This window comes from Barbus barbus (assembly GCF_936440315.1).
Source record: "Barbus barbus genome assembly, chromosome: 5".
Classification (NCBI taxonomy): domain Eukaryota; kingdom Metazoa; phylum Chordata; class Actinopteri; order Cypriniformes; family Cyprinidae; genus Barbus; species Barbus barbus.
Genome location: NC_136733.1, coordinates 37,457,253 through 37,563,698, shown reverse-complemented (window position 1 = coordinate 37,563,698; position 106,446 = coordinate 37,457,253). Strand labels below are relative to the sequence as shown.

General features: G+C 37.9%; 4 protein-coding genes across 6 annotated transcripts; 2 read left to right on the top strand and 2 right to left on the bottom strand.

The window, feature by feature from the left end:
- Window positions 1–2,491: 2,491 nt before the first annotated feature.
- LOC306869986 (forkhead box protein D1-like) lies at window positions 2,492–4,256 on the bottom strand. Its single transcript, XM_079416986.1, has one exon. The coding sequence runs from the start codon at window positions 4,011–4,013 to the stop codon at window positions 2,982–2,984; it is 1,032 nt and encodes a 343-aa protein (XP_079273112.1). The 5' UTR covers window positions 4,014–4,256; the 3' UTR covers window positions 2,492–2,981.
- A 3,822-nt stretch (window positions 4,257–8,078) lies between these two features.
- Window positions 8,079–12,584, top strand: LOC306869985 (transcription factor BTF3). 2 transcript variants are annotated; one of them, XM_079416984.1, is made up of 6 exons: window positions 8,079–8,205; window positions 8,981–9,049; window positions 9,160–9,273; window positions 9,763–9,964; window positions 11,157–11,213; window positions 12,200–12,584. In XM_079416984.1, exons 2-6 carry the CDS (start codon window positions 8,981–8,983, stop codon window positions 12,244–12,246), a joined length of 489 nt encoding a protein of 162 aa, XP_079273110.1. In that variant the 5' UTR covers window positions 8,079–8,205; the 3' UTR covers window positions 12,247–12,584. The 2 variants fall into 2 exon arrangements, with proteins under 2 accessions (XP_079273110.1, XP_079273111.1); XM_079416985.1 differs by having other exon boundaries at window positions 8,156–8,268.
- Window positions 12,585–12,770: 186 nt separating this feature from the next.
- Window positions 12,771–16,655, bottom strand: LOC306869984 (ankyrin repeat family A protein 2-like). Of its 2 annotated transcripts, XM_079416982.1 has the most exons (10): window positions 16,580–16,655; window positions 15,698–16,000; window positions 15,449–15,607; window positions 15,288–15,353; window positions 14,391–14,488; window positions 14,014–14,139; window positions 13,689–13,755; window positions 13,531–13,611; window positions 13,335–13,376; window positions 12,771–13,182 (listed from the first exon to the last, which is right to left on the bottom strand). In XM_079416982.1, the coding sequence occupies exons 2-10, from the start codon at window positions 15,948–15,950 to the stop codon at window positions 13,148–13,150; spliced, it is 927 nt and encodes a 308-aa protein (XP_079273108.1). In that variant the 5' UTR covers window positions 15,951–16,000; window positions 16,580–16,655; the 3' UTR covers window positions 12,771–13,147. The 2 variants fall into 2 exon arrangements, with proteins under 2 accessions (XP_079273108.1, XP_079273109.1); XM_079416983.1 differs by lacking the exon at window positions 12,771–13,182 and having other exon boundaries at window positions 13,200–13,376.
- Window positions 16,656–27,282: 10,627 nt separating this feature from the next.
- LOC306869959 (rho guanine nucleotide exchange factor 28-like) lies at window positions 27,283–100,747 on the top strand. Its single transcript, XM_079416935.1, has 36 exons — window positions 27,283–27,473; window positions 40,388–40,434; window positions 53,455–53,605; window positions 54,958–55,434; window positions 59,013–59,193; window positions 59,343–59,532; window positions 60,999–61,047; window positions 62,138–62,184; window positions 62,415–62,481; window positions 69,981–70,081; window positions 72,065–72,354; window positions 73,444–73,639; window positions 74,037–74,151; window positions 75,945–76,031; window positions 76,728–76,770; window positions 77,249–77,350; window positions 77,853–77,976; window positions 78,560–78,695; window positions 78,930–78,985; window positions 79,213–79,273; window positions 79,416–79,548; window positions 79,987–80,105; window positions 80,225–80,365; window positions 80,440–80,690; window positions 81,376–81,501; window positions 81,607–81,724; window positions 81,825–82,076; window positions 82,428–82,504; window positions 82,996–83,174; window positions 83,305–83,396; window positions 83,821–84,003; window positions 84,448–84,686; window positions 86,144–86,191; window positions 89,868–90,383; window positions 95,907–96,213; window positions 99,309–100,747. The coding sequence occupies exons 2-36, from the start codon at window positions 40,402–40,404 to the stop codon at window positions 99,464–99,466; spliced, it is 5,445 nt and encodes a 1,814-aa protein (XP_079273061.1). The 5' UTR covers window positions 27,283–27,473; window positions 40,388–40,401; the 3' UTR covers window positions 99,467–100,747.
- Window positions 100,748–106,446: the final 5,699 nt, after the last annotated feature.

The window sequence follows — 106,446 nt, the reverse complement described above, 5'->3', positions numbered from 1 at the left end:
GGGTTGGTCTCAAGCATTTTCTGTTGTGGTCTTAATTATCGTCCCTTTGAAGAAGTTTATCTATAATTAGGCTACAGGCTATTATTCCGTATAAGCATCCCGGCAGCAGTTAATTATGATGGCAATGGCATTTGGTGAAGTTCAGTATGGCCTCGGCATCTTAACACACATGCACGCCCTCTGTGAAACTGACCGATTTCCCTTAACTATCTCTAGCGCACTCTGTAAATTGAATCCTGGTCATTAGACAGAAGATGGCAAAAAGAAAAAGTGTTAGAGCAGTGTATCCCGTGGACAGGGCCAGCTGGATCAGATCACGCCGATTATCAGCGACCTAAGGGCAGGGAAACACCGCGTTTCTCACCCCAGTGACACTGTGCTGTCGCAGAGTAGCAATTACGGAGATAAATGTGGGAAACAGCATATAGAGAGATATGTAGGCCACGATGGGGAACCGGTTTCTGTTGTCTGTTAGAGAGGAGTGAGTATAGGCTAACAATAATGTTGTGATTACGAGATAAGAAAAAGTCACTTTATCCTCTTAAAATAGCCTACATATGCATATCATTCAAAGTATCACACTGATCGGGCAAAATATGCAGATACAGTTCATTTATTTAACACGAATATTGCACTTAAAGTGTAGGCTGAATGACAGAATAGGCCTATAATCCACAATATTTTATAACCACATTATAAGGCTTCTTTTTATTTTAGGTACTTTTTTATTCTGACTGCTGTAGTGTAAATTACAGGCTTATATTTCCTGAAAATATGAATTCAAAATTACTGTACTCTACCTTAGGAAATAAATTGCGTTCCATCGTTTTATCACAATACTGTTTCAACTTTGCAATTTCATCGATAAATAAGTTAAAGTGTGGGAGCACCGAAACCTGTCAGTTTTTCCTCTGAAAGAGGTCATTCTCTCAGAGGCCTCAGTTGAACTGGACAGCCATAGGCACATGGGCTACTATCTTTTACAAATGCATCCTGCAACAATAATCCTGGAGAGTAGTCTCGTCATATGAGACAGAATACTCTCGATGCTGCTTGTCATTTCAAAACAGCCCCATGATAACCTTTACATTAGAGTTCAACTGGTCCTCCACTATCTCCCCCTCTCTGTGTGTGTGTGTGTGTGTGTGTGTGTGTGTGTGTGTGTGTGTGTGTACGTGTCTCACACAGTCATTTATCCTCAAGCAATGCATGATGCTGTCAAATGCTGCAACAGCAAAAACTTCAATCATTGACCCGCGAACAGAACTGCACAACCTCTTCTTTATTAGTAAAAAAAAATTGAAAATATTATTATTATTATATTACCTTTTATTTTCCTTTTAATTTAGTCGTAGTTTGTTGTTTTCTTTAATATATGCATTAAATGGCTCCTGAAGGTCACTGTTGCAGTAGCTAGTTATTAGTTTGATTGTTGGTTAGAAGTGGCTACATTTATGCATTTTAATCCTGTGCTTATTTATTTTTCAGGATAGCCAACAAGAGGATCAAGACAAGGTGAACACCTGGTTTCAGAGGCAGGATGTAAGAGTGATATTATCCTATTTGCAGAGCTGGGTAGATTACAAAATGTAACTCGTTACCGATTCCAAATTGCTTGGCAAAAATTGTAGTTAGTAACGTAATCCATTACATTACACATTTTAATAATCGGACTACGCTTTGATTACTTTTGGCTAAACTCGTTTATCACACACCATTAAATAAGTTAATCTCGTGCCATTTTGATATAGTCCTAACATACAAAGAGTAAGAAAATATATTCCATTCGTTGTAATTAACAACACGAAGTGCATTAATTACGTATTACATTACGTAAAGGTTTCTCAAACTGGGGTTGCATTGGATTCGTGAGTTTAATGGAAAACTAATAATTAATTAGGATAAATTATAAAAGTGTATGCTGAAATTAAAATAAATCATTTTAAAGTAGCATCAAGGAAAATAAAACACTTACTAAACATAATCTATATTACTATCTTTACCTGCATGTCATGTGACCATTAACCGACGTCAGACAACCGTGAACATGTGATGCTATATTATTAAAATATTTATTTAGGTGAAAGGTTCAGATGAATAACGGGAATTTGTGCATTTGTTTGCCTTCCAAAGACAGCTAAAAAATCCACTGTTAATTCAATGTAGCCTATTCATCAGCTGATGCAATGTTGAAGCACTTCTTAAACTTTCTTTGTGTGAATGTCCACAAAACTGGAAGACTTTCTGAGTGTATAGCAGTGGGCTATTTCATAAATATAATTCATTGCTATTCTGTGAATAATATGCAATCAATAAAAAAGTAGTCTGATTACTATAGTATTTTAAAAAAGTAATTTAATCTAATAACAAGTAGGCTACTTAATTTTTTAAATGTGATTAGTCCAGATGACAATTATTTAGCTCTGCCTATTTGCATTTAAAGCTATTGATACTATCAATGAGACTATCCACTCCATCTTATTTTGCAAAACAATATTTATTATTAATGAAAAACAGACCGTGTAAAAAATATCACACTCCGAGTATACAATATCAAAGAATGTACATTGTTTATTAGGCTACTGAGAAGTACACATTGTATAAAAAATGTTCGATTTTGTGAATTTTCATTACAAAGTACAAATAATAAAATCAGTTTGCCAAACTAGAAAACATCTGTGTTTTCACACAAAATATATCATTGTAGACATTTGACAATTTATTTTATAGCCTGTTAAAAAAAAATGTTGTCCTGAGACGCCCTATGCAGTGATTACCACAATCACACCGACAACGAAAAGTTCGTGGAGGCGGAAATTAAATGTTAACATAAATATATATTTCATATTTCACAGCTTGAATATAGGCACGAGCGTGTTAATGTCCACCATTCAGCTGCGTGAAACAAAACAATACAAAAATAATCCTACCTTAAACACTGGAGTGTATCGCTTTAAAATGTGACGTTTAGTTAAAAATAATTAACAGCCGCTAGTGCCACTTACAATCCGGTTTGCGTAGGTTTCGCGTAAAGATGTCGGTCCGTGCAAGACTCCCGGTAGTGGGGTTGGGGAGTGCTGAGACGCGAGGGTCGGCGGAAGCACCGGGACCACCGGGGAGGTCTGTGAGGCACAATGCGAGTGCGTAGGGATTAAAGCGCTCCCGATAATGCTGTCTATGGAGAAGGGTGAACGGTGAACTGGGGACTTAGCCACAGTCTGTATGGTAGAAGTAAGCCCGGGGCTTAGAGGAGGATAGAAGCGGGAACGGGTGAGCTCCGTAGTGTTTGGCATGAGGGAAGGCGCGGGGATGAGAGTTCCGGTGTGAGGATGCCGGGACGAGGGCGGCGGCTGCTGCTGTTGAAAGGCGAGGAGCGCAGAATGCGCATGATAAGACTGAAGCTGCAGACCGTATCCACAACCGTAAGGTCCGTAGCCGTACGCAGCGGCCGCGGGGAGAAAGCCTCCGTGATCGCGGAGAAGTTCAGGCGTCTGCTGTCGCTTAAAGCGTTTCCGGCGGCGTAGAAAGCTCCCGTTATCAAACATGTCGGCGGACTCTGGGTCCAGTGTCCAGTAGTTGCCTTTACCGGGATTCCCGGGCTCCCGCGGTATCTTGACGAAGCAGTCGTTTAAGGACAGGTTGTGCCGGATAGAGTTCTGCCAAGCTGGAAACTTTTCCCTGTAGTACGGAAATCTGTTACTGATGAAGTCGCAGATTTCGCTGAGCGTCAGGCGCTTCTTGGGACTCTGGAGGATTGCCATGGTGATGAGTGCGATGTAGGAGTATGGGGGCTTCACCAGGGTGTTTTTACTTGCTGGCTTGTAGGGGTCCCGAGCAGCGGAGGCATCCACACAAGACGGCGAACCGCCGAGCATGATCTCGTCGTGCATCTGAGCCACCTCGTCCACGTAGGAGCGCGTCTGGCCGTCACCATCATCTCCCTCTCCGACCACGTCGATGTCGGTCTCCTCCGAGAGCACAGACGCATCCGACATCTCGGAGCTCAAAGTCATGGCTCTCTCGGGTCCCCGATGGGCTACGGTGTGCTGAGCCTACGTGTTACCTGCGCTCTCGATTCGAGAGAACTCATAAGACGCGCCGAGCAGATGCTGGGGAGGCGGAGAGGACGTGCCAGTGTGTCACCAGTGCCATAGGCTTTTAATGGATTACTGTCGGCACGGAATCAAGAGGTGGCCCAAATCCCAACATCCACGCGTTTATTCTGTCTGGGGAGATCCTCCTAAAGGCCAGACCAGGATTCCAAAGAGGGCGGACCTTTCCATGCGCTTTATACCAGCTCGCTGATCACATGACAACAAAGCGTCACCGCTGCTATTGAAGAGATAGAAAAAATATCAGTCTTTGAAAAATAATCTAAAGAACTGCGAGGTTCATCTGTATCTTTCAGCGGTCACCGCTGCTTATTCTACTGGTTTAGTGGAAATTTTCCTCTCTTGGCTGAAATGCCGCTGTCTTCTTTAAAAGCCCATTGACTCGAAGATGTAAGGAGCTCAGCGAATTAAGCACGTCTTTATGGTAGGACCCTCCCTGCTATTGTTATATTTCGCCTAATAGGACGAAACCCATAATAATTATTTATACAGTTTTTATTTACTGTATAATGTCTGTTTAGGTGCATGGCGTTTAATGCGGACATAATGGAATTGTCTATCCGATCTCATGAATGTGCGTATAAATAGTACGCCAAATAAAAACGAAAACTCGTGGTATTGATACGCAAAAAATGGACTTTGGCGTGCATATGCTGTGGGTAGGGTTAGGGTTGCGGCGTAGATGCGTATCGCAAAAACTGCGTATCATATGCACGCCAACAAATTTCATATCATATGCACGCGACAATTGCACGCCAAACACCCGCGTGTCATATATACGCCAAAATCCATTTTTTCGTATCAATACTACGAGTTTTCATTTTTATTTTGGCGTGCTATTTATACGCATTTTCATGAGACTGCTGGAATTGTTGATGATTTGAGAAACACTTCAAAACATCCCGGTTATGTGCCTCAGTACGCATCGCAGTTTGCGTGACACGGGAGTGCACTAGATCATCCGCGAGCCATTGGTAATGGAAAAAAAGTCAGCTGTTGACGCACATCAGTCACGCGCATCACGAAAGAGCATTCTAGCTTGCGAAAAAGCAGGGCACATGCGCGTCTGCCCTATTGTCATATTCATAATTAATATTAGCAATTGGTATCTGGTCGGGCAGCAGTCTCCCTGTTATTTTTAAAATGTTAAACAGAAGCATATTTGTGAGTATACCGAAATATTGGTAGTTTCTGAACTGTCATGATTTTGCATGAAAAAGCCAGTGTGCATCATTGAACAGTGCGCCTCAAAATGATAAGCGTCCGACGTGCAAACAGGCCTCAGTTTAAACAAAGGGGCCAATACATGACAATAATTAAAGCATTCAATTAAAGCATTAAAAAGTTAATGCTGCTTGAGAATAAACAACCAAAAGTATCCACATCTCATCAAAATTAAATAGAAACAGGATTAAAATTCAATTATCACACGCGGAATCGAAACCTTTTGTAGTTTTTATTTGTTTGTTTGCTAAAAAAAAAAAAAAAAAAGCTGTACAGTGTTTGTTTCATTTGTTGTTCCTCCTTTTAGAAAGAGTGTCTGTCTTTTTCTTGTTGTTTGCTTTCCCACTTTTTTTGCAAAGTGATCCTATAAAGCCGAATGCTAGTTGAATAGTATTAAATAGAAAAGCCATGACACCTAATTGTTGAGATTAACAAGGAATTTACAAATTTTGCATTAAACAATTAAAGTGCGTATTGTTTTGTGTTGTTGTAATTAATTTATTATTTGTTTAAATACATTTTAATGTCATAATATCTTCACTGCATTATTATTATTATTATTATTAACAACTGTAGTAGTAGCCTAATAATAATAAAACCTTTAGTTTACAAATATTTTGTGGGCCTAAACTAAAAAACAATAGTCAGTCAACTCGCTCTGCCAATTAAAAGAAAAACAAAAACATAGAGAAATTGCATATAAAGTTGGTTACTAAAACAATTGTGGTAGAAGTGATGAAAACATACTTGTCCAAAAGACACATAGAATCCCGTGTAGGTACCCGACATAAAATAAAGATCAAAATGAATTATCTTTTCCTTTTTTATTACAGTTGCATGTTGGTTCTGGAGGATGCAGTGGGTATAAGGGGTATTTTTGCATGATTACAAAAACATCTGGTCCGGTTTGATGGCCGTTTTATGGTAACTCATGTGGTCAGGCTTGTGTATTTAACATATATTTACTTCATCCAGCAGTTATTAAGGGCTGTGAGAGTGCCATCTGGTGGCAGTTCTGTTCATACTGACGCCACTTCAGATCCTTTTATCTGTTTAACATGTTAATTAAATTCTGTTGTGTTTTGCTTCCGGATTATTTTACAAATATTTAAAAAGCAATGGGTTGATGCAATTTATTGCGGTTAGTTTAAGAATAATCTGACAGATAACTTGTTGTATATTTGTAATTGCATTTATATCCATAATATTAAAAACATAATAAAAACGTCTCGAACAAAACATTTCTTTATTCAATCTTTAATTAATGTGGCCGGTTCATTTTTTCTATTTTTGCAGTGTTTGCCTTATATAGAAATGGGGGGAAAATGTTAGGGATTGATAACGTTTTTATACCAAAATCATGGTTGTAGCTACAATAGGTTTAACTCAAATAGTTAGCCAAATTTCAGTCAAAAAGCGCTTAAAAGGTGCTTAAACTATTTAGTGAAAAAAGGACACGTTAGCAGAAATTATAGAGACGAATGCAGAATGCAAATTTATTTTATATAAAATCTTTTATGCATATTTCAGCACAATTAAAAAATAAATAAATGCATAAATTGTGAAGATTCAGAAAGTCAGAACACGTGTGCAGCTATAAGTGAACTTTCAGGAGGTCAGGACATTATTATATTAACCCTCAACAGGTAGGCTAATGCAGATAAATGAGCTCAGGTGAACAGAACCAATTTTTAAATACAAATCTTTTTTTTTTTTATATATATAATCAGTCTTTAGAAATAAATCAGCTGGGTGTATGTAGGCCTATTGATTGAGGAGGACAGTAGGCTATGCGTAAACGGGCAGTGATGTTCATATTGGCTGTGGTTGAATTATTCTGCACGTGCGAGTGAATGAACCGGGGCGCAGTGAGTCGGGTCAGGGCTCGTATGTGTGGTTAAACCACATCTAAAGTGTTTCTAAAGTCCCAGAGGGGTTAGCAGGCGCTTTCCGTGCCACGGGGTAGGAAAGCACTTTCTTGCCACGGCTGCTCTGGGTGACAAGTCCCATGAAAATAACGTGAACTGCAGGGATTCGGACGTGCTCAACAATAAACTTCACGTGCACGAAATTAAACCGGTTATAATGGGTAGACTTGTGTGTGCGTTTCGAAAATGCTTGAACAATTCTGCTGCTCTCCAACAGGAGTAATATTTTTAAATGTAGGCTTTCACAGTCTTTTTCTGATAGGTTGCATGGTCTAATCTTTCGAGTATAAGTGCAATAATTTATTCTAAAATATTCCCCAGTAATACCGAACGTTTCGTTACTTCTACAGCTACAGACTTATTTCTAGATTTGCATCCACATGGTGCAGATTTATTATTAGCTAGAGTTGCATCCACTATTTATTATAGCCTAGCCTATATGCATCCACTTATTTCTAGATTTGCATCCAATTGATTCTTCCTCAATTCTCTGAGGTGTTCTGACATATGCAATTCCAGACTTCATAATTTCATGCAATGCGAACATTCTGATATAAGATTAAGCTCTTTACATTTACTAATTAAAAATATATCCTACAATAACAACTGAACTGAGGTTTTTGTTGCTGCAAAACACTTCTAACAGATGTTATTAATGCTTATAAAAAGCATAGGCCTATTGATTTGAAACTGCATATTGGTCTGAAGCAAAGTCAATATACATTGTGTAAGTTAAACTCCCTTGCAGCCTTACACGAGTACCACACAAAAGGGACCCGACCGCGCTGTCTGAGCACTATTCTTGGCCCAGTCTTGCGCAGCGCGTGCAGGAATGGTTTCTGGATACAGCACACTGCGTCGCATTTCAGTCCTGTCGTCACTTCCGTCATCCTCTCTCGCTTCCATCTTGCTCTCCGCGTGTGTTTGCTGCTAGCGTGCAGGTCAGTGAGGAGCTCTAAAATACTCTATTTCCTGCACAACCACTCCTGGTTCCGAGGCTGAAGGTAAATAAGTACCTTATTTACCAAACGCGGCTGCTGTTTTGTAGGAATCACCCGCGGAAATGTTCCTGAACCGGCTCGGGTGAGACTCGGCCCTACCGGGGGAGACCCAGGCCTGAGAGCCCGTGAGATTAGCACTGATGCTATCTCACTGCAAACCAACTCCCCGAGCCTCCACACGTGATCCATTTATCTCATGTTTATACGTTTGTATTTATACACCGAATGCTAATATCGTTGTCATTTACGTTTTCGTCAGCGTTTAGCGTCTTAAAATTGGCTAACGGTTTTCTTAGCGGACCGAGAGCTAGCATCTGTTTATTCAGAGAGAAATCCCGTCGCATTGTTTTGTATTTTAAACGTTGAGTGGCTGCATAATAGTATCGGCCTGGGTGTAAAAACTAACGTTATCTGACTTTAACTACTTTAGTCAAGTGGTCGCTCTTGCTCAACAGGCCTGACAACCAACTCCCATAGTTAGCTCTTTTTATTAGCAGCAGTTTAGATGATAAAGGCCGTTCAGTGTGTTTGAAAATGATCAAGGACGTGAGCTGGACGATTTAGTAATGGCTGTGCATGTGTGTTGAAGTTTTCTTTCTTGTGGACTAAAGAAAAGTTGAATGTGTCGTTCAGACCGCACCCCTACAACTCAAATGTGCTTAAAACGCACTCTGCACTACACGGTGTCGTTTACAGCCTACTGTTTGTCTTACAGATGAAAGAAACTATAATGAACCAGGAGAAATTAGCCAAGTTGCAGGCACAAGTCCGCATCGGTGGAAAGGTAAGAGAATATTGAAACCCCACTGAAACTTAGTTCATGTGTATTTACTTAACTGTCATGTCTAACAAGAGTAGCTTCTCACAGACACTGATGGTGTTTTGTTATGATAGGGTACCGCCCGCAGAAAGAAGAAGGTGGTCCACAGAACGGCCACTGCCGATGACAAAAAGCTCCAGTTCTCCCTGAAGAAATTGGGAGTAAATAACATCTCTGGCATTGAGGAGGTAAGCTTTGGTTTCGGCTGAATACACACATTCTGCGATTACAAATGCTACCCTGGACCACAAAACCAGTCATAAGGGGTCGATTTGTCAAAATTGAGGTTTATACATCATCTGAGCCCTGAATAAATAAGCTTCCCATTGATGTATGGTTTGTTAGGATTACTATTTGAAAGTCTGAGGGTGTAAAAAAAAATCTAAATATTGTCAAAATCGCCTTTAAAGTTGCCAAATGAAGTCCTTAGCAATGCATATTACTTATCAAATATTACGTTTTCATATATTTATGGGAGGAAATTTACACTCTTCACGGAACATGATCTTTACTTAATACCCTAATGATTTTTGGCATAAAAATAATTAAATTGATAATTTTGACCCATACAGTGTATTGTTGGCTATTGCTACAAATATACTTGTTCTACTTAAGACTGGTTTTGTAGTCTAAAATTTCTTTCTATGTACACTTATCTTTCAACTGTCGCTTTTCAGGTGAACATGTTCACAAACCAGGGCACGGTAATCCACTTCAACAATCCCAAAGTGCAGGCCTCACTGGCCGCCAACACCTTCACCATCACAGGCCACGCAGAGACCAAGCAGCTGACAGAGATGCTGCCCTCTATCCTCAACCAGTTGGGCGCCGACAGCCTGACCAGTCTGCGCAGACTTGCAGAGGCCCTGCCCAAACAAGGTGCGTTCAGTTCTCAAAACTGGGTCAGATTGTACAAGTCTGAGACAGCGTGTCACATTTCATTGTTTTGTAGCATAATAAACTAACTAGCCTCACAAAGTGACAGTCCAGTGTGTGTGTTGCTAACAGGTGCAAGCACATGTTCTGGGGGAGGGGAGTGTCATTGCTGCTGGTCTGTTCCTAGAGAGTATGCTTTAAAATAAACATTTAGTTGATTTATTTTAGGTATAGATTGAGAGTGCAAAGGAGGAATTCATAAGCATTCATGAGATTTTTAGTATTTAAAAAAAATAGGTATAACATCACATTCACATGTTAGTTATTGCAAGTAAATATAGTGTCTTTGTTTTTGTTTTTTTGTACTTATGTACATTTTTATATATTTACATTATGATTTCAGTAGTTTTTCTATCTAACAAATGCATTTGGGAAATATTGGTCCAAAGAAAGACTAATCAACATCACGTTCACGTTGTCAGTTCTTTGATATTAGTTAATGGCCAAATCACATGCATGCAAACAAAATAGTTCATTGTTTGTAGTGAGATTTTTTTTTTTTTTTTTGACCCATTTTAATTTAATATTATTTTAATTATTAGTTTTTCCTCAACTTGCAAACCCCAGTTTGCGAAACCTTGGTCCAGGGCAAGCATGAAGTACTTTTTACATGCAAAATGTGCTGTAATTGAAAGTGGATGATTTCCTGTTTGACCCAGAGGATTTTTTTCCCTAATTTTGGTGAATGTATTTCTGAAGGCTCTTTAATCCTGATAATTATTAGGAGTGATATTTTTTGCTCTTTTAGGGTTTATGATTAATCTGCGCTGATGAATCTCATAATATAGGCATGTTTAGCCCTGTCATTATGGAAGTTATATTTTGTAGTCTGTTTTGACAGTGTTGTCATTGTAGTTGATGATTGTAAATGCTCTAGAACGGGGTTCCTCAAATCTTTCCCTTGGAGGGCCAATCTGCTGCAGAGTTTAGCTCCAACCCTGATCAAACTCACCTACTTGTGATTTTCTAATGATCTTGAAGACTGATTAGCATGCTCAGGTGTGTTTGATTAGGGTTGGAGCTAAGCTCTGCAGGAGTGGGCCAGATTTGAGGATGGCTGCTCTAGAATCTGCAACTAACAATGTTTTTTTTTTTTTTTTCTTGTGCATTATTTTAAATTCTCATTTTCTTGCAGTTGCTGATGGAAAGGCACCAGTAGCCGCTGGAGAGGAAGATGATGATGAAGTTCCAGGTCAGTATGTTGCTCTGAAACTGTTGACCCCTCTCCCCCCCCCCTCTCCCCCCCCCCCCCCCCCCCCCATAAAATTATTTGCTTACATTTTTTATTATTCCTTGTGTATTTTATGTCTCCTAGCTTGAGCTTCACAATTATTACCATATGGGTTTTTGTGCGTGTGGTAATGTAAGCAAAGCACACTTGCTTACGTTAGGGCAGCGTCTCAGCTTGTGGTGTGGAAGTGTCCAAAAAAGGAGGGTCTTAGCAGGTTGTCTTGGCTCTTATATTGTCGTCATATACAAGTGTTTAAAATCTCCTCTATTGTTTGAGTACTGAAGGTTCGGTTTGCTTTTCTTTTTAAAGAGAGGGGGTTGAACACATACGGTTGCTATTACAATTCCCCAGTTCTCCTCCCTGAGAAAACTCCAGTTAGTAACCCAAGTCTTGCACATGTACAGTATGATTACATCTCCGACACTGCGAAATTAGCTCACCCGTGCGATGACAAAAAGGGTTAACAGCTTGTGCCATTGTGCCCATTACTGAGATTCAACCTTTTCTGTCCCCTCTGAAAACAAAGTCCAGCCTTCTGTTAGTGATTTCCATTCTGATGCCCTGAGGCAGAAAAGTTGATGTTCCATTTATCAGATTTCATCTCCTAAAAGGCAACCTGCTTTTGATCCTCAGTGGATTCATTTTTACAGCTGTGGACTTTTCAGTCCCCCAGTGCTCGTTTATGTTCTCTATGGAAATTACTTGCACACGTGGGCACACAAGTGAGCGAGAAGCACAGAAATTACCTTTCAGATCATGTTTCTATAAACATTTACAGTTTTTCATAAAAATGAGATTTTTTTTTACTCTCCACATTTATTGGATGTCCAGTGTTTCTTCATAAATCCTGTTTTCCACTAGTTTCAGTTTTTAATCCCTTTGAATTGTCAATGACTAAACGTAAACCTGGTATTGTTTTACTGAATCCTTGTTTTCTCTCTTTGCAGACCTTGTGGAGAATTTCGATGAGGCTTCAAAGAATGAGGCAAATTAAAATGACCGTCACAGGAAGGAAAGACGTTTGAAATCTCTGGTCTCAGCGGAGACTTGTGGAACTTTTTTTTTTTTTTTTCCCATTTCTTTTATAAATATATTGCATCCCTGAATGTCCTTTATCTTTTTCGTGCACTGCTGTGACCCTCATGTGTCCAAGCTGAGAGTGTGAGATTGTTTGTACCACACAAGTTCATGCACAGTTTTACGAGTGTTTGCTTGTGCGGTCCAAGAGGCATCTTTGCCTCCACCTTCCTTGTTACTGAGGCTCACTCATTGAAGCCTATTTGAATCAACATCTGGAAATAAACATTTGCTATTGACAAAAGGCTTATTAAATACTGTTTTGTGTTTTTGTTTTAATTGGGGATGAGATCACTCCATGCTATTCACTTGAAACAAATCATTTTCAACCCCAATTATTTCTAAGCGATTTGTACCACACACAAAAAAGAGAGTTATGAATGCAGTGGATTTCTACTTATAAAGCTCTTTTTAAATGAGTTATTTTTCAGACATATCCTTAAGTATAAATTAAGGTTTATTTACAGTGTTGTAGCACAAAACTTACATTAAACAAGGGCATTCAAAGTAAAAACCTGGGAAAACAAGCAATAAGTGTGACAGTTGAACTAGTACTTGGACATCTCACTGTAAATTGTTATTGTAAACCTGTTTCGCCATGTTCTCTTCCACTTGATTGATTCTAAAGTGCCCAGATTTAGATTTACTTAGTTTATGAACCATTCATAATTCCAGTCAAGTTTAATGTGAAACGGCAAAATAAATATCTTTTCAAGTACACATTGCAACTAGGTAAAAATCAGTGACCTAAAACACACGTCACATTGAAAAAACAACATGTATATCAGTAGAATCAAAACGCTGAAGTTCTGATCTCATCAATTGCTGTGTTTGTTGATCTGTGCATTTGCATCTTCAAAGGTGGATTAAACAAATGACAATTAGCTTCATATAAAGTGTTCAGCAAACATGCAAAATGGTATAATCCACTTCAACATAATCAACACTCATAACACAATATTCACTCTAATTCTTCTTGTAGTTGCTATGGTTATTCTTTGATACCTTGCAGAAGCTTCAGAAGATGGCCCTCCAAGACCTGTTGGACTGGGAGGCAACGGTATAAGGAATTACAATGACCGTTAAGACCAACACAAAACAGGTATAATAGTCTTAAGATTAATTACTTCAACTTAAAATAGTCATGTCACGTTTGAAGACACTATTCATTTAACGGTAATTGTACTCATGTTATAGCTACCATTTCGGTGTCCCATCGCCACAGCCATGTCCATAGCATTGAACCCAGAGTCAGACTCCATGGTTAGGTCAGCTCCGCTCTCTGTCCAGGGATCATAAGTAATATTAACAACAATACCTACCCAATGCAATGAAATTAGTTCAAAGTAAGCCTTTTACCTAAGAGGATTTCCACACAGCGAACATGATTACCATGCACTGCATAGAGTAACGGTTCTCCGCCATTCTGGAAAAACATAAGCACTGCCTCAGGTGCAAATCAGTTTTTTCTGGTTACTACACACCAGAGTGCAAGATTCAAGTCAGCATATAACAGTACTAGGAAATGTCTCCTACTCGACAGACCTGTCATATCCATTTGCATTGCTATACAACTACCAGCATATTTTGATAAACGTCACTATAGTCACTAACACAAGATTACCATTCACAGGTCATAGCTCTAGATGTATTCAGGAATCGAATCAGTAATGTGACTGCTTACCCAATCGTACTCATTGACATCAACTCCACAGTCGATAAGCATTCTGACAATATCTGTGTACCCTTTACTGCACGCCAGTGACAGTGCACTCTCCCTTCCCTTGGCCAACAGATGAGGATCTGCACCCTGAAAGGAAAGAGCTGTGAATATCTGGCGATCCAGCAAAATAATTTTATTTCTGGTCAGGTGATTCTTCAAAGTCTTTTAGCTAAAATCTCAAAAGAATGACAGCGAGGTGACAGAATAAAGAATCTAGAACAGTAAGCTCATGGAATGAAGATGGCAGCAATTGAGGAATGCTAACTGATAGCTTTGTGCAGGTATATTTGGACTACGGTTAACAAATGATGTAGTGCGTGTGTGTATGATGCGCTCACACTCTGTAACAGGAACTCCACCACAGCGATCTGTCCATGAGCTGCCGCCCACATCAGTGGAGTGAATCCCTCCTCATCCTGCAGGTTTATTACAGATTCTAATTCAAAGTGAAACAGGAAGGTAAAGGTCAAGTCCTCATTTATCACAATTTTAGACATATATAGTTAAAACTGCACTATTGTTTAAGTCTGGGGTCAGTCAAGTGTTTAATTTTGTTTTTGAAATGAATGAATACTAACACAGTTGAGATGCACAACTGTTTTCAACACTTCTAATAAAGAAAAATGTTTCTTGAGCACCTAATCAGCATATTAGAAAGATTTCTAAAGAATCACATCGAACTGAAAAAATTCAGCTATCAGTACTGTATATTAAGTAAAATACATTAAAATAGAAAACAGATTTTAAATCATAATATTACTGTTTTACTGCATGTTTGATCAAATAACAGCATAAGAAACTTTAAAAACATTTACAAATTTGAACAGTAGTGTGAAGTGTAGTGACTGCCAAGAATGGTGACCCATACAGAATTTGTGCTCTGCATTTAACCCATCCAACGTGCACACACACACACACACACACAGCAGTGAACACACACACACCGTGAACACACACCCGGAGCAGTGGGCAGCCATTTATGCTGCGGCGCCCGGGGAGCAGTTGGGGGTTCGGTGCCTTGCTCAAGGGCACCTCAGTCGTGGTATTGAGGGTGGAGAGAGCGCTGTACATTCACTCCCCCCACCTACAATCCCTGCCGGCCGGGGACTCGAACCTGCAACCTTTGGATTACAAGTCCGACTCTCTAACCATTAGGCCACGACTTCCCTATGTATGTGTATGTGTATGTAAGACCAAATTGCTTCACATCACATGAATTTGACAAACGAACTAGCCTTGTTCTATTCGACTGGCTAAGAACACCATCTCTCCTTGTGCTGCCAACTGATGTATAGACAGTGCTAGAAAACAAAAAAAAACAATGGTTATAGTTTTAAAGATTAGGTAGGCAAATATCTTGCCAAATGAGAGGAGAATGAGAAATAAGAAGACTTACAGTGGACGAGCAGCGGTGTGGATGAGACCTCGTTTCCCCGGTGTTTGTTGGTGAGCGTGGTGGACTGCTTTATTGGAGAGAAGTGTTTGGTGGTTGATGGCGTGTAAACATGCCTAACCTGAATACCAGGTGAGGGAGATGTTTGAATATTACACTCCGCTGTAGAGAGAGAAAAAAAACAGAGACAGGATATTTTAAAGAATTTCCTAAAAGAAAAACTTCCTGTTTTTCTCCAATCATTTGCTTTACCTTTAAATAACACAGAGGCCACCTCCAGATCAGAGTTCACCTGGTCCTGGATATTTTTACTATCTTCCTCGTTCAGTGACTTCACAAAGCGCGAACACACGTTCATGTCAAAGCGGTTGGGTAATATAAACTTAATGCCCATGGCGTTCTGTGAGTTGGCATCTTCTGCTGAGCCAATGCTGACTGACGGCTCCACCTTGATGCCCGTCACCTCTGGTAATGGGCACAAACCCTCCATCTCCTCTGATGCCATTGGACGCTCAGGATCTGGGATATCCCAACAGAAGCTACTACAGCCGTTTCCTGAAACAGAATCAAACAACAAGTGGATGATGTTTAGGTCCCATGCACAATGAAGCTTCTGTACCTGGTATATTCAGAGAGAATTTGACTTCAGTTGAAATTTGTGAACAATATGATTAATTTGATTTAAAACAATATAGCTCATACGAACAACTGTAACTCGTATGGTTGACTTTTGTGCCTCAGTTTGATTCTATAACCATCTCTAACAGCAATACTGTAATAAACTCATAGATGACAATCCATGAATACTGTTATGGTATTATAACAGATTTTGTGCTGGAAATTAAACCATGCACGTTTATCCTGCCCGACAAATGAACGCTCTTGACCGATACAAGGTTGCACTATATTAACAATGAATAGGAAATGAATTAATTCCAGCATATGCATGCATTTCCTGAGTTAAAACACCGGGTTAGCCTTAGCCTAACATTAGTTCATTTTGGAGCATAGCTTGATTTCTAAAGCAGGATTGACGGTCTTTTTTTATTGTTAAACCTATATTATAGAATTTTTTTTACCACATATGTAAACCGTCGTCTATTTTAAACAGTGCAATCATATACATATACCTACCAATTCGTTAATATCGTTTGTTTTGAAACGACAGGTTGTTCATGAGGTTGAGTGTAAATAAAGTTTTGTCGAATGCAGAGAGGGTGGAGTCACGTGTTCATTTATCTATGTGTAAATGCATGCTGTACATTACACGGTAAGATGCGAATACCACTGGTATTTCTGCAACTATCACTATAAAAATGGCTATAAATATTTCCCACATAATAAATATGTCAATATTTCAAATATATATATATTTTTTTATTTGACACTTTCTTTAGGTCATAATAGTAGGCTACTTGTAAGCTCTAGTATCTTCATTATGAAATTATGGGGTTTGGACAAGGGTAAAACAATACTCTATAATAATATAATATGTAATCTAAAGATAAAAGGCATCTAAAGAAGCAAAAATAAATCATGTGAGGGACTTACAAGGTTCAGTGTGACCTTCATAAATAAATAAAAAGTTCAAGAAACACCAAACGGGCCTTCTTCCAAAACTTAGGTTTAATTCAGGATATATTTTTTTACCATTCAACTCAATGAGAAAAAGTGTCCTGAATTCACAAATGATTTGAAACTGCAATGACAAAACAAGTGCTACACCTGCCTTGTGTGTATCCAAATATTCACATTTGCAGGATTTTTTATTTATTTATTTATTTTTCTAACACGAGTGATGTGTTTGTTTAGAGTCTGAAGCTAATTTTGCATGACATGTGATTTATTTTTTATTTTTTTTTGAGTATGAGTTCTTGTCATTTATTTATTACAAAATATTTGTGTAATTTTGGAATTAGTGATCACTGAATATATAATCCTCTATCAAAGCCATTCTCAGAACCGAGTGGCCTAAATATTTATGTAAAAATCTGATCCAAACAACTGAAAAGGAAATAAAGTAGAGTCTGGCCCACTGCAAAAACATCCAAATAATAATATTTCCATTCTCCACTTGGTTAGAACTGAAATGTTCAGTGCAATTTGATCAGACAGCTGCATAAATGGATGCTTGATGAAGACAACGACATTTTTTTTGTGATGCATAATTTTTTTTTTTCATAAAAAGAAGAAAGCAGTTCAACTTCAATGTTTTATAGGTTATGGTATTTTTCATGCATCATAGCCACTATGTGATTTTCTCTTCTGCTGTCGGCTCTGCGATCATGCATTTATATTGCTCGTTTTTCCTTCTGGTTGCACAATGCTAATCAGATTATATAGGATATACTTAATATTTCTACATAACCTGTCAAAGTTCTGCTTTAGCAGCGTCTAAGCTCCATTCACTTTTGTGTTCTCACGAACTCTCTAGTGCACCGTTTGTACAGACCCCTGTGTAAATGAAGGAATTTAGGGCAATGATTGAAACAGACACGATTACCAGCCTTCAACCCCAATCTTTCAATACACACCGCAAATGGAAATGCTTTTGAGGTCAATTAATCACTGTGTGCGTTCTTTATAAAAAGTAAATTAAACAACATATAAAATTATAAATTGCCTTTCTATTGTCTGTCTTTCTCGATGTTAAGTTCACTGTTTCTGTGTAGGAGAATTATAAGAAAACCCCTTTGATAATAGGTTGAATAGCATGGTCACAACCAATCTTAAAAATGACTGCAAAACTGATGAAGTGTTAGTTGTTGTCAGGCCATTTGTACATTGTAATAGACTACTTTTTCTTAGTGCATGCTTTAAGAAAATAAAATATTTAAGATAAGTAAATATAAACAATTTCTAAGGCTTTGCTTGAGCTATGTGCAGAGAGCTTTTCTGCGAGAAGCTGATCTGAAGGATCTAATTCAGCTGCTTGCTGTTTTTGCTTGACTCTGACCCCTCGTGTTTCAAGGCTTTAACTCTTTGTTTGTTTTGAGTTGACTGTGAAACTAATTCACACACATGCCTCTAAAGCTCCAAAGTGGAGATTTCTTAACTGCATGATTAAGGATTTTGCGGGATGAGGCAGCATTTTAAGCTCTTGTTTAGGACTTAGCCAGCTTAGGTTCCACTAATCTTTTATTTATTTTTTTGGGCACTGAAAGGCCTGCTTCAATCAAAACTAAATTTCATCACAATCCCGACTAAACCATATTCTAAATATGATATTAGCAATGATATTCATTATGGCCATTTTCAGTTGCTGAACCACACTCAGTTGAGTTGCATGGAGAATATCTTGATTGTTTGTTTACTGCATGTGCAAAACACCAAAACTCCAAAGAAGATGCACTTGCCCTATATATGAAAATGCCAAGGCTGTATACCGTCGATATACCAGCTCGAATAGAGGAATCCCAAAAGCATAATTTGACCTGTTTCTGTAATTACCAAGAACAAAATAATAATGCTGATTGAGCCACAAGATTACAAAATCTTAAGTATTTATGATCTTGGACAAATACGAAAGGGCGAATTTGCATTGTTTGAGTTACAGCACTTAACAGAATAATCAAACTCTGTTTTATATGCCGGATAGGATTAGAAGTGATTTGAAGCATTTGATTAATCCAAGTAAAAAATGAAAAAAACTTTTATAATCTGTTCCAACACAAACACACATAATGCAGCATTTGTTGAAGATTTTTTTGAACCTTAGAGGAGATTAATAATTTCAAAATTAGGCTATATAGGCACTGACAATATAAATTGAGGGCATGCTTTGAAGCAATTTGTTAGCTGCTTAGTATAGACCATTGTTAAAGTTACAAGTTTGATGACAAGGGTCAAAAATGATATGGTCAAAAATGTAAAATACCACTAGTTTGTCTGGCATAATGTTATATATAAATAGCCCTTGACTGTGACATAATTCAACTTTTGTTTCCTATATGCATAAAGTATTCTATATATTAGCATGTGGGGACAAACATCTTGACTGCATCATTATGCACTGCATGTGAGCACTTGAATTTTGGTTATTTATTATTATTTTTAAATCTTTGTTTTTAATGACATATACCCTGCGGAAGCCAAGAATATGTTCACCAAATAAGAAAAAAAAGCTTTTGTAAATCCCAATTTTGACAAGGTTATAATTACGAGATATAAAGTTAAATTCATAAAGTCATAATTGACATTAAAAAGAATGACTTAAAAAGTCACTACTTGTGATGTACTGTAATTGTGACAGCATTGTTTTCCCAGCGAGTTGCATAATGATGACAGAAGTATTACACAGAAATAAATGATCACAAAAGTAAAAGATTAAAATCGAACACAAATGAATGTGAATAATGTTCACTCATCCTAAACACATTTTTTTTACATGTGTGTGTGATTTTTATCTTAATTGTAACTTTTTTGGAAAAACAAAAATGGTATCATATTCTGACATCACTTAATCTAACATCACTTACATTAATAAAATAGTAATAAAAAAAAATAACAGTAAATGTGTGATGTGAAAGTGTTAAATATTTAACAAGCAAAAGTAGGAAACAAAGCATTTCATTAAAATATTATATTTATGTGTTTTGGAAAATGATCTCCTATTTCCACTGATCCAGAGAATTCTTCTTTGTACAGTTTTCCAGTTCAGTGACTTCTGATGGAGTTTGGAAGTGCTGTGAAATGTAGCTTGGTAATTGTGTTCACTGCTGTGCCAGTGGAGGGCTCAGGCCAGCCAGAGCGAGAGATCGTTGCCTGACTGAAAGGCCGCTGAGAGTGCAGTTGTGGTTACACGCAATGAGTAGGCTCTTGTGTTCCCAGAGATCATGTTTTTGGACACCTGGGTCAAATTTGGACTTAGGTCTAAACTTGGATTTAAACTTTCAGATACACATCTACAATAAACAACATCCAAAGAATACACACCACAACAGTATTCAACCTGTTGATTTATTTTTGCAGATATACAACATAATGTTTTTATTTTTACCATGGTAAACTGTCATTTTGTCTTATCATCAAACGGAAATAATTAGATGATAGTACTGTTTGGGAACTGACTAACAAACTGTCCATTTCTCAGTTTTTTGTCAATTCCCTTGCTTTATTCGTCTCTGTATGTTCTGGGACGTGAGAACAGGAGGTTGATGGGAGATTGGGGATCTGTCATTGGAGGCTGATGCTGTGACTAAATCAGGAGCCAGAGCGGGCAGCAGTTGGAGAATTGCCTGTTGAATATAGGCCAATAACGTGAGACCCTGGCCTGAACACCCTTGCATGTTCTTCCAGTCAATAGGATTTCTCCTTTATTCAGAATTCGTGCTGGAGCTTTTGTGGCCAGTCTTTTTTGGGTTCCCCTGCTGTTCTTCACAGCGAGGATGTGGACCATGTCGTGATCTCACCTGCCTCAAAGAGTGAGGGAGTCAGACGGAAAGATTGTGACTGGGGGACTATTGCTGTTGTTTTTTTTATTTGTTTGTTGGTGTTGTTTGTGTATTTGCTCATGAGAGAGATCAGAGGGTTGAAGGCACTTTTTGGGTCACAGCCCAGCTCTAGTCCACGGGAAGGATGTTGGTTTGCTCCGTGGGAGATTTCTTCCCTTCCACCTCATGCAGTGACTGTCAGGTTACATTAATGTTGACTGTTAATTTTCAAGTGAGGCCAAAATCTTATGACCAATCAAAACATGACTTATTTTTATTTTATATGTCAAACTATTCATTAATTCTCTTAACTGTTCATACCTTCACTTGAAAAGTGACATTTTACGTCACTAACTAACTTCTCACTACTGTCAATTATCTACTAAGAATTGTGAGATGTTTGTCTGTAGTAGTAAAAAGTAAGGTACTAAAATCCTGTCAAAGACAGTTGTTTGAGTAAATAAATGAAAGAATTGGACATTTGTACAAATTTGTGTTGCTTCATCAATAATAAAACTAAATTTTACCCTTTCAGAATCAGAATCAGAATTAGCTTTATTGCCAGGTATGTTTGCACATACGAGGAATTTGTTTTAGTGACAGTAGCTCCACAGTGGGACAGAGAGACAGCAAGAGGACAGGACACAGATAATAATAAAAAAATAATAATAATGTACAAATATACAAAATGGACAATATGCAAAATAGCACAAACACAAAATACAAAATAGACAATTCAGTATGTACAGGTATGTTAGGTACAAATTTGAAATGTAATAAGTATGTGTGTTAAATAACAAAAAAGTATGATAGTGTTGTGTGTTTCATGTTTATTGTTAAGCGTTCAAATGTTCATGAGATGGATTGCCTGAGGGAAGAAACTGTTCCTATGTCTGGCTGTTCTGGTGCTCAGAGCTCTGTAGCGTCGCCCAGACGGTAACGGTTCAAAGAGGGAGTGTGCTGGATGTGAGGGATCCAGAGTGATTTTACCTGCTCTTTTGTTCACTCTGGATAAGTACAGTTCTTGGAGAGTGGGGAGGGTTGTACCAATGATTCGCTCAGCAGTCCTGACTACCCTCCGTAGTCTTTTGAGGTCAGATTTGGTAGTTGAGCTGAACCAGACAGTTAATGAAGTGCAGAGGGCGGATTCAATGATGGTGGAGTAGAACTGTTTCAGCAAGTCCTGTGATAGGTTGAACTTCCTCAGCTGGCGAAGGAAGTACAACCTCTGCTGGGCCTTTTTCACAATTGAGTCAGTGTGAATGTCCCACTTCAGGTCCTGAGAAATTGTGGTGCCCAGGAATCTGAATGACTCCACTGCAGTCACAGTGCTGTTCATGATGGTGAGTGGGGGGAGTGCAGGGGGGTTTCTCCTGAAGTCCACGATCATCTCCACTGTTTTGAGCGTGTTGAGCTCCAGGTTGTTAAGACTGCACCAGACAGCCAGCTCCTTAACCTCCCGTCTGTAAGCAGACTCGTCACCGTCCTGAATGAGGCCGATGACTGTGGTGTCATCTGCAAACTTCAGGAGCTTGACAGAGGGGTCTTTAGATGTGCAGTCGTTGGTGTACAGGGAGAAGAGCAGTGGGGAGAGAACACAGCCCTGAGGAGCTCCAGTGCTGATCGTACGGGTGCTGGTTGTGTATTTTGCCAGCCTCACTAGCTGCTGCCTGTCTGTCAGGAAGCTGTTGATCCTCTGACAGACAGAGGTGGGGACGGAGAGCTGAGTTAGTTTGGGCAGGAGGAGGTTTGGAATGATAGTGTTAAAGGCCGAGCTGAAGTCCACAAACAGGATCCTCACATAAGTCCCTGGTCTGTTCAGGTATTGCAGTCCCATGTTGACTGCGTCATCCACAGACCTGTTTGCTCTTTAGGCAAACTGCAGGGGGTCCAGTAAGGATCCAGTGATGTCCTTCAGATAAGCCAAAACAAGTTTTTCAAATGACTTCATGACTACAGATGTTAGAGCCACAGGTCTGTAGTCGTTAAGTTCTGTAATCTTGGGTTTCTTTGGGACGGGGATGATGGTGGAGTGTTTGAAGCATGAGGGGACTTCGCACAGCTGCAGTGGTCCGTTGAAGATCTGTGTGAAGATGGGGGCCAGCTGGTCAGCGCAGCATTTCAGACAGGCTGGTGTCACACCGTCTGGGCCTGGTGCCTTCCTTCTCTTGTTCTTTTTGAATACCTGGCGCACATCATCTTCTCTTATCTGCAGTTCAGGTGTGGGGGAGAGGGGGGTTGCAGGAGGTGTGAATGGTGTTTTTTTCAAACCTGCAGTAGAACTCATTCAGATCGTCTGCCAGTTGTTGATTCTCCACAGTGCTGGGGGATGGTGTCTTGTATTTGGTGATGTCTTTCAGACCTTTCCATACTGAAGCCGTGTCACTGGAAGAGAATTGGATCCTTAGCTTATCAGAATAATTTCTCTTTGCCACTCTGATCTCCTTTTCCAGTGTGTATTTGGCCTGTTTATACAAGACTCTTTCCCCATTCCTGTAAGCATCTTCTTTGTCCTGACGGAGCTGTCTGAGTTTTGCAGTGAACCACAGTTTGTCGTTGTTACAAGTTAGATGAGTCCTGTTAGGAATGCACATATCCTCACAGAAACTGATATATGATGTTACAGTCTCTGTGAGCTCGCCCAGATCGTTCGCAGCAGCTTCAAAAACACTCCAATCAGTAAGGTCGAGACAGGCTTGTAAAAGCTAACGCTCTGTCTCATTAGTCCATCTCTTTACAGTCCTTAATACAGGTTTAGCTGACTTCAGTTTCTGCCTGTAGGTCGGAATAAGATGAACCAAACAGTGATCAGAGAGTCCTAAAGCTGCCCGTGGGACAGAGTGATATGCATCCTTTATTGCTGTGTAACAGTGATCCAGTAATTACTGTCTCTGGTGGGACATGTAACATGCTGTCTGTATTTTGGCAGTTTACGGGAGAGATTTGCTTTATTAAAGTCCCCAAGAACGATTAAAACAGAGACCAGGTGTTGTTGTTCTGTGTCTGTGATCATATCAGCGAGTTTCTGTAAAGCTGAGCTCATGTGTGCTTGAGGTGGAATGTAGAACCTCACCAGAATGAACGAACAAAACTCCCGCGGCGAGTAGAGAGGTTTACAGTTGATGAAAAGTGTTTCATCAAAGCGTTTTTTGTGACCTGTTATGGGTTAAAGGTCACTATTGATTAATTCAGAACAGCATAGTAGCATACAACTCTGCCTTAAATTTCTGCCTTAAAAAGAAATGGTAAAAATAGTATACTCTAGTTTGTGGTTCTGAATTCATATCATGTCTCCATGTCTTCACTCAGTGATATGGATGCAGTGTGCAGGGATGTCCAGAAGACGGCAGTGCAAACTCATAATACTGAAAATCACAATTACAGTGGGGCAAATAAGTATTTGATACACTGCCGATTTTTCAAGTTTTCCTAAAGAATGAAGAGATCTGTAATTTTCATCGTAGGTACACCTCAACTGTGAGAGACAGAATATAAAAAAAATCCAGAAAATCACATTGTATGATTTTTGAATAATTACTTTCCATTTTATTGCATGAAATAAGTATTTGATACAATAGAAAAATAGAACTTAATATTTGGTACAGAAACCTTTGTTTACAATTACAGAGGTCAGACGTTTCCTGTAGTTCTTGACCAGGTTTGCACACACTGCAGCAGGGTTTTTTGGCCTACTCCTCCATACAGGTCTTCTCCAGATCTTTCAGGTTTTGGGGCTGTCGCTGGGCAACACGGAGTTTCAGATCCCTCCATAGATTTTCTATTGAGTTCAGGTCTGGAGACTGGCTAGGCCACTCCAGGACCTTGAAATGCTTCTTACGGAGCCACTCCTTAGTTGTCCTTGCTGTGTGTTTGGGGTCATTATCATGCTGGAAGACCCAGCCACGACCCATCTTCAATGCTCTTACTGAGGGAAGGAGCTTGTTGCCCAAAATCTCGCGATACATGGCTCCATCCATCCTCCCCTCAATACGGTGCAGTCGTCCTGTCCCCTTTGCAGAAAAGCACCCCCAAAGCATGATGTTTCCACCCCCATGCTTCACGATTGGGATGGTGTTCTTGGGATTGTGCTCATCCTTCTTCTTCCTCCAAACACGCCGAGTGAAGTTTATACCAAAAAGTTATATTTTGGTCTCATCTGACCACATGACCTTCTCCCATGCCTCCTCTGGATCATCCAGATGGTCTTTGGCAAACTTCAGACGGGCCTGGACATGTGCTGGCTTGAGCAGGGGGACCTTGCGTGCGCTGCAGGATTTTAATCCATGACGGTGTAGTGTGTTACTAATGGTAACCGTTGAGACTGTGGTCCCAGCTCTCTTCAGGTCATTGACCAGGTCCTCCCGTGTAGTTCTAGGCTGATCCCTCACCTTTCTCAGGATCATTGATACTCCAGGAGGCGAGATCTTGCATGGAGCCCCAGTCTGAGGGAGATTGACAGTCATCTTGAATTTCTTCCATTTTCTAATAATTGCGCCAACAGTTGTTGCCTTCTCACCAAGCTGTTTGCCTATTGTACTGTAGCCCATCCCAGCCTTGTGCAGGACTAAGGTCCCTAGTGTCCTTAGACAGCTCTTTGGTCTTGCCCATAGTGGAGAGGTTGGAGTCTGATTGATTGAGTGTGTGAACAGGTGTCTTTTATACAGGTATCGAGTTTAAACAGGTGCAATTAATACAGGTAATGAGTGGAGGATAGGAGGGCTTCTTAAAGACAAACTAACAGGTCTGTGAGAGCCAGAATTCTTGCTGGTTGGTAGGTGATCAAATACAATTCATGCAATAAAATTGAAGTTAATTATTTAAAAATCATACAATGTGATTTTCTGGATTTTTTTTAAATATTCTGTCTCTCACAGTTGAGGTGTACCTACGATGAAAATTACAGATCTCTTCATTCTTTGGGAAAACTTGAAAAATCAGCAGTGTATCAAATACTTATTTGCCCCACTGTAGATCATAATTCTATAGATGATCATTTTGAAACAGTTTCAAAAACTGGCGCATTAATAAAGTAATAAATCAAAACTTTTTTTTTCAATACAATAAAAAAGCAGACATTGTTATGATTCATTACTTTTTTTGTTATTTCTTTCTGTGTTTTTGTTTGCCTTGAAATAATCACAACATTGAGTGAGAATTCAATCACAATATTGTCTTTTTTATTTTTCAGGTTAGATTAGACAGAGAAATCAACCAGAGGTTCAGAGAAGCAGAAAAATTAACAAAATTCAGAGAGACGCCTTTAAACAATTGTCCTCCAAAAATATGAATTCATTCAGTCCTTCATAATAAACATTAGGGGGCACCGCAATGTATTTTGACAGTTTCATTTATTCATGTTACGACAAAATAATTTTATTACCCATTAGAATTCTGCTTTCTGTTTACTATCTCAATTATGCCAAGGATTCAAAAGAATAATGGCATGACTTTCACAGAGAACAGTATTCTGTTCTCTGTGAATGCACAGTATTTTTCAGGCTGATTGAACCAGCTTTCCACTGATCAGCCACTAGGTGGTACTCTATTTGTATATGATTGAAGCACAGACTCTGGTGGGTTTTCTGGTAAAATTCTGTCTGTGATCTTTGGACTCGGTCCAGCCTGTTGGAGAGCAGACAGATAGGAAGGGTGGGCACACTGATTGACTTCCTCTCCACTTCCTGTTCAATTGCCAGGGGCACTTTGTGTAAACTGATCCTGAGTCTGACTTTAAGAGTGACACATCTTGACATGTCTTTTTATCTATACCGACCAGGCACAGTAGGTGTTAGATGGTTTAGGATTTAATAGTGATTATATCCTGTTTCACAAGCACGTCAACATGATTTTTGTTAACATGAACAGAGAGGATACTTTCAGCTGTGCTCTAGCTAGCATATATAAATAGCATGTAAAAGAATAGAACCGAATAGCCTACATAATACTTTTTGCCTCTGCAATTCTGAAAATAATATTTTAAAATACATTACAATGTACAAATGTATTGCCATCTAACTGGCCAAAACCTGTTTATACTTTAAAAAAAAGATTACTCTTAGCAGCTTTATCTGTATGTTTAAATAATAACTAAACACACACCAATTTTACATTGTGTTTGAAACAAGTCTGAACATGATGAATACAAGTAAGGATTTACAAGGGCTCTAGGTAAACATGGCCCCTAAACACGTGACTGTGCTGTTGTAGTTCTCTCTCTCTCCTAATTGAACGTACAAGTCCTACTATTACGAAGGTTTAGCTCTTGAATTTAATTCAGTCATACTGACGTTGCTTGGTTACCTTTTCTGCAGGTGTTCAGTCAAGGAGCCTACTTAATATTCATAAGACAAACCTTCACCGTAGTAGGATTGGTTAACGTGCTCGTGGGGGCAGGGCTATGATCACACACGGCGTTGAAGAGAGAGAGCACCGGTGGCGCATCCACAAGCCGTGTGTCCATTCAAAACATTCGGCATTGTACAAGTGCAAGTCACGCACACGGATGCACTGTACGTGAGGCAGTCAGGATACTTTGTACAAGCAGTTTGAAAGCGCTACATTTGGAAGTTGAAGGGAATACACTCGTATGGAGTGAGGTAAGTAAGGGCTCTGTTGTCGCAATAAAGTGCTGGGAAGTAGTTTTATTTCCCCGCGGATTCTAAAATGGAATGTTCATTTCGTCTTCGAATACTGTTATAAATGTTTCGGATTTGCGGTGAAGTTGTGCGGGAAAAGGAAGCTCCAGTGAAAGCTGTCATTGTTTGTAGTCAGTTGACAGTCGCAGGCAGGCGCGGTAATACTGTTTTCAGTATTATAACTATATCCTGGTTTACATCAGTTTAATCCACCTAAATCATTTGTGGTCGTATTAGTATAAGTTTTAACTTTGACCACATGTTTTAGTGTAGTTTTTTAAGGGCCACTTAGTGTCATTGTTATGGTATTCATATTGCACATTACTGCAATAGCAATGACTGTTGCACAGAATATTCTGGATTTATATTATTATTATCGATGTCATATAAAGGTGTTTGTGAAAGGTTAAGCTAAACAATTTGGAAGACTCAACCTTTCTTTCTTTCTTTAAACATACATTTTGCTAACATTAAAAAGAAGTGTCTCATAACAGCAGAAAATATTGGGAGATTGTGTGAGGCAGTTGTTCTGCAGAACATCAGATTTGCATGCAGTATTTACTTGGAGCGCTGCATTGACTTTAACACAAACCCTACTCGCAGAGGTGGAAAGACTAGGAAATTTTCATTTATTTAAAAAAAATACCATTACCTTAATGAAATTTTACTAAAGTACCAGTCAAAATATCTACTCAAGTAAAAGTAGTGTTTAAAATGTACTTTTAACAGAAGTCCAGAAGTTTTTAACAGTGGGAGGGATGCAATAATGGGATAGGCCAAGGGTGTCAAACTCAGTTCCTGCAGGGCCACAGCCCTACAACAGTATAGATAGAACCCTAATTAAACTCATCTGATCTAACTATAGCTGGATTAGATGTGCTTAATTAGGGTTATATCTATCAGGGCTCCCAAAATGTCAAAATCTCTGGTAGCCCTTCGGGCAGGTACTCTTCAGATTTTGGTAGCCCGAAAATTAATTTCACTAGCCCAAATAAAATAAAGACCATAAATGTCAATCAAAAACATTTTCAATACACAAATATCAATGAATATTAAGGAAAGAGTTTTATTTTACTATTTACAAGGTATCTGCTGAATTATTACAAATCAATTTAAGGCAATTTGAAAAATTAGTTCTTATACCATTTAACGTATTTAAAGCTAAGGCCTTAAAAACTCTTCAGTTTAGTTGTATCAAATTTAAAGCAATGTTCCCTCTAATTTTTTTTTCTTGCTGAGCAAAACTTTTCTCTATTGAGCGGATATTTCAGGAACCTGAGCAAAAACATTCTTTATACCAGACCTGTACAGCATGCACACAAAAAAGTGTGTAACTTTAATGCGCTATTTATATTTGATTTGACCCTTGATGTAACTAAATGATGTACATTTTATAGGTTACCTGAGAAAACATTTTGTCTGTACAATACACTGCAGTTCAACAGTTTGGATCAATAAAGAAGTTTCTTATGCTCATCAGTATCTATTTGATAAAAAATACTGAATATTATTTCACAAAATAATATTGTGAATTATTATTACAATTTAAAATAAATGTTTTCTATTTTAATATACTTTAAAATTTAATTAATTCCTGTATTTTCAGTGTCACATGATCCTTTAGAAATCATTCTAATATGCTGATTTTTAATCAACGTTGGAAACAGTTGTACTGCATTTTATATATATATATATATATATATATATATATATATATATATATATATATATATATATATATATGTGTGTATATATATATATATATATATATATATATATGTGTATATATATGTATTTTTGGGACCTGTGATATTTAAAAAAAAAAAAAAAAAGTTAAAAAGAACAGTGTTACAATATAAACTATTCAAAAGTTTGGGGTCAGATTTTTTTTTTCTTTCTTTTTTAAAGATACTTTAAATTAAAGAAAGTTAAACTTTATTCAGCAAGGATGTGTTAAATGGATAAAATTGATAGTAAAGACTTCTATTGTTAGAAAATATTTCTATTTTGAATAAATGCGGTTCTTTTAAACTTTTTATTAATCAAAGAATCAAAGAAAAAAGTAACACAGGTTCCAAAAAAATATTAAGCAGCACAACAGTTTCAACACTGATAATAAATCAGCATATTAGAATGATTTCTGAAGGATCATGGGACACTGAAGACTGGAGTAATGAGGCTGAAAATCAGCTTTGATCACAGGAATAAATGCTATTTTATAGTATAGGTATTAAAATAGGAAACCAATATTAGAAATTGCAATAATATTTCACTATATCACTGTTTTTTTCTGTATTTTTGAAATGAATACAGCCTTGATGAGCAAGAGACTCAAAGTCAAAGACTCAAAAACAAGGTCAGTTATTTATCAGGTTTATAATATAGCCCTAACATAATATATTATCAAAACAAACTATTTAAACTGATAGAATAGAATAGAAACTGAAGCAAAACTTAAGCTGAGATCTGTAAGTTAAATATATAAAAAACACCGTGAACATATGAATTCTTCTATAGCTGTCTTAAGTACAGTTTGTACAATACACTTGTGTTTGACTGTATGTCTCAGAGTTTTGTTACCCATCCTCCGCTATTTCCAGCACTTAATCAAGCCACTCTTCTTTAATACATGAGGACGTTTTATTTCACATCTCATTGCGTTTGCGTTGTCTCTCATGTTGAGCGCACCGCAACCATTGAAGTATTCAGCTTCTACAGCGAATCATTTGGTGCATATCGTTCTCTTTCTATGAAACCGGCTCTAACTCTGTCGTGACATCAGCTCTATAGCGGTTTGCCCGAGCATTGCTATTCTTTTCCTTTTACTGGCGGCATTCAATTAAATGGCTTCCCAACTCATTTTTGTGTGCGCGAGGCACATTATTTCTTCTGCGCGGCCCTCACTTTCAGGTCAGAGAAAGAGAAATAGGAGGGTTTGGCATGAAAGGCACTTTGAAGTGCGCTCCTCACCAGTTTTTGTCTCTCTTCTTTGCTCGGTTGAATACTGAGCAAACAGAAACAACAAAAGATTGCTTCACAGGCTTACAGGGTAGCTAACGAATATCCCACGAGAATAATGTTGGTCTAGTCACATTTTAGGCTTTTTAACAGAAAATGTTGTTTTACATGAATCTTCCAAGTTGAATATAAGTTAAGCTCAATCAACAATGTTTGTGGCCTAATGTTGACTACCATGAATAATTTCATCTATCGTTTTATTAATGTGGTGGGGCATATTGCAGTATCGTAAAAGCACTTGCATAAATTATTCTTTTAAAGCTTAAACTCTCTTAAAAGCTGTAAAACAGGTTAATTTTTTTCAGTGCTAAAATCATGTTACACGTAGGTTACACTGCCTTACAGCTATATTATTAAAAATATCAATGTAATTGGCTTTTATTGGCCTAGTTCACTTCCATTGTACATGCCTTATTGTAAACCAAGTTTTTTTTTTTTTTAGGAACAAACTTGTACTTACCATGGAATATGCGTTATTTAGTAATAATGTAATTTTATAGATGCTATGTATGATATTTTATGTTATGTTATTTAAAGGGGTCATATGATGCTGCTAAAAAGAACATTATTTGGTGTAATGCAATGGGTTTACGTGGTTCGAGGTTCAAAAAACACATTATTTTCCACATATTTTGCATTATTGTTTCTCCTCTATGCTCCGCCTTTCTGAAACGCAGCTCATCATTCTGAGAAGTGAGTTGTGCTCTGATTGGCCAGCTATACAGTGCGTTGTGATTGGCCGAATACCTCAAGCTTTTGACGGAAATGTTACGCCCTTTACCATGTTATGAAGCCGTGTCCCGGCGCGACGAGACAAACAATAAAACCCACTATAAACGAGGCATTTGTTGCATTCAGTGACATAATTACTGATTACAATGACTCGCATGGTCTTTTTACACGTTGCGCCATGTCTGCATTTGTGATCATAGAAACGCCAAACAAGCACTACTCTACACTGCTCAACTCGCATCTGAATAGTCGTTAGCAAATTTTTTTAAATATCGAAACGTACTTACAAGATGTGAGTCAGAAGCACCAGACTGTCCTTGCGATGTTGGAATTGCCCCACTTTATAGTGTTCACAGCCATTCATAGTGTTTACATTGTAGACTACTCTCTTCCAGGTTTAGGAAACAGTCCTCCGTAAAATGTGCTGCACACACTCGAATATTTGCGTTGCTCTGTTCTGGAACAGTGTTGTAAATATAACTTAACCACTGATTTCTAGTTGTATACTCATTTGGAAGGCCAAAGAAAGTACTTTTGCTTTCACAACGAAATACAGCGTCTCCACGACATGGCAGCGGCAACAACAATACTAGGGCTGAACGATATATCGTTATCGTATCTATATCGAGATATGAACTTTCAAGATATTACTATCGAAAAAAGCAACGATATAGACGATATAGATTTCCCCTCTCCGCGCTCGCCCCGCCCTGCATACAACTCTGGCAGTCACACAACGAACATCAGTTTTACGAGTGCCCTTGAATGCACCGCTGAGGTCCCTATTCGACCGCAAACTTGTATGGTATAGCTCTGGAAATTCAGACACACTGACACACAGAGAATCAGCTGTTCATCCATTTTGAGTTCGGCGCTTGTTTGGATGCCCCGTTTCTATTGGCCGCGCGGGGAAACGTCACAGAGCGCAGCGGCAAAAGTTGAACTATTTTGAACTTTGACCGCGGCGCGCGCGCAAGCTCGCCGCTGGCGCGCTCCGCTGCGCGTGCGCTTTGGTCGGCGCAGCAACTAACCGCCCTCGCGCAGCGCAAGCCATTGAAATGAATGGGTTTCATAGCGCAGCGCATGCCGCGTCCTGTGTGAAAGGGCCTTGAAAGAGCCTTTACGCCGTACGAGTCGACGTCCACCAGTGAGTTCTTAAAAATAAAACTACACTTTCCAAATTTTTTTGTATTATGATGTTTTTATTTTTCTGAGAAATGCTTGGTTTTCACCGAACCCGTAGTCATATCGTATCGTATCGATATCGAGATATCTGGCATGAAAATCGAGATATGAAATTTTGTCCATATCGTTCAGCCCTAAACAATACTACAGCGAGAATAAAAGTTATGCCGCCTTTCATTGCGTATACGTTTGGGCGGTGTTATGCAAATCTTCCCACATCGTGACGTAGACGCGGGGGCGTTTTTAAATGAGCCGTTTTAGGAAGGCGTTGCAGATTCTTAACTTTTATAAAGAATATCTCTTTGGTTTTGAGACTTTAATCTTTGCAACTTTACAGATCTTATATGTGCACAAATACCTTGTAACACTCAAAAGACAAAGGAAAACATGAAATCGCATCATATGACCCCTTTTAATAACTTTTTCAAGAATATGCAATAGAGCATTGTCATCCTGAACCATTGTTATTTTAGTATTATTTGTATGCGTTTTTTATATAGCATTATTTTAAATATATTTTTTATATTTTAGTCAAAGTTTTAGTAATTTTATAATGTGCTTTTGTAATATTTATATATTACTATAGCTTTATTTTAATTCCAGTTTAATTATCAGTAATTAAGTACTTCAACCTTTTTTAAGTGTAATAATATATATACAGGTACTGGCCATAAAATTAGAATATCATGAAAAAGTGGATTTATTTCAGTAATACCATTCAAAAAGTGAAACTTGTATATTAGATTCATTCATTACACACAGACTGATATATTTCAAATGTTTATTTCCTTTAATTTTGATGATTATAACTGACAACTAATGAAAGTCCCAAATTCAGTATCTCAGAAAATTAGAATATTGTGAAAATGTTCAATATTGAAGACGCCTGGTGCCACACTCTAATCGGCTAATGAACTCAAAACACCTGCAAAAGCCTTTAAATGGTCTCTCAGTCTAGTTCTGTAGGCTACACAATCATGGGGAAGACTGCTGACTTGACAGTTGTCCAAAAGACGACCATTGACACCTTGCACAAGGAGGGCAAGACACAAAAGGTCATTGCTAAAGAGGCTGGCTGTTCACAGAGCTTTGTGTCCAAGCACATTAATAGAGAGGTGAAGGGAAGGACAAGATGTGGTAGAAAAAAAGTGTACAAGCAATAGGGATAACCGCAGCCTGGAGAGGATTGTGAAACAAAACCCATTCAAAAATGTGGGGGAGATTCACAAAGAGTGGACTGCAGCTGGAGTCAGTGCTTCAAGAACCACCACGCACAGACGTATGCAAGACGTGGGTTTCAGCTGTCGCATTCCTTGTGTCAAGCCACTCTTGAACAAGAGACAGCGTCAGAAGCGTCTTGCCTGGGCTACAGACAAAAAGGACTGGACTGCTGCTGAGTGGTCCAAAGTTATGTTCTCTGATGAAAGTAAATTTAGCATTTCCTTTGGAAATCAAGGTCCCAGAGTCTGGAGGAAGAGAGGAGAGGCACATAATCCACGTTGCTTGAGGTCCAGTGTAAAGTTTCCACAGTCATTGATGGTTTGGGGTGCCATGTCATCTGCTGGTGTTGGTCCATTGTGTTTTCTGAGGTCCAAGGTCAACGCAGCCGTCTACCAGGAAGTTTTAGAGCACTTCATGCTTCCTGCTGCTGACCAACTTTATAGAGATGCAGATTTCATTTTCCAACAGGACTTGGCACCTGCACACACTGCCAAAGCTACCAGTACCTGGTTTAAGGACCATGGTATCCCTGTTCTTGACTGGCCAGCAAACTCGCCTGACCATTGTGTATTGTGAAGACCACTATCAGAGCAACATGGGCTCTCATAACACCTGAGCAGTGCCACAGACTGATCGACTCCATGTCACGCCGCATTGCTGCAGTAATCCAGGCCAAAGGAGCCCGAACTAAATATTGAGTGCTGTACATGCTCATACTTTTCAGTTGGCCAACATTTCTAAAAATATTTTTTTTTTTTGCATTGGTTTTAATTGATATTCTAATTGTCTGTGATACTGAATTTGGGACTTTCATTAGTTGTCAGTTATAATCATCAAAATTAAAGGAAACATTTGAAATATATCAGTCTGTGTGTAATGAATGAATCTAATATACAAGTTTCACTTTTTGAATGGTATTACTGAAATAAATCAACTTTTTCATGATATTCTAATTTTATGACCAGCACCTGTATATTCAGCTTTATTTCAATAAATGAAAAGTTTTAGTTAAAGATAACAACACTGTTTTTAACTTGTTCTCAAAGTAATACCCAAAATGCACTACACTGAATCGTGCAATGGTGCTGGGAACCAAACTTTTATAAGTTCTTGTGTATGTTTCACCCCATCACCAGACTTTAGTGCAAGCTCAAAAACCTCATATTTTTTTGTTGCTACCATTTTGACCTTTTAAAGGTTGTAATAGTGTTGGATTAAAGGTTACACAGGGTGATACAGAGGACATCTGGCATGTGTCAGTAGACTGCAGGTGGAATCTGAGTGCGTCTGGCTGAAGTCAGCTTGATTTCATCCAGAGAAACCGAAGCAGACACAGGTCACTCAGGGCAGCTCTCTCTCTCTCTCTCTCTCTCTCTCTGTTCACTCACTCTGTTTGTGTTTTGTCTTTCTGCTGTGTCTTTGCTCCATCTTCTTCATATGGTTTGCCTGTCTTTTTTTAGAAATAGTCTCCTGAAATCTATTTCTGGTGTGTGTGTGTTTGTTTTAAGAGCTGTCAGTTTAATTGGTATCATAGAGCAAGTCATACTTGTTTGTTTTTGAAACCGCAGGGTGTGGCGATTCCACCATAAAAGCCCTGATAACACTCCCAACCTCATTAATGCCTTCCAGGTAAAACTGAATTTGCTGGTGTGTGCAAGAGAGAGCGATCATGAAAATACTGTGTTATTCCTCATTCCAATAATAATAAAAAAAAACCCCTGCATACTAGAAATACTGAAAGTATTTTTCCATCATTTTTGGGCTTCAGAGCACCTGCTGGAATACTGTGGATGGAGAGAAGAAATGTGTTCCCAGAGTTTGGGGCCTGGCTGGTTGGGATTGTTTAACAGTGGCTCAGTCTGTATCTAAAGGTCGATCAGAGCTGAGTCTCTGAGCTCCCGGTGAAACCATCTGTTTCTCTCTTGGCCTCATGTTTTCCTTATTTACGCATTCAAACTTTCACACACAAATATACAACATACATTTGGGATATGTTCACCAGGGGTGTTGGACTCCTAACTATGCAGTATTCATGGTTTCTGTCTCGCAGTGTGTTTGTGTGTGAGCGTAAGCGTTATTGGATCTGTAGGCTGTATTGAGTTACAGGTGACGTCATCGTATCATGAAAAGTCACCCGCTAGCCTTTGTGTGAAAACAACAAACAGGACCCTTATTTTTAATTTCTCGCACATATTTATACTTTTTGTGATTCACAACTGTCCAAATTGTAGACATGTAGAAAGAACTGACGTCTGAAACGCATAATATGGTGGCCTTGACCAAACACATTCCATAATAATCTCTTAAAAATTAAGACTTCAGCTAAAACTTAGAATAGTTTTATAGTCTGATGCCTTTAGAGAACCATTTCCACAAATGCTTTTTTTATTTTGTAGTTCTGTATGAAAACCCAAAGTCTTAAAACCCGGAGAGCTGGAGAGAGCACTGTACAATACATTCACTCCCCCCACCTACAATACCTGCTGGACCTGAGACTCGAACCTACAACCTTTGGGTTACGAGTCCGACTCTCTAACCATTAGGCCCCCATTTATACTCTTGCCTTACAATCTTTAAGATTTTAAATAAAGATTAAATATGAGTTGTCTGAAACTTAGTGATGGTGCTGTTAAAATCATGCAACCATCGTTCATTTATGGCCAAACTTTAGCTTTCTTCTACAATATTACATCATCCCTGCAGCACTCCAAATGCTCATCTAAAGAGCTTATAAATAAAGGGACATTTACCCACCTTCATGTCAATCCAGACTTGTGTGACTTACCACATTGATTTTCATTGTATAAAGCAACAAATAACTTATTTTTCAACACCTCTTTTTTATTTTAAGCGGTTTTTAACATTTTAAGTAGGGTAAACATACCTATTAAGCTCACCAAAATCTACGTTGAGAGATTTTTAGCACACAAGATACTGGTTTCAGTACAAAAAGTTATGTTAAAATGAAATATTAATGTCTCACACAAAAATATTACATTTTATTTTAAATGACAAAAGCATTTCAATTAAGATAAGATATACATAATTAAGTTCTACATTTCTGTACCCTTTAAGCACACCCCTGTTCCCATTAAGCTCACATCATGGAACATTTTTAAAGAATAATTGTAAAAATATATATTTTTGAAGGTACAAAGTCAGTCACAAAACAAAAACAGAACACTAAAATGAAGCAACAAGCCATTCAAGTCGATCAGTTAAATATTCATAGTTAAGTGTCATTTAAGCACATTGCAACATCTATACTAGTCCACGTTCAGCTAAGTAACACATTCAAAAATCAAATAAACCAATAAAACATTTAATTCATGGGGATGAACACAGAAACTAGCCTCATTATACACCTCTTTTTAAATGGATGTCAACTTATCTACAGTCTCTTATGGCTGGAATACACTACAGTATCTTTGCCCCGATTTTCCACAGATTTGCAGTCTGGAGAAGTTGATGCTAGTTGCCAATGATCAGAGCCAGTCTGCAGATTTCAGTTGACAGAATCCATAGAAAATCGATTAACTTAACGTGACGACCATCAGTTAATATTTAAAGTCTGTTTATGAAGTATTTACATAGACGTTCAATGCGGAAGAGCTTAAAGGGAGCACACTGAGCTTAATGGGAGCAGCAACAATTTTTAATAAATTTCATGTAATATTTATTAAAATGACAGGATTTTGCTAAATAAATAGTCTAGGTCATGTAGTAAGTTCATACATATTTTAATATGAACAACTGTTATTAACAATATCTATAAAATAATACTTTTTCTTATTGATGTCACACTGAAGCCGTGTGATTTTCATAGCTTTAAGCTCACCTTAAAATATGAAATCTTTAAAAATTACAGCACTGTAAAACGACAGACCAGCAATAAACTGTCAATTTCTAACAGTATGGATTTAAAAGTACAAGCCAGTAATGCCTGTGAAGTAATATGTTAGCGTAGCACACAATCTTCTACAGCTAGTCAGCTAACTGTGTTCTGTAGCATCTGCGCTATGTTGCTAAAACTATCTTTTGGATCTAATGTAATTATTTCCCACATCCAAGTTCCAGGTTATAATATGCAAAAGTCTGAACATTAATCTCTTAATTTTACAACAAGTAGTGAAACGTACCCAAAATAAAGGTTTAAACATCTAAAAAATGCACATTTAATGGGCTCCTCTTTTGGTGAAAGTTTTAAAGCTTTCAAAACGGTCTCTGGACCGTGTGAACACAGGGAGACCCATATCTCAGCGTGCAATGATCTGATTGACTTGAAATTATAGGAGGTATATACAGTTGTGGTCAGAATTATTGGAACCCTTGGTAAATATGATCAAAGAAGACTGTGAAAATTAACCTGCTTTGTTAATCCTTTTGATCTTTTATTTAAAAAATTCACAAAAAGCTAACCTTTCATTGGATAATAAGAATTTAAAATGGGGGGGAAATATCATTATGAAATAAATGTTTTTCTCAAACACACGTTGGACACAATTATTGGCACCCCTAGAAATTCTTAAGAGTAAAATATCTCTGAAGTATACTCCCATTCATATTTACAATTTTGAGCACTCCAGGGTGATAATGAACATGAAATTATCCAGCCATGGCTTCCTGTTTCACAGAAATATAAATAGGAGGGAAAACAAAGCCCAAATTCCCTTAATCATCCATCACAATGAGAAAAAACAAAGAATATATTTCTGATGTGCAGCAAAAGATAATTGAGCTTCACAAATTAGTGAAGTGGCTTTAAGAAAAGAGCTAGAGCAGTGAAAATCCCCATTTCCACCATCAGGGCAATAATTAAGAATTTCCAATCAACAGAAAATGTAATGAAACTGCCTGGAAGAGGACGTGTGTCTATATCGTCCTAATGCACGGTGAGAAGGAGAGTTTCAGTGGCTAAAGACTCTTCAAGGATCACAGCTGGAGAATTGCCGAAAATAGTTGGGTCTCAGGGTCAGAAAACCTAAAAAAAAAATTGTCAAGCAGCCCCTACATCACCACATGTTGTTTGGGAGGATTTCAAGAAAAATTCTCCTAGCTCATCCAAAAACAAACTCCAGCATATTCGGTTATCAGACAGGACTGGCACTTCAAATGGGACTGGCTTCTATGGTCAGATGAAACTAAAGAAATTAGCTTTTTAGCAGCAAACACTCAAGATGGGTTTGGTGAACACAGGGATAAAAAGTACCCCATGTGTACAATGAAATATACTGCTGTATTTGTGATGTTGTGGGCCTATATTTCTGCTGGAGGTCCTGGACATCTTGTTTAGACACATGGCATCATGGATTCTATCAAATACCAACAGATAAAAAATCAATAAGTGACTGATTCTATTAGAAATCTTATAATGGGCCATGTTTGGATCTTCCAACCGGACAATAATCCAAACACAAACCTCAAAAACAACACAAAAATGGGTCACTGAGCACAAAACCAAGCTTCTGCTGGCCATTCCAGTCCTCTGACCTGAACCCTGTAGAAAATGAGTGAGGTGAACTGAAGAGAAGAAGCACCGTCATGAAGCTGGGAATCTGAAGGGTCTGGAGGGATTCTGGATGAAGGAATGGTCTCTGATCTCTTGTCAGGTGTTCTCTAACCTCATCAGGCATTATAGGAGAAAATTTAGAGCTGTTAAACTGACAAATGGAGGTTTCAAAAAGTATTGAATAAAAAGGTGCCAATAATTGTGTCCAACGTGTGTTTGATAAAAACATTTATTTCATAATGATATTTCCCCCCATTTTAAATTCTTATTATCCAATGAAAGGTTAGCTTTTTGTGATTTTTTTTTTTTTTTTTTTTTTTTTAAATAAAAGATCAAAAGGATTAACAAAGCAGGTTAATTTTCACAGTCTTCTTTGATCATATTTACCAAGGGTTCCAATAATTCTGACCACAACTGTAGTAACAAACATAGCAATTGGTTAAGACATCAAGTAGGATAATAAATATTTTTTTCTTTTTATAATCCGATCTCAAAAATAGAAGTGTGCTTAATGGGTACGTGAGCTTAATAGGTAAGTTTACCCTATTTTAACATGTTGCTGAAAGCATAACTTCACAAATGATAGTACACATCCACATGTGTCGTGTATCAGGCCCAGCTCTCCTACCTGTTGACTGCAAGAGAGAACATAGCAGCGGTGCTCGGGTCGAGAGCGAGTTGGACAGAGAGAGGGCGGCATTTTGATGGACGCTGTGTTCTGACATTTGGAGGATCAAAAGATTAAGCCCTCTGTTGTCCACACAGCCATGTGAACATGTCCCAATTAAAAGGCAAGGTTTTTGTTCCCATCCCTCTCTGAGGATTTGACCTAATTAAAAGAGAAGTCAGGTGACTCTGAGTCAGCGAAATGAAAGGACGGACAAATAGACGGTGAGGTTTCATTGTGATGCCCTTGTTTTTCATGTTTGTTTATGACTGCCATAATGGACAGTCAAATACTCTTTCTCTAGTGGCTTTTTGTTGCTTGTGTACTATATTGTCTTTCTCCCTCTGAGCCAGCGTTCAGTTAAAATGTCATGTTTGCTCTCTGAGTTTTGCAAAACTGGTCTCCACATATTGTGCAGCACTCACATGTGAGTGTCTGTTCTGCTCATATGTAGTTATTTTTACAGATGTGTTTGGTTTAAGGCGGTGTATTTGTGGGTGTGTGTCTTTTGCTGTTTTATACATGTGTACTTTCTCTTTTTAGGTGCTGCTGCTGTAATGGAGCTCAGCAGGGGAGAGGTGCCACTTTATGTGAGTCTGACAGAACAATCTTCTTTTTTTTTCCGTTTCTTTCTCTCATCCATTTTTTTTTTTTTTAGGATGTCCTGTTTCTCTTGGTTTAACTTATGAAATTCTATTCTTTCATTGTTCCTTCAGGATCTGTCCTTTCATTCTCTTTGACTTTACATGTACATATGTCTATGCTTGAGAGAAAACTACTCTAGAAACTATTTTGGTCATCCAAGCTTCTGCATTTTGTGGACAGCATCTCTCATAAATGTTTATAATATAGAAAACACAATCGGAAAGTTTAACAAAGTCTAAACTGCCATACAAATGGTGTGGTACAGTTTGTGTTTTCAGTTGCTCATTACCTTGGTCTTGTGAAATTGTGTGTTTGGAAATGGATGCAGTTGTGTCTTAAAGAGATTCACCCAAACATGAGCGTTCTGTGATCATTTACTCATCCTCATGTCGTTTCAAACCTGAATAACAATTTTTTTGGGTGGACTATCCCTTTAATTTACAAACCTTTACCTGATTCAAATTTCTGGGGGTTTAAACTTCATGGATATTTATTATTTTTAGTCATTGCAACAGAGACCAAAAGAAAATGCTATCTCTAAGACCTAAGATTTATGATGAAATGGCACAATGGAACTTTTTAACTAGGTTTTAATTTTAATTTTTTTTTTCCATTCATTATCTTCCTTAGATTATTACTAAGAAAACATTACACTACTGTAACAGTCTTTTTCCACCTTTTGTAATTATTTACAGCTCCCTCAGCCTGAATTTATAACGAAGTTACTTAAATTACATTTATTTGACTATTTTATGGTAAGCCACTTGCAGTATGTCCAGGCCATACAGTTAAAACCATATGTGCATGATCGTGGAATCAAACCCATGACCTTTGGGCATGAAAACATAACCCAGTTTCTTATCTATATACTTTACCAATACATTTTTACATATTGACAGAAGAAATTCTGCTGGAGAAACCTGAGTCACTTCTTGCAAGTTTCAAACCTCCAACCATTTTATTACTAGCCCAAATCTTTAACCACAGGTCTACAGGAGTAGATGTTTGAGAGGTGCTGATGCCTGGACAGGAGGCCGTTGTGAATTCTGAAGCTCTCTTCATCATTTGCTGGCTCAGCTGTATAATCACAGTGTGTGGGGTGAACGAGAGAGTCGCACAATACTTCTCTGTGACCTCATTGTGAAAGAGGGGCACTATGTGTTAGTTGTGTAAGCTTTTGAAAGTGTGTGTGACTGTGATGGGGATAATGTGTTATTGTAAGGGGATATGTTGAGAGTTAATAGCAGACATGCATAGTGTCAACTCCCAGTACGGCGCTGCAGACAAACAGTCTCATTCACTCAGAGCTAAAAGCAATTAGTGTGTGTATGTGTGTGTTTTAAATGCTTTCAGGTGTTTCTAGGTAAGTGGTACCTAGTGTGGTTTTTCACTTTCAAACATGTGATTCTTGATCAGTAGGTCAGTCTGAACAAATGGTTTATATATGAACCAAAGGTGTATATTTTTTCACACCAAAAATTACTCTAATGGCAAGTTTTGTTGTCGTTGTTTTTGAAAGTAATATTGTGAAATATTACAATTTAAAATAACTGTGAAATTTTTTTTCCTGTGTAGGCAAAATCTGAATTTTCAGTCATTTACTCTAGTCTTCAGTGTCACATGATCCTTCAGAAAATAATTCTGTTGTGCTACTTAATATGTTTGCGGAAATAGTTTTTTTCCGGGTTCTTTGATAAACAGAAAGTTGTAGTCAAAGTCTGTAGTTCTAAAACCTGGAAGAGAATTATAATTTTCCAGCCATGGGCTCATGGCACGAGCAACTTGCATGTGAGTTTACACTTGAGGAAACAAACAAACATTGTAGTCCATATGGTAGAGCTAAACAAACTGTTGTAGTTGCTTCGCTGTTGCCATGACATTTTAAATGAAGTGAGTGGGTGTGGACGTTATTAACTGAAGTAATCATGACTGTACTGTATGTGCTTCTTCAGCAGATCTGAGTGGGTTTAGTGTGTGTGTGTGTGTGTGTGTGTGTGTGTGTGTGTGTTAGCATGGCCCTGTGTGCCAGGGTGTGTCTGGATATTTTTGGCCAGGCCCGAGTCTCACCTGGTGTGCAGAGCCATGAGGAATGTTTAATGAGTCTCAGTTAAGGAGATCAAGTTTAAAATCACCTGGTAAAGCCCTTAATGTCACTAAGAAATCGACTGAGAATGGTTTTCCTACCACATTAGAGCCCTAGTAACTTTTTGAGTTTATATGACGTTACTAGATCTGTTATATCCATAGTTACTCAAAAATGTGAATTCTGCAGTCATTTACTCACCCTCATGTCATTCCAAACCCATAAGACTTTTGTTCATCTTCGAAAAGCAAATTCACTGCGTGTTTTTAGTAAATCCTTACAGTACTATTTTAATGCCAAAAGACGGTTTGCGCTGCATGGTGCAAGATGTCAGTAAATCCGGCCCTAGATCTGTAACGTACATTGAATGCTTACACTCTTGAGTTAGTTTGTCCAGACTGTTAAATCTGCAGTCCATAACTTTTGGCGCTCTAGCGATTAATAAACAGAACTGTGTGCGTCTTGCAGATGAACATTGTAGCTGGAACTACTTCTCTCTGTTTAGGTCTATGACGAATCACGCAGGTACTGGGCTACTCGGCAGCGGTTCCACTACTCTGAAGTAGTCTGGATATAAAAACTTATTATAGGTGTACTGTTGTGATTCGGGATAAGCCAAAAACACGGTTTGGAAAATGGATTCTTGATCTTGTACTCGCTTATGTTAATTTTGTAAATTTTGAACAAAAAAAAAAAATTACGGACTGCAGCTTTAAAACACAGAGGTTATATAAACATGCCTTCTTGACTAGCTATGAATGATAAGAAGTACTCATGCTGCGCACAGCAGAGATATGGAGACATATTTGACATGTCTTGTTTTCCAAACATCATTACAGAGATAAAGTCTGGCTCTATGGTTTCTTTTGTGAAGTGAGGAGAGCTGTGTTGATGTTTGACAGGAACAACCAGCATTGAGGAAAAGGCCTATCTGTTTGTCTGTCAAGTATTTTTCCTGATAACACTGAATACACTCCAGATAGGGAACCACAGAGTGCTGGGAGTATGATACAATATCTAGTGCTGTGGTTTTCAAACTTTTTGATGACAAGGACCCCCAAATATAAGGATTTCTGGAGGATCATGTTACACTGAAGACTGGAGTAATGATGCTAAAAATTCAAGTTTTGCCATCACAGGAATAAATGACATTATATTACATTTAGTCATTCCTGAAATTGAAAGAAGTTTCTGTTACACATGCTGAGATGCGAGCAGCTCTCGTCGGATCATCAGGATGGAATGAGAGGTAGAGTTGAGTGTTATCAGCATAGCATTGATATGAAAAGCCATGTTTCTGAATGACAGAACATAGTGATGCCATGTAGACAGAGAAGAGAAGTGGTCCAAGAACTGAGCCCTGAGGCACCCCAGTAGCTAGATGTTGCGACTTGGATACCTCACCTCTCTAAGAGACCTTGAAGGACCTATTTGAGAGATAAGACTCAAACCACTCAAGTGCGGTTCCTGAGATGCCCTTTGCCAATAGGGTTGACAGGAGGATCTGGTGGTTGACCGTATCAAAAGCAGAGGACAGATCAAGCAAGATAAGTAATTAAGACTTGGAAGCCACTCTTGCAAGTCTTAGGGCTTCAACAACTGAGAGCAAGGCAGTTTCGGACAAGTGTCCACTTCTGAAGCCAGATTGGTTGCTGTCCAGGAGGTTGTTCTGTGTGAGAATGGCAGAGACTTGGTTGAACACAACTCGTTCAAATGTTTTTGCAATGAAAGGTAGAAGGGAACACTGTCTGTAGTTTCCTAAAAGAGTTGGGTTAAGAGTGGGTTTCTTAAAAAGTGGGGTTATACAAGCCTGTTTAAATGCTGAGGGAAAAACTCCAGTGTGAAGGGATGTTAACGATGTGAGTGAGTGTAGGTACATCTGCTGGAGAAATGGCTTGAAGGAGATGAGATGGAATAGGATCAAGCGAACAAGTAGTAGGATGACTGGAAAGGATGAGTTTAGACTTCTGCCTCCGAGAGTGGAGAGAAGGATGTGAGCAAAGTTGTCAGCTGTCAGTTAAGGAGAGCAAGTTTCAAATCACCTGGTAAAGCCCTTAATGTCACTAAGAAATCGACTGAGAATGGTTTTCTTACCACATTAGAGCCCTAGTAACTTTTTGAGTTTATATGACGTTACTAGATCTGTAATATCCATAGTTACTCAAAAATGTGAATTCTGCAGTCATTTACTCACCCTCATGTCATTCCAAACCCATAAGACTTTTGTTCATCTTCGAAAAGCAAATTCTTCACTGCGTGTTTTTAGTAAATCCTTACAGTACTATTTTAATGCCAAAAGACGGTTTGCGCTGCATGGTGCAAGAAGTCAGTAATAAAACTAAAACGATTGATGAAAAAACAATTTCTTAAACTGAAATAAAATGTCAAAACATTTGAAAAACTATAATGAAACGAAACTAACAACAGTTATTGAAAAACTAACTGAAATAATAATTAACAAAAATAAATAATTTTCATTACGTTCTCACCCCTTGTCGAAGAAATATATGAGCTGTGTGACAGTTTAGGGAAATACCTGTAAATGGCGCATCACGCACATGGGGTTATCTGACGGAGAGACGCAAAGTAGTTTAAACCTGCACAAGTCCTGTTTGATAAACGTGCACCAGCAGTACTTAACAGAACATCCGACCCATTATCCGACAGCAGCACTAATAAAAACTACACAGAATTTTACAGCAAATTTGAAAACGATATTAAAATAAAATGAATTTAAAAAGTTGGAATTTTGTGCGTCATGTTGAGTCGGGACTATTTGGACAAGCCTCTCATGTGGCAGTATGAGCATGGAAAGATTCCTGTGCACTGTGTGGAAAGATTCCTATTCCTTGTACTGCTTTGGATATCCGTTGGAATCGCATGGAAGTCATTTCCTCAACGAACACATGATACTCTATTCTGGTTAATCACTTACCTACAGAACGTCAAACATCATGCAGATGCATGAAGCAGAACATCTCATATTAAAGAAAATGATTTTGTGCTGACGTTGACCTAAATAAACCTGGCTATTTTTGTATGACCCATATATAATCTGATATTATCAGTATCCAGCAGTTGCTTGCTGATCAAATGACTCTTATCAATCGTCTATGTGTGCTAGTTCCAAGGTTTAATGACCTAATATTAGACTAAATATATTGAATGTGATGTCTACTAAGACTTGGTATTATGCTTTGTCTTTGAAGATTGTTTATTCAAAAAAATTAGCTTTATTTATTCTGTTTATCTTTTTAAAGCATATCAAACACATTTTTTCATCATTCTTTGGGTTTACCTTATTAGATGATGTAATTTCATATTATTAAATAAGTGAAAATCCTTTTTACTATTTTTATCCTCATTTGGAACCATTAGTCCAGGTCATACTCGCTCCCACAAAGATATTCTATGATATTACATTCTTTGACATTCCTTCCCTGTTCTGTTGGGACAGGACCACCATGATCAAAGAAAATCCAACAGGTCATTATCTGTAATAAAGAGGATTTTTCAAGAAATACTATTGCAGCTCACTAAGAAGATTATGCCTTGCACAGTGTTCATGTTTCATAGCTAGTCAGCTTGAGCTGTTTGGTCAGGTGGCTTGTCTTTTGAAAGTCAACTACATCTATACATATTGGGTGGTTGATGTCAATTAAATCTGTATCTGAATATTAATGGCTTAATATTAATGAAAATTAATGGCCATCCATCACATGCCTCTAGTGAAAAAACAAACTGCAATAGTATATAGTAGAGTAGGAAAGGAACTATTTCCCTATCTGCAATTATGAACACGCACAGAAATGCCAACGCTATCTCACGACCAATTCGTACGATTTTGTATGGTTTGCCTAAACCCCAGTGGCGGGTAGGTTTAGGGGCGAGGTTAGGTGTAGGTCATTCGTACGAATTCGCACAAATTAGCCACCTCGTAAAATATGTACGAATTGCCGTGAGATCGGTCTGGAAATGCTGGAACACATATACAGTCAGTCAGAAATAGCATTCACCTAATTCTCAGCCCTCATACAACAGTTTAACGGTCATGACAGAGGAGTGATTTCACATTATTCATGAAAAAATTATTCAATTTTAATTATTAAATTAAATTTGTAACATGTTGATTCATGTTAATATTTAAAGGTTTTGAGACATTGATCATGTTCTGCAAATTCTGTTGATAAATGAACAAAACATTTTATAATTTGCAGTTGTAGACTTTTAAATGCTAAAATTATGACTTTAAAATGTCATGTTAAATTGTAGGTTTGCTATGGTGTATAATAATGGTTTTATCCATTCTTGAGTCATGTAATTGACTGAACCTCCAGTAAATACATGACAATTAATGTTTATGGTTTTAAAGCTTTGGCTCATTGCTCTGAAACGAACTCTACTGGTTAGAAAAAGGAATAATTAAAACAAAATTGCTCAGACTTTTATCACTTAGTGTTGCAACTATTTCTGAATGGCTTGACTAAAATGGTTTTATTCTAAGTCTTTAAAATTTACTTTATTACATTTAAATGTCATGTATCAGACGAGATGCACAGACATCTAAAAAGACGGTAGAAAGACATAACCACTACTAAATAGCAATGCTAACCTAAACATGCATTTGGACATGAATCCTGTTTGAACATGAGAACCCATACACACCCTTCTCAGGTGGCAGTGATTATGTCATCGGTAAGGAAACACACACATGCCGTCCATAGGGACCAGGATACTAGTGAGGTAATAAGGTGAAGAACTAGTCTGCTGCAGTAATTCAGCTTCTGTTCTTTTCTTCATTTCTAAGCCAGCATGACAACAAGAATAAACATAGGACCAAATATACCCTTGCTAACTGCTCTGTTCCATCTGTTGCATACAACATTTGAAATATAATCATGAGGTTCAGTAAATATTGTTGATGTGACTATAGCATCATTTTCTAAATCAGTATTTTTTGGCTTGTCATCCTTATATATCATCCTTAAAATGGTTTTGTGTAGTCTTAACTCAAAATTTTTTTAAAATAAATAAATATATATACAGTGGTGTGAAAAAGTGTTGGCCCCCTTCCTGATTTTTTTTAATTTATTTTTTTGCATGTTTGTCACACTTTGATGTTTCAGATCATCAAACAAATTTAAATATTAATTAAAGATAACACCAGTAAACACAACATGCAGTTTTTGAATGAAATTTTTTATTATGAAAATCATTCTGCTTACTCATTCACAGAAAACAATATATTGATTTAAATTTTTAAAGTCTTGTTTTGTGATCGAAAGCCAATATGCGAGGGAGTGGTAATGGGCTTGAATATGAAGTGATTTTCACCTGAGAGACAAAGGGCCCTCCCCTAAAGCTGCTAATGGCCCATCAGTGTGACTGTGACTGAGGCAGGTAAGACAGCGAGTGAGGAGACTGAAAAAATGTTTTTTTTTATTTGTATTTTATTTACAACACAGTATAATCGAAACATACATAATGAAGGCCAAAGACACATTATTGTGCACACTGATCTAACCACAGAGATGTGAACAGACTTTCAAGTCAAGTTGAGATTTATTGTCATTCTGCTACATGTGGGGACATACAGTGGAACGAAATGTCGTGCCTCGCAGGACCACGGTGCTACATAAATACAGACATACAACAATGAAGTAAAAAAACACTATAAACCTATACACAACTAACCTACTGACAGATTTTAACTAAGTATACTATACATAAATATTTACCCTATACAAACTAAAAAAATGAAAGATAAAAAATACAAACTATACGAATACTTCACATAAATACTGTACATGTGCAAAGAGAAAAAATTTGAGTCAAGCAGCTGGTTGGGGAACAGTGCAGGATGATTTGTAGTGCATGAGCATGTAAACATACATATATTGCTGAGTCTTTTGTGGTATTGTGTATACGCAGCAGTGTGTGTAAAGTGTCTAGTGCACATAGAGGAGAGTGTGTTACTACAGGTGGTTTGTACAGGCCCACTCACCTGTGTGTAGCACACTTCGAATTGCACAAAAAGTTCCATACAGTTTTTTTCTTTGGTGTGGGGGGTGGTCCATGTTTCAAGAGGTAGGGGTTTGCATGGGGTTTCAGAGGGGGGCGGGTGGTTTGAGTTCAGGGCTCTCACAGCCTGGGGGAAAAAGCTGTTGAGCAGTCTGGCGGAGCGGGCTCTAATGCTCCGGTACCGTCTTCCTGATGGTAGGAGCTGGAAGAGACTGTGGGAGGGATGGGTGGAGTCCTTCACGATGCTGTTGGTTTTGCTGGAGCATCGTGTATGGAAAATGTCCAGGATGGAGGGGAGAGGGGCACCGATGATCTTTGCAGCTGTGTTCACTGTCCGCTGGAGGGTCTTGCGGTCAGCAGCACTGCAGTTCAATGGTGCCTCTGTAGAATGTGGTGAGGATGGGTGGAGGGAGACTTGCTCTTTTCAGCCGGCGGAGAAAGTGTAGGCGCTGTTGTGCCTTTTTGGAGAGTGACATGGTGTTGGTGGTCCAGGTGAGATCCTCTGTGATGTGCACTCCCAGGAATTTAGTGCTGCTGACTCTCTCCACAGTCGAGCTGTCGATGGTCAGTGGGGGGTGGTCAACAGAGTTTCTCCTGAAGTCCATCACAACCTCCTTTGTCTTCCCCACATTGAGGGACAGATTGTTTGTGCCACACCATTCAGCCAGCTGTGCCACTTCCTCTCTGTAGTGCGTTTCATCGTTGTTGCTGATGAGACCTACCACTGTTGTGTCATCAGCAAACTTGATGATGTGATTGGAGCTGAACTTGGCAGTGCAGTCATGGGTCAGCAGTGTGAAGAGCAGCGGGCTAAGCACACAGCCTTGTGGGGCACCTGTGCTCAGTGTGCTAGAGCTCAAGGTGTTGTGGCCGACACGGACTGACTGAGGTCTTCCGGTTAGAAAGTCCAGGATCCAATTACAAAGGGAATTGTTAAGGCCCAGCAGGTTTAGTTTATTTATGAGCTGTTGTGGGATTATTGTGTTGAATGCCGAGCTGAAGTCAATGAACAGCATTCTAACATAGGAGTCTTTATTTTCTAGGTGGGTAAGAGCCAGCTGGAGGGTGGAGGAAATTGCATCGTCCGTAGAGCGGTTTGGACGGTATGCAAACTGGAGCGGGTCGAGTGTGTTGGGGAGGCTGGTTTTGATGTTATGCATGACTAGCCTCTCAAAGCACTTCATCATGATTGGAGTCAGTGCTATGGGACGGTAGTCATTTAGACAGGACACAGGTGATTTCTTTGGTACCGGTATGATTGTTGTGGATTTGAGACATGTGGGGACGACTGCCTGGCTCAGCGAGGTGGTGAAGATATCTGCAAGCACATCTGTCAGCTGTGCAGCACAGTCTCTCAGAACACGGCCAGGTATGTTATCAGGACCCGCAGCCTTGCGTGGGTTAATCCTAGATAGGGTCTTCCTTACGTCGGCTGGTGACAGACCGAGCACCCGGTCATTGGGAGGTGTGGGCAGTTTTTGTGCAGGTGTGTCATTCTGCATTTCAAACCGTGAATGAAAGTGGATGAGTGCATCGGGGAGGGATGTGTCATCATCACAGGCCTGTGGCGGGGGCTTGTAGTCAGTGATGGTCTGAATGGCTTGCCACAGGCTCCGTGTGTGCCTGCTGTCTGTGAAGTGATTGTTGATTTTTTTGAGAATATGAACGTTTTGCATTTTTAATGCCACAGGACAGATTGGCTCTTGCTGTTTTGAGGGCTGCTTTATCTCCTGATCTGAATGCTTCATCTCTGGTCTTTAGCAGCCCACGAACCTCTGCTGTCATCCATGGCTTCTGGTTTGCACGTGTGGTGATGGTCTTGGTGACTGTCACATCATCAGTGCACTTTTTGATGTAAGCAGTCACAGGTTCAGTGTACTCATGTAGGTCTGTGTGGTTGTTGTAGGTGGCTGCCTCTTTAAACATGTTCCAGTCTGTGCACTGAAAGCAGTCCTACAGTGTTGAGGTAGCATCGTTTGGCCAAATTGTGATGAGTTTTTGAACCGGTTTGGCAAATTTGAGAAGTGGTCCGAGTACCCGAGGTGGGGGTGGGGTACAGCCTTGTAAGCGTTCTTTACTGTTATCAGAGTTATTAATTTCTTATGATTAATCTTATCTTTTGGGTTTGTCCAGTTACCAAATAAAACAAGAAAATAATCAATTACCTTTCTTGTTTTTAGTATTTACTTTACTGGATTATCTAAAAATGGAAAGTACCACATGATGATTAAAATAGAAACCATTTTTAAACATGACTTATAATGTGATTTGTAAGAATTTGGCCACAATACCCATAATGTTTGCAAGCAGAACTAAAGCTGGATCTGTTAGATTAAGGATTTGAGAGTTTTACTGCTATGAAATGACAGCAGGGCTGTGTGGGAAAAGAGAGGAATGCTGTCAGTCTGCACGACTGAGAGACCGAGTGAAGAAAGAAAAGCGAGGAGGAACAGAGAGAATCCCATGCTCATCATTCATCCCTATGTGTAGCATACAGAGCCTGAGAAAATAGGGGAGACCTTACCTTGCCCTCATTCCCACACCAAACCTGCTCTGTATCCCTCCTCTCTCCCTCCATCACGATTTCTGCAGGGCCTCTTAAATGACAGGAAGTGAGGGAGACGTCTGGTGAAGGAAGGCAAACAATCAAACGGGGGCTTTATGTTGAATGGAAGGAGACAGAGAAAAGTGCCTTGTCACACACATGCCTCCGGCGAGACTGAATTTACTGTTCACCTCCCTTTTTTACAGGGTGTTTCTTTGATCCAGGGTCTGTTTAATGAAATCAGAGCGTGGAATTATGGGTAAATGTCTGGGTCATGTGTGTGTTGGTAAGTGCGTGTGAATGCCTGCATTGATGATGACTGATTGTGCTTATGGATTTGTTATTTTTTGTCTGCTTAAATACACTGGGGCTCTGTATTCTTTTAGGAAAACTTTCCATGCTTCTGGATGTATTTTGTTTGAGATTTTGTGGCTCTTTATTTCTTCTCATGTATTTAGGACACTTGTTGTTTGTTTATTGTAGTGTTCATACCATTCTGTGGTACATTATTGTACATGAATATAAAGATGGTAACGCCATCTGTTCACTATACAGTTCATTTGATAGCATTTACAACATGTATTCTGTCATGTACATTCATTTAGCCATATACAGTATTTGTAAACTTAATACATATATAAATATAGGCCTACACGGACCATTGATCTGTTAAATATCAGGAATATAATGTTTGCCAATAACTAATGAAAGTTAAAATAATTTATCTATTTTTCTTCCATCAGATCAGAGTCAAAATATATGGTATATTTTGATTGGAGGAGAAAAAAAATAAACTAATCATAGTAAATATTTAATGAAACAATAGAGCTGAGCACAGTACTAATCAAGAAGATGCATGACATCATACGTTTGATAATGAGTCCAGCCTATGATTAATCACCTTAATTACTTTGTTTAAACAATCTAATAGTTAAGGTTAAGAGGTTGTGGGAGCAGTTAAGACTCCCAATATGAAATAAACAAACAACATTTTATTAATTTCCCATATTTGAACTTCATTGGTACTTTAACTTTGTTTACACTTCCTTTAGAATCTTATTTCAGACTAAAGTAATTGCTTTATAATCCAGTTCAATACCAGCACAATCTGTTCATTTTCATTCGTCTTTTATAGTGTCAGTCTGATGGTACTGTTGATCTGCAACAGCTGCATCCGAGACCAGAAAGTCCCATTTACATAAACATACAGCCTTTGCGTAGACTTCAGATACACTTTAAATTAAGAATCACTTCTCTCTCTCACTCACACACACTCACACACACACACACACACTCACACACACACTCACACACACACACTCACACTCACACTCACACTCACACTCACACTCACACTCACACTCACACTCACACACTCACACTCACACACTCATTTACTTTGCTGACTAGATGGTGACATTGCAGACATATTTTGTTTTTATATACAGCTGCTATACCCTAACCCTGACCCACACCCTAGTAGTAACCTAAAAGGAAAACGTTCTGCATTTTTACAATACATTTTTTTTTTTTGGGAGATTTTGTTGGATTTAGCTCACTTCTTGGTACAAATTTGTCCCCAATATATGGTTAAGTAGGTACACTTTTTTTGTTAAAATGCTTAGTTATAGATAATATAATTTAAACAAATCGCAATAGCATTAAGCAGTAGCACTACGTACATGAGTTTGAGGGTTTAGGACAGCTGTTAATTTTATTTTATTTTTTTCCTCTGTTACAATCATAGTTCAGTCTAAGGCCTTATGAACTGGGCTGATTTGTGGGTGAGTGTATTTTTGTTTTTGGCTTTAAATTTACATCATGATTTAGCTATGTCCTTTGCTGTGGTGGTGTAGCCAAATTTCTATGCAAACAAGTATGTACAGGTGGAGCCCAGTATTCAGTGATCAAATGAAGATGACTGGAGATAATAGAGAACACTTCATATCCTCCTTTTTCATCTAACGATGTTTATCTAAAGATGTTGGCGGTCCAGATTGCCCAACTCAAGTTTCATATGGTCTCAATCTTCAGCATACTTCACTGCAGCACCAGACATCATTTTAATAGCATTAACAAGCTAATATTAACTAAAACAACAAAAATCTCTCTCGTTCTTCTCTCTCAATCTTTTCCCTGTCATTATCTCTGTTTAGTTTCATTTTCACTACCATAACATTTCATTAAATTTTTTTTGCATAAATAATAAGCTCCATTTCCAAAGATTTGTCTTGGCTTTGTCAATTTTTTGATATTCATTATGGCATACTGTGTGGAACACAAATCATAATGTGGATGTAATTGTCTTTCTCTCAGGGTCAAGTGGAGGTCTGTGTGAAGCTGCAGGTGTCACCGAGTGTTCAGGAAGAAGCGGACTACTATGTGGTCCTTGTCGGCTCATCCCTTCACCATGTAACCACAGCTCACAGGGCCGAGGATCAAGACTCAATTAAATTCACTGTGCCTGGTGAGACACTGAACAAATCACAGAGTGTAATTGATGTATATAGAGCAATGATTTTCTTTTGAAAGTGTAAAGGCCTGCATGATTTATAACTATAACGATAACTATATTGACTGGAAAAATATTTCATATAATTAGAATGATTATTAAAACTTTATAGTTAGGGGCCAAGCCCAAAGGGCTGTAGCCCCTATTGTATCTGTATGTTTTATTATTATTATTTTTGGCCCATGGGAGTCTATGGCAACACTATGAAGGGAACATAGGTAAATGATGAAATTTGGCACACTTGTGATGGCCATGAATAGTGATCTGACCAGCTTTGGGGTCTCTAGAACCAACTCTTAAAGGATTATTTGTAAATTGGTCTATAGGGGTCAAGCAACAAAAGCTGCAGTAGTGACATTGTTGTATTTAAGCTATTTATAGAAGTCACGGAACCCTTAGACAGGCTTGGCCCCGGAATCGCTGCTTGCAGCTATATTTATAGTTATCTTTATGTTCACCGTCCTTGGTGTGAACAGAACTGTAAGGGGATTTCATGTTGACATGGAAAAGTATCATGCTCTATAATAGTAGTGCTTGTTTGTATATGTTGAGGTGTAATGAATGTGTTTCTATGGAAACAAATATTTATAAGGCAACATGTACCTGAAAGAAACAGTTCAGTCCTAAAACATAATGAAACAGAGATATGAGCTTATGTTACCTGATGGTTTTAAGTGTCAGTGAAAGCAAAAATGAGCCATTGCCTGATTTCTTCCTATAATACAAAGTTCCAGTGTTCATAACATCCTGTTTTTGTGTTTTGCCATGTGACCTGAATCAAGACACTAACACAAGATAATACTGTGATGTACAAATATTACCCTAGTTTTTAGTGTTTCAGACGTATTGAAGGACTTGTCCTTTCTTCAGCAGCCTTTAGTTTAAGATTTACATTTACATTTATTCATTTAGCTGACGCTTTTATCCAAAGCGACTTACAATTGCTATATATGTCAGAGGTCGCACGCCTCTGGAGCAACTAGGGGTTAAGTGTCTTGCTCAGGGACACATTGGTGTCTCACAGTGGATTCGAACCCGGGTCTCTCACACCAAAGGCATGTGTCTTATCCACTGCGCCATCACCACCCCGATGCTGTAAAACAAAGCTAAGCAAAAACACAAATGACAAAATATAAAAAAAGAAGACCGAGCATCTGTCGGGGAACACTGAGGGAATCAAACAAAATTAAGCAAATACAGTGCGGTTAGACAACAAGGTAAACCTGATCAAAATGTAGTTCATGATGAGCAGATAGAAGAGGTATCATTTAACATATTTGTACCTTTCTCACCTTTTCTCCATCAAGGCCACGATGTTCCAGAGAAAGTGTCTGTGGAGGTCTACTGCTGTTCGAGGGACAGCAGGAGTCCCATCAGTCTCCTCTGCAATTCAGGACCGCTCTCTCTGGAGTACATACGGGATGAGGCACAAGAGGTTGTGGAGCAGCTCATGAACTTGACATCCAGCAGCTATCAGGATATCCTAAGGAAATTCTGCCCAGAGAAAATGTTTTCATCGGAGACCAACCATTTAGACCAGACTGGGACAGATGGGGTTTGTGATCCAAAGGAATTATTTCGATTGGAAAGCCTAGCAGAACAGGGGCTCAATATTTGTGAACAGGGGAATTTCAGCCAGAGAGAAGCCTCAGGAACATCAGAGTTTAATCCAGAGCACAGATGCACAGTGGGACAACACAGTGCGTTTGATGAAAAAATCACACGGGCGCTGGCTAACTTGCACTTTCTGGGATGGGACAGCCAAGCTGGACAGGAGAAGCAAGGTTAGTCAGTTTCATATTGTCGTTACTGCTAACCTTTATTTCACTCCTGTCTACGACACTAGATTCTGACCATTATGTACAAATAAATGGGCAAAGTCTTCAAACAAATTAGGTCTCAGAAAAGAAGTGCACTTCAAAGCACCATAACCCAGACTGCCATTATATTCATGTGATTTATGTTTTGGAAACACAGATCACCTTTCTGAAACATTTAGAGCCTCTTGTGATCTGTACAGATGTGCTATTGCCATTTAAGATACTGCTTGAATGGACTGTTTGAATTACATTCTGATTGCATTATCCATGTAGGTGTATAACTAACTTTTGTTTTGGACAGGTTTAGATGTATGGAGCTCTGCACCATGTTTGTTATGGCTCGTTAGTGGAACACAGGATTAAATTCAACAGTACTTTAGTTACAACTGAGTAACTCGAAGTAATAGTGTTTTGTGTTCACTTGGAAGCTAGACTCATTAAAGTGAATGGTTTTAAGGTCCTGGGCCAATGAATCTGTGCATAAAATATATATATAATATAATATAGTGCGTGTCTGTGAGAGAGAGAGAATGTTTGACACAAAAACAAAAAAAACTTTCAGGATTTTTATCCACATCTTAGTTTTTTGTGCATTGGGTATTTCCAATTTGAGGAAACACTGTTGCGTCAGAGCAGGTTATCAGGATGAGTGTTAGCAACATGCTTCTCATGTGACAGACAGCCAATATAAACAAACAGTGATATAGACTAGAATAGTGCACAATAATTTGACTAGTCTTGTTTGCCAGAGCAAAATTTCAGTTTAACTCCTAGAATATTGTTCATGGAATATTTTTTTTCTCACATACAAGATCTATGTTTCTTTTAAAAGTGTTTTAATAGATGTGTTCAGTTTGAATTATATACTGAAATATTGCATTGCATATTTGTGTATATTTACTTTTTTTTTCTTCTTATGTTTGGCTTCATTTAGTTACAGTAGAATTAGGAAATCTTCAGAATTAGGAAATCGTACACAAAATAAATATGAAAAAATACAAATGTTCAATGCAGAATATTCTGGAATGAAAATAATAATGATATATAGGTTCTTCTCTTGAATATAGCAATATTTTAATATGGATACTAGATTGATGTTTTATATGTAAATAAGGTGTGTGTGTGAAATACAGTGCAGTGTAGTAGTGGTTATGGTCTCTAGTTCTGTCTAAGTGAGGATGGATACAGTGCCCATTCCATCATGGATCATTAACTAATTTCTTGAACAGTGAGAATGGAGAGAGATTTAAAGAATGTCTCTAGTGCACACGGGGCCCCTTACATAACACTAGCGATTGTTTGCAGTAAATTGCACAGCTGAATTAGCGTTCATTTCATTGCTTTGTCTGAAGAACGGCGTGTCAGCTTTAATTAATGACAGCACTCTTTAGCAACGTTCTTGTTAGTCTCAGGGAAGGTAACAGCAATTTATCTCACAAGTGTACTGCTTGTTTGAAGTGTATCAAAGCAACCTGGATATTCACTTATTGGATATGAATATGTTTATATAATCCTTTAAATTAGTTGCATGCCACTGAGAACTATTGTTATTGGCAGTTTGCTGACAAAAACAGCTTTAGCATGCTACACTTTAGAAATTTCACCAACAAAAACCAAGCAATCCTTTATCTCTCAAACAAATAACTGGTTTGGTTTCAGCAACTTCTTGCAAAATATATAAGTGGCTTGTTTGCAGAAAACTGAGAGCAGTGTGATTTGGCTATGGACATGTTGCCTCACTTCGCTGACACTTCTCTTTTAAATCAAAACAGCAGTTCGACTACCACTATCAACATGAGCAAAGAGTCATAGACATCTGTTAAATCAATTAAGGTGTGTGTGAGTTCGTGCATGCATGCTGTGTTTTACAAACCCACCAATCTGGTTTAGAGTCCCCTCTTTAGTTTGTCTGTCAACACTCAGTAACTTGTCCTCAGTTCCACTGAACCAGGACAAAGAAAATAATCCCACACCTATTCAATGCTTTATACACTTGAACCTCCTGTATTTCATTCATATGAAGATGAACTGATTGTTTATGATTAGTCTACTTGATGGAAATCATTTTGAATTTGCATTTGCTGAGTATTGTGATAACCTGATGAGCAGGCCTTGACTCAGTTCTACACATTAAATATCTGTGGCCCACGCACACTTCTGGGAAACACTAAAACAATAAAGAGGAAAACCGAAAAGGTCCCACATTCAATGTAATTAGATTTTTTTTTTTTTTCTCAAATCATCCAAAAGGCTGACTGGACTTCTCCAAGGACCATATTCAACCCTTGGGCCCTGTCTTTGACACCCCTTCATTATACACCTTATAGAGACCATGTGCAAAGTGCTTGCCATAGGTGTTTGTCACCCTACCTCATGTTTATGACCAGATGTGTACCACACAGAGATTAGCTATCTGTTTGAACTCGAAGCCATCGATGTGGATGTCCACAAGTGTTTTTTTTTTTTAGACAGCATTATATTATCAGACTGCTGCTTGTTTGCAAAGAGTACAAAGCACAGATGTGCGTGCATACAAATAACATCTTGTGTGTATTTTAGAACTTTTAGACTAATATGCCAAATGGGCTCCTGATTTCTTATAATTGTGGAGATTTTATTATTATTATTATATTTGTTGAAACTCGTGTGGTTTAATATACTGTATATTCGTCAATAAGAACAATATTTATTAAAATATTAATGATTTCAGAAAAAGAAATTATACCTGCAATAGACTAAATATGGGGGTGGAATTAAAAGAGAACTTTGCCATGCATCACTGAAAAGCTTGACACACACCCTCTTCAAATTACAATATCATGTCTACACTACACATAGGGGTGGGCGATATACCGCTAGACACTATTTACAGAGAAAGAAAACACATGTTTAACAGTATATTGGAACCGGGCAGCTCTTAAAGTGACAGCAGTCTAATATTCCTGCTGTCTGTCATTCATCATGTTAATCAAACAAAAACAAAAAGACAAAATCTCTCACTGCTCTTGAGTAAATCACTTTTGTAACTTTAATAAGAAGAAATATATTTGGTTTACACCGTGAAGAATATGCAGTGTTTTTATACATGTTATTGCTTTATACAATGTATGTAGCATTTCTTATATATTTGTTCTATTGTAGTTTTTTTTTGTTCTATTGCTTGAAATTAGTTTATTCTTATTTAATCACTTACTGTTTCCTTCAGTGAGCTTGTTTTTTTTTTTTTTTTAATTTAGGCTAGTATTTGTTTATTTGTGATTGACACTGGTGACAAGAATTATGACGTTGACATCATTAAAGACCTTATTTAAAGCAAAAATAACTATATTGTTACCGTGAAATAAAATTTCTCATATCATGACATTAGATTTTGGTCATATCGCCCACCCCTACCCACAATACTTTTATGCTCTTACATCTCATAAATAGCTATTTTTTTATTGTATTTGTTAGTGAAATTAAATAAAACCTTTTATAAATATTAAAAATATACTAGGAAAAAGTTTCCCAAGTCTGAATATTTATCGTTCTCTCTCTTTTAGATCTCCTTTCCAGGGAAACGCCTCTACATGTGGCCAAACATATGGGGTTCCCCCACCTCAGTCACTTCCTCCTGGAGTCTGAAGGTCAGAGGATGGTTCCCATAGTCAACAAGGAAGATCATAGTCCTCTCACGCTGGCTCAGAAGCACAGAGACCCGACGCTCATCGGTGCTCTAACAGAGTGAGTCACTACATCCAGCCTGACACAATACACTATAATTAGATTACATGTGAAAAAGATGCATTAATCACTGATGTGTCACCTCAGTCATTGATCCAGTGTACAGTAGAGGCTGAGATTCATGTGTCTTATGACTGTGTTATGATCAGTCCCTCTAGTTGCAGTGCATGGAGGCCAGTGTGGATGTGTCCGAAGTGGACTGACGACTCTCACCAGCTTCGTATCTGCCCTGTCACCGAATCTATTAGTCTGACGGTGAAAAACAGCACACATATAGATGCACAGCACAGTATCCAGCTGTACAGAGAGAAGAGCAGAGAGCCAGATGCACTTGCAAGGGTGAGTCTGCATTGAACACAATTTTTCTTTGATTCCTTTCTATTGTAGAGCTATCGAAAGAATGTGGAAATCTCATGGTTATTGTTTACAAAAGGAAGGACTGGGAAAAGACAGACAACAAACACAACAGAAAGGATCAAATTACTATTTTTTTTACATAGCGGTTATTTATAGCAACAAAGAAACATAGAAAATAACTGCTAAGATGAGCCTAAACAGGACTTTGTTTAATCTTTGCCTAAAAGGCGGTGTATAAGAGACAGAAAATGATTTTTAACTAAGCTTAACAATAAGCTTTTCTAAAGTTTTACCAGTTAAAAATAAACGCTATAATTTCTATGCCATTACAGAACATAATTGGAAAACTGATGACTGTTTTTAGACAGCTTTTGAATACAAATTTCAAACACTCCCCCAATTTGCTGGTGATTCAGATCAAAGGTTCAAGGTTCAGCTGGTTAGCATAGACTTGACTCATCCATCATCTGGACCCCAAAATCATCTCTCCGTTGACAGTTATTCAAAAGAATTCAAAATTCTTTGTGTACTCTCAGTAAATATATGGCTAAAATGTATTTTATTATGGATTAAATATTTTATGTGCTTTCCATATTTTATGGAAGAGAATGTATTTTAACACTCCAGGTGAAATAATCCCTAATTTGAAATACACCTCTCAGATGTCCACCCTCTCTTCATTTTTCATCATAAACCCCTAAGAGCAGGTTACAGGAGAATAATGTATAAAACAGAGTTTTATGAGTCCATAAATGACTAAAGTCATAACTTTGGAAACTTTTATTGCAGTTAATGGTATCATTTACAGGTATTGCTTTGAGCAGCAGACTGGTATTTCTCATAACAACTGTTGGCAGACAGAACCAGATCACTAGAGAGATTACAAGTGCTGTAAATCATGTACCTGTGATGGTTCTCTAAACTGTTTTTTTAGAAGTAATTTTACATAGTTTAATACGTAAATGTACAGTACCATTTAAAGGTTAGGGATTGGCTTTTATATGCTTTTGAAAGAAGTCTCTTATGCTCATCAAGATGGCATTTATTTGATCAAAAATACAGTAAAAAAAAATATATATATTTTAAAATGTAATTTATTTCTGTCACTTTTGATCTATTGCCTCCTTGCTGAATAAAAGTATTAATTTCTTTAAAATATTTCTTACCTCAAACTTTTGAATGTATAAATGTCCATTTATAAATGTCCATTGAATGTATTATATGTCCATAAATTGTTGACCTTGTGTTTGGAATTTCCATAACATACGTGTATAAATCCATGGGAAAGCATCACTGTATAGTCAGATCAGATTAAGTACAGCCATTATGCGAATTATTCACAAACCAAAAAGGTTGATCAGGAATCCACTACATTCCAAACAGTTATTCCACTGATGCCAAATGCAAATGTGATTCTGTATCAGACTTGACAGTTTAACACGTTACAGGTGGGGCCTTCAGAAGAGAGCATACACAGATCTGATGTATGTGACACAGGTAAGACAGAGCTCATTTCTATGCATTTTACCCCAATACACAGACTAAAATATCTGTCAGTTTTTTTTGTTGTTTTTTTTACCCTTGTTAGCAATAATAAACTCAATCTGAATTATTAAACAATTTTCAGCAGCAGTCTGGGATTTCGACTGATATTTGTGGGTTTCTGGAAATTAGATATAAGCCGTGTGGTGAGAATTCAAACTCCACAAGATCAGTTCTGGTTCATATTATTATTTTTCACTTTATTTTAGTCCTCCTGTCTTGGGTTTATTTTATGAAAAGTTTCTATATTTTGCTCTCGCCAAGGTCTTGTTTCACGTTTCATCCTGCTGATGTGATAAATGTTCTTCTCTTCTGGCTCTCACTTAACCTCAATCCTCCTTCTGTTATTTCACTTTCTCTTTTTCTGTTTGTCTCTTGTTCCTTTCCCTCTTCTTGACCCCAGCTCTCCCCACACCCGACTCTCTCTCTCTCTCTCTCTCTCTCTCTCTCTCTCTCTCTCTCTCACTCTCTCACTCACTCTCTCTCACTCTCTCTCTCTCTCTGTCTGTCACTGTGATTTAGGTCTGGCAGGGTTGTTAGAGTACATTGGGTGAATTTGGCTCAGTCAGGAGGACATTGTGGTAGAATGTGGGATGAGGAGTACACATACACTAATACACACACATACACAGAGCACTCTTTGTGAGGGACCTCCGGCTGGTTTCCCAAACATGTCCAGTATGAGGAGACACATTCCTACTGGGTGGGCCGAGAGACAGAGACACTATATGTTTGGGAGGGGTAAGAGGACAAAATGAGATAAATAATCTGCTTACAGTTCGACAGATCTAGAAAAAAACCCAGTGTGATGTAAATGCCATTAAGAAACACAGGGAGATTGCCAGTTCGTTGTGTTGACAGCAGGAGCCTCAGCAGGTTTAGCCTCTGTGACCCTGTGAACTTAATGTGCAGACACTTCCTGCCACGGCTCACCATGGTGATAGGTGTCTCGATTTTTCCAGCAGAAAGGCTTGTTTGTGCTCAAGTTGGCAATTGTGTATTGTGGAAATCAATTTTTGTGTTACTTGTTGTTTCTGTTCCTTAGATCTGAACAGCCAGCTGAGAATCAAGGATGAAGCTCTGGTGGATAGTGTGAGTGGAGTTATTTTTGTGTGCGAGTGTGTCTCAGTCAATTCCTGGAATCAGAAACACAATAATGGATCACTTAGTCTTCTTTAGACCTGCCATATGTGCTCTTGTAGTGTTTTTCTGTTTGCTAATGGACAGATGTTCATGCCCGTGTTCTTATTTTGGTCTGTTTTTGTTCTTGAAAACGACTGAATTGTGGTGTGTGAGTGTGTTTTTCTCGTCTTGTTTGTCAGGTCTTTGAAGAACAGCTTGTTCTCTGTCTGGATGAAGAGGATGAAGATCTAAACACATTTAACTCAGGTTCGCATGCATATATCCAGGGAATAATTTTATTTTCCACAAACATATTAAGCACCACAACTCTTTTAAACATTGATAATAATAAGAAATGTGTGAACAGCAAATCGGCATATTAGAAGGATTTCTGAAGGATCATGTGACACTTGAACACTGGAGTAATAATGTCGGAAATTCAGCTCTGCCATCGCAGGAATAAATAATATTTTAAAATATATTAAAAAAAGATCAGTTATTTGTAATCAAATTTGACAATATTGCTGTTTTACTGTATTTTTGAACAAACAAATGCAGCCTTCTTTCAAAAAGAGTAAACAATCTTACCAACCATGAACTTTTGAATAGTAGTGTAGTTGTAATATTAGTCGGTGGAGTTTGAAATTAGCATGTTGCTAAGCTAACAACATAACACTCAAATAAGGATAAAAAAAATAGCATACACGCATATATTGGGTAAAATAACTAATTTTAATATGTTTTTATTTTTTAATAATCAACATTTCTTTGTAGTGCCGTCTTGAAATCTTTTCATTGAGCTTGTTGCAGTGCATTATGGTTCATTAGAATGCTGACTAATGCAAAAGAAGGGATTATGGCAGGCAGCATAATTAAGTTGCTTAATGTATCTTTAAGAAGCTCACTAGGTTTTAAAGACCATTTAAGATGCTGGAATTGAGTATGGAAAGGTCATGTTGGAATTCTGATGTCGGTAAGGTACAAGCCATTTTTGCTTTGTTTCAGTAGACATTGTGTTTGGACTGGAGAGCATTTTTTAATGGCCTATGAACAGAGGTGGGCAGAGTATCTAAAAACTACTAAAGTACAAGTAATTATAGAAATAATTTTTGTTGATCAAGGCTTTGAACAGAATCGTCTCTAAAGAGCATTTGAAAGTGGCTTATTGGAAAACTAGCTTACAAATTTTTTCCTACCGCATGACAAGATAATAACATTGTCAGCATTAAATGTATAATTGCTGCTTTTTGCAGTGCAAATTTAGTTTGTTATGAAAATAACAGTACGTTTTTGTCAGTTATTTTCCCTACGGATTGCTGCATTTCTTACAGATTTCTGCTCCTTCGAAATCGTATAGGTGAAGTAGCACTGTAAGATTACATTTGTTTGATGCATTATTGAGAGAGGGATTGCGTGTGAATAAGTGTTGTACCTGTTTAAATCATGCTTTCACCTGAAAATATTCAGTATCTAGAAGGAACAAACAAATTCCTTGAGAAATATAACTTCCCGCTCATGTCCATTGCCGTCATCATAGCCTTCACATTCTTTCTGATTTGAGTGATCATTCTCTATCAAACTAGCTAAATATGTTTAACGTGAATTCTTGCTAAATATGCAGTTACAGTGGCATGCAAAAGTTTGGGAACCCCTTGCAGAATCTGTGAAAATGTGGATAATTTTACCAAAATAAGAGAGATCATACAAAATGCATGTTATTTTTTATTTAGTACTGTCCTGAATAAGATATTTTCCATAAAAGATGTTTACATATAGTCCACAAGACAAAAAAATAGCTGAAATTATTAAAATAACCACATTCAAAAGTTTGGGAACCCTTGGTTCTTAATACTGTGTGTGGTTACCTGGATGATCTACGACTGTTTTTTTGTTTTGTGATGGTTGTTCATGAGTCCCTTGTTTGTTCTGAACAGTTAAACTGAGCACTGTTCTTCAGAAAAATCCTCCAGGTCCTGCAGAATCTTCAGTTTTCCAACATCTTTTGCATATTTTAACCCTTTCCAGCAGTGACTGTATGATTTTGAGATCCACCTTTTCACGCTGAGGATGATTGAGGGACTCAAACACAACAATTAAAAAAGGTTCAAACATTCACTGATGCTCCTGAAGGAAACACGATGCATTAAGAGCCGGGGGTGAAAACTTTTTGAATTTGAAGATCAAGGTAAATTGTACTTCATTTGTCTTCCAGGAAACATGCAAGTATCTTCTGTCGTGTCAGAAGGGCAGTACTAAATGGAAAAATATGATATTTCAACAAAATAAGAAAAATTTGGACATCTTCATCCTGTTCAAAAGTTTTCACCCCCCGGCTCTTAATGCATCGTGTTTCCTTCTGGAGCATCAGTGAATGTTTGAACCTTTTTTAATTGTTGTGTTTGAGTCCCTCAATCATCCTCAGCGTGAAAAGGTGGATCTCAAAATCATACAGTTACTGCTGGAAAGGGTTCAAATATGCAAAAGATGCTGGAAAACTGAAGATTCTGCAGGACCTGGAGTATTTTTCTGAAGAACAGTGCTCAGTTGAACTGTTCAGAACAAACAAGGGACTCATGAACAACCAACACAAAACAAAAAAACAGTCGTGGATCATCCAGGTAACCACACACAGTATTAAGAACCAAGGGTTCCCAAACTTTTGAATGTGGTTATTTTAATAATTTCAGCAATTTTTTTGTCTTGTGGACTACATGTAAACATCTTTTATGGAAAATATCTTACTCAGGACAGTACTAAATAAAAAATAACATGCATTTTGTATGATCTCTCTTATTTTGGTAAAATTATCCACATTTTCACAGATTCTGCAAGGGGTTCCCAAACTTTCGCATGCCACTGTATATTATGGGCCGTTGGCATGAATTGTACTCGTGGTGAAGTGAAAACCATGACGCTCCGACTTCTAAAAATTCCGCTCCTCCCTCCACTCATAGGGCATGCCCCAGAAAAAAAGAGACAGCGCGCTTAAAATTAACTACGCATTTCTTAACATTGCATTAAAATGAAGTAATGAGAGGAACATCACCCAGTTTTCAAATCAAGTTAGAGTAAAAGTTCCCACCTTTAAATCTACTCTTGACTCAAAAACATTTACTCAAGTAAATGTAATGGAGTAAATATACTTCATTACCCACTTCTGCCTATGAAGTTCTTATATGTAAACATCAACATTTGATGTTGACTACTGTTGCTTTGTGTTGCATGCATGAGAAGGGCTTATTGAATATGGAAAAATCATGAATTTTCTTATTGGGCCAAGTTAACTTAATTTACTTCAGTGCAGTTGCATCTGTTTTTCACTTTAATTTAAAAGGATTCTTTGAGGTTAGAGCAGAATCGTGTTCATTCAAAACAGACATCTTGTGTTTTAAACATACTCTCAGTGTATTACAAGTACAATTACAAAGTAGCAGGCACTGGCAATGGAACTTTACCATCTAAATGAAATTGTGCAGACCTTCTGTTCAGTGTTCATTGAATAGTTTCAGGTTGTTGTAGCTCAAGGGGGAAAAGTGCCTTCTGGATTGCAGGCGCTGGTATTGCTCTTAAGGATCTGCTGTCCTTGGTTCAAAAACTGCTGTTTATTTATTAAATATATTTTATTTATTAGGGGTGTTTTTTTTGGAGGAAGATAGGGAGATTTGTAGCTCAGCAAGGAGGACTCAAGGTGGAACTCTTTTCTTTTGCAATGGCTTTGGCCCCTTTAACCCAACCACCCTTTCACACCGACATTAACAGTTTCAACTGTAAAGTGGAGGCAGGAATGTTAACAAGCTTAGATTTTTGAACTTGCACAAAAGCTGACATTTAGGATAATGCTTTAAAATTTAGCCCATCTCCCAGAACGTGTTCCTCATCTTAATACAGATGCTTTCTCCCACTTGCTTTGTTCAGAAAGCAAAATGATTCCCAAACAGGTCTATGTTTAGTTGGTTATTGGGGTCTTTGAAAAGATTTAGTTTGGTTTAACCTAGAAAAAAAGACTACTTTAGGTTTTAATTGGAAATCTCATGATTTTTTTTTTTTTTTACGTTTTGGTTTTTAAAGGAAGATGATGTTGGAAAGTAGGATTGTCAGTTTAAATTAAATTTGATCAAATGAACAAATTGCACAAGATATGCAAATATCTTGATCTTTTTTTGCCCATAACTTTTGAAAAGTATTAGTACATAGTACCCATGATAATGATTAATGATTATATTTAGACATTTTATTTAATTCGCATTCACTTGCAGTGTGCAACCCATTCTCTTCATTTGAGCTATACTGAACTATCATTCCCTTATTTCTCATTTTAAAACACAAATCCAGTCTCCCACACACAGACATTTAGCCACTAACAACTCTGGAGGGAGGAGAGAGCTGGGGTTGGAGCCCAGATTTCATGAGAGACTGAAACAGTCACAGTCCACAGAAAAGAGCAGGCCGACTGGAAGCAAACCTTTTTGGAGGTCTCTATTTAATCTGAATGGACAATTCCGCCGTCATAAAAATAAAGGAATAAGAACACGTACAAAAGGACTAAATCTGACGTTTTTGTTTGCTCACCTTCATCTCAGGAGATCTGTCTTCATAAAGAGGATTTTCTAAGGAGCCGCACCCAGAAATATATAATTATTGAGTTGCAGCGCACTCATGGTACAATTTAAAAAATCCTAACCTGTGAAATAAGACTTCTGTTGGGCTTTGAGACCTTTGGTGAACTGAATGAGTCTGCTGTTTGGATTACTGGAGCACAAGGATGGATACATACACACACTGAGTGGTTCTCTAGCAGAGACTGAATGTCCACCATATAGTTGGATTTTGTAGGATTGACTTTATGGGATTAGAGGTTGGTTTGGTTTGAATTTGTTATTTTGTTGCAGATCACGGTTTAATTTCAGTGTTATGTTAATATAAATTAATATTTTATTATATACAATTACAATAATATTACTCGTATATATTTTTTTATTTATCATTAGCTATCAGCTCAGCATTGCTAGTTTTGATTTTTCAGTAATGTCATGTTTTAAATAGAGGACATGCAGGACAGATTTCCTTGCAAAATGTCAGATGGTCAATTCTGACATGAACCCAGAGTCTTTGATTTGTGCAGCTGTTTGTCAATTTCAGATCATGTTCTAGATTATGTTGTGGGCCACCACTCTGGGATTGGTTTGGGATTGTTATCAAAATTTATGAATGTGTGTTGCAAATCAGTTTGGCCCCCCCCTTTTACAGTTATTGAGGTCATGTGAGAAGTTGCATTACAAATTAGGTTGGTTTGGATCATGAATTTATGAAAACATTATTATGCTAATTTGTTCCACAGTAAAATTCCAGTTTGTTGTATTGTTTGTTTATAAAGAGTAAGAGGCCCTCCATGGTTTTTTTTTTTTTTAGCGTGTATGGTTAATGATTCCTAAACCTTGGCTGACCTTTCAGATTCCTACAGACACCTTCATTTGAAAATCCCTCTGTCGTGCTCTCCCAGGTCCAGTTTGAGTCCTGACTCTGCCTGCAACAAAAAAGTGCGAGTATAGAGTGTCGAGACTGAGCCCACCTTCTCCGATACGCTCGCAAACACTCACAGACTCATCTCCTCAACGCTTATCTGAGGAATCTGCATTTTTTAGAAAGGTGTTTTCTGCATAACTCCTTGGCGATTTTACTGTTATGTGTTTCACAAAACGGAGCAGTTGAGGAAAATTAAAAACATGGACTCTGACTCAGACTCTCCTTTTAACTACTCATGGCCATCCTTCCCAAAGATGAGAATCCGGAGACGGACATCAAAAGCAGGTAACTAGAGATGAATGATGCATGCAACAAAGACACACAAATGCAACGCATGAAGAAATCACAAAGTATTTGATTGTCTCGCATGACTTTAGTTTTTGTCCATTGTTTCTGGTCTGTGGTGCAGGGCAGCTTTACAGGCTTAATTCAGCAATGAGTCAGAGCTCAAATAGCTGGTTCTGGTTCTGTACAATGGGACTTTCAAGCCAGGCTTGCAGTGAAATGTTTTTGATTGGACATTACAGTGGTTATTCTGCTGGTATTGGTTTTTTCATTTCTCACCTCAAAAATGTTTATGGTCATCCTGACCGAAAATGCTGTAGTTAAAGGAAGGATAAAGAAAACTGCCTGTCACAGGTCAAATTAAGCCGAACTGCGTTATCCAGTTATTGTGTTAGTATTGCTTTAGATCTGAGTTGATGGGGATTCAGCACACATGAGCCCGGTGTTTGGGTTTCCTGCAGATGTGTGATTCACCAAGTATCTGAATGAAGTGTGTGTGTGTGTGTGAAGTTGATGTCAGTATCTGGTTTTTCCGTTATTGTTGGAAGGCCTTCACATGCATTCATGTGCCCCGGCAAGATATCGGAATCTCACTTTCACGTAAACGCACACATCATCTTTACCAAGACACACACAACTAATTATGTGCCAACATATACAGAGCTTTCCCTTGAAAATGTAGACTTGGTGTGTTTTTGTTTGTTTGACAGTGTCGGTGGCAGTTTTTGTCATGTGAATGGATTGGTACATGTGTAAATGTTTGTTTGTTTGTTTGTTTGCACAGAGCTGTATAGGTCGTTACAAGTGTGTGTGTGTGTGTGTGTGTGTGAGAGAGAGGCTGAATGTCTTTTTCTTCTATTTTCTTTATACACTGCACCACTTTGACTGCATTGGGACCACACATTGTGTGTGTTTGTGCCTAGAAGATAATTTATTATTTAACCGTTTCTTTTTCATAGTTTAGGATTTATTAATGGAGTTCTCTGTTATTTAAGTTAGTAGCAGATTTACTTAATTGCTCACTTTGTTTTATTTCTCATTTCTAAGTTGCTTTGAAACTATAAAGATTTAAAAGTGAAAGGATAAGTGTCTGCTGTGAGAAACAATATACACTGTATTATACCATTCAAAATTATACCATTCCTTTGGGGTTGGTGAGATTTTTTTTTTATTTTTATTTTTCCTTATGCTCATCAATGCTGTGCTTGTTTTAATTAAAAATACAGTTGAAATAGTAATATTGTAAAATATTAATAAAACAAAAAAAACACAGTTTTCTATTTTAGAGATTAATTTTCAGCATCATTGCTCCAGTCTTCAGTGTCACATTATACTTCAGGAATCGTTCTAATATGCTGATTTGGTGCTCAAGAAATATTTCCAGAAAGTTCAAATGAAGAGCCTTTTATTTGAAATATAAATCTTTTATAATGTTATACATTTCTTTACTCTCACTTATGATCAATTTAATGTGTCCTTACTGAATAGGGACAGCAGATGAAATTGTGATTTGTAGCTAATTCTGGGGCAGTTTTTGACTGTCTATTGTCCCTTTTAAATAACGAATTAAAATAATAATAATAAAAGTGTTTATTTATATCTCAAAAAAATATTTGTTGGATCTCATTGCAAAATAAATGCAGATACATATAGAGTTAACTGTGCAAAAGGAAAGCAAAAGCCTTCCTAAAAAATGAAATGGCCATAAAGAGACCATGCTGTTGTGCTATTTTCTGTTTTACTGGTTTCTTCTGCCATCTTGGCATTCAGAGATTGTCAAAGCACTTGCGCGCACACACACACACTTTTCCAAACGGAACAAAGGCAGCAGCTTGTAAAGTGGCAGCTGATATTTACATTATTGTTTTCATTAGCTAACTTTTAAGTATCACTAACACTGCATTTCCATCCAGTTGTATTGACACGCATCAATTTGACAGCGTGTTTTGTTTTGACAGAGAAGCTGTCTTCCTCTCCTGGCTCCTGCACTCCATTTCACCTTCACTCCTCAGACGCTGCTGCCGTCAGGCTCACAGCCATGCTCACAGGCTCCGTTCAGGTCAGACGCCACACATATCGCTGCTCCTACAAATCAGCTCGCTCAGTATGCCAGATCTGCAGACACTCAGCTGTAACGTTTTTCATCCAAATCCCATCTCCTCCCTTCATTTACTGCATTTATCCAGTGATTGATCTCTGTGAAAGTCTCAGGGAAAGTCTTTATTTGATCTTGGAACGTTGTAGCCTGAATCTTAAACCACAACTCTTCTGCTGCCACAAAAGCCTTTAGTTTGACATTATTAAAGACATGCCGCTATGGTTTATGAGACTTTAGGCTTCATGTGTAAATTCTTAAAACCCTGTGGCAAAAGAACCGTTTTAATGGAGTCTGACTATATTAAAGGGATAGTTCACCCAAAAATGAAAATTGTCATCATTTACTTGCCTTTACTCTATGATTTTATTTCTTTTATTTAACTCAGAAGAAGATATTTTGAAAAATGTGCAATGAAAGTCAGTGGGGACCATTAATGTTTTGGACCCCATTGACTTTCACTGTATGGACAAAAATGGTTTCAAAGAAAGTAATACAGGTTTTATCAATGCCATGAGGGTGAATTTATTTTGTGTGTGTGTGAACTAACCCTGTTAAATCTGTTACTTCTTGTTACTTAATACTACTGCTACTTATTTGTACAGTGGTAAAAAATTATTTGATCCCCTGCTGATTTTGGACGTTTGCCCACTGACAAAGGAATGATCAGTCTATAATTTTAATGGTAGGTTTATTTGAACAGTGAGAGACAGAATAACAACAAAATAAATCCAGAAAAACGCATTTAAAAAAAGTTATACATTTATTTGCATTATAATGAGTCAAATAAGTATTTGACCCCTTCGCAAAACATGACTTAGTACTTTGTGGCAAAACCCTTTTTGGCAATCACAGAGGTCAGACGTTTCTTGTAGTTGGCCACCAGGTTTGCACACATCTCAGGAGGGATTTTCGATTTTCACGACCCATTTTCAATGCCCTGGCAGGCTTCAATGCCCTGGCCCTGATGGTACATGGCCCCTTCCATCGTCCCTTTGATGCGGTGCAGTTTTCCTGTCCCCTTAGCAGAAAAACACCCCCAAAGCATAATGTTTCCACCTCCATGTTTGACGGAGGGGATGGGGTTCTTGGGGTCATAGGCAGCATTCCTCCTCCTCCAAACACGGCAAGTTGAGTTGATGCCAAAGAGCTCGATTTTGGTTTCATCTGACCACAACACTTTCACCCAGTTCTCCTCTGAATCATTGGCAAACTTGAGATGGGCCTGTGCATGTGCTTTCTTGAGCAGGGGGAGCTTGCGGGCGCTGCAGGATTTCAGTCATTCATGGCGTAGTGTGGTGCCAATTGTTTTCTTGGTAACTATGGTCCCAGCTGCTTTGAGATCATTGACAAGATCCTCCCGTGTAGTTCTGGGCTGATTCCTCACCGTTCTCATGATCATTGAAACTCCACGAGGTGAGATCTATTATATTGAGACAGTTATTTTGTGTTTCTTCCATTTGCGAATAATCGCACCAACTGTTGTCACCTTCTCACCAAGCTGCTTGGCGATGGTCTTGTAGCCCATTCCAGCCTTGTGTAGGTCTACAATCTTGTCCCTGACATCCTTGGACAGCTCTTTGGTCTTGGCCATGGTGGAGAGTTTGGAATCTGATTGATTGATTTCTTCTGTGAATCTCAGCTCCTTACCTGTATAAAAGACACCTGGGAGCCAGAAATCTTTCTGATTGAAAGGGGATCAAATACTTATTTGACTCATTAAAATGCAAATCAATTTATAACCATTTTTGAAATTTGTTTTGTCGTTGTTCTGTCTCTTACTGTTCAAATAAACCTACCGTTAAAATTATAGACTGATTATTTATTTGTCAGTGGGCAAACGTACAAAATCAACAGGGGATCAAATAATTTTTTCCCCTACTGTATATGTATATAAACAAATATGCCATATGTACAGATATTTCTTTGTGTTCTCTTCTGATGTAGGACAATGACCTCAATATGAAGTACGCTGTTTCAGGTGTCACAGAGGACAGCTCTGGGACAGATAGTGGTGTGTGGCGAATGTCAGATACGGGGGTCTTATCACCAGGGACTGTGGATATGCCTCCAGCTGTTAAAGATGATGAAGGGCAGAGAGGACGGCAACACACTTCTCATTCTTTCTCTCCCACCTCTCCTGCGGGACTGATGCTGGATAGACTCATGCGGGCCACACGACCTGCTGAATTGACATATAACAGCTCAAGCTCACCTACAGAGTCATGTGACCTAAGGTAAGCATGCTAACATTGATGTTTTGTTGTGAAAGTCAGTTAATTTTGACACCGTACACTTTATACACTATCATTCAAAAGTTTGGGGTCGGTAAGGTTAAATTATGTAAAGTATATTATGCTTACCAAGGCTGCATGTATTTGATCAGAAATACAGTAGAAAAAAAAAACATTACTCTTCAGAATATATTTAATTTGATTAATTTTCAGCAGCCATTACTCCAGTCTTCAATGTCACATGATCCTTCAGAAATCATTCTAAAATGCTGATTTGGTGTTCAAGAAACATTTTTTTTTTTAATTATTAGCAATATTGAAAACCGTTGTGCTGCTTAATGTTTTTGTGAAAGTATTTTATAAATTTTTTGAAAGTTCATTAATTTTAAATGTAAATCTTTTGTTGCATTATAATTGTCTTTAATGTCACATTTGATGAAGTTAAATGCATTTCTTAAAAAAAAAAATGATCAACCCCAAACTTTTGAATAGTAGCTTATGTCCTCCGTTTATACTTGAAGTAGCCACATCAAGCACATGCCAACATGGATAGGTTGCATGACATAAAAAAATAATTCATACATTAAATGCAGGTTCACTTACATGTAAAATAAACATGGTTTCTTTGTGCTGACCACATGTGTTTTTGCGCAATGAATTATTGGCTGCGGAGAGCATGAACCCATCTGATGAATTTCACTGTTTGGAAAACATTTTAAGAACATTTTGTTTACTTGGGTACAATAACAAATTTGTACTGTATTGGGCACCGCTTTCCTTCTGAAGCAAAAACTTCTGCAGTAGAAGAACTGTGAAACCAGACACACAAACAAAAAAACAAACCCAGGGCAAACTGACAAGCTACCTGGCCCTGTTTGCTGGATGCATTTGCCTTGTAAAGCATAAGCCCAGAATCAATTTGAAAAATGTTTCCATGATTTAAAACATTTGCCTTTTTGTGGGATTCCAGCATAGTTGGAAAAGCGTTTGTGGCACACACAAAATGTATGAATTATTTACAAAGCACAAGTGATGCTCGTCTTACTCACAGTGGTTGTTGAGAATTTTTAGAAGTCCACTCCTCTCTCTAAGCCCGAGTCTGGTGGCCTTGGAAATGGACAGCGAGGAGGATGATGATGATGACATTTTAATGAAGAAGCCCCTCCCCCAGCCACAGCCTGAGCTCAAAAACAGCACAGATGATCGGATTATGTTTAGGCCCACCCCTGATCTTACCTGCACGCGTTCTCACTCCTCCTCTTCTGCCTGTAACCCCACCCCAGCAAAGGTACCAAACTTATTTTCCCAGTTTCCAACAGTGAGGTAAACTACCCTGTTGAATAAAACAGCATATGCTGGCTAGGTATGTTTTGGAGCATGGCAGCTGGTTTAAGCTGGTTATGAGCTGGTTTAAACTGATCATATGCTGGTCCTAAACTGGTCCTTAGCAACTAGCTCCTGCTCAGGCCAAGCTCATACCCAGCTTTATAACCACCAACTAAGGGCCAGCTTAAACCAGCTCAAACCAGCTACCATGCTTCAAAACATACCTAACCAGCATATCAACAGGGTATGCACAAATACAAACTACACTACTACAGATATTGCACATGATGATCATTACTTCATTTTTGAGCACTGTGAGATGGAAACTGAGTGAAAATGTTCATTATTTCTTTTTTCAGGATATTGAGCAGGGCATCCGTCTTCGCTCGTATTCCTACACCTCCCCCAAAATTAGCCTGCTGCCTCCACGGTTCAGTAGGGATGCCCACCCTCCACCCACCGACCTCAACCAGGGTCAGATCCTTTTACCTTTCACCATCCACCTCTCACTTTGCTTGCATTATGTCCCAAATGATGTGTGCATTTGCCAAGATTAGTGTTTTGCAGGGACAGATGACAGAAAGTCAAGTCAAATGTGAAAAAAACACAATCAGGATGGATGGGTAGATTATCTTTTTTTTTTTTTTTTTTTTTTACATACAGGTTATAATAATACTAGATAATCACAGGGCATAAACGAAAGTCCAGTTAGTCTGAGATCACATATCAAGTTTCTGAAAACATCTGTTTTTTTCTCATTGCTGAGAGTGACTGAGCATAGTCATAACATGCCTTGTGTTTCCTGTCTAGTCTGTTTTAAGCATGATGAGCTTTTAAGGGATGACAGGATTTGTTACTCGCTGAAAACTGAATATTTTCTTTTGGTTGTTTTTTTTATTTTTTTATAGCAAGATCAGAATATTTTTTTTTTTTTTTTTTTATGACCTGTTTGACGCTGTAAGTGTAAGCAGAGCATATTTAAGTCAGCCCCTTCTGGTTAAAGCATTCAGAGTGCATTGTGCAGTAAATCAAAATCCAGATCATTTGTGGTTTATTGTTGTAGGGGTTGTGTTCTGTTCTATGTAGATTAATTTCCATTTGGATGTAAATCAAGTAAATATTATACTTAATGATGATCAAGTTCACATACACTCCCAATAATGATTTATAAGTTTCTTAAATGCAGTATCCAATGTGGCAACCCAGATTTTTTTTTTTTTAATAGAGCTGTCAGTGTAAAAGTAGAACACAGTGCTGTTATAGTCACGATTCCGCCTTGATTGTGCACTGCTTACATATGCAGTATGAAACTTTCTTACTGTGTCATGGGTATTAAGCTAACATTTACAGTATTTAACTCATGATCTCCTTTTCATCAGTTGTTTTATCTCTTTAAAAAGGGTGTAACTACAAAATTTTGCATGTTTGTAATGCCCTCGGATGATCTACATTCATTAACATCCAGTGAGTCAGAGTATGTCCCGATAATTTCCAGTTTCTGTGGCTGTTGATGGTGCTGAATGTCATTTGGTAGCATCATCAAGCTTGTTCTATTCCATTCATCCAAGGCTGTCTAGTAGATTATTAATGTTTATAGGAAAATTCTGATGATATTTCTTTCAGGTTCTAATGTCTGTAAAATAATTTGTGGACACCAAAATAATAGCCTTTACACATGATCATGGGTTGCACTTTATACTCGATTACTAACAAAACTGTAGTGAACAGACACGCACTACTAACAAACATCCTCAAAACCAAGTAGCAAGCCAATGTAGACTGCTTTTTTGGGCATCATCCCTGCTGGAAACACCAATTCAGGATTGTAATTGAGGTTTTTAGTACATGGTAGCTGGTCTAAAGCTTGTAAACCATCATGGATCAGCAATCCATCTTCTACATCGTCTAACCAGCTTCATATGGGCAAGCTGGTTGATTGCAGCTGGTAGTCCAGCCGATGATGAGCTGAGCTGATGACCAGCTAACCACCTACCATGTTCCAAAACACAGCTGCATGCTTAAGTTGGATTTTCTAGCAGGGCCAGGCATGTTTGAATGTTTGGTTTTGAGACACAGCCAAAATGTGCTGCTGCTTGAGGATCCAGACATCATTAATGGAGGATCCAATCATCAAATCGCCTGTTTTTGGATCTTTCTGCTATAACATTTCTTAATTTATACAAATCCTTCCATTCAAAACTAGCACAGTATGTGTATGTAGAGAAGTGCCAGGCTGTAGTGAGTGTCATGTCCGCTGTGTCCTGTAGATGGCGCCCTCTCCAGCAGCAGTGGCACCAGATCTCTACTACAGGCACTGTCTCTGTCTAAATCTCTGTCTCTGCTCAACCCTGTTAGTAAGTACGGCCTCACCTGCTCACCCGCCTCTTACGCTGCACGCTGCTAACAACATAGCCCAACACTTCTGCTGCTGAAAGCGCTCGTGTTTATGTGGGAGAAAGTGATTTCTGAAAATAGATGGGGTTTTGTGTTTGTATAGTGTGTCAGTGTTATTTTATTATTATTTATGTAACGTTTCAGTGTTTATTCATTTTTGAATTGCCTTTTGTTTTTATACACTATTTTTAGTTTTTGTGATTTTGCTATGTGCTCCTATTATTTTTTTAATTTTTGTAATTTTATTTTTTCAACTCAACAAGTTTGTTTACATTTTTCATCTAATTTATATTTTATTTTATGTCAGTTTTTTGTTTAAATTCTCTAAAAAAATGTATTTTAATAGTTTTTAGTTTTTGTTAACAACAATGGTCTGGTGTGTGTACAGTATGTGTGAGGTTGCAAATCTCCATGGCTTTGCTTGCTGGTTGTGGAAGCCTAATTGCAGTGTGTCTGCCTTCACCCTCAAGGGGTTTCATAGTTATTTGATAAGATGTTTCTGGAAAGGAAGGCTGGTGTCATCAGTCTGTAGATGAATATGTTTATAGGGAAACCTATTATAAATTCTCAAAGATGTTTCTTTGAGTGTTTCAAAAGCCATTAAAAAAGTGGTCTTGACAGAAGCAGTCTAAATGATAAAATTCTCTTCTCCACAGAACATAGTGCCTGCAGCACATCAGAGCAGCCTCAAGAAAAAAGGTAATGCAGACCTCTAACAACTTGTCATCTCCACTGATCCCAGTGTTAGGTATTAACCAGAGAATAACTCTATATTAAGAACAATTCAACAAGTCACCTGTCATCCAAGAGGCTTTCTGTTGATTTGAAGGACGTGGCGCCTTTTTCAGGTGTTACCCTTTCCAAAGTGAATGCTATAGAATAGTGTTGTTTTTGTTTAATGAGCAAAAATGTTAATGTAAATGGACGCATAGATATGCATTGGTGGGTGACTGACATACAGTATGTCATATTGCAGCTCATATATCATCATCATCATCCATCTGTCAACTTATTTCCCTGCAGTATGTTTTTTTTTTTTTTTTTTTTTTTTTTTTTAACAACAAAGCACAATAGCGCCTTCCAGAGACAGTCTGTGTGTGTACACATAACATGCAATGTAAATGTATGTATCTGTTGTGTGTATGAACACTCAGAGTGCTGTACTGTACCTCTATAGGGAGTTAAGGTTTCGTAGACGCGCTCAGTCGGCTGACGATGAGACCAGCGTAGAGCTGGCCAACTCCCTCCAACACCTCACGCTGTCCGAATTCCTCAAAGAGTATGTCAATACAAAGCCCCAGTAGCCCCAAAACACCAACAACACCCTTGGCATGATTGTCTTAATAACCTAACCAGAATGCACTGTCACCCACGGGCATGAAATCACGTCTAATGCTTCTTAACGTCTGTTCACTTCACTGTGTTGACACTAAAATATGTAATAACACTGTTTGTGAACCTAACTGTGGTCCTTGTCTCACAACTCACCTCCCACCAAGCAAAGATTTCTAATCAGGTATGTGTGAAATGCAGAGAATGTCCGCACTGCTCAGGTGGTATGTCCTAGTTATGGCACAGAGGCTGATGACTAATTATTAATTTTCCTGTTGCCTGGAAAAGAATGCATGACTTGGTCTGAAACAAATGCATTAATGAAACTACCCAGCCACTGCATCGTGGTCTGAAAGTAAAAGCGGTGTTATCATTAAACACTCACTGGATAGGCATGTGTTTATAATGCACACCAGGTGATTTAATATAAGTGGGTTTTTGTGTTTCAGGATTGAGGAAGAGGAATGGGACAAATACATCATCCCTTCCAAAACAGAATCAGAAAAATACAAAGTCAGCCGCACATTCAGCTTCATAAAGAGCCGAATGTATAGCACTCGCAACAAGAACAAGGTAGACAGACATGTTATGTATACTGTATTTATATTTATACACTGCTTTTCAAAACATTTGGGCTGAGGAAGATAATACTTTTATTCAGCAAGGATACATTAAATTTATAGTAAAGCTAGTTATAATGTTACAAAAGATTTCTATTTCAAATAAATGCTGTTATTTTTTTACTTTCTAGAAACGTTTTTTGAGCACAAAAATAGCGTTCATTAAAGAATCCAGAAATAAAATTATCACAGTGTTTACAAAAATATTAAACAGCGAAATTGATAATAAGAAATGTTACTTGCCTGGAAAAATGTGGATGGAAAAGAGATTGGGGGTAAAGACTGATTGTTAGACCCAAAAACAACCAGAGGTGTCACTTTTAATCATTAAACCTTCTTTTGGCTGTAACTGTTTTACCAGCAGCAAACTCTCCCATGGCCTTTTTTTTTTTTTTGCCACACAAGCATGTCAGACTTAGACTAGCTTAACAAAGCAGAAAACATGTAGTGATCAAAATATTGAGTTTAATGTGTAGTCATGGCAGATGGTGATGTGGACTGTCAGTGATCTGATGGCTTTCCATTGGTTCTTCAAGGGGAAAGGAAAAGAGAGAGAGACCAAAGACAAGCAGGTCAATGGACACCAGTTCACAGCAGGATCTGTCCTGGGGTCGACACTTTGTGAGATCTGCGGCAAGCCAGCTTCGGGGAAAGAGGTTCTCCACTGCACATGTGAGTTTGTTTAATTGGAAACAAATATTTGAAATAATAAAACGTCATTGTTTTAACTTTAAAAGATGAACCGTGTTTCTCGTAACACGGAGGTATGCAATGAGTCATTTCATTTTTATCGATTTTTGTTATTTGGAAGGTCTTGGTAGTCTGCCAGGTGTAATTTGATAGGTGTTTTTCTGTATTATATATTTATGTATTTCTTCGGATTTGTTTGTTTCTCTTGACTTCTAGACTGTGCAGTGAGTGTCCATAAGGGCTGTAAGGACTCATCTACGCCATGCCTGAAGGTGGACCGTGCTTGCGTTTACACAGTAGTTTTTTTCTCTTGAAGCACATCTAAGTCTGATAGATTGCCTAAGTTTAATATTCAAACCTAGATGTTTGGTTAGACACAAAGTACTGAGGCTCTGTGATGAGCCTCATTTTTACAAAACAGAACACTTGTAATCAGTGTAACAAATGAGGAAGTAATGTTAAGTTTAAAAAAACGATTTAATAATACTCTCTTTTACAGAAACCTCAAGACAAATATTCTGTTATGGCAGTGAAAAGCAGGACAGCCTCCCTCCCTCAGAGTGAGTTTTACCAGCTTTATAAAACATGTGAAGGAAAATCAACTCCCGCTGTCATCTCATTGAACTTCTTAAGAGAGGTTTTTTTTAGGCAGTTACACTTTTGTCTTGGTTTTGCTCTCACCTTTTTGTCTGTCACCTTTAGATTTTATAGTGCGTGAAAGTTCCTCCTCGTCCTCTCAGATCCCCACCTCTGCCTCTCTTCCTGTGATGACGCCTCGAGACTCTACTCCCCTTCCTTGTCCTCTGTCTAGAAGTGTGCCTGCTGTCACCGAAAGGTCCGAAACTCTTACTGTGTTGTAATATTCAACAAAAAATGTCTAGATAAATGAATTGTAAATGGTAATGGCCCATAAGCTATGATGTGCTCAATCTCAAATATACTACAAATCAACTCTGCAAATGAAACTCTGCAAAAAAAATTTTTTTTTTTGATACCGTTATATTTTATCAGTTAAAAGGTGCATTTGATCCAAAATTAACTGCTCCTTATTTATTTTCAATTTGACAGTTTTAGACATTAATATGGAAGTTTATGTAGTCTTAACACACTACAAAAAAAATTGAAGCTGACAAAATTGTATGATTTTATTTCCTCTGTAAATGGTGAATAATTGCTACTTTTTGACTAACTGTTTGGATAATCAGTGTATTTGTTGAGTGTTTTATGGTTCCTTAGTGTTCTAATGAACATTTATGACATTTTTTCCTGTCAGGCTTAGTGGTAGCCCAGAAGCAGATAGTGACGCCCCCCTGTGGCGGAACCACATCCAACCAGAGGAGCTGCTCCAGACCATGGAGTCATCAACATCCACCGATTCCTCCCTTATTGAAGGTAAAACAGCTGGACTTTTGATGTAGGAAATCACCAGTGAAATAACTGGTTTTCTTACTCCAACTCAACATGCATAAAACACAATAATTAACTCTTTTGTTTGTCCCACATTTCCATAGACTCTGTAGATTCGCCCCTACAGAATGAGCTGGTAATGAATGATGTGGATTTGGAGGCGGAGTCATGGAGCCTAGCGGTGGAGCCCCAGTTCTGTAAGATGCAAGAAAAACACACCATCAAGAGACAGGATGTCATTTACGGTCAGCTAAAACTCACTAAAAATGTTTTGTTCGAATAAGTTCTGTGCATCATTTGTTCTCTTGGTCTTTCTCAGAGTTCATGCAGACTGAGCTCCACCACGTACAGACGCTCATGATAATGGCGGAGGTCTTCAGGCGGGGAATGCGGGAGGAAGTCGGGCTGGATGTGGACACTATTGGTCGGATTTTCCCTTGCTTAGATGAGCTGATTCTCCTCCACCGTGACTTCCTGTCAGTGATGAGGGAACGGCGGCAAAGCTGCGTTCAGCCCAACAGCAGCAAGAACTACCTCATCCACCGTGTGGGTGACATTTTTCTGCAACAGGTACACAATTATAGTAGTTGTGTATATGTCTGTATGAGGACACCATTCAAATTCAGTGTCCTAATCAATTTAATTGTAAGTTATAACTTATTGTAAAATGTCACAGTTGAATTGATCAGTTTGCATTTGTTAATTTTAGTGCATTTATTAGCAATTAGCAATACATTTGCTACAATATTTGTTCATCTTTTTTAATGTTTGTTAATATAACTGTTTGAGCTTGTTAACTCAGGTGCTGAAATTAATATTAAATACTTTGGAATTTTTTATTGTTAGTTCATATTAAATAATGTAGGTAACTAATGTTAACAAGTGAAACCTAATTGCAAGGTGTTACCATTTAAGTAGTTGTTATGTCATAACCATGACTAAGCAATTCATCCATTTGGAAGGTTCATGAGAAAAGCTGCAATGCCCGTTTCATGAATGAATCATTTTTTGAGTCAAATATTTTTCAATGAATTAGTTGGGCCAGTTCACAAAACAGGTCTGGATAGCATTTCAAATACAACGACGTAGCTGACTACTTAATTATCCGAGTACGAAGCATCGTTGAAGAGATTAACTAGCATGTCACACTAACATAAAACTATGCCTGTAGCTCCAACCACACCTGTTATTGGTATCGGTATTATGTAAATATGTAGTAAAGTACATCATCGGTGTGTGTCTGTGTTCATCGTAGTTCTCCCAGGAGAATGCAGAGAAGATGAAGCAGGTGTATGGCGAGTTTTGCAGTCGTCACACAGAAGCAGTCAGCTACTTCAAAGAGCTTCAGCAGCAGAATAAGAGATTTCAGCTCTTTATTAAAGTGAGAGCCAAATTACTCGATGACTGTATCAGTCGTGTTTTAATGTATTATGGATGCTTTTGGCAGCACTGAATTTCAGTTAATCTGATCTTTTTGGTTCCACAGCAACAGAGTAGCAACTCGTTGGTAAAGAGGCGAGAAATCCCAGAATGCATTTTGTTAGTGACGCAGCGAATTACAAAGTATCCCGTCCTCCTGGAGAGAATGCTGCATTATACAGAGGGTATTTTTTCTCACCCACAGTACAAAATCACATCCAAACCCAAACATATACTGTACGTACACTTTCGTTTAGACTCGGTTTCTCTTGTTCTTTGTTTCAGAGGGCACAGAAGAGCATGCTGACCTGTCTCGTGCACTAGTTCTGATCCGAGAGCTGATCTCCGCTGTGGACCAGTGCGTGAATCAGTACGAGCAGAACCAGAAGCTGAGTGAAGTCCTGGGCCGCATGGAGAACAAGTGCTCGACTAAACTCAAGAGCGGTTACACCTTCCGCAAGCAGGACATCACCAGTGGCAGGGCTCTGCTGCAGCAGGGGCCGCTGCTCTGGAAGACAGCCACAGGAAGACTGAAAGGTGAGAAAATTAATTGGGTTACACTTTATTTTAAGGTGTCCTTGTTACGGTGTAATTATACATTTAAGTACTCAGAAATATTAATTAGCTACATGTACTTACTATATGGTGAGGGTTAGGATTAAGATTTGGCTTAGGGTTATTTGCATGTAATTATGCATAATTTATTGTTATTATAATAGTAAGTACATGTAACATGTAACAAGGGCAAGGAGTGTTAGCGAATTGTCACAATATATTACACAGTAGTCAATAGAAAGGACATATGAACAGCCATTTGTGCTTCATTCTTATGTAGCACGGTAGATGAAAGGTCTGGTTATATTTATTTGATTGTTCTGTCATCCACAGATGTTCTGGCTTTTTTGCTGTCTGATTCGTTGGTGTTCCTTCAGGAGAAAGATCAGAAATACATCTTTGCTGCTGTGGTTGGTTTTTGAGCTTACTATGCATTTTCATCTTCAGAAAGCATACATTACAGTTCAAAAGTTTGGGTTAATAATTTTTCAAATGTTTTTGGAAGTCGTATACTCAACAAGGCTGCATTTATTTGATTTTAAATAATGGTGTTCTATTGTAATATTTTTGAATATTTTCAGCAGCCATTACTCTTCAGTGTCACATGATCCTTCAGAAATCCTTCTAATATCCTTATTTACTCAAGAACCATTTCTTAGTATTATCAATGTTGAAATCGGTTGTGCTGCAAAAACCATTATATATAAAAAAAATATAAAAAAAATTATTATTTTTTTTTTTTTCAGGATTAAAAAGATTTTAAAGGCATTATAACTTAATGACCCCACACATTTGAGAAATAGTGTAATCATTCGTATGCTAGGAATGGCCTACATTTGATTTTTAGTTTTTTGAATAATAGTTTGTGTTTGTGCAATTAGTTGTTGTCTTACTTTCTCAGGACCAGAAGCCTCCAGTGATCTCTCTCCAGAAACTGATTGTGCGTGAGGTGGCCAATGAGGAGAGAGGCATGTTTCTGATCAGCGCGTCTTCAGCTGGGCCTGAGATGTATGAGGTGCACGCTGCTTCTAAAGATGAACGCAATGCCTGGATGAGACTCATCAGAGAGGCTGTGGAGAGGTGTGTAGTGATGAGGAATGGAACATGTCGTACTTGATTCTTACCTACAAGGGCAGCGGAGATGAAAGCAAGTGTGTGTGTGTGTGTGTGTATAAATGTACTAATTTTAAATTGCATTTGTTTTGCTTAGTTGTCCTGAAGAGGAGGATGAAACTACAAGCGAGTCAGAAGAGGAAAGAAGAGTCACGGAAGCAAAGGTCCAAAAGATCCACAGGCTACAAGGTACAACCAACCAGATATGCTGAACCAAAGGATAATAGTTTAATATCTGAAATTTTTATACAATTTATAATACCTAGAGATATCTATCCACTTGCACTCCCGTTCATCATGTGGATATGCAAGAAAATGACATTGATATAGCGATTAGCTAATGACACCTCAAGAATGCACACACTTCCTAACCTTTACTAAAATATATTTGGAGAGCTCTTATAGCATGAAGTGGACTTGTCAATGCATGCACTGACAGTATAATCAATTACTGATAAAATATCTAATAATGTAATGAAATACACAAGATTTGTATGTTGCTTTTAATATTTCATTAGAATACACAGTTAAATGGTGGTCAATGAGTGGTGCAGTTTCCTAAACTATTTTTTTTTTTTTTTTTTACATGACAACCAACCACCTCCTTTCACAGAGTCCTTATGTGGCTATGATCACCTCATCTGTGCCAATCTGGAGGAAAAGCTACACATCTATGCCGAGCTGTCAGTCATGGCAGGACGACGTGAGACAGGACCAGAGCTCAGACTGCTGGAACGACCCAGCACTGAAGACATCCCTCAGGCCGGAGTACTGCTCAGTGCTGCTCTTAAAGAGGGTGAGTGTCCACTGATAACAATAGTTGTTGTATAATAATAAATGTTTATTACCCACGAAATCAGCTTATTGGAATAATTTCTTTAGGATCATGGACACTGAAAACTTGAGTAATGACTGGTAAAAATGTAGCTTTGCCATCACAGGATTAATTTTACATATATTACATCAGAAAACAGTTATTTTAAATTGTAATATTTCACTATTAGTTTTTACTGTATTTTTGATCAAATAAATGCAGCCTTGGTGAGCATAAGGGACTTTTAAACATTAAAAATATTTTACCAACCCCTAAATTTTTGAACGGTAGTGCACGTACATATTTATAGACACAACATGCTTCAAGAGGCACTTTTGACAGTACTTTAACAATACTACCAGTTTGTGTGTACCGCAATACACATAACTGCATGCATAGTAATCCTGCTGTCTCTCTCCTTATTAGCGGAGAACCTGAAAGCAGCCCTCTCTTCTCACAGTGCTTCTACTGTCGCTGTCCCGTCTTGTCCAGAAGAGCAGACCCAACCCGAGCCTTGCTCTCCCTCCTCCCCTCTGCCCCCTGAGAACCAGAGTCCACTGATGGACACCCTCCAGAGGGATGAGGAAGAGTGGAGAGGAGAGGAAGGCTTAGAAACACAGGCCTTTAATCACAGCTCAGACGCTGATCACAATATACACCTAAAGGTAAATGCGTTCTCGTAAGCAGCACTTAAACAGCCATTATTTGCACACGGGATTACTACTAGAAGATGAATTGTGGTAGTAATATCACAGCATGATTACTAATAAAATATACTAATATGGGTAAGAAATATTTAATATTTTCCATTATTAGTGATTTAAATTACAGCCTTACCAAAAAGGCTGTGTTCAGCATGAGAGGTACAGTCGCCCTGCATAAATAATTCACATTCTTCTTCCACTATCACATCTCATTGCTAAGAATGAGCTTGAAATAAGAGGAGTCCATTTCACTGCCTCAAGGGTCCCGTTTCATTAAATATAAAAGCGAAGAATTAGGCTTTCATTTTCTTGGATCTCTTTTCTGCTGTCGATGCCGTCTTGCGGTGCGCTGCACAGTACGTCATGCCGATAAGGTTTTTAGTGCTGCTGACATGAGCACAAGGTCATGACAGGAGATTATCAATATTTAAAAGCTTATTTACATTTTATTGCTACAAAACAAAGGATTCTGGTTTTACTGGATGTTAAATAGATTTTATTTATTTCTTTTCGACATTCATTTTGGGGTTCAGTCAATCTAAGCTTTAGATTACCATTGATATTACGCTATATTTGTTTTCAGTTTAGTTACAGATTTTAGCTAAATTGATCCTGTTCTACATAAGCAATAACAGACATAGTTATGTGTCCACTAGGTGGTGCAGTAAACTTAATGTTCATAGGGACGGGACATAATCTGGTTTAAAGGGGGCAGACTTGTTTTGTGTTGATTTCAATACAAAAGAGTTTATTAAATGCAACTCTCTTAACATTTAGATTTCTACACTACGGTCCACAAACATCCAGACTGCAGTAAAGTGCGGTGATATTATTGATTGCTCTCTTAATATAAAAGTAATATTCAGTCCAACACAACTTTTAATTAATATAGTAAACTATCCAACTCAAGATAAGGTGAATGTATGGGCATTACAGCCATTAACTGGCATTTTTTCTTATCCTCGCACCTTGTGGGAAGTTATCAATACTGGTGTCTTAATGTGTCCCCCCACATTACTCAAGCATCCTGGAGTGAACACTTTGCCTTGCTGATTTATAAACCTACTTGGCTGGACGGCTGTTTCCTTTAACTCAGGTCACCGCCGTCTATTTCCTGTGCTGTCTGTTGACTTTGTTGATAAGTCAACAGATGCTGAAATTTTTTAATCATCTCTAGGAACCTGCTGAAGTAAACACAGCATTTGCAGTTTTGTAAAATGTGCTCAGAAAGCAGATGTCTTGACAAAAAATGTAAATGAAATATCTGTTGTTTGCAATAGAACAGAACATATTGCAATAGTTCACACAGCTATTCTGTTCTCTTTCCAGGAAGAGACATTATTTGGAGTAGACTCCTAGTTTTTATTTGGAGTTCTTTACTTTCTGTTGCTCATAGTTTGTTTGTTGTCCTAATGCAGGTGAGTCAGAGTGTGCAGAGCTTGACTCAGCTGCTATACAGTCTACAGGTGAGCTCATGTCACACAAACACATGTCACACAACTGAAAGAATAGTGGACAGGCCTTACGTCAGACACACAAACGCATGACATGACTCACTTCTAATAGCTCTGTCCAAGCCTTAAGTTTCATCGCCTAAACATGTTTGACCAACTATAAAACTCTTATATAACATGCTGTGGTTTGTATGTATAATAGGAGGATGTGGGATGTAGAAGTACAGTACCGATAGAAAGTCTTTATACCCCTTAATTTTTTTCCACATTTTGTTATGTTGCGTTATGTTAAACTGCTATAAATTACTTTTTTTCTCGTATAAATCTACACCCCACTCAACATAATGACAAAGCAACTTTGCAAATGTATTAAAAAGGAAACACTGATAAAATTACATTGCACAAGTCTTCATACCCTTTGCTTTGACACTTGAAATTTAGATCAGGAGCATTCTAGATTAATTGGATTGTCTTTGAGATGTTTCTATACTCCGACTGGAGTTAACCTGTGGCAAATTCAGGTGATTTGGACATGATTTGGAAAGGCACACACACCTGTCTATACAAAGTTTAACAGCTGAAATGGATGTCAGAGCAAAAACTAAGCCATGAGGTCAAAGGAATGGCCTGCAGAGCTGAGAGACAGGATCGTGTTGAGACAGATCTGGGGAAGACTACAAAAAAAAGGTTCACAGGAGCATTTGGTATCCATAATCCTTAATAGATGAAGTTTGAAACAATCAGGACTCTTCCTAGATCTAGCCTCCTGGCCAAACTGAGCAATCGAAGGAGAAGGGTCTTGGTTAGAGAGGTGATCAAGACAATGGTCACACTGGTTGAGCTCCATGATCTTATATGGAGATGGGAGAAACTTACAGAAGGACAAACATCACTGCGACTCTCCACCGATCTGGGCTTGATGGCAAAGTGACCAAACTCAAGCTTCTCCTCAGTAAAGATACATGAAACCATGATTGGAAGTTACAAAAATACCCCCAAATAACTCTCAGACTATGAAAAAAAAGATTCTCTGGTCTGATGAACCTTAATTCCTTATTCATGTCTGAGGGAAACCAAGCACCGCTTATCACCTGCATAGTACCATCCCAACAGTGAAGCATGGTGGCAGCAGCATCATGCAACGGGGGTGTTTTTCAGCGGCAGGGACTGGGGAAGACGGAAAAGCTGAATGCAGCCAAATACAGAGATATCCTTAATGAAAACCTGGTTCAGAGCACTCAGAACCTCAGACTGGGCTGAAAGTTCACCTTCCAACATGGCAATCACCCTACGCACATAGCCAAGACAATGCAGGAGTAGCTTAGGGAAGACTCTATGAACGTTCTCGAGTGGCCTAGCCAGAGCAGGGACTTGCAACCAATCAGACCTCTTTGGAGAAACCTATAAATGGCTGTCCACCGATGCTCCCCAGGCAAACTGACAGAGCTTGAGATGATCTAAAGAGAAGAATGGCAAAAAAAAAAACAAATGCAGATGTGCAAAGCTTGTTGCATCATACCCAAAAAGACCTGAGGCTTTAATTGTTGCCAAAGTACTTTTAAGTTTTGAGTTAAGGGTATGAAGACTTGTGCAATGTAATTTTTAATTTTGCTAATAAATTTGCAAAGTTGTGATAAATCCGGTTTTTGCTTTTTCATTATGGTGAGTAGGGTGTAGATTTATGTGGACAAAAAAGTAATTTAAAGCAGTTTAACATAACGCAACATAAAATGTGAAACAAATTAAGGGGTATGAAGACTTTCTATAGGCACTGTAAGTGGCACACCTGCAGAAGGCTCTCAGAAAAGATTGAACTTCTTTTTGAATTGCTATTTAAAAAAAATTGCGCTTCAAAAACAGTTTATACAAAATTGCTACACATGGACTGCAGCTACTACAAGAATGTACACTACTGTTCAAATGTTTGGGGTCAGGCTTTTATAAAAGATGCATTAAATTGATAAGTTTTTTGATATGATCACAGTTTTCACAGTCACCTTTCTCTGAGCAGAAATCTGAACCTGAGCGTAGTTGTTTAAGAGACTCAGACTATTTTTATATGATATTTAGTTACTGTCTTCTACCTATGCAGGACAGCATTGTAGTCTTTATGTAACAGTTTGTTAGAAACGTATATTTTTAGCAACATGTTTGAGTTATGACTGTTATTTGTGTTATATAATAAAGTGTGAAAGTAATTCTTCAGTGTCTTCAAGTATTGTTAACCACAGACCTTATTTTACTTAAAATCAAAAACTTCTATGATAAAACCCATTAGATATACCAGAGGGAGCCATACATGGAAAAATGCTAATTTTCCTCAGGTAATTTAGCTCCATTTAACAAGTCACTAGAGACAGCATGAGAAGATGCAATTTATGCATAGGACTTGTGTAAGTTGAGACACATACTGTACACGACCATTTAAAAGTTTGGGCTTGGTATGATTATTTTAATGTTTTTAAAAAGTAAGTCTCTTATGCTCCATTTTATCAAAAATACAGTGAAAAAGAGTAATATGAAATATCATGACAATTTAAAATAGCTGTTTTCTATTTGAATAATTAAAAAAAAAAAAATATATATATATATATATATATAATCTATTCCTGTGATGCAAAGCTGATTTGGTGTTCTAGAAGCATTTGTTATTATCAATGTTGAAAACCGCTTAATATTTTCAGGGAAACGGTGATCATCTTGATTCAGGATTCTATGATGCATGAAAAGTTCAATAAACAGCATTTATTCAAAATAGAAATCGTTTTGCCTCTTTTACCGTCTGTTCTGATTAATTTATTGCAACATTGCAGAATCAAATGATTAAAACCTTACTAATCCCAAACTGTTGAATGGTACTGTACTTGTGGCTGATGAGGATGGTTTAGTCAAGACTCACTAGTGTTAGCTATTTCAGGGAATAAGTGTCATTGTTATTCACCTTTACTTTAATGAATTAGTTCACTTCCAGAATAAAAAAATTCCTGATAATTTACTTACCCCCATATCATCCAAGATGTTCATGTCTTTCCTCCTTCAGTTGAGAAGAAATTAAAGTTTTGCGGAAAACATTCCAGGATTTTTCTCCAAATAGTGGACTTCAGTTGTAGCCAACGGGTTGAAGGTCCAAATTGCAGTTTCAATTTAGCTTCAAAGGGCTCTACACGAACCCAGCCAAGGAATAAGGGTCTTATCTAGCAAAACAATCAGTCATTTTCTAAAAAAAAATATATATATAATATAATAATAATAATACAATAATACAAATAAAAATAATTTGTGTACTTTGAACCACAAATGCTAGTCTTGCACTGTAATTGTGTATGTATTGTGTAATCACGTTGAAAAGGTCATGTAGGTGGAAGTACTGACCCAGTGTTTGCAAAGCGAGCATGCAAAGAAAGTCAAACACCCATTACAAAAAAGTTAAAACAACCATGTCAGATGAAAATGAGATTTTGAAACGAAGTACACAGACAAAGAACTAACCATGGGTGACCTTTCCAACTTGATTACTCAATGCTTGAAGTTGAGTGAAGACCTAGTGCAAAAAAACACAAAAACCTTAATTTATTTTCACCTGAAGAAAGATATGAACATCTTGGATGAAATGGGGGCGATTATATTATCAGGAAATTTTTTTTGGAAGTGAACTAATTCTTTAAACACCCTTGTTTTTTGTAAATAGGCCGCAGTTACCATCCAAGACAGTTGCTATGAAGTCCAGAGGCTCCTCCTCCTCCTGTTACCAAGCCCCTCTCCTCACCCACACTCCCGCCCATTGCCCATCACTCGCAGCAACCAGACCCTGCAGGAGCAGGAGCGCCAGCGGGAGGTGGAGCGCCGGCGAGAGGAGCTGGCGGACGTGACCCGTCTCCGGGGCACCCTGGTACGAGAGCGGCAGCAGTGGGAACGGGAGTGCCAGGTGCGACAGCTTCAACAGTCTGAGCTGGAGTCATCACTGGAGCAGAGGGAGCTGGTGTGCCACCTAGAGGAGCGGAGGCTGCAGAGCGAACGACAGGAGCTCCAAGAGCAGCTGCAGGAGTACCAGCAAAGTCTGGAGAGGCTCCGGGAAGGCCAGAGGAGTGTGGAAAAGGAGAAGGAGCAGCTGGATGATCAGCGGAGGCTGCTGGAGAGTTTGAGGCAGGGCTGCCAGCAGAACCTGCCAGCTATGGTCATACCACTGGATGGACAGCAGACACAGGTGATGATCAGTGAGTGGATGTGAATGTGTGGGATTCAGTGGTGGTCTGTGTGATGTGGAAATTAAAGTCACCATGAAATCTGAACTGGCAATTCTTACAATGTATGGAATATTACCGTGTCTATTATAAATAATTTATCAGTATACAGCATTTTATTTTTTAAAAAAGGTGTCTAATTACTAGACACATTTCAATCCCTCCCCTCCTGCAATATGTCACTCACATGAAACCATCAAAGCAAAGCTTGTCAAGTCGTGTGACGTTGAGCACTTCGGGTCTAAGTCTCCACTTTGTTTCAATTGAGACTAAAATTGAAAATTCAGTTGAGAATCTCAACAGCCATTTATGAGCACTATTTATTTATAACACACCTTTAAGCTAACCTTTTAAATACTCTGACACTTGGTCAAGTGACATTTAGCTTTTAAGGTAAAGGTTAGGGTCATGATACACACCATATTTGTTTGTTAGTACTGTTTGTTGTTCGCTTTTGGGATCACATAGAGCGTTTGAATCTGGAAACATCAGTGTGTGACGTCAAACTTAAGCAGATTAGCAAACAACAACAATCCAATCAATTACCGATAGACAAAATCAAATCTTGCCCTACATTTTTTTTCTTTGTTCAAGAAGCCTACCTCACAGAAGGGAAGAAAAAATGATTGCAATTTCCATTTCATCCTGACTTTTAACATTGCTCAAACCTGCTCATCCTACATAGTAACAATGAAAGATTGTTACAGGTTTCATTTTTGTTGATAAATGCTTCATTACATAGATGGCAGGTACCTGGGGTTGAAGCATAAAATGACATGTTACTTGCTTGTGCTTTGGCACTTCTCTTATGAACAGATGAATCTGATGGTTTGCGGTTGTGTTTGCCTGTGAAAAATGCAAGGTGGAATGAAAGAAACTTGAAATTTTCCATCATATTCAAACATCAATTATTTTTGTAGGCTTTAATGACTTTGGGTGGGACAAGAATGTGATTTTGGTCAGATTTTTGTATTTACTGGCTGAATAGTAGTATTTTGTTCATTTGAACTAAAACTGAAACAACAAAATTTCCTTTGTAGTGTACTGTAGCTTTAACAATGATCATTTTTTGAACACCAGCCAACCACTTAATGGAAAATGAATGGATCAAATCATGCAGTGCAATCTATGGTTTTTAGAAACAACCTCTAATGAATGCATTAGTTAAAATTGCTCATTTATCTGTAAGGAGTCAGTTCTCCTTTTGCCTTTTCAGCCATGTTTTTGAAAGGAAATAGTTTTCTTTTGCATATTCATTTTCTAATTGGTGTAAATCAGAGAAGACTTTTGGCTGTCAGCCTTCTCTGGCTCTCGTACAATGATTTGAACTTGCTTAGACTACAACAACTATTTAAAAATACATATTTATGCATTTGAGTTACAGTGCCTTGCGAAAGTATTCATACCCCTTAATTTTTATTTTTTTCCCCCACATTTTATGTTGCTACCTTATTTTAAACTGCTTTAAATGACTTTTTTCCACATCAATCTACACTCCATACACTATAATGGTAAAGCAAAAAAAAAAAGCTTTTTAACATCTTTTCAAATTTATTAAAAATAAAAAACTTAAATGATTCCATTGCATAAGTACTCATACCCTTATCTGGGACAGTTGGAATTTAGCTCAGGAGCATTCATATTGCTTGTAGTTGTTACTAGACTTTGAGTGAAGGTAACCTGTGGCAAATTCAATTGGTATGATTTGGAAAGACACACGTCTTAATAAAAGGTCCAACAGCTGATAATGCATATCAGAGCAAAAACCAAGCCCTGGGGTCAAAAGAACAGTCTGTAGAGCTCAGAAACAGGTTTGAGTCAAGCCACACATCTGGGGAAGAGTTCAGAAAAAAATTCTGCTTCATTGAAGGGTCACGGAAGCATGTAGTCTCTGTTACCCTTAATGGAAGAAGTTTGAAACAACCAGGATTCTTCTTAGAGCTGGCCTCCTGGCAAAACTGAGCAATTGATGGAGAAGAGCTTTGGTTAGAGTGGTGACGATGAACCTGATGGTCACTCTAGTTGAGCTCCATGGTCATATGTGGAGATAGGAGAAATCTACAGAAGGACAAACATCACTGCAACACTCCATTGATCTGGGCTTTATGGCGGTGTGACCAACTCAATCCTCTCCTCAGTGAAGACAAAAGAAAGCACACTTGGAATTTACAAAAAAGCACCTAAAGGACCCTCAGGCTCTGAGAAACAAGATTCTCTGGTCTGATGAACCTCAATTCTAAGCATCATGTTTGAAGGAAACCAGCTCTGCTCATCACCTGCAGAGTACCATCCCAAAAGTTAAGTGTGCTGGTAGCAGCCTCATGCTATGGGGCTGTTTTTCAGCAGCAGGGACTGAGGCGACTCATCAGAATAGAAGAAAAGCTCAATGCACCAAAATATTGAGATATCCTTAATGAAAACCCAGTCCCAGAGAAAACCCAGAGCATTCAGAACCTCAGACTGGGCAGAAGGTTTACCTTCCAACAGGACCGTGACCCTAAGCACACAGCAAGAGTGAGTTATACACAATACTGTGAATGTCTCTGAGTGGCCCAGCCACAGCCTGGACTTGAACCCAATAAAATATTTCTGGAGAAACCTGAAAATGTGCGTCTGCCTCCATCCAAGCTGAAAGAGCTTGAGAGGTGAAGAGGTCAGGAGACAAATGGCAGATAATTGCCAAATGCTGATGAGCAAAGCTTGTCGCATCAAACAAAAAAGACTTGAGGCTGTAAAGGTACTTCAGCTAAATAGTTAGTTAAGGGTATGAATACTTCTGCTACTAGTGGCACTAAGGGTGCTTTTGTTTTGCTTTTGAGACTTTGTAGTTTCTTGCTGTTTGTTCATATGCGTGTATATGCATGCTCTCCGTAGCCGTTTGTGTATGTTTGAAATATTCCTAAAAGCTATAGCTGTGAGCTGTGGGTATGTCATAAAAGCCTTTGTGCACAGTGTGAGTCTGGAGACACAGCTGTCTTCTGAACGCTGAAATATTTCTTTGCTCCTCTGCTCTTTCCTCATCTCTCCTTTACTCTGTTGCCAAAACACCCAGGTAGTGATGTCAGAGGAAAGCTCTCCCAAATCCGCTCACATCTGACTTTGAAGATGGAACAAAACGGTCAGTTATGAATTCAACGGAGAAGCTATATTCAAGAGAAGCTATATATTTTCAGTTTTTTTTATCCCATTTGCTTTTTTGTCTTGTAATCCCCTTCTGTCTCATTTTGTTCTTCTTTTTATTTCTGTTCCTTACATATTTCAGCTGTTTTGCATTCTTTTCTCTCTTTCTATCCTCGAAAGTAAAAAAATATGTACACTACCATTCAAAAATAAGAATTTTTAAAATGTTTTTTTTCCTCACCAAGGCTGCATTTCATCAACCCAATACAGTAAAAGGTAACACATCATTAGAATTTTAAAAAGTTTTCTAATTTAATATATTCCTATGATGACAAAGCTGAATTTTTAGCAGCATTACTCCATTCTTCAGTGTCACATGGCCTTTCAGAAATCATTCCAATATTCAGATTTTCTGCTTAATTATTGCTGCTCAATTATTATTATCAATGTTTAAAAACAGTTGTGCTGCTTAATATTTTCATGGAAACTTTGATATGTATATATTTTTATATACATGGTAGAAATCATTTTGATATAGAAATCTTTTGTAACATTATACATTTTTTACCTTCATGTTTGATCGTTTTAATACATCCTTGCTGAATGAAGTTAATAAATTCAAAAAAAAAATCAAAATGAAAATGAGTGGTAATGAACATTCCTGCCTTCAGGTCGTTCTTATTGTTCCTAAGAGTGCATGTTTCTCTTTCTCTCTTCTTGTCTTTGGGGTGAGCAGTATATTGGATTAAATTTAGTGACCACTCCTTAGAAACATTCCTTGACAAATAACTAAGGCTATGGCAGAAAACCCAAACACAACTAAATTTATTAGGTCCAAAGCCAATGTTGTTTTTTTTTTCCTGACAGAGTCAAATCAGGTGTGGCAGGCCACTGAGGAAGAAAACATTTCTTGTACACAGGGAGGATTCAGTTGCGGTCAAGCGTCTGTTTTTCACACACAGCTAAGCCTCTGATTCATTTCCTGGGATAATGAGAGCAATCCATGGCTCATCAGTCTTAGGCCGTGTGAGGCGGTCTTAGCTTCAGCCTCGTGTCTGTTTGCTAATAAACAAGCTAATGATTAATGATAATTGAAAAGCCCCTACCAAGGCAAAATAATTAAAAACAACTCTGTGTGCTTCAATCTGCAGGTCAGGGAAGTGATATTTCATTTGTTTGTGAGGTTTGATTAGAATGATCAGAAAGAGGGTGAGTGCAAGGGCAAGAGGTAGGGCAATAGCGTCCATCTGATGGCTAACTGCTCTGGCGTGTCTTCACTAGATACAAAAACAGCGTAACTATTTGACTACATTGTTCACTGGTGTGACAGCAGTTCAGCTCTTCAAAAGTGTGTGTTTCAGTTTTGTCATCACAGGAATCAATCACAATATAAAATGTATTCAAATAGAGACGTCTTTTGAAAACCAATAGCAATGTTGTTTATGAGAAACTGTATCAGGATGCTTTAATTTGCAGTGCTGTTTGGAGTCTGGTTGTAGCAACTCTCTCGATTTTAGATATTTTATCAATACAGAGAGGTAAAATCCTTTCCAAAGCCTCATATTGTTATTGCTATTGCGTGGATTCCCCCTCAGAATGGCATTCATGAAACCACGACTTTAAATAGCTTGTGAGTGTGTATCCGCCATCTAAGCTTTGACCTTTATGGAATATATTTCTGTCTGCTTTTTAAGATGCTCCCACACACATGAACCGCCTCAGGCCCAAGTTTTATTTATGGTATTGTTTGTGGGGGCTGATTAGCACAGAATGGTGATTTTGAGCTTGTGGGTCAATGATTCAGTCTGGCCTTTAATTCACATGAAACCAACCAACTGAATGAATGAGGAAATCTCAGGAAAATGAGTGAAGAGGTGGATATGATGTCTGATGGAAAAACAGCATCATGTAGGCTCTGCTGTCAGTTTTCTAAAGTGAAACAGATGTTTCAAAATTTAATAAATGAAGTACACAAAATAAAACATGGAGAAAAAAAGGGAAAGGCCTTTGAATGACCAGAACTGTATTTTAAAATTTAGCTATTTTTCCCCTCCAAAATTTCAAAAATATTTCTTCTCTGTCATTATTTGTTATTGTTTTCCAAACTAGCTCTTAGGATTAAACCGTTTATGTAAGTTTGCTACTTCTAGATGTTCTATATCATGACTTTAAAATGTGTGGCAAAGTTGGGTGTCATAACACATTATCTGAAGCTGCTAAACACACCTTTGCCAGAAGTCGTCCATCTGGTCATTCTATAATTTAAATGGGTTGCAGGATTATGTACTATAATTGCATTGTTTATAGATAAATTGTATTTGTATATTGTAGTAATATGTGAGTGATGCACATGCCTTGTCTTTTAGGATGCTGGTCACCATCGCCTGAGTGGTCAGGATGACCACGGATCCATTTTTGTGAACGAGGCAGCATTTACGTCTCCCTCTCTGAACAACAGGCACATCCACCTTCAACATCATCCACACCTTCATCATCAGACTGTCCACCTGCACTCAGGATACTCAGAATCTCCCAGTGCTCAGAACAGTCTCAATTCACTCCTGGCACGATCCAACCACAGACAGAGCTCTGCTGGAGTATCCGATGAGAGCTGGGCTGGAGGAACAATGTACTCGACCCCTCGGAGAAGTCTAACAGAGATCCCAAACAATGGTAATGTTTTTACTGCAATCACTAGTTACTTAGTTGTGTTTTTTTATAAAAAAAAATGGTGCACATTCCCCACTCCCTAAAATAAAAATGCTATGCATTTGTTTAATCAAAAATCTTAATATTGTGTTTTAAAAAGTAATTTATTCCTGTGATGGCAAAGCTGAATTTTCAGCAGCTATTACTCCAGTCTTCAGTGTCACATGTTCCTTTAGAAATCATTCTAATATGCTGATCTGCTCAAGAAACATTTTTTAATATTAACAATGTTGAAAACAGTTGTGCTGCTTAATATTTTATGTAAACCATAATATATTCTGGTAACACTTTACTTAAAGCCTATGTATAATGCGTTATTAAAGGGTATAATGCATTATAATTATTCATACAGTACGTTGCAATATATTATATCTTGTAGTAAACAATTAGCACCAAATTTAAAATGCATAGTGTAACAATGAATTGATAAGTGCTTTAATGTATTAACTGTGGTTACAATTATTCGTGAGATAGTTCGATGCCTTTTAAAGTGCATTACAAGGCATAATTAATGCATTAAAACATTTTTTATAAAGCATTATACATAAAGGCTTAAGGTAAAGTGTTACCTAGATTTTCAATAATATTTTCATAATATATATTAAATCTCAAACCAAAGGCTGAGATTATAACTGATGAAGTCTGGCACTATGTGAAAATAGCTTCACATTACGGAGCACTTGAGTTAAAAACGAGACTCAAAAAAGTAATTAATTACAAATGATTGGATGAGCCGGTTAAAATACCAGTTGTAACATTATTTGGCAACTGTAAACAGTTATATCATAACTGCACCAGACACATGGTGTGACGCAGCCAAACAAATCTCTCCCATTATAATCACCCAAACTCTTCACACAAGAAGCGTCCATCTGCAACACACTCTGGAGTATGTGCTATAGTTTTCTGACTCAATCTTGTCACGGATATACCGCAGTATAAAAGGTATTGCAGAATCTCTAACGACTGGCACATTTTTAGCATTATATAGTTGCACATAGTTAACAACAGAGCAGAAAGTCAAGCTGGATTAATTAACTATACCATAGAAGCAAAAGAAAGAATCAACTTGTGAATCGTTACTAAAACTTGTGTTGCAGCAGTGAAGGTTGATTTGCTCTGTGTTTAATAACAGATTCATCCTCACTCCATCACACGCAGGTACACATCTGTCTCTGCGATCAATTACGCATTCTGTCTATTGACTGTTGGGTTGACAGTGGCGTGTGAATCAAGGGCCTCCAGCTATGGGAGACTGATTGGAACATTGATCTAAAAAATCTTTACCAAACTCATTACAGAGTGACCTGTCATCTTACAAGGGAGAGGAGGGGAGAGAAACTTATTCATCTGTGTTTCACACATGAGCTGTCCGAGTTGTCTGTTTAACATTATGAATTGTCCTTCTCTCTCACACAAACACATTCGTACGCTTCATCTCTGTACTGTCTAAAGGTACTTGTTGAACACCGACGTGAAATTCAAGTTTTCACAGGTGAATATTACAGTACAGTAGATACCATCTTATTTACTTGCTTTAAAAGGTGGTATACTGTGTGTGTATTGACCACCTCATTAACCCTCTCATTATTGACCGAGTATGCACAAGTGTGCACGTTTAGCTAGACTAGGGTCCCACTTCCTAGCTAATCTTATCAGCTACCATAGGGTCTAATTTAACACAAATACCCACAATGCATAGTAATGATGTATAATAATAATTACAATATTATATATGACAATGTTTTTAGTAATATTTTAAACTGTTTTTGACCAAATAAATGCAACCCTGGTCAGCATAAGAGACCTTTTTCAAAAACAATAATAAAACTTTGAGATAGATGAGATCGAATTGGGCTAAAGCTCTGAAACAGATGACCCTGTTATTGACATGACACCTTAATTGAACATCTAGGGCCAAAACAGTTATGCTGATGACACATGAACATGTTTAAAGCAATATCTGAACAAAGGAGAGCTTCAGTAGAGATATACACAGGTGAAGGCCATAATTAAATATGCTTGTATGTCCCCAATGGTCATCGATGAAAGATCTCCTTACAGTCTACGGTACCAGTTCGTTTTTTTAATCGAAGTGAATAAATATGAATGTTACCTGTCCTATAAAGGCCTTGATTGAGGTGCTGGTTAACTCAACATGCATATAATACTGCTTTGTTTGACTATTTATTTAGTGGTCAAGACCATGGCCTCACAATAGTTAATGTTTGACCTTCACTATGCACACAGTGCTCAGCTAACAACATTACCTCACATACACAAACATTCGGAATGGAGGTAATGAAATTGGGTCATAGACCCTGTTGAGAAATGAGAGGGATTCATCAGTTTCATTCACATCACATGAATCTTAATGACGTGATAGCGCTTGAGCTGAACCCCTTGTGTGGATTAGACCTAGATGTTTTTTCTTTTACATGAATGTAGTACAGTGGCCCAATAGTGCACAACACAACGAAATCTCCACAATACAATGAAATCGCCACAATGCATAGGACTAATTTTGTGCTAATTTCATTGTGTTGTGAATTGTTCCCGTTGTGTTTTGCTAATTTCATTGTGTTGCGGTTTGTTTCCATTGCATTGTACTAATTTCATTGTGTTGTGCATTACTGGGCCACCGTAATGTAGTAACATGAGCATTAACATAATAGCTCAAAAATAAAAAATGTTGATTCCATATTATTTTCTTTGGTAAAATACAAAAGGAGCTTCTGCTCTTCATACAATGAACATAGATGGTCTCAACATTTTGTCTGTTCCTTACACATACATTAGCAAGATTATCAGTGAATATCTTAAATATAAAAAATCTAGGACCTGGAATATAGCACACAAAGCCTTGTGGACCTTTGTATCATAAAATATCATCCACTGTCCAAAATCCACAGTTTTATGCAAAACATTCTGCTTCAGATCTCATTTGTGCTTCACTGAAGAAGGAAAATGATGGATCAACATGAAGAAAATGATGAATAATGTAACTATGGTGACTTGATGACAATGATGAATAGTAACATCCGATCTTGTCTTCACAGATGTGGGTCAGCTCGGCCATGTCCAAGAATCTTGGTCAGCTGGCGTAACGGGGGCGGGGCTTCATCAAGCCGACGTCCTGCTCGTCAACCAGCCCTTTGTTACCATGGAGACAGAGAACAGAGATACTGATGGAGAGGAGAATATTGTGTATCTCTGAAATGAACAAGCAATCTTTGGTTGGTGTTGAAACGAAACATTTGGACTTGGATTTGCAATTTGAGATTTGGACCAGGATCTGATCCCACTCCTTATTTTGTGTTTTTTTTGGTTCAGCCTTTAATCTTAGCAAACTTTCGGCCTTCTGTGACATTCTCCAGACTTCGTAGCACTTTCTGTGGTCTGTGTGTGAGATGGGGCTTGTCTGAGTGGCTGTATTTTGCTTTATAGCCTGGAGCCTGCAATGACAGAATCAGGTTAGGCAGTTTCAGCACATGTTCAGTCACACACACAAAAGTCCCCCACCCACATTGCCACACAATGTATTTTTCTCCAACTGTCCATGTCAGTTTACATCAGGACACAAAAATACTGCCCCTTTCTTTCAGGAGATGAACGATGACTTGGTTTATAAAAGCATTCACCGCCTCCTACATGAGTCAGGGTTGTGTGTGTGTGCATGTTAGAGTAAGGAATCACATTGTCAATCTCTCACATTTGGAAACTGGTGTCACATGTCCATACGGCGGAGAATGTGTAATGTGTGTCATGCTTTATTCTTCTGAAACAGTTCAGATTCATTGGTGCTCACGAGCCATTGCCTATAATGCTACATGTGCAGCAAACATCTAAGATAGTGCTGTCAAACGATTGATCGCATCCAAAATAAAATTTGTTTACATAGTATATGTGTGTTTACTGTGCATATTCATTATGTGTGTATATATGTACACCCAGATATATTATGTAAATAAAAACTTTAATTTTGGATGCGATTAATCGTTTGACAGCACTTGTCTAAAAAGAGTCTCATCAGCACTGGGTATACAAACTGGCATTCAAATATATTTCTTGATACTTTTAGGTCATTATGTTGCCGTATCGGCCTAAAGGCTTTGTTCATGCATTTTGCATATTGTTGGTTCCATAAATTCAAGCTTGCTGTTATTTTAGTCACAAACAAAAAAGTCCCAATTAAAATTCAAATCATAATTGTTGACTGTAGACCAGTACTAGGTGTGAAAACTGTTTATACTCGAGTTAAAGTGACAATTCAGTGTGTATTTGCTTTTTTTAATGGCTTATCATTCTATTGAAAAACACGTTTCACTGCGCATGAGAACACTTGCTATTCTTTGTGTTTCGTTTCTTCCCATACATAAACCTTATTTATTGTTTAAATGAGTAAGGAATCATTTTATGTACATAGAGCATGTTTTGTATAATTGTTGTATGTAGACAGGTGTATAAGGTGTATATGTAGTAAATGTTCATACATCAGCTTTTGTGTTTTTTCTTGTTTTCATCCATTTTATTAGCACGATGATATTTAATATTTACAATTTATATGCTCAATTCAAAACTTTATACTACGTGGATTATTAATCAATTAGTTCTAGTTTTTCAGTAGTCTGTAAAACAGTTATCAGGACAAGAAAAGCATGCTGCTTATCAGAAAAACTATGCAAATGTGTTTTTACCTTTGTAAATTTGAACATTCACACCTAAAAAAAACTTTTGAAAGCAGACATATTGTCTGTATATAACAGGGGAAAAGCCTTACTGCAGATACCACTGTATACATTATTATTCTGGTAAAATCTCTGATTTGTTACACATTCAGCAAAACCTCCATTTCTCTTTATCCTTTCCCCCTATTATTTAGGGACCTCTAAAAGTTATTTACACACATTTAGCGACTAACAAAGTCAATATATATAGCACTGCTGTGCTGAGTAATGCATCTGTGGGTGGGGACAGTAACCAACCGCACAAAACACCTCCCCATGGCACCGTAATGACTTTAGGAGGAGTTCCACTGTAAACCTGTCATCCCGGCAAATAAATAACCGCCATTAACTAGTATCCCACCTATGGCACTTTTAAAGAAGAAACCCCTTTCCTGTGAATATTCTACATATTACTTTAACGAGTGTGTTAATCCTGAGACACAAGGGGACACAAAAGTAATCAACAAAAAATGGTTACTAGGTCATTTTACGTTTTGTCTTCGATTTTTGGAAGATATGGAAGCAGAATTATTTTTTTTTACAAGCAGGACCATCGTTATGGGAGGACAGGGTATAACAGGCATAAAGGGCCCCAAATCATTCTTTTTTTATTTTTTACAATATATTTTACACAAACATGTTTTATCCATTATTATTATTATATTAAAAATAAATTAAAATCTGTAAATTATTTTTTACAGCACTGTAAAAAAATAAATAAAAGTCGAGCAAACTTAAAATGTTTAAGGCAACTAGCTACAGAAGATGTTTGAGTTTTCTCAACTTCTTGTTTTAAGTTTATGCAACAAAAAGTTGAGAAAACTCAAAAATCTCCTAAAAAAAATTAGTTAAGAACTCAAAAATCTACTGAAGCTGATTGCCTTAAACTTAAGTTTGCTCAACTTTTTTTTTTTTGTTTGTGTGTGTTTTTTCCCCATTGTTTGTGGTGTTTTGTGCATGTTTAATCTTAACTTAAAAATGTATCTCGATACCTTGTTTTTTTGCACTGCCCTGCTTCTTGTTTTGCTTTTAAATGGCCCTTGGATTTGACTGTGGTGTTCCAAGTGCTGATTTTGAAGAGCACTGGGACTATTGACTATTGTGTCACTCCGCTTGTGTGTTTATTATGTGCCCTTCAAGTGGAGTCATAAATATCATAATTAGTGAACAAGCAAAGTTGTATTTACATGTGGGGAACTCTGAATTCTAGAAGTTACATCAGTTACATCAGTCACTTTGAAGCATGGCTGAAACACTGACCTATAATAATATAAATAATATGGTAACACTTTAGAATAGGGAACACTTATTCATATAAGTTCCTAATTTGCTGCTTATTAATAGTTAGCGAGGTCGTCGTTAAGTTTAGGTATCGGGTAGGGATGTAGAATAAGGCATTAATATGTATTTAATTACTAATTAGTACTAATAAATGGCTAATATTCTAGTAATATGTATGCTAATAAGCAACTAGTTTAGAGACCCTAAAATAAAGTGTTACCAATAATACATAATATATCTATAATTTTAATATAGGGGTCAGTGTGGGGAAAGCAATTCATTAGCAAATGTCGTAAAGTAAAAACTCAACTTTTATGGTTTGTGTTACGTAGCAAAACATTTGTAGCTGTGCCATGTATAAATAAGTGACAGCTGAATCTTCATCATTTTAAATTCAGATGTAGTTATTTGGTTTATTGTTCAAAATATATATTTTTTTGTTTTGTTTCTGGCTTGAAAGGCAATATTAATGTGTCTAAAATAATGTACGTTGCTCAATACAAACTTGAGTTATTTTATAAAAGCAGTATCACACTTGCAGCTGTGCAGCCATCACGATTGCAGGTGTGATATTGCTTTTATACAATAGTAATACCAATACGGCTGTGAATACCAGTACGCAGATAGATAATCAAAAAATATTGCTTGTGTGATATTGCTCAATTGAAAAAAAAAAAATCTTTGTGGGTGTCCATTTCTGGTGTGTTTTTCTCATCAACTCTTTGGGTTCAGAAAGGGTTGGAGAAATATGTATACATTTTTTGTCATGTAACTCTTGGTAACCTTCATGGGCAACAGTGAATCCCACACTAACACACATCAGCATACTCCGCTCCTCTCAGCTGCATCCCTGTTTACTAAACACACAGTAATTACAGAGGCACATTACTGAGCTTTGATGCCGAGCAGAGGCCCGCAGCCATCATGCACAATCAAGTGTTTAGTGCTCTTGCACTCTTTCATTTCTTACTAATCCCTCCGTTTCTCCATTCCGTCTTCCTCAGGTATAGCACCAATGCTGTCTTTCATCACCTGACAGAATAAGACAAGTACTTCCCAATTTGTCCTTCTTTAAGCCCTCACGAACACACACACACACACACACACACACAAGCACATATGTTATCGCATGAGTAATCAGAGGATTCAGGTTTGACTGAAGGCCAATTACGTTAGTCTGCGTGAGGCTGATAGAGCAACATTTGAAGTCTTTTGTCCCATGTGAACCATGAAAAGTCTGCTGGTGTCAAAACCAGTCATTATGTCTTTGTAGTGGCATGTGAGTGGTGTTTTGTACAGTAGGCTAATAAAGTGACGCTGTGAAAGGTGCTTAGGGAGGGGGCTTTACCATGGGTCAGCGTTTATGCTAGGGATGCACGATATTGGAATTCTGCCGATATTCGATATGCCGATATTTTTCAACTAATTTTGGCCGATATCGATGCCGATACCGATATATTTCCTTTTGTTTGGAAACAACACCAAGTCTCTCCTGTGCAGAAATTATAAGCAAAATATTATTAATTTTGGTTAGTTTTTAACAAGAACTTATTTATTAGAATTAAATAAAAAATAATAAAGTTTTTTTTTAACAGTACATTGAAGCTTTGAAAATAAATATAAATCAACTATATCAATCGCTGCATTTTTCCCCCCAGAAAGATGCAGTGTTAACCCTAATATTTTATTTTAAGATTTAACATTTGTAGATGGTCTAAAACAAAAGAGTTGTAAAAATTCTGAAAATCTTTTAGAGCTCATGATTTGTTTAAAAAATAAAACGTTACACATTAATGAATAAATCAGTATATATAAAATTATTTAATTTACAAGTGTCATGTTTGTGATTTTTTTTTTCATGTAAGCTATAGCTTCTGACCATTAAATCAAAACATACTTATTTTATTACATCAATTACTGCTTTATTTAATCAGAAACACAGTCTAAATGTTATTTGTGTAGGCTATTTTACTTTTAATTTAATTAGAAGTAGGCCAACTGCGCCCCTACTTTAAAACTACTTACCGAACGGGCATTAGGACCTGGGGGAGGCTGTCACTGCTGCCCCTGCTTGTGCTATAACTGTTTACTCTATCCCACACCGAACGCGTCATTCTGTACATGCCTTCACACATTAAATGCAGCGATCCATAACAGTCAATCTATTCATCATTCAGACAAAACTTTGCTTCAAGAATGAGCCACATTGCTGACGTGATCTAATCGCTAGCACACCCTGAGGACATGCGAGTTAACCCCTTCCACTTATCGGCAAGACATATCGGCATAATTTTGCATGTCACGCCGATACCGATATTTACATTTAAAGTCATTATCGGCCGATTTCGATATCAGTCCGATAATATCGTGCATCCCTAGTTTATGCACAAACGCAGATCTTCATCTGAAGTAAGGCACGTTGAAGTAGATATCTCAAAAGAGTGTCACTCGCGTTAAATCCTCCAATCCCTAAAGCCTCTGAGTCAACAAGACACTTATTCACTGTATCAATTTGAAGGCCTGTATCCGTCAAAACAGTGACAGTCTACAAATACACACAGCCTTCAGTCAAAGAGAAGCCTCTATAGCGGTCAGCACAAATACACACACACACAAACTGAAGTGCATGTACTTTTCTTCAAAAACATTCCATGTATTAATATCGTTTTGAGGGGATGTCAGTCAAAGAAATACCAGGGAATGTCAGAAAGAGATTAGAGGGAGAGAAAGAAAGGGCTGTGTGCCTGTCAGATAAGAACTTTTAAATGAGTCTTTAGTGTTGCAGGGTGTGTGCAGCACTTTGAAGTGTCTCTGAATTACAGTCTTTCTCTGCCATCTTAACAAAGGGATTCTCCCAGTATGTTGCTTGAATAGATCATCAACATCTACCACACAAATGGAAAACAGGTACAGAAACAATAAATGTAATTTAAAAACCTAATCTAGGTGAGGAGGGTTTATTTGACTCGGTAGTAGGAAGGGATTACAGTGTGCCAGTGTGCATGAGATGCATGGAAAGATACACTACAGTTCAAAAGTTTGGGGTTGGTAGACTTTATAAATGTTAAAAAAAAAAAAAAAAAAAAAAAGTCTCTGATAAAAAAATACAGAAATACAGTAATAGTGTGAAATATTATGATTTAAAATAAACATTTGGATATATTTGAAAATGTAGCTTATTCCTGTGAGGGCAAAGCTGAATTTTCAGCACCAATTACTCTAGTCTTCAGTGTCACATGATCCTTCAGAAATCATTCTAATATTCTAATTTGGTGCTCAATATTTTATTATTATTATTATCAATGCTAAAAAAGTTGTTTTGCTTAATATTTTTTATTTTAATATTCATTTAAAAAAAATCCTTTGTAACATTATATATGCCTTTACTGTCAATTTTGGACAATTTAATGCATATTAATAAAAGTATTAATTTCTTACTGATCCCAAACTTTTGAACAATATATATACTGAACTTGAACTAATGTACTAACAGAACTGTTTGTTATATAATGGTCACATTAAAACTATTATGGAAACATCTTAATGTGCCTTCCAAGATTTATATTTTTTACCTTTCTGCCGTCCTCTATTGATTTTTTCTGTACTTTCAATCTTACAATGTGGAAATCCATCAATGATATACATTTTTACATTCAAATTCTGATAATCTAAACAACGAATAAAATATACATAACCATTTTCATATTTATTGTGAAAAATGATTTTGGCAAATTTCTAAATAAATATGGCTTTGTCATTTCTACCACACCACAATGCCCATAGTTAAAGACGGACAGACAGACAGACAGAAACATAGATAGATAGATAGATTTGTGAGGTTATACGGCAGTTTTAATTCTGCCCTTCACAAGACCTGCTCCACACACAGTGTCTGTAATTGATATCGTTTGGCCTTTGTGGCTTGTGTGGGTGAATACACTCACACATATTCAACCTTTCAACATGTCACCACTGTGGACAATAACAAACACACGCACACCTGTCTTCACTTTGTGTGTTACTAATGACGCTTTTTCAATGGCTCAGTACAACCATACTCAGCTGTTCCCAAGGGAGATAAAAGCACAGAGGAGTATTACTGCATGTGTGTGTTAATCTACAGAAGCAGTGTGACCTCAGTAAAGTGTGGAGTTGAGAATATGTCTGTGTGGGTGGTGGGTCCTTCACG

Excerpts from the sequence above, each read along its gene's own strand:
- LOC306869986 (XM_079416986.1), bottom strand. The coding sequence starts at position 4,013 with ATGACTTTGAGCTCCGAGATGTCGGATGCGTCTGTGCTCTCGGAGGAG.
- LOC306869985 (XM_079416984.1), top strand. The coding sequence starts at position 8,981 with ATGAAAGAAACTATAATGAACCAGGAGAAATTAGCCAAGTTGCAGGCA. Across the intron at positions 9,965-11,156 it reads AGAGGCCCTGCCCAAACAAG|TTGCTGATGGAAAGGCACCA; the intron begins GTGCGTTCAGTT and ends ATTTTCTTGCAG. Across the intron at positions 11,214-12,199 it reads AGATGATGATGAAGTTCCAG|ACCTTGTGGAGAATTTCGAT; the intron begins GTCAGTATGTTG and ends CTCTCTTTGCAG.
- LOC306869984 (XM_079416982.1), bottom strand. The coding sequence starts at position 15,950 with ATGGCATCAGAGGAGATGGAGGGTTTGTGCCCATTACCAGAGGTGACG. Across the intron at positions 13,612-13,688 it reads CTGTGTGGAAATCCTCTTAG|AGAGCGGAGCTGACCTAACC; the intron begins GTAAAAGGCTTA and ends ATCCCTGGACAG. Across the intron at positions 13,183-13,334 it reads TCTTCTGAAGCTTCTGCAAG|ATGCAAATGCACAGATCAAC; the intron begins GTATCAAAGAAT and ends CCACCTTTGAAG.
- LOC306869959 (XM_079416935.1), top strand. The coding sequence starts at position 40,402 with ATGGAGCTCAGCAGGGGAGAGGTGCCACTTTAT. Across the intron at positions 70,082-72,064 it reads TGCTCACAGGCTCCGTTCAG|GACAATGACCTCAATATGAA; the intron begins GTCAGACGCCAC and ends CTTCTGATGTAG. Across the intron at positions 90,384-95,906 it reads TGGATGGACAGCAGACACAG|GATGCTGGTCACCATCGCCT; the intron begins GTGATGATCAGT and ends CTTGTCTTTTAG.